Source organism: Anguilla anguilla, chromosome 6 (genome assembly GCF_013347855.1).
Source record: "Anguilla anguilla isolate fAngAng1 chromosome 6, fAngAng1.pri, whole genome shotgun sequence".
In the NCBI taxonomy this organism is placed as follows: domain Eukaryota; kingdom Metazoa; phylum Chordata; class Actinopteri; order Anguilliformes; family Anguillidae; genus Anguilla; species Anguilla anguilla.
Genome location: NC_049206.1, coordinates 9,362,943 through 9,484,838, shown reverse-complemented (window position 1 = coordinate 9,484,838; position 121,896 = coordinate 9,362,943). Strand labels below are relative to the sequence as shown.

The 121,896-nt window shown below is 45.8% G+C and overlaps 3 protein-coding genes across 9 annotated transcripts; 1 reads left to right on the top strand and 2 right to left on the bottom strand.

Annotated features, from left to right (window-relative positions):
* Window positions 1-1,198: 1,198 nt before the first annotated feature.
* Window positions 1,199-8,580, bottom strand: acadm (acyl-CoA dehydrogenase medium chain). The gene is made up of 12 exons (XM_035422457.1): window positions 8,468-8,580; window positions 6,639-6,738; window positions 6,283-6,380; window positions 5,652-5,721; window positions 5,444-5,544; window positions 5,078-5,158; window positions 4,395-4,525; window positions 4,014-4,122; window positions 3,584-3,724; window positions 3,105-3,200; window positions 2,225-2,473; window positions 1,199-1,932 (listed from the first exon to the last, which is right to left on the bottom strand). Exons 1-12 carry the CDS (start codon window positions 8,480-8,482, stop codon window positions 1,861-1,863), a joined length of 1,263 nt encoding a protein of 420 aa, XP_035278348.1. The 5' UTR covers window positions 8,483-8,580; the 3' UTR covers window positions 1,199-1,860.
* A 3,222-nt stretch (window positions 8,581-11,802) lies between these two features.
* On the top strand, window positions 11,803-102,490 carry slc44a5a (solute carrier family 44 member 5a). Of its 2 annotated transcripts, none has more exons than XM_035422454.1 (22): window positions 11,803-12,032; window positions 56,131-56,179; window positions 70,226-70,299; window positions 76,609-76,693; window positions 79,947-80,031; window positions 80,146-80,274; window positions 81,905-81,965; window positions 82,659-82,782; window positions 89,273-89,356; window positions 89,516-89,628; window positions 89,933-90,064; window positions 91,433-91,532; window positions 92,142-92,234; window positions 93,245-93,332; window positions 94,349-94,611; window positions 95,562-95,656; window positions 96,078-96,181; window positions 96,766-96,839; window positions 96,926-96,996; window positions 97,153-97,241; window positions 97,443-97,527; window positions 100,928-102,490. In XM_035422454.1, the coding sequence occupies exons 1-22, from the start codon at window positions 11,996-11,998 to the stop codon at window positions 101,041-101,043; spliced, it is 2,151 nt and encodes a 716-aa protein (XP_035278345.1). In that variant the 5' UTR covers window positions 11,803-11,995; the 3' UTR covers window positions 101,044-102,490. The 2 variants fall into 2 exon arrangements, with proteins under 2 accessions (XP_035278345.1, XP_035278346.1); XM_035422455.1 differs by lacking the exon at window positions 100,928-102,490 and adding an exon at window positions 98,093-100,268.
* Window positions 102,491-104,295: 1,805 nt separating this feature from the next.
* On the bottom strand, window positions 104,296-114,617 carry lhx8a (LIM homeobox 8a). Of its 6 annotated transcripts, none has more exons than XM_035421142.1 (9): window positions 112,628-112,730; window positions 110,854-110,937; window positions 110,566-110,721; window positions 110,003-110,124; window positions 109,145-109,365; window positions 108,719-108,822; window positions 108,141-108,236; window positions 106,235-106,421; window positions 104,296-104,749 (listed from the first exon to the last, which is right to left on the bottom strand). In XM_035421142.1, the coding sequence occupies exons 1-9, from the start codon at window positions 112,682-112,684 to the stop codon at window positions 104,673-104,675; spliced, it is 1,104 nt and encodes a 367-aa protein (XP_035277033.1). In that variant the 5' UTR covers window positions 112,685-112,730; the 3' UTR covers window positions 104,296-104,672. The 6 variants fall into 6 exon arrangements, with proteins under 6 accessions (XP_035277033.1, XP_035277031.1, XP_035277034.1 ...); XM_035421140.1 differs by lacking the exon at window positions 112,628-112,730 and adding an exon at window positions 112,005-112,605 and having other exon boundaries at window positions 109,145-109,362; XM_035421143.1 differs by lacking the exon at window positions 112,628-112,730 and adding an exon at window positions 112,005-112,605 and having other exon boundaries at window positions 104,297-104,749; window positions 110,566-110,646.
* Between the last annotated feature and the right edge of the window lie 7,279 nt (window positions 114,618-121,896).

Here is a 121,896-nt window from a genome sequence, read left to right as displayed (position 1 = left end):
CACAGGACATGTTGTGGGAAGTTCCTTAAAGCTAATATAATTTCCATACAGTAAATTAGTAATTATTAATGTATGAAAATTACTTACTACTTTGTAGTAAGCAGATATTTGAGCCTATAAATTTGACTGGAAGATTGAGGAAAACGTCGCACTCACATAGTAAACGGGCAGCAGAGGAATGTGGATTTGTAACAGAAACCACACAAAAAAAGCACGCTGTGCAATTAATCTGAAGGGTCGTTATTAAATCACTGAAACCCAAGAGCTCTGAAAGCACGGCCATGGCTCGCTGATGGCTGATAACTGGATTACACCACAGCTATGACAGAGGGAGCAAAGTCCTGGGAGACGTGTTTCAGGACCCGCTCTGGCGCTGCACTCAACTCTGGAACTCTGGAACTCTGGCACAGGACGTCAAAGGGGCGTCGTGCTCGGGAGAGGCTGCGGGACAGACGCCCCCTATTGGCACATCCCTGCTATAGCACATTTGATGAGGGCGACGCCATTGCCGTAATGAGAGAACAGGACCGGTTCTATGGCCCAGAGAGGGGCTGCAGCACTTCTAAAGTCACAAGGACGAGCAGGGCGGATATGCAAATCTTAATTTGATTTTTTTAAATCACCATAATCATGAATTAGTGTTTTTGCATTTCGAAAATTCTAATCACAGTTCCGTGATAATTAGTGGTCTGTTGGTTTGTAAAGCCCTTTGAAAACTAATTACTTCAATAAAATACGCATCAGTGGCTCAAGCCGTTTGAGAGCTCAAATTCAAGAGTGACACCTTGTGGCCGGCTGGTGTTATTGCACTGGACTATACTGCAGGTTTTCAAGACATTGAACAACAGCAGTCTCACTATTCATTTATATTCAGCTCACATTTTTGGTATCTGTGTTATGATTTAGAATTGTCCCATCAAAATTTAATGCAGGCTTTATTATAATTTTATTTAATCAATCAAGTTATTAATACAAATGCAACCAAACAAGCCTAATTGACTAATTTAAGTAATATATATGAATATTCCATGTTCTGTTATATGTACTTTCTGGCTTTGAAAGAACAACATTCTTTCCATCTTTCTCCCTTCTCTAATTTCTTAATTACTTACTTGATGAAAATGCAGCAATAACAATCCAAGGCAATTACAATTTCTCAATACCCGAATGCAATAAAACCATGCAATAAAAACTCAACCCACTGCTAATAGCATATTTTATTTGGTTACAGAACTCAATATTATTATTTGCTGAGGTGTATTGTATAGTCAAAAAAGTGTAGCAAATTACAAAGACTTTTCATTTGTTCATCTACATTGTTCACACATGGACATGAGGCTCAAACTTTAAAATATACAAGGCATCCTGGTTTGAGAATACAAGGCAACCAACAACCTCCACAAGACAAAGACCCAATCACAACCATTCATTCATACCTCGAACAAAATGAAGGGTTACATGGTCCAATAAGATCGCTTATTACTCTGACGCACAAAAACTGTTCCAATCACAGATTCAGTGCACCACCCCTCCAAACTAGTCTTCTTCATGGGCAAAATTAGGTTATTGATGTGCAACTAAAAATGCATTAAATTATACACAAGTCACTGTCAGTAGGTGGGGTCATGCTGCCATTGCCCTGATGAAGGCACTTTGAGTGGTGAAATGTTGGTGGTGTCAAAAAATAAATAGTAATAAACATATCAAATTATAACCATGCAGTGTAACCATCTTTTCTCGTTTCGGTTTTCTGTACAGCTAGCTTTTTTCTCCCTTTCACCAAGCCATTGATGCCTCACCTACATAAAACATTACAACAGGGAAGACGATACGGTTTCTTCCGGGACGGTCAAACCCAGTTCAGTTCTTGAACCTGGACAGGAGTTCCCGCGATATGATTAGTCTCTGAATCTGAGCAGTGCCCTCGTAGATCTGAAACACACACAGGTGGCAAAACACATTCTGTTAGAGGGGCACCAAGTAAAGGGCATATGCCACTCTGGTTTGAAGAGCAAATCAAATCAATGTTATTATTTACAGCACTTTTCACAGAGAACTGTCACAAAGGTGCTTTCCAGAGTAACACAGAAGAAAAACTTGGCAAAAAGAACAGGACTGAACTCCCAAAAAGCAAGTAAGGTTATATAAAACAAATAAATTAATTTTAAAAAACTCTCTGTAGTGTAGACCAACACCGAAATGGCAGAAAGAAAAAGGTGCTGACCTGGTAGATTTTGGCGTCTCTCATCAGCTTCTCCACGGGGTACTCGCTGTTGAACCCGTTCCCGCCGAACACCTGCACGGCGTCGCTGGCCACCTGGTTGGCGATGTCGCCGGCGAAGGCCTTGGCGATGGAGGCGTAGTAGGTGTTCCGCCGGCCCTCGTCCACCTCCCAGGCCGAGCGCTGGTACGCCATCCTGGCCAGCTCCACCTTCATCGCCATCTCCGCCAGCAGGAAGGCCACTGCCTGGTGCTGAGGACCCCCCGCGGGCGGCAACAGAACAGCCCGCTCAAAACTCAACATTCATCTCCCTCTACAAAAAGCGCCAGCCTGCGGACACGTACTGGAAATGTAGCGCTTGCAAAACATGAAATACAACGTATCTGTTGCTCATATTCAAAAAGGGAACTGGTTCTCAAACAAATGACAAATAGCACCTCTAGTCATCTGTCATACCAGTGCACGCACCAATATTATTTTTTTGTACCTCAGACATTGTGGTCTCATATTTCATGTCCTTTTTCCTTAATGGCTTCATCATTCCTGTATGCCTTTGCTCATAAACATGAAATGCAATAAATCCACGGCTTATATTTAAAATTGCAGCAAAGCATTTGCCTTCCTCAACAATAAAAAAACTACACAACACACCTCTGCACTCTACCCCTAATGTTTTTAGTTACAAGCACCCACTAACACAAACAAACCCTATTCAGTCTAAAATAAACCAACTGCCCCGCAAACTCCACCCATCTGGAGACATCAGTGCTCAGTAAACACCTTCAGAAAACCAAAGTGAGGGTATCAACAGGACGTTTCTATGCTAGAATAAAACCCAGAGGACAGATGTAGGATATGGACTCACAGAGCGTGTGCCCCTTACCTCAGCGATGAACCTTCCGAAAGTTTTCCTCTCCAAGGCGTACTTTGTGGCCTCTTCTAGGGCCCTCTGAGCCAGTCCTGTGGCCCCTGCTGCCACCTACACAACGAAAGCGTACATTCATCCTCTACACAAAAAAACTGCAAATTCAACACATACACAACAGCTCAATGGCTGGTAACTTTTCATTTTATTTAACCAGGGTAGTCCCACTGAGATTGACATCTCTTGCAAGCAAGTCCTGGAGCCTAGATGTCATTGGACTGTGAAGAAACCGGAGTACCCAGAGGAAACCCACATGAACACAGGGACAACATGCAAACTCCATGCTGAGAGGACCCGACCGACCAAAACTCCAACCCGGAACCTTCTTTGCAAGGCAACAGTGCTAACCACTGCGCTACCGTGCCCCAAAACTGACCGAACGGACAGTTAAAAACTGTGGCAGGTAGATTTTAAAAGCGGTGAGATGTGTGACTCACCGGTGGCCTGGTCTTATCAAAGGCACCCATAGCGATCTTGAACCCGGCTCCTTCTCCAATCAGAACGTTCTCCTTCGGTATCCTCACGTCCTCAAAAGTGATGCCCCGCGTGTCTGAGCACCTCTGTCCCATGTTCATCTCCTACGCACAACGACCAGAAACATGAGAAAACCTAAATGAGAAAACTGCAAAGAGGAGAACAGGCTATTCACCCTGCCTAACATTTAACCTGTTAACCTTCTTCCTTGAACAATGTTCCCCAACCTCAGTCCTGGAGAACCACAACAGAGTCAACTGGGTTTTTTTATGCCTTGAAATCAGCAACCAATTCAGACCTGGGAAAGAGGCCAGGCATGCTGTACATTCAACTGCATTCAATGAATGAACTAAGACAGCTTGACGCGGTTTTGGAGAGTCTGTGTCCCCCCACCTTTCTGCCCACTTGGACTCCCGGGGTGTCTGCCTCCAGGATGAAGCCCGTGAAGGCCTTGCCGGCTGAACACTTGGGGTCAGGGTCAGTACGAGCCAGGAGGAAATACCTACATCAACACATAGCGGAATTCAGTTCACAAGGACCAACAGTGGAATTCAGTTCACAAGGATCAACAGACGGTCTTCACACAGGGAAGAGCAGCCAGAGGCCCAGACCTAGGCTGGGATGCCCATGCACTGCAGTCAGAACACGTTCTCCACACGTACCACTGCATTTACAAATGATGTGAACGAGCCACAGTAACTCATTTAAAATGTCTTTTTTTTTTTTTGTATCGTGCAGTTGCAGCACCGTACGGAGCTCTGGCGGCCATCTTACCAGTTGGCCTTCCCCCCGTTGGTGATCCACATCTTCTGCCCGTTCACCACATACTCGTCTCCCACCTTCACCGCTCGGGTCTTAATGCCGGCCACGTCGGACCCTGCCCCCGGCTCAGTCACGCAGTAAGCCTGCCAATCACATCACTCGCTGACAAACTGCCCTCATACAACTTAATTAGCCTTAAAATGTTAATGCCTCCTTGCAAGTGAATGACAGTATTGAGGGGAGAATGAGGACCTCTCAGGTCTGGTGAGGAATGAGGGTGGTCTACCTGCGATGGATATGGTCATGCCTCGATTGTCATAAAATTCTTAGTTATGCCCACGTAGATTTTTTTTCCTCTAGAGTTTCTTGCTTATTGACAAAACCTATTTTTCTTCATTAAGTTTGGGTTAGAATAATAAAAATAAAAAAAAGGATTTCAAATATAGAAGGTCTTGTAATCTGTCATGCCTGTACACATAGCAGTATGTTTTCTCTTATGTGGCTCAGACACAGTGGTTACCATTGTGGCCTTGTATTTTATTTCATTTTTTCTTAATAACTTCTTCATTCCTGAGAGACAGAAGAGCTCATTGTCCTTCAATATAGCAACAATAAACTTCCTTGTTCCTGCACACACACACACACACAAAATACCCCAAGCCACACAGGGTTTATTGCAATTCGGGGAAACTTACACACATCAGTGGTTCCTCAGTCATTCGTCCCAAGTACTTTTTCTTCTGTGCATCGTTCCCTGCAATGATGACTGGCATTTGCTGCAATTAAAAAAAAAAAAAAAAAAAACATTTTTTTTTTTTTTTTTTTTTACTAAATATGAAATGGCAAAAAAAAGTTGAATGTGGAAATGTCACAAGAAATGGCCAATTAACAGTAAAAGGCATTTGAGGGATCTTCTGCCCATTTCCAGCTTTCTGATATCCACTTGGCCACCTTTCAGTACTTCCAGCATTTGCAAATGCACAGAAGAGTCCCTTTGGAGCTGGGAACACCCTCGGAAGGGTTCCCCTTAAAGAAGAAGGGGGTTAACGAAAGGCCCTTACACCCAGGGAGTTTGCCTCGATGGCCGTCTGAACCCCAGTGCAGCCAAAAGCCAGCTCTTCCGTGATGAGGCAGGCGTCGAATATGCCCAGGCCCATCCCACCTGTAACCAGGCAACAAAAAGACACACGTCAGCAGCTGGACCAATGACGAGCGGAGGAGAAAGGACGACTCAAGGTGGCAAGCGGGGTCGCCATGACGAGCGCATACCGCAGTCTTCCGGAATGTGTCCGTTCATGAGGCCGAGTTCCCATGCCTGCTTGATGATCGGGAAAGGATACTGCAAAAAAAAAGGAGCAATCCCAAAACCAGTGATTAGTGCCGCAAAGTCATGCATCACTTGCACAGTGGCACTGACACTCAACAGTTAAAACTCCCTTTTTACACCGTTTGGAAGATTTCTTTTTTGTTTAAGCTCATTTTTAGCCCCATTTTTATCCCCCTTTTCTCCCAGCGTTCCCAGTTGGATGTGTCAAGAGTGCAGACAAGCGTGCCCTCTAAAAGCATGCGCTGCCATCCGCTACTTCTGTTCACTCCAGTCCAACAGCTGGACTGTGCAGCCCTTGTGCGGGACACTTCACGCCTGGCTAGCATAGCTAGATCTGGAAACTGTCCAGATTTTGGGAAAGGCAAATGTCTCTCACTGACAAAGAGATGCAATGCAATGTATTAAAGCAGTAAATTATCTTTCACCCGGAACAGGATCCTCAGAAGGAAATTGACACATTAGTATCTATTATGAGGATAACCTATGTCTTGCTCTCTCTTTACTTCTTAATTGCAAAAAGCAAACCAATGAGGCGGTCCTAAGAGTCACTTATGCAGAATGAGCGAGACTTACTTCGCCAGATTTGTCGTAGAGGGGGGCAACGGGCACAATCTCTTCTCGGGCAAACTTCCTGGCCAGCTGCTGGAACTCCTTCTGCTGCTCAGTGAGCTCTGGAGGGGAACAGGATGTCAGTGTCTCCAAAGATTCTGAGCTCTAGAGGGGAACAGGATGTCAGTGCCTCCAATGTCTCTGAGCTCTGGAGGGGAACAGGATGTCAGTGCCGTCAAAGATTCTGAGCTCTGGAGGGGAACGGTGTGCCAGTGCCTCCAAAGTCTCTCAGCACTGCAGGGGAACAGGATGTCAGTGGCCCCAAAGTCTCTGGACCACTGCCACACTGCAAAGCACTGTACCTGAGCGATTCTACTCACCAAAGCTAAAGCCTCCAGGTGAGGCTTTCGCGGCGCTGGCAGCTACCTTCGTACTGGTGCCCTGAAACCGGAGCCCAGTCTGGACACCGGCCTTTATTACCTACAGGAATGGGTGGGGTGCTGTTATTTACTGTAGGTATAAAACCACAGTTCATGCACAAAATGTGTCAACAATATTCTCCTTTTCCAAGAGTGCTTGCTCTAATGCCAGGGAATACTTCTCCAGTTTTCCTCCATAGTAGCTTGACTTTTAATGATCCAATATTCTAACGAGTAGCCTACATCATTTGTTCAGAACTTTGTGAAACATTTGTTGAAAAAATGCCCTTTAATGCAGTTTGACTGATTACTAAAAAGAATGTTAAAAAGCATTTAAAAAAATGCATAAAACCATAAAGCGATTGCAGTACATTTCAAATCAGTCATGTTTTAATGCTAAATAATTTTAGGATTTATATATTCAGTATGATCCTCGTCTTTTGCATAAAGCATCACTTAGAGATAGGCTAGCTGTTTTGTTGATGATTACTGTCCAGGAGTTTAATCCAATTTGTTAACTATGTATTTATCGTGGCCACATTTTAGGAGATCAAACATAAAAGAAAAATGAGCCGACTATAGTCAGAAACCCCCAAGAACATGAGGTAAAGCCCTAAGCGCCAAAAGTGTGCCACTCAATAATACTAAACTCTATGAAGTGAACAATGCCTCAAAGAAAAAATTACGACAGAACTAAAACACGTTTTCAAAATCTTAGAACAGGGGCCTGTATCGCAAACTAGGATTACTAAATTAGCTGGGTAACCGCACCCAGAGTAAAACCCAGAACAGCACTCGTTACTTCAATCCATGTTCCAGAGTTGGGACTAGCTACAGTTTGCCAGCTAACACACCTTGTGATACAGGCCCTAAGAGGTCCGCTGTAACCAAAACCAGCCATGTTTGCATGTTGTAATTCTCAAATTGCTCTCCCGTCCTTCTCGTTAGTCTAGTCCGTTAGTCACCTTAAATACAACAACCACTTAGACAAAATAAACCAGATGAGGTGAGTTAACTGTGCAATTAAGTGCTTTAATTGATCAATTAAGTGCCGAGTGAAAACAAAAACCAGCAGACACTGCGGCTCTCCAGGACCTGGGTTGGCCACCCCTGGTCTAGTCCAATACACTATCTATTAACGTGACCAGGAAGTGCCTGTCAGTGATTTGAATGTGACCTTAGAAGTGCTGTTTAAGTTAGCTGTGAATACCCCAAATCGACAATATGATAATGACATACTGAATCTATTAATTTAGCGGAGAAGGTGCACTTATTTCCGGTTCAAATCGCTTACCAATGTATAGCTGCGTTGTATCGGTCGCACTTGACCCCTACAAACCGCATACTGATCGACAGCTAGGCTATAGCTGGCACTACCCCAAATCACAAGAGAATCGTCTTACAGCTGCACAATGCAACAATAAATCATCATAAATCTCGCGTGTCGCTTATTTCCGAGTGGTTAGGTAACTCAGCCGTACCCTTCTGAGGAAACGAAGTATTATCTTGCGAAAACTCCAATCTTAGCGACTCGTGTCTTGGTATGAGGAGCATTGTTTACCTTAGAAGCTAATTCGCTGGTTTGCAAGTCGATTTGCTCACTGACCTGTTCCTATGGAGTTCTGTGGATTTGCTAGCTAACTAATCTAACTTGTTATCGATATATAATTAAAAGCGAAACTGATGTGTAGTAATTCGTCTGTTTAGCTCGCCGGCAACCTTATTAGCCTACCATTAGATAAATCCCCCTACGCAAGAACAGCAATATTTACAAAGCTTTGCAGTTTTACCTTGTTTAAAAACATTTCTGCTCTTCCAAAACAACGTTGCCCAAATCCTTGAATGCCCGACTAACCTTTGCTCTGGATAAAATCTATTTTGTCTGACCAATTATGGCGGTCCATTTCACCACGTGATGTATAACGTCGACAGTTTTCCCTTTGCCCCACTTTGCAGATATTCCCGGATGTCAGTGTGGCGCAGACTTTTACACTAATCTGTATAGTATATGGATTTGTCAATACTGTTACAATTTCATACCGTCAACCAATTTACATGTTATAAGAATTAAGAAATCTGCGCGATGGCCGCGATAAATATTCTTATAAACAACGATGTTCAAAAGTGCATGATTTATATTACTGATTGGATTAGTGGTTCAGTTATTAATAATGTAGTTATTGTTTAGAAGTCGAACAATGACTGTTTTATTATATTCTCCATTCACAAAGTCCTTGATAATCTTAATTATATACATGCATACCGATTTATTTTAAATAATACGAAAAACTCCAGAAAGGGTACAATGCCTTTACTGAAGAAAAAAATGACAGAACTAAAACACATTTTCAAAATTTTCAAACAAGAGATTTTTTGTAAAAAAACAAAACAAAAAACAACTTGCCATATTTGCATAATGCAATTCTCAAATAGTTTTCCTCTCATTCACCTTAGTCTAGTCTAGTGCAGTATACATTCATTAACAGGTACTTCCTTGTCAAGGCATATTGAATAATAATAATAATAATAATAATAATAATAATTGAATAATACGTAAATAATACGTAACAGGATAAATATATTTATTTTTTAAATGTACATTGTATTAATATTTTATACTTTCAGTGCACAAGTCATGTTTGGCAGCCCTTGATTTCACTTTCCACTGATAAATAATCCACAGAATTTTCTCACCGTACCAACAACCAGTGAATGCATTACATCACACCTACTTTTTCTCTCTCATTTTGTCTCTTTTGTCAGTCATTCTGACCTTGACCTCTCAATACTCCAGATAAATGTCAGTGGCCACATGGCATTTCTCTATGTGACAAAGTTTTAACACTAATCTTCCCTGCAGTATGCTATTTCAAAGTCCAATATAAAAAGAACAAATCTAAGATTACACATGTTCAAACACACACACACACACGTATTTACATGCGCAGAAACACACAAATATAAATGTGTAAATGTGCATGCGTGCATGCATACACACACGTAAACACACATGTACATGCAGGCACACACAAACATATATGTGTATGACGACATGCATGCACTCAGACACACAAACACAGACATGGATTTTTTTCACTAAAATTAATTAGTCAATGAAATGCTTGAATTGACCATACAAAATAAGTGCTATGTTGTAAAAACGTACAAGTATAATTCATTTTAGAAGGGTTATAAAGTTCCATCCACTATTATGGTCAATGCATGCCACTGCTCTGTGGAGATCCTCCTAGATTTCATGAGGGGGAATCTTGGGAATCTGGCAACCCCATCTTTGACAATGCCACTACTTGACAATTGAACGTGCTCCCACACAGCAAAATGGGCTGAGAAGCCATTAATGCTGTTGAACCTGCAGACAGGCACTTTGGGGAGAGATGATGAGGGTCTTCCTGTTGTTGGATTAATGAAGGAACAGCAAGCATTACTGGTCTGTCTGCCCAGAGCTAGAACCGACTGAGAGGTCTACTGCACCTTCAAGATATCCAGTACCCTTATGACAGAAGCATCCAGTCTTATCCAAATGTGGGTGCAAGATATTGTTTTAGGTTAGCACTAAGACACCCGTTTCTACTTATCATAAGTCTTCATCAAAAAACATGATTAGTTACTTTGTTGAATCAGGTGTCATAGTGCTGAACTAAAACAAAAACCTGCATCCATATCGGCCCTTGTGGGATAAGATTCGTCACCGCTGTTCTACGCTGGACCCATTTTTTACAGTCTCTGGTCCTACCCTATGCAGCCAGAGAGCCTCACTGCCCTGCCCTGTGGAGCCAGCAGAGGGCGCCACAACACTGTGTCCACTGGGAACCTCGTGTGATTGTGAGGATGGGAGACTTTTAATACCATGGACAGTATCATCTCACCCGATGCATCTTGCTCAATCACCGCCATAGACAGTAGCTCCACTTGCCAATGTCAAATTTGGATGCAATTGGTTATGTAACTGAGATTACACTCTGCCAGAACATTAATAATTTTTATTGGCCATATAACAAAAAAAGTCATTGTGTGAAGAGCAACTCATCTCAAATTTAAACATCTTGGGTAATTTGAACACAACACTCCTAAAATATTACTCTTGCCTGTTTTGGAGCATTCCTTATCAGGTTGTCATTACAGTGTTATAGATTATTTAAGTATGCCATCATGCACTGCTGTCTGTTGAGCTGCAAAGGCATGTCAGCCATCTTAAACCTGGTGAAAATTGCTTTTCCGTTTACAGTGCATTTTGTGACCATCAATTAATTCATTTTTGTATCATATTAGTAATGTTCCCACAAGTATGCAAATTTAAATCAGGTTAACTCAAAGATAACAGAAAGCACATCTTTTCCACTAGAGGTTGCAATAGTCATTGATGAAATGAAACGACCATGTTTTGTTTGGCTGTGCATTTTCAGATCTAGTTCATATTTCTGCTCAAGGCTAATTTCCCAAAGGATTTTCTATATTTACCATAAAGGTGGCCACCACCGCATATTTCTTAAAACTACCAACAACTAAAAAACCCAGCACAACATTAAGAGACTGGCACTTTTGAACGTACTCAAGGGTACTTGAAGTAACAACAAAGACTGGCATCTGTCCAGTCGTTTATAATATAATGTTAATCCCGAGCACTCTGCATAGCTAGTCTTCTTTACTAAAATAGTTAATTTAAATGTATTTCACAGTGAGGTAAAAGCTTGGTTGTCTAGGCTATTCTTCAACTTGTTTATTTAGCCTACCACCTTCCTGGTGTATACTCAAATGTTGTCCACACGAAAATTATGCTGTAGTTATACTAACCGATCTTGGGCGCCCTTAGCTGTCCTTAATAGTTTTGGAAGACGTGTGTTTGACTACAGGCCAAAAAGATCATTATGTATTTTATAAAATAAAACAGTTCAAGTAAAGTTCCTGTTATATTATTAAAAACGTGACGTCCACCGTTTTAATAAATGTGGTTGTTTTGTGCCAAAAATTATGTCATGAATAGGAATGTTCGACCATAAAACAGTCTTTGATTTCTCTGCGTGATGAAAACGTGTATTTGGATATGAGAACACAAGAAGAAAAGGGCACGTCTCCTTTAAATTTAAAGGGACTATTTGTCGGGGTCTCAGCACCCACACTTCACACTAGATGACGCTTTGCTCTGCTGTAAACATCGCTGACGTTCTGCTGCGTGGCTCAGAAAAGGAGAGGGTTATTATAAACGAAGACTGGGTGAACAAGACTGTTTGCACTGAACTCGCCTCACATGCCATCATAACAACAAAGACACACGTCGGAATCCTTCTGCCCGCGGTGCAATGGCAAGAAGAACTGAAATCCCTTCCTCTTACTACGGTGAGTGTTTAAAATGTGTAAATATAAGCGTAAGTTCCTTTGTGTGAGACTCCAAGCATCCGTTCTTTCATTGGCATCCGAATGCCTAACTGTTAGCTAGTTGACGAAGCATCGCTTATTGTCCCTGCCAAACTGTAAAGACGTTTTGACAACCGTTTAATACATCACTGTGTCTCTTTGCCGTAATTGTGAAGCGCACTTTACCGACCAAATGAAAAACAGCAAATAATTGTTTTGTTGACGTGAACAGAAACGAACATGAAAACAATTGTCTCGTAATTTGTTCTCGCTGATCATTCTCCATGTTTGACACACATTAACAGAGGATTTCAATGATTGGTCGGTGCGATTGATATAACGAACAGGTGCTGGAATTAATTCCTAAACTATTGCTGTTTTTGTCCTCGGTTATGTCGACCGAGTCCGTCTCGAGTGGCTAAATGACATGACTGAAAATACTGTTGGGGATGCAACTTTGTGTTGCTAAGGATAGCAAGTGCTGCTCTCCTCTGCGCGAATCTCGGCAGCCACTAAACGTACTACAGTAGCCTATCAACGGAGAGTATTCACACTGTGCAGAAACGCTCCTGTTCAGCGTATGGCGATGGTTTCTCATTCAAACCGTCGTCCTGTTTTGGGTTGGAATGACCGTCTTGTGTTTACGACGCTCAACTGTGACAATAGCCAAGAGCACGTGTAGGGCGGGGGAAAGTAAAAATGAGAAACATGCCTTCAGAATCCAATGTTTTGATAGAAAGAAGTGATGCGAATCATTCGACCAAAACGTTCTGCTTATCGCCTGAAATTGTTTTCGCATGGTTTCAGAAAAATAAAGAATAATTGACCGAGAAAATTGTGTTGAATTGAAATTAGCCTCGGATACGTTTTTATCGATTGTATAATACGCAGCAGTTGGTCAGACTTGGAACGTCTGTATAGTCGGTGTTTTTAATGGATAATTATGGAATCTTGTATGAAAAGGACGTGCTGAAGCTCTGACATTTTAGCTTCAGAAGAGATTAAGATTGGTCCCTATGACATGGAAACATATGCCCCTCTTTGGATTCGCGGGGTTTGGTTGAATTTATATTATTTTCATTTTTATTGCTTACACTTTTGTGTTGTCATGGGTTATCAAATTGTATGTGCTCAAGGTCATTCTTAAAGCGACTCAATGTTTAGTTCAAGATCTCAGAAAAAAATCATTAACAACTCCAGTCATGGAGAGCTACTTTCCAGGTTATTTTCCATATCACTGTTAATCACCTATTTAAAGAGGAGCGGTGTCATCAGTTAACCACTTATAATGAAATCTTTTGTCACTTTTGAATATGTAAATCAAAACACTAGAATATCATCAATCATCTTAACTACTGAAGCAGATGGCCTAGCTTCAATGTCAGTGCTTTACAGGTGTTTGTATACCTGTAGCACCACAATTTCAAGGCAAACACGTGAAACCTTGGTGGAGTTTGGAAGTGACTGATTTTATGCAGTGAGGTTATTTATAATTCATATGATAGTTAATTGCTTGCTGCATAATAATCCACAGTATTTTAATCATCATTGTTTGCACAGGAAAGCATAATTGCAATTTTTTACATTGTTGCTTGTCAAACTGTACAATTTCTGAACAGTTTTGAATTGGACCCAGCAGATACAGAAAACAAGTCTGTATTGGAAAAGTGTACAAATCAACCATTGAGCTAAAATTCTAATTATGTGACTTTATTATTAAACGTACAGGATGCAAAACCAGACATGGCTGTGATTTTTGCCTTATTGAAGACCATGGTTCAATCTCAGGATTCTACTGACATGAAATGGTTATTTAGTAAATAGTGGCAGCTGTTTTTGCTGCTGGTCTATCATATATAATGGAAGCACACTAACAAAAGGTAGGCTTCATTATTACAGTTCCATTGCTGTTAACGAGCCTGATTTTTCCCTAGTCAATCTGATTTTTTTAGATACAAAGTATGCGGTAGGCTAGGTGTAGTGTTAGGGGGATGGATGATATATCACTGTCAGCCTCTGTAGGAGCATTATTCTTCTATTCAGGTGGGGCAGTTTTTTTTTTAGAGACAGACATAATATGCCCACCTGTCTCCAGCTGTCAAGAAAGAATGCCCCCACCCCCACTTTTGAAATTGGACATTGACCAGTGAATCAATTCTACTGTGCTTTCTGAGGTGCATGCCAAAAGACATATTCTAACGAGAAGCCATGTTACATTCATAACTGTATCACAGGGAGGGAAACTAATTAAGGATTAGGGGAAAGTATTTTCTGGCTACATGTTTACTTGCCTCATTGATTTTAAAATGACGTTCATCAGTAATTACAAACCAGGTGAGCCAACAGCTGAAATAAAACATTACATTAATTAAACCACATGTATTTTGGGATAATGAGAGAATCTCATTTATGTCACATTTTCTCCGCTGACAGAAAAAATTAAGGTTATTAAGTTGGATATTGCTGGCCCACTAATGGGGGGGTCACTCAACATGTAAACGTACTGTGCGCAGTGTGGGTTATTTAAAAGGGAGATCAAATCAAGAGAGAAGGTACTCAGCTTCGTCCTTATTAATGTTTAAGTCCTTAAATGTCTCAACTACACTTGCCATTTATTTATCTTGCTGGAAGGGTTGGTTATATTACAAAAGGTAATGCATTTAAAAAAGCAAATATATTCTCTCTTTGTAAGTATACAGAACTTTGTTCAATGAAATTCGGGGAATGTGCTGGTGTGTGTGAGAAAATGGATCAGTACTCAATGATCCGTATGTCTTACCAACAGTCAGTACTGCTACAGCTTTTTATTCATGGATTTTCCTTTTGAATTTGAACGTGCAAAGAAAAAAAAAGACCCTAAAAATATAATTTTCTGTCAAAGAATGGCAAAAGCGTATGTCTGACCAATTTGTAAACATCTCAGCCATAATAAATGTACAGGCATGCAATGTCAGGTTGCTTTTGGTCAGCATTTGCACATAAGTACATAATTACATTCCACATTGTTATTATCAATAGACTCATTCCATGCTACATTTAACACATGACCATTTATCCTTGCACTATCATACAGTGTAATCCAAAATGGGTCAGCAGGCATTGAGATCAATATTCTTTGTGGGTCTGCAAAGGCATTGTTTAAAAAAAAAAAATTTTTTTTTAAGGTTAATCTCAAGACATTAATTCCAGGAAGCTTGCAGTCTGTAGTGTGAATTGCCTGCGAGGGGAAAAAAAGGAACATTTTCACAGTTGCTTTTGTACTGAACGTACTGCATTTCAGTTTTCTAACACTCCAGTTTTCCCCTGCCATATTCTGTTTGACCGGTAACACAGTTGCAATGCCTATGCGCTCCATTAATGATCATTACACTACACTTTGACCAGAGTTTCAGACTAGAGTGCTGAGACAGCACAGAGCTCCACTGTTCCTTGAGTTCTTACTGTGTGGGGTGTGTGATTATACTCCATGAAATACGATGCCCTTACCGTCCAATACAGATTACCACATTAATGTGTGCAGTAGTACAAGGTGTGGCCTCAGTAGTGATAACGTATTCATGACATTGAACTATTACTGGTTATCAGATACGACAGCCTGCATAATACGTTACATAATGTTTCTCAGATGCAGTTTCTCACTGCATATTAACATTGCTTGAACCCTTCGGGGGTTTCTCTGTGTCGGCCTGTCGTGTTCATGGGACAAAATGCTTTTATGCGCAGCAGAGTTCCCATTGCGAAATATTCTGGGCGGAGATGTGGGCAAGTGGCCGTGAGCTCCACCGATAGATGCTTTGCGTCGTGCGTGCGGCGCGTGCGCAGACGCTGCCGTATGTAGTACTGTACATCTTCATTTCCCCTTTACTGGTTTCCCGAATGGATGCACACGAAGAGCACCAGGCCCCAAGGTTTGTAGAATTACAACAGTAGGCCCTAACTCTTATATGGTGGATGAAGAATTGCATGTGACTTTGTGAGAAAAGGGTTCTGTCAAACACTACCGACCGGTTCCTAGATGCGCTCCGCGATTGCTTTTTACTAGCTCGGCCGTGACTAGGCGAAGGTCACCCACTTTCATAGCCGAATTCGTACCGGTGTTTCTCCTACGCTCCCTTACGGTACACGCCCGGACAGTGTTTAGCGTCGTCTGCCCTGACCAGGGACGGGCGGAAAAGAAATAAATGACACGTGTTCTCCGGGGGGCCTTATTTAGCCAGAACCGCGGAGGTTCACTGACAGGACGCTCAATTACACAGGTGTCCTGGAGAAACGATATTAAGCGCGGCTTTGCTGAGCAAGTCAAAGCAGCGGGCTGGCGGGCTAATGTGGTGCCGCAGGTATCTGCGCTGGCGAGGCTGAAGGAGACTGAATTATTTATTTATTTATTTATTTATTTATTTATTTATTTATTTATTTATTTATTTTCAGAGCTAACTTAACATGCCGGAGTGTCCTTCCTCCTTTCCTCTTTTTATGCTGACCTGAGCAGCATGCTGATTGTGCTTGGCCTCATTGCTGGCCTGTATGTCCGGTTTCTTTGTGCATCGCGGCGTAATTTGAACTCCCCCTTGTCTGAAAATGAAATAGTCAAATGCACGGTGGCCTAAAAAATTAGTACAAGGAGGGTCGGCTCAAAACCAGTGTACCGTGTCGCGGAATGAATGACTTGACATCATTTAAAAATTAAAAATAAAAAATTTCAGTCATTTCCATTGCCACTTCATCAGGATAGACGGGCGTCAAATATGAATGGCGCCTGGGGTTGATGAGTAATTTCCCTTCTCCTCCTTGCTTTTCATCAGCAATAATAGGCCCAGATGGCGGTTGGTGGAAATTGTAAAGCTGTCACATTGTGGTGTGGTAGACATCTGCTATGATATAAAGATGATCCATCGCAGTTGGGTGAACGGGCCTCATCTCTCTTCTGTGTGTGTGTGCGCGTGTGTGTGCGTGTACGTGTGTGTATGTGTGTGAGTGTGTGTGTGTGTGTGTGCGCGTGCATGTGTGTGTTTTTGTTTGTTTCAGGGTGGGAATTCCATAGATCACACGTACAGATGCCGCTCTCCCTGTATAGTGTAGGCAGAATAACAACAGGAACCCAAGGCAGAAAAATAGAACAGAATGAAAAGCAGTTGTTCATTTAACAATGAAATGCTTCCTTGTAGTGAGAGAGGGTATTATTCAGTTAACCCGCAGTATCAGGTCAGGTATATTTCGAAAGCGTAATGCTAACTACAAGTTCAGTTATGGGTCCACATGAAAGCTGAGTCTTGCATGACAAGGACGGAACTATTATTTCTTCTTTTTCTGTCGTTATCGGTCTCAAGTCATCCTTAGGAGTAGAGGTAGTTTGAGTGGCGGGGAAAGAAAGGTACACAAGTCTGTGAGGCTCTTAACTGCATTCGAAACCATTTTACCCCCGTGTGGGAGATTAATATATCAAAACCAAGCCCTTCGGGTACTTAGTCGTGCTATTCTCCCTTTCCCCGATCTCTCAATCAGGTTTTAATCATTGCGTTCCTTCCCTGCGCGATTGTTCCTGGTTTTTTTGTTTTCCCCTTGGCAGAGGCTCGTAAACCGCTGATGCCGTTTTCGGAAGGCGGTTTTGATCCTCCGTGATCTGCAAAGCACCCATCTGGAAAAGGGCAGCTTTGTGTTTTGCTGTGGAGTGTCTGCTTATGGCTCTCCTTCATGCCCTGCCGGCCGCCGCCCCCTTCTCGTGTTTTCACTCCTATCCAGTGTCATCAAACTTGTCCCAACTGCCAGATGCAATCCCTTTCTCAGAATCTATGCCAGGGGGGATTTAAAAAAAAACATTTTATTGCCCATTTTTAAAAAATATTCCCCAAACTTAGAATTCCCGATTATAATTGAAAGCCTGTCCTGTTCCATCACTATGGTGACCCCTGTTAGTTTATTTACTAGCACTGACGTTCTATGGAACCCATGAAGTCACCTGCCGCCTCTGCTGTCCACTGGCTGAGCTGTTCACTTGCTGTGCCGGAGAACTGACCAATCGGTGCCACCGACGCAGACAGATCTGATGAGTCGCTATTGCACAGTGGTGTTCCCCAGCAAAACCGCGGCCGTTTATGCATTTTTTTCCCCATGGCACTCGAGGTCCGTCTGAAATGGCCCAGTGAGGATTTGGTTCACGTTACAGGTCCCATTCCTGCACTGAGAACTAGAGTATGTCAGCTGGTGTCACGCACCGTGTAGCACCCCTGGGAAGGGGGTGTGGATGTTCTGGGTTTTCACCGTAATTTGTCTCACGGAGAGTGCGAGAGAGAGCACACTGACAACGAAAACAAATAATCGAACAGCTTCACCCTCGCCCCCTCATGGGTTCTGGGCAAGAAAACAATAAACTAAAACGGCGAAGACAAAACAAACTGAACATAGCGAAAGCTTTTCCGCTCCTCGCTATCTAGCTGACCATTTCCTCAGCTTTTCAGCCACGATAGTTTCTCTTTGTCTTTAGCGCGCTGAAGAACAGACCATCTCTCGCCCTCTCAGTGTGTGCTCCCAGTCTCGGCTCCATACTGTGGAGAGGAGCGCACCTTTAAGCACCTGGGCTGACTCGTTAACACAGCCCAGGTGTGTGTACTCTTTCCCCCCCCCCCCTCTTAGGCGTGTCTGAGACAAATCTGAATCTCCACTGGACTGGATGCCGCAGCTGAGTAGTCAAATAGGACATTGGCAGCCATGTTGGAACCAGGGTATCCTGCTGCTGTGAAGGCTACTTCTTCTGTGTGGATATTTGTCATTGCTAAACTGTCATCCATGAACTAAGAGCAGTGTTTAGCAGTGTGTTAGCGGTCTGACAGCCTGTGCCTTCTACGTGACAAAGGCCGCAGTGCATACACTCACACACGTGCACACACATACACACACACACGTAACGCACACACACACACACGCATGCATGCACAAACACACACAACACACACGCATGCACAACACACATGCATGCACGCACAAACACACACGCATGCACGCATGCACAACACGCATGCATGCACACACGCACACACGCACAAACACACACGCACACACATACACACACGCACACACACACACACACTAGCTATCACTGATGAAGCTGAAACAGTTTCTTTGTAGGGCCAGCTAACCATCTGCATGGCTCCATTAACATTTTCATTTACTCTGGGGTTTGACTCATCCATAGGCATGCGGTTCCCTGTTTTGGTGCAGATGTGCGATGATAACACTCACTGTTTACCTTCATCAACAAAGAACAGATGTCCTGTTACTTGTGGCTGTTTTCCTAGACGTGGGCACGAGCCTTTGAAATGATTGTTCCTGTCACCCGTGGCAAACGAGAGTATATAGCTTCACGGTCTAAATAGCTGCTATGCGGTGAAGGACATAAGGGTGTCTCATCAAATAAACGGAGGTACACGTGCCTTATCATTTTCAATGAAAGATTTAAGCTAATTTCAGCTAGCTTCTGTCTTTCCAGAATTTGTGATTGTTCTTTGTTGCTATGGAGCCGCATTGCTGTTGCATTGATTAATACCATCGAAGGTCGTAATGGAAGACGTTAGCCTATTTAAGCAACACCAGAAGCGAAAATCTTTAATGTTTAAATATTACAAATCTGGGACCTGCATTTTAAAGTTTAATGATATCCTGTAAAATTTAAGACCCTGGTCTTTTTGAAAAATCTACAACAGGATGCTCCAGTTTGAAGGAGTGCCTCTTTCAGATTTTTTTGGCTGACTCAGTTCGAACTATAGCACCAGGACCATACAGCTGTTTGGCCCTACTGAATAATAATTTTGTATTTATGCATAATAATTAAGCAATGACAGCATTTTATTATCTTATGTAACAATGTAGAATGCTTCAGGGTAATAATTCTGCACTCACAACCACTGAAATTGGCAGAAAAAAAATAATGGTGAATATTTTTACCCACCCACTACCAAAAAGCTGTTTCCAAAATTATAAAACATAATATGCAGGCAGGAACAGATGAGTGGTTGCTAGGCAAGGGCAAAAAAGACCTGAGTTATTACCACTCCACCTTGAACTTTGTAAGTCCCTACATCTCATGCATCCCATCACCATGCATAATCTCCCCAATCTCTAGGGGCCTACGGATTTTAAAGAGCCCGCTGCATTTATGTCAGGCAAATAGACCCAGTTACTCGGTGAAATGTCCAGTGTTTATTCAACTCCTAACAGAGTATATATGAGTCCAACTGGGACCATATGTACTCTGTAAGGGTTGATTGGACGCTGAAAATTGTACAGTGCACAAGGTGAGGGTTCAGATCGTTGGTTTGTTGCGAATGGGAAGCGATGCAGTCGGGGGTGCGGTTATAATGTGGAAGACGAAGTTATCGGGGCAGTTAGCGGTGGTGTGTAACGAGAGCGCCTCCTTTAAGAGAGAAGAGAGAATGAACGCGCTCCCGCTGTTTTTTTCGGGCTCGCTCCTATCTCGCCTCGCGCGCGGACAGACGGCGGATTTCCAGGCCTGTCACAGGCAGATAATCCGAGCTGTCAGCCTCTCCAGGACAGTCACGCGCCCGTCCCGGTCACCCGGGACAAACGGCGTCCCGCGCAAGGGGGGCGGGGGGGGGGAGGGGGGGCGCGAATCCGCCCCGCGCTGCTCCCGGGACTCGCCCAAGGGTAGCTAGCGGTAGGACGCCCAGCCCGGAGGTGTCGCCTCCTGCCGCACTCCCCTCAAATTTAATTAACTGATAGGGACGTGAGTAAGCGCCGTGCATTCATTTCCATTCTAATTAAGGGGAAAAAAAACCGACGCTGGCGTTCACAGTCGCCATTGTTTTTCCCCGGTAAAACTCTGAGCTCCTTCCCTCTCGGGGAAAGATGCCATTCAGCCCGGCCCGAGCTGGAGATGAAGATCGCGCCGGCGATATGGGGCTGGGGTTTTTTTTTTTTTTTTTTTTTTTTCAGGCCTGCTCGGGCATAACTGGCATGTTGTCACCCATCAGAGTTTCGCGTCGGGCATATTTACCAGGCCTGTCGATTGAGTGACAGCCCATCTCTTCGGAGCGGGAGACGGGTGGGGGGAACTGAGACCGACGCCGGGGTGAACTCCTGGGCAGCCCGCCGGTCCCTCTCGCGGGTTCGAATTCCGCCCTTGATCTCCAGGTGGATGCCTGTTCCCTCTCTCCGGCGGCGGTTTCGGGTCTCTGGCGGCTTGGGCTTCGCGCTGTCTGTGTTCCCCCCGGGAGATCTGTGCACTGTTCCCTCAGTGAGCAGTGGGATTTGCACATTGTCATTCAGAACAGAAACAGATATGTGTGCACATATAAACACTCGCACACGTGCGCCGTAGCTGTTCTGTATGGGGCGGGTGCTGCACTGTGGTAGTGGTTGAGTTTCCCCTCCCCTCCCTTCCCTGTAAAGGGCTTTGGTATCATGGTACAGTTTGAAATGTTGTCCGCTGATGTCGTAGTTGGCGTGGTCTCTGGGAGCACACATGGCCGAGCTGTGCTCCCAGCATGCACGCTGGCCCTTCCTCTCCTCGCCGCGTGCTGCGGGCCCCGAGCTGCCGCTCACTCGCTCACTCGCTCGCGAAGCTTGTCAGGCGGGCCGGGATTTACCGCCAACCTGGGAAGGCGCGGCTCCTGCCGGGATGCCTTCCACGCGACCGTCCAATGGCAGCCGTGTCTGTGAAGCAGGTGACGAAGAAGTTCGTCACAGACAAACATTAGCCGCTGCGGTTAAAGTAGCCTGCTTCTGTCTTTCATCGATAGCACTGATATTGTCAGTGGACCCTTAATGGAGTTCTTAACGCTCCAAGGCTCAGAGAGACTTTTCTGAATGAAATGGTCCAATCCTATCAATCGGAATAGGGCAGGGTGATATTCCGGTTGGGCTTGATCAGTTTGGTGTGGCTTACATGAGCCCGAGTGTCATCAAAGCCCAGGAGTGAGGGTAGCATTAAACCGCTGGTCGAGACCGCGGGCGATATTATTCCACCGCGTTATCAAAAAGGTCAAGGAGGAGTCCTCCCAGCTGCATCGCGTAACTATTAGGCTACACGTCCGTCATTCGTGATAGTGTGTTTGTGGAAGGCCAAAGTGTTCACGATTTAGCAGATTAGTCTGGACTAACGGAGGAGTAAGATACGATCAATATGCACGGTACACACATACACACTTAATTAAAATGTTAATATCATAATGTTTGCGCAGTCATGCCAGGGACCAGAAGTGTGATTGAGTATTCTAATAAAAGCCATTGAATCCTCTCCTGGATGCTGTAGCATTTGGCAATTTATGTGGCTGTATACATATAATATGAATACAGCCCTAAAGTAAGTTTTGGTACATATGTGTGTCTATGCACACACACACACACACACACACACACACACACACACACACACATACATATGTACTGTATATATGTCTGTATTAAATGTGCGCAGGAACAATATTTAACCCAAGCTGTGCCTGTACCCAATGCCTTACCCTGTGTCCTTCCCTCCCGACTGTATAATTGGAGCATTCTCCACGGTGTCGGCACTCACTCACTCAGTTAACCGTGGCCAGGCTGGAGGAGGGAAAGCTCCCCCGCTCATGAATATTAATTAGCTCCCGTTTTAGACGGGCCGACGTGGGGGCCCTTGCGTCCTGGGATCCTTCTGTGGCGCGGCGAGGACCCGCCGTGGCGTGGCGTGGGGGCCACTCTGGCTCACGGCGTTTCGGTCAGCCGCTCCCTCTCCCTCTCCCGCCGGCTGCTCCCTCTCCCGCCGCTCCAGGAGTCAGAGCGCGGCGGAGGGGAGGCGCTCGCCACTCCGCTTTATTGTTGCTGCAGCGCGCGTGAAAGTAAAAATGGCCCCGGCTGAAAATTGCATCAATTACCGGCAATCTTTCACAGGGACCTCTGGTGCCGCCTCGCTGCGCCACGCTCCGCCGTGTGTGTGTGTGTGTGTGTGTGCGTGTGTGTATGTGTGTGTGTATGTGTGTGTGTGTGTGAGAGAGAGTGAGTGAGTTTGTGAGTGTGTGTGTGTGTGTGAGAGAGAGAGTGTGTGTGAGAGAGAGAGAGAGAGTGTGTGTGTGCATGTGTGAGAGAGAGAGAGTGTGCGTATACTTGTGTGATAGTGTGTGTATGCGTGTGTGTGTGTGTACATTTGCGAGAGAGAGTGTGTGAGTGTGTGTGAAATTGTGTGTGTGTGTGTATGTGTGTGTGTGAGAGAGAGAGTGAGTTTGTGAGTGTGTGTGCGTGTGTGTGTGTGTGTGTGTGTGTGCATGTGTGAGAGAGAGAGAGTGTGCCTGAGAGAGAGTGTGTGTATACTTGTGTGATAGTGTGTGTATGCGTGTATGTGTGTGTGTGTGTGTGTGTGTGTGGCAGCCCAAAAACCTCTAAAAACTATAGGCTACAGCACCTCAAGACAATTCGCTTTTAGCTGTTTTCCAGCTAGTGTAACAAAATTAAACTAATCAGAGATGCAATATCATTTAACTTTCTGGCAACAGAAAGCGCTGTCGCGTCACCTAATTTTCAGCTTGTCGTAACAAGATGGGAAAAAAAGAAATCAAATGCTTGGTTGATTTTATTAAAGCTCCCAGTATGAATCTTAGCCTGGGAGATGAAGTGATTCCTGCATAAGTGACTTGACTGAGGCCTGGGATGGGGGAAGAATGCGAGTGTTTTTATGAATGACTGTGTTCAGCACAGTGGGGTGTGTGACAGTACCTAGGTCTGCTAATGCACTGATACAGGCCTGACAACACTCTGTGCACTCTCAGGAGGCACTCTTACAAGCATTCATGCATTCACACACATACAACATACACACACATGCACACATGTATACTCACGCACATCCTCAAACTCCCCATTGAATTGTTTTTCATCTGATGTCTGAAAAAATATCGAAATTGGGCTATGTCTTTTATTTTCAGCTGAAATAAAATATAACTTATGCTAACTGTGCATAGTCGTGGCAAGAAAAAACAGAAATGCATAAGCTACAGCATGCACACCCACACACACACGTACACGTACAGACTCACTCACACACACACACACACACAAAGCTCTGTCCTTATCTTCCTGCAAGTATGCCATACACGATTCTCCAGCGAGCCCATACAAACCCAGATCCCAGCTTTCTGTAAAGTGTGAGTCTGCAGCTGCACGGAAAAACATTGAAAACTACAGTGGGGAAATTGTGGCTGGCTGGCTGGCTGGCTGGCTAGCTTGGGGAACCTTTAAATAATTTAACGCAGAGCAGAGTGAGAACCCTTGAGCGAAGGGGCTTCGGCTCGAAAACGTGGACAGATACGAGCGAGCGGGAGAATATGTCACGCCTGACATTTAGTTAATCAGCTGGCGTCGCGCGCGATTACCTCTGGCTCGGCTGCGTGTCGGGGGCAGATTTAGGGGAACGCCTGAGCCCCGGGCCGGGGATGCGGGGCCTCAGAGAGGGGGCGAGCTCGGAGCGAGGGGGACGCCAGTGTTTTATCTTATTGCTGCAGGGTACGGTCACAGCATCGGGCGAAATGATTTTCCACTCGCAATGCTTAATGCTCCCGCCGCTGCTCGATAAGCAATTCTGAAGCAAATTTAGCGTGCCTCCAATATGCCAATTTTTTTTTTTTTTTTTTTCCTCACGATCTAGCAGAAATTAAAATGCAATGGTAAAAAATCAACGCTAAAAAGCACTAATTACAAATACCTGTTTTTTAAGTAAGTCATTATGCAGCCGTAGAACTTGTGTGTGCCTTTAAAGTCTTTGAAAACATCTCAGTAGTGGTTGTGAATTCACTGGCGCACATTTCTAATAGAGACATACCGCTCACGATTCATTTAAATCACTTCCCAGAAATGTGTCCGAGACAGAAACATTGCCCCGAAGAAAACTGTGGGACGCAAGCTTTAAATAATTAAGTGCTGACCTCGTCTGGTGCTGTTACTCTGTGACCCTGTGAAGATAGACTCTCTGCAATGTTCTTTTTTCTTCTTCTGTTTTTTTCCCCAACCTTCTGCGGTTGCTGATGCAAGGTCTGCTTTTAAGTGTCGCGGTTTCTCGCCGAATCTCGCTTGGCGGCCGATCCTTGGCTTGGCTGCTTGAACTTAAATCCCTCGTCGTCACATGACACGGCTAACGGCTCCTCCCGGTGACTGGCTAAATCAATAAAGAGTTCCGCGTGTTTCCACAGACTTGCGAAATGACACTTTAAATGGAAAAACGAAACTCACCGGACGAGCAATCCCTTTCTGATTGGGTTTCGAGCCGCTTATTTTCTTCCCAAAGCCGTCTCTGATACTTATACGTCTGCCGCATTGAGTCGAAACAAGCCCTCTGACACAAACAGGATTCGCCTCATCGTCCTGAGAGGCCACGACGCGCACTGCTCTCGTTTTGGCGGGAATTAGCCGTAGCTAACGCCTCACTTTCCATTAATATCACTTAGCGCGCTCCCCTCTCGGCAGGTTTGGGCCCACATGACCAGGGGCCGCCGTTAACGGAGAGCCTAATTGACAGTGAAAGTGATTTATTAAGTGGAACGCGAAGATTCACACCCGGGAAAATGAGTCGGGGTGGCAGTGCCACGACAAATTCTCCGTCCCGCGGAGAAGGCGGGGAAGGGTCAGGCCGTATTTCCCCCGCGGCCGCTAGCGCTCGCCAGGCGAACGGCGTTAGCCAACCCACCGCCGCGGACGAGCGGCACGCGGCGGCTTTAATCAAGGCGCTGTCGCCGTGGCAATAACTCTGTTAACATTCCGCTCTGGCCTCTGGTCCAGTCAGACTGAATCAGGCGGCATTCTGGGACGGCGCGGGCCCGGCGGTTGCCGCTGAGCATTTCGCCTTTCGCAAAATCAGTTTTTGGGACATTAACGGGTCGCGGAGTCGCTGATCCCGAACCAGAAAGTGTTGAGGGAGGCAGAAAGAGTAAATGAATCGCACGAGGACAGCGGGCAATGCAGCGCAGTCTAAACGGTTTCGGAGGCGGGAGGAGGAGGAGGAGGAGGAGGGGAGGGGGTTGGCTTCATCCCTGCCAACCTCACATATGCCCTGAAATTCCTTTGAGATAAAAAAAAAACTTGGATGTGGGGAACTGTCAGAAACATGTGTCATCTTCCCTTGAATCCTTCGGTCCCGCAGTCCCAGAAGAGGATAACGGTGGCGTGGGACGCCTCCCCCGTACGTCCTGTTAGGAAACAGCCTTTCCCTGGAGTCCTCACTACATTGGGAAATTGTCACCTGCAGTGTTTTGGCCTCTGCTCTGTGGAAAAAGCTGAAATTGGCTCTGGCCTTCTGGTGCTATGTGATGTGAGTGTGTACCGGAGAGAGGGGGTAGAAGGCAGAGAACTCTCTCGGGTAGGTATACTCCCAGTGCCCACCCCCATCCTTTGAGCCACTCGCTCCCAAGGTCACAGTCAGACTGTGCCGGACGTCCATGGTAACAAGCCGACAAATCCCATTGGACAACCCCCTCCCCCCTCCCGTGGCTCTCTGTACCGTGAGTCCGCCAAAGACTCCGCTACAGGAAGTCCCAAGTCAAGTCATTAAACAGAGCGGCGGGGGGGGGGGGGTGTTTCACACTTGAATAAACTGTCGAGTGTGCATTAACGGCGGTCTGTGACTCAGGCGCGTTTAAGGGCCTCTGAACCCTTCCAGATTCGGCTTTCCTAAAAATAGGAATTCCCCTGCCCGCACTGTTAAATAAGAATTCCTGGTCTCTTGCTGAACGTTAAGCGCGGCCCAGTTTGGTGGTGTAAATTAGCCCGCACAATTTGCAGTAACTGGCTCCGGCATTATCCTCAACGTGCTCTAAGCCTTTCCGCTGCACAAGACAATTAAACGGAACTAATGAAGGTCTCTTCAGCCGGGGGAGAATGACAAGGCGGACGGGGTGAGGTGAATGCGGGCCTCATGTGACACGGGGTACAGGGCCAGGCTGCGGCCTGCGATGTCTTTGTCGAAGAGTGAAGCCAAGACAGAGTGCCAGAAGGTTGCCTACAGGCAGCCACACCTGACCACAGTTCAAGCAAGGAGACGTATTGAGGCTCAACGTTTTGAATGTGATGATTATAATAAACATAAAGGAGTCTTACTTTCATTTGACTGCTTTAGTATGCTGAAATCCATAGGGTGGTGTCCAAGGAGAAAATATTACATAAATGTGTTCTTTTGTTTTGATGACATGACACGAAGAATGCTCTCACGTAATATCTCCAACAAATTTTTTATTCCTCGCATACGAATACTCGCTGCCCAAATATATAGTGCGCAAAAAAAAAGAAGGCAGACATTTTGGTTCGTGGAGTGGATCCATCACATTCAGGCCATTTGTTTCTATTTGTTGTGATAAGATGTTTAGGTTATTGAGAGCTAATTAGATTCTCTATTACTAAAGACAAACTGCTGTCTGTTTTAGAGAAGCCACAAGATATGGAATAACAAAATATGCAAGCTGTTTTGCCAATGACAACAACCAAACCATTGCCTGTGCCCTTAATTAATCTTTATTAGAGGGTTGAAGTGAGTCTTATGAAAGCTCTTTGCAACTCTTGGCATCCTCTACTGATCCTGTTAAAGCCTATAGTGTATGGACTTTAAATAGCTTGTAATGACCCTTCCAGGGATAGTCTCAATTACCTCAGTGACAACACACTTTACAACCTGAGAAACCAGAGCAGGAGAAGCAAGATCTTCCTGTCATCATTATTGTCCACAGCACTGTGCACTCCACTGTCTGCACAAACAACCCCACTGTCCAGTGTCCACACCACTGTGCACTCCACTGTCTAATGCACACACAACTCCACTGACCACACCACTGTGAACTCCACTGTCTAATGCACACACAACTCCACTGACCACACCACTGTGAACTCCACTGTCTAATGCACACACAACTCCACTGACCACACCACTGTGAACTCCACTGTCTAATGCACACACAACTCCACTGACCACACCACTGTGAACTCCACTGTCTAATGCACACACAACTCCACTGTCCAGTATCCACACCACTGTGAACTCCTCTGTCTAAATACACACACCCAACTCCACTGTCCACTCCTCTATTCACATCACTGCCTCTCTGTCCATGGCTCTCCACTGACATACAGAGTAGTCTGCAGGAAGACTCTATAGCTGTAGAAACCGCAACATATTTTCCAGGTTCAAACAACCGCAACACACAACACAATCCCCTTGAGAAAATAAGAGCGTTTATGAAGGAGTGCTAAAATAATCGTTTCCAGCAGGAGTATTGCTTTTTCCCTCGTGGGATGCTTGAGCTGTCAGAAGGAACATGAAGGGGTATCCTCCATCATTATTTGGGCTGTGGGCTGGACTTGAGGTGAGGTTTTTTGCCTCTTTGATTGAGCCTCTTTCATTTTGTAATCTTATTACCTGCATGATTGTATTGAAAATGCATTTCGTGAAATATTATTGTCTATATAATAACCTTTACGATTTAGCATAAAGGATCAATTGAGTGCTTCTGTAATCTCTGGTGGAAGCGTGTGTGAGAGAGAGAGCGAGAGAGGGAGAGTGAGAGAGAGAATGTTTATCTTATGACTTACTTTTTTAATGGACTGACTGCAGTTTATAAGTTTTTTAAGACGCTGTAGATAATTTCTCCTCCTGAAATTACTTCTTCTAATATAAATGTAAAACAAGTCCCACAGATTTCAGTTTGCTGCAGTTTCTCATAAGGCTTGCCTGCAATGTGGACATTGGTTGTATTTAAAAAACGGCATAAAAAAAACATTACTCCCGTTTGTTTGATCTCAATCTATTTTTTCCAAATTCTGTCTGGGAATGTGCCTTTCAGTTTTGTGTCAGAATCTCTTCCATTTTCTACTTTTTTTTTTACCACTCCTTTGTCCTCAGAATAATTAGAATATATTGCAGATTCACTGGCCTCTCTTACCGATTGTTCTTTTCCATCACTACTTCCATTCTTTCCTACACTCCCCCTGCACATCTCTGTTTTTCTCCCCCCAAAATTAAACTCAGAGGAACCAGCCTCTCACTTTGGATGTCTCTCCTCTTCCATTTCTGCATCACCCAACGGGATTTGGTCCCCCCCCCACCCGCAAGGTTGATGTGAGTCAGGCGTACCCCCCGTCGCTTCCGCTGTGAAAGGGAAGTACAGCTGCTGTTGCCATGGCAGAGATCACTGTACCGTGATGTGAAGGGGAGGTGGGAAGGTCTGCCTGTCTGCAGGAGACCCCGGCAACAGTCGGAACCTCGCGGATACGGAGGTTGCCTGCGCCGTTAACTCACGCGCGAGGCAGCTGCATTATGGTCTGTCGTGAGAATACACACATCACGTTTATACTGCTTTTTTATAAAAGATATCCCGCAGCTTGAAATTTAAAACATCGTACGAGTGGAAACAGTCAAGTTATTTCAAAGTCGTATCCGAAGCCCCGGTGGGACAATGGGGGGATTCTATCCATGGTAACAGCAACCGAATCTCCTGCTGTTTATCTCCCAAGGCTAGAAGTTTACCCAGCTTTCAAATTCCAGGAAGTGTGACAGAAGTGAAAAATAAAGAGATTTGTATTTGGGTCAGCTTTATTTCATTTGTCTATGGGGAGAAGGGGCGTCGCATTGTTCCCACGGCGACGGTGACATAAATCAGTGCCGCGGAGGGTCGCCGATGCGCAGTCTGAGCCAGCCGAATTCGTGCTCAGCCTGGGCGGTGGGCACCGCCGCTTGAAGTCCCAAACGGACACGGCCATCGCGGGGCGCACGGTGACAGGAAGCGCCGAGCGGCTCAGGGGGACAGGCGTGAATTTGCCCCGGACGCCGAGCCACGCTCCCCCCCCCCCCCCCGTCTGCCATCTGAAGGCGCCATTATTATGTGCCATAAAGCAAAAATTGATTCGCCCTGTCAGCTGCATAAAGGCTTCCTGATTCCCCAGATGCTTCTCCATTAAGCAGGGGCAGGGATTGCCTGCGACGCGCCGCCCTCGGCCCGCGATAGCTCAAATAACTGTTAGCCGCCGCTGCTGCCGCGTCATTCCGCGCCTCCACGCCCCTGCTCAGCTTGTCGGGCTCTGACACGTGAGTGATTGAAACAGCGCCGAGTGAAGAGTGAAACCCCCCCCCCCCCCCGGCCGGTTTCTGTCACTGGTGGTTGCACCAGCTTGATGTCTTCACCGCGCGGAGAGCGCAACTTTAAACTCGGGTGCACCGTGCGTGCCCGGGAAAGCTGCGACGCCATTGGTCGGGTGTTCTCCCAGGGGCCTGCCGTCTGGCCTGATCTCATTCTAAATCTATTACAGTACATTACATTACATTGCAATCATTTGGCAGATGTTCTTGTCCAGGGAGACTAACAGCAGTTTGAAATAATCCATTAAGCAGTACCCAGGTTGCACATTCACGTGTCAAGGCAATGTAGATCATCATAGCTGGCCTTGATCCAGATCAAAGTTCCAGCAGTGTGGGTCCAGGTCTGGCATTCCCAAAATACCACACCTGTCCCTTGACGGAGGGCCTATGTGTCGCACTACAGTAATCAGGGTGGATGGCTCGGTTAGCACAGGGGAAGCAGTGTGCCGTGTGGCGACCGTTTCCAGGCCCCCCCCCCCCCCCCCTCCCGCCATGACAACGGTGGCGTCCTTTCCCTGGGAGTCCGGCGTGCCAAAGCGAAAGGCTGAAACGTGGCTTCAGAGAGAGAGAGAGAGAGAGGCAGAGAGGAATACATGAAACAGCCATCTGGTGCTAAATTGGGCTTTGATTTCTCGCTTTATTTATTTGCGATCTTCCTCCGTTAGCTCGAGCGTGGGAGGACCGGCGCTCGCATGTGACACACGGATCGGGCGCGCGTACGCTGACGGTGTTCCAGGCCCATCTGAAGGAGTGTTTCTCGCCGTGGTGCCATCTTTCCCTTTGGCAGCCCTCTCTTCTAGTTGGGGGGGTGGGGGGGGGGGGAGTCGTAACATGTGAAGGGGGGGGGGGGGGGGGCGTGCCTGAAGCTCGTCTCCACTCCATCTGCCCCGTTTTTTTAACTCCTCCCTTGCCTTGCTTCGGCGGCAACGACAGCTTCATTGACCCTCGTTTCTATGGTTACGTTCCGGAATTCGGCGGTATAATTAGAACTGTTGAGGCTGCTAATGCCGAGGCTTTCTCTCGGAGCCCAGCGGAGCTGCGCGGAGCTTGCTGGAGCGTGCTGCCGCTCGTGGGCACCTGAAGTGGATTTGGAGAGCGCTGGACTGTGGAGAGGGAGGGAACGGATAAAAAAAGCTTCTGTTGGGGCCTTCGCACTCACTCCCTGTCCGCCTTGGCTGCTGGTCTCTTGTCTGTCTCGAACACCGGTGGTGAAAACCCAACACAGGGCATTTCTTTAGAGCTACAGTGACAGTTTCTGGTTTGTATTTTACAGACATGGACATTTTTCCATTGATTATTGGTCTCTGTTGACCCAGGCCTCGGTCTCTTCTGGCAACAGAGAGAGAACGAGGCTAGCCTTATCCCAGACCCCATTGGCCACTCTCTGTTATTTTGGGAAGCAAGATGCAATACAGCTCGGTTTTCTGAAATATTTATGCCGCAGACTCGCGATGTGTGTCTGCACGCTGGCGGTGCTCTGCGACCTGGAAAACAGGGTGTCTGTGAATCGGCTCTGCACACTCAAGCTGTGTAGGCACCGGAGATGAGGACTAAGATCTGCTGTGAGGCACGCTCTCGTTTCTCTTCCTGGTGCCTTGACTCACCTGCAGTGAGCGGCGAACACAAAGGACTCTATTTTTGAACGCGTGCGAAGCCAACGCGAAGCCCAAATGAAATCCCAATGGGGAATTTCCATGTGTTTGCACGCCTCCGCAGCGGTGCGATCGAAACCAAACCCAAAAAAAACCCTGCCTTACGGACAGCAGATCTTTGTTAACGGGCAGCAGCATCTCTGCTGGGGTGGGTTGTCGTAGCGATGTGTCATCACCGAGTTTGGGTGACGTTGTGCCAGCCGTGAGCTATTGTTTTCAGAACGACAGTGATTAAAATTATTATTTCTGAACTCTTTTTATTAGACGCCCTTGCTGCGAATAGCAGTAATATTCCAATGAAGACAAGGGGTGGAAGATGTTGTTTGGTGGGTTTATTTTGTTTTGTGGGTTTATTTTGTTTTGTGGGTTATTTTGTTTTGTGGGTTTATTTTGTTTGGTGGGTTTATTTTGTTTGGTGGGTTTATTTTGTTTGGTGGGTTATTTTGTTTTGTGGGTTTATTTTGTTTTGTGGGGTTATTTTGTTTTGTGGGTTTATTTTGTTTTGTGGGTTTATTTTGTTTGGTGGGTTTATTTTGTTTTGTGGGTTTATTTTGTTTTGTGGGTTTATTTTGTTTGGTGGGTTATTTTGTTTTGTGGGTTTATTTTGTTTTGTGGGGTTATTTTGTTTTGTGGGTTTATTTTGTTTTGTGGGTTTATTTTGTTTGGTGGGTTTATTTTGTTTTGTGGGTTTATTTTGTTTTGTGGGTTTATTTTGTTTGGTGGGTTATTTTGTTTTGTGGGTTTATTTTGTTTGGTGGGTTTATTTTGTTTTGTGGGTTTATTTTGTTTGGTGGGTTTATTTTGTTTGGTGGGTTTATTTTGTTTGGTGGGTTATTTTGTTTTGTACTGTAAGTCTCCAGAGTGTCTTTGACTGACTCAGGAGCACTGAAGCCAGAGACGCCATGTTGAGGAGTGATGATGGCGCCTGTCCTAAATGTGTGAAGACAGCTATGGGGCTGGAACGCTGGCAGCCCTGTGCCTCACCTCTTACAGTAGATGTTCTCTAAAACGAGTTCCCACACACCCCTGCCTGCCACATAATCCATAATTCATTTCTCTGCTTCGTTTGTTTTTCTGCAGATGAATGTGATAGCAGTCATTAACTCGTCATTTATGCGTCATTCTTGGGCTTCTCTCTCTCTCTCCTCATCCCCCCCTCTGTTTGTGTGTGTGTGTGTATGAGTCTGTCTCTCTCTCTCTTCTCATCCTCCCGTCTGTTTGTGTGTGTGTGTCTCTCTCTCTCCTCATCCCCCCCTCTGTTTGTGTGTGTGTATGTGTTTGTCTCTCTCTCTCTTCTCATCCCCCCATCTGTTTGTGTGTGTGTCTCTCTCTCTCCTCATCCCCCCTCTGTTTGTGTGTGTGTCTCTCTCTCTCCTCATCCCCCCGTCTGTTTGTGTGTGTGTGTGTATGTGTCTGTCTCTCTCTCCTCCTCCTCTCCCCCCGTCTGTTTGTGTGTGTGCGTGTCTGTCTCTCCCTCTCTTTCTCTCACTTCCCCCCTCTCTATCCTCAGCAGAATGGAAGTGTATATTCTTCCATTTATAAAAAGGCGAAGAAATACCAGGTGCTTAGTAATACTTTTGGCATACTGTGTAAATTTATTATGTAAAATGTCCAGTTTGACAAAAAAATAATTAAATAAATATAATACGAAAAAGGAACAAATAAACCTATTCACCTCACCAAGAAATCAATTCCTCAATACCATATTTAATAACAAAGAATCAATATCTGAAAACAGACCGTACATATGGGATATGCTTATTCTGCTGTTCTGTGTTTAGTGTAGGTTAAGAAGAGTGATTTGAGCTCGGTTTGAGTAAAACTGAATGTGGCACCCGAACAAGCCCCTGTTAAATATGTATAATGTCGCGCTGTCAAATTTTTTTAAAGAGCGGCAGCCAAGCACATGTCCAGAGCAATAAGCAGAGTGTTTCATCTTGATAAGAGCAGCGGGGGTTGTCAGATGAATTTGGGCAGGATCTGGGGTGATGCCCGCGCGGGGGATGGATGACCGCGAGCGGAGGGGGGCTGGGGTGGGGCTGGGGGGGGGGGGGGGGGGGCGGGCGGCGGCGGCGGTTCGTTAATCGCGCGAGCGGCTCATGGAATCCGGCGGCTTCGACTGGCGAGCGCGCGAAACGGGAGCGGCGGCGTCACGGAGACCGGCTCTGTTGTGCAAATTCGGGTTCCTCTGACAGGCCCCTCTCTGCCTCCCCTGGGACCTCTCCACCCCTCTGTACTCTTTTTTTCTTTCTTTCTCTCATAAAGACGGGCGCTACGGTAAATCAAAGGGTATCTGCAGGATCAGCTGCGCAGACAGACGTTCCGCATTAGAACCAGCACAGATCAAAAGCAGCCAGACCTTAGACCTCATGACGCAAGTGAGCAGCAACTGCAGCCTGCCTTTGTCTGGGGGGTCTGAGTGGAACGTGCGAGGGTGCTGCTGAAACATAAATGAGCGCTGCTAGTATTTTGGAAGGAGCTGCCTGCTGACTTCCAGGCCCCCTGACTTTCTGAGCTCGGTGGCTGGCTGGCTGCGCGTCCAGACCATCACTCCAATGTGGGGGAGAAATGATCAGCGATGCTGTGAGTCGTTCACCACACTGGTGCTAATGGAAGTCCCGTGCGTCTGTGCTGCACGCTGGACGTAAATCCACCTTCTGCACGGCATACTGCCGCCCTGTCAGAGAAGTTCTGTAGTCTAAATGTGGCCAGAATGTTATGAAGAAGCAAAGATTAATACCATGCTGCTGTTCTTTAATGCAATCATAAAAACACATGTTCTGTCAGTTCTTATTTTCAAACTACGATTTGAAAACACTATCTTTCTAGTCCTATATAAGCTGTGTGAATAAAGTTCAGTAGGCTACTATTGACACTGCATTCTGTACACGTGTGAAGTGGACTCAGCCCCCTCCTCCCTGTTGGCTGCCTATTTGATCAGTGTGAGAAACACACACATGCATTCCAATTAAATTAATCAGGGCCCCAGCCCGGCGAATCCACCTTGTGTGAAGAGAGTTCATTACCTTCTCCGCCGACAAGCCCACAGTGGAATGAATATTGAGCAACAGACACCGCGCTGCAGGAATAGATTTTTCTTTTCCCTCCACCATCCAGCCTCTTGAAATCACGCTCAGGCCACTTCGGATTTGGAGCCAATCAATGGGCCGTGCGAGGGGATGCTGGCCCTCGCCGTTTCCCCTGGAGCACATTTCCGGGGGGGAGACATTCTCAGTGTTCCAAACGCCTAAAAACACACGCAACACAAACGACAGCGAGAGAGAGAAAAGCATCTCCAGCGCGAGAGAAAAGCATCTCCAGCTCCAGAGAAAAGCATCTCCAGCTCCAGAGAAAAGCATCTCCAAGCGCGAGAGAAAAGCATCTTCAGCATGAGAGAAAAGCATCTCCAGCATGAGAGAAAAGCATCTCCAGCGCGAGAGAAAAGCATCTCCAGCATGAGAGAAAAGCATCTCCAGCGCGAGAGAAAAGCATCTCCAAGCGCAAGAGAAAAGCATCTCCAGCTCCAGAGAAAAGCATCTTCAGCATGAGAGAAAAGCATCTCCAGCGCGAGGGAAAAGCATCTCCAAGCGCAAGAGAAAAGCATCTGTAAATGGTAAATGGACTGCATTTATATAGCGCTTTTATCCAAAGCGCTTTACAATTGATGCCTCTCATTCGCCAGAGCAGTTAGGGGTTAGGGGTTAGGTGTCTTGCTCAAGGACACTTCGACACGCCCAGGGCGGGGTTTCAACCGGCAACCAGTGCGAGAGAAAAGCAGCATCTGCGCGAGAGAAAAACATCTCCAAGCACGAGAGAAAAGCATCTCCAAGCGCAAGAGAGAAAAGCATCTCCAGCACGAGAGAAAAGCATCTCCAGCGCGAGAGAAAAGCATCTCCAAGCATGAGAGAAAAGCATCTCCAGCGCGAGAGAAAAGCATCTCCAGCGAGAGAGAAAAGCATCTCCAGCGCGAGAGAAAAGCATCTCCAGCGAGAGAGAAAAGCATCTCCAGCGAGAGAGAAAAGCATCTCCAAGCACAAGAGAAAAGCATCTCCAGCACAAGAGAAAAGCATCTCCAGCTCCAGAGAAAAGCATCTCCAGCGTGAGGCCAGTCCAGGATGGGGGGGGGGGGGGCGTTTGTTTATTTCAGCGGAATTACCATGCGAGGACCCGGCAGACACGCCATCGCTAATCACCCATTATGAGCGCTTTCATCGTGATGAGATTATTCGGCGAAAAGGAGCTTAGTGCTCGTTTCGTGCGTCTTTCTCTCCTTTGTTTAAAAACTCTGACAGAATGGATCCACCTGCCAGCCTCTGAGACGCTGGTGCTGTTTGTGTGAACACACTGAAGGGCTGAAGTAATTAAACCCGAAACTAAAAGCCTTTTTTTTTCTTTGTATACGAGCCATCGAAGAGTAAGCATTTATAAATTTCCATATTTTACATTGAATCATTTCGTCAGCCTTGATAATGACCCGCACGCATATATTTTATTTCAGTGTGTATTGCTGGAGTAGTCCGCAGATTTTGATTTAGCCTTACGCGACTTCTTTTTTTCAAATATCCAAATGCCTAAAGCAATGAATTCACAGCACTAAAAGCCAATTACTGCATTTATGTCATGTTGTCATGGCGCCCTGAGAATGCCGCGCATTTACGATGATGCAAATTCATAAGAATTCCAATGATGCTGAAGCGGAGATTGCTCGATAAGGGGGAAAAAATCGAATTCAAATTCGAGCATAGGAACCCATCTCCCTGCGACAGGGGTTCCTGAATCCCTCAAAGCACATTACGGAACTTGATTTGCATTCCGTATTTGAACGTAATGTTGTTATGAATATGGGATACAAAATGGAAGGCTTGGAACCCACAACTATAACTCAGACCTGGACGCATTGTTCGCTGCTTTCCCTGATAGACTGGTCTTTTCCCTTCTCATTGTCTTACGGGAGAGCTGCCCATCGTAGTTTAACCCCCCAGCTATCTGGGCCTAATCCCGGCCCCAGTGGAGCGCGCTAGCCCGAGCCGTTCATCCAGCGGTCCGCACACCCAATGGAGCTGACCTACTTAACGCAGCCTGCATATTAATGATTAATAATTACCAGCAAACAAAATCCCTTTATGCCTCAAAATTGCATTGCAGGCCGGTTTGTTCCCAAATTACTGGCTCCTACGTTGTTGCGCCTGTTTAAATCCGTTCCTCAAAACTGCGTCCTCGTGCAGTTCGATTTGAATATTAACAGTGGTGAGAGAGCAGTGTGAGGTCACTGGCTGATTTTTACATAATCATTATCTTCTGTCTTTTTTATAACATATTTTTTGCCCGTAATAAATACACTCAGTGGAAAGAGGCCGCAGTCAGGATTGCTCGGTGGTGAGTTGTCTTCTTGAATTAGCATGCTACCGAGGCACGGTCATTGGAAAGCTGCTTTGCATTTCGATCTGCTTGTGTAGCTTTAAAGGGGGCTCCGTGTTTAGCATAGCTAGCTTTCCTGCCTGTAAGGAATACGAAATTAAGGTTCCCCGTTCCCTTCCTAATCCAGATATTGTAATGCATTTTGAAGGCTCCGCACAGATTTGCTCTAACCAGACTCTGTTTTGAAGTACACTAGACCAGAGGAGGACCTGAGTGCCGTGGCCAGCTAATGATTTATTCGAAACACAGTCGGAAAAGCTGTTCTCCTGTCGGTGTTATGCACCTTATATTGAGGCACGTTCCTGAAAGATCCACCTTAGGGGGTTCATTCAGGCTTTCTATCCAATTTATCATCATTTAGTTCAATCCACACCTGTTAACAATGACTAATGGGCAGGCTTCGATGTGATTGACCTCAAACAGGAAGTCTTAATTCATTACTTCTGTTGCGGACTTGACAGAAATCATTATAAATGGCTTTGTTTGAGGGGAGGGGTTTAGAAAGAAGTGATGATAAAAAAAAATAATTACAGCTACAAACTCATGTGCTTTGTGGACAAAGGCATTAGCAGTTATCACATTGCATACCGCTGACTTTCTATCTTTCAGTATTTAATTGGATTTTTTTCCCCCCCGTTTGTCTTCAGAGTAAGGGACTTCGCTCAGTGTTGTTACACGCTTGCTTTGTGATGTGTTTGCTCAATGTCAAATCGCCGCTTTTTGTCTTGCCAGGCCTGGCGTCAACCCCAGAGATTTTTTTTAAAAAAAACAAAAAACTAATGGACACTTTGGAGTGCGAATCTGCGGTCCCTCGGTTCCACGCAGTGCGCTTTTAGATGTAATTCGCTGGAATCGTTGAGTGTTTGAGAGACTCTCCAGCTACGGCCAGCCAACGACTCTCCGCTCAGCGAGATTCATTTGTGTTTATGAAGAAGCTCAGTGGCCCTGGTTCAAAAAAGAGGCCGAAGCCTGAAGTATACTGCTCTGTAAGACACAGCGAAGGAAGGGCTGCCTGTGTGCAAGATTCTGCCATTGCGCGAGAGGCCTGTTTTTGAATATCTCAATTCTCACACTTTGCTTGCGGGGGCTGCTCCATGCCGTCACAGAAACGAAAAAAAAGCTTTAATCACACGAGATGAAGGGTTGCTATTTTCTGAAAATGTTTTCTAAAGACAGACTCGGGGACATTAATGTTCTCTCGCTCACATGCACGTACTCACACACCCACACAACACATACACACACACACACACACACACGTCCTCATTTGCTTAACTGTAGGCTCAGATAATTATGCGCGTGTGTGTGTGTATGTGTGTGCATGTGAACAAGAGACCTTTAATCACAAAAAGATGAAGGGGTGTTTGCTCGCTCTCTGAAATTGTTCTCTAAAGGTCGATTGAGGGCCGTCATGTACATGCACACACACACACACACACACACACATAAATTGGCCAGATGATTTGAAATATAGATCCAGCGGTAGGTTGCAAAAAAAAGGTCACTGTAGCAAGCTGCTATTAACACTAGCAAGCGCAGGAGGGTTGTCCCTTACTGCACGACGTCTATGGCGGCACAGCCACCGCGGAATACAAAAACAGCTGCGGTTGTCCAGGTGTGCTCTTTTTCACCGCGACAGGGTAACGACCGTCAGGCGGGCGCTGCTTGAGCTCTGCACCTGGACCTGCTGAATCTTCTCACCCCCCTGTTTTTATTCCGGTCTGGAGTTACCGTTACGATTCTCTCAGGATGTCGCGATCTGCCCCAGCGCTCCGCCACAAGCGCACCGGCTCGCGAGATTCACCGTACGGTGCCTTCCCGAGTCTCTGCTGACCACTTAACAGAGCCCTGCTATCAACGCGACGCATGACCCTTGACCTGCTGATTGGGCTGCAGTTCACGTACAACCTCAGTTAGTAGTCGTGAAGGACCAATAAATAAATATGTGATTTCCACTAAATTTTGTTTGTTTCATCTTATGGTCGATTTTTCTGATTGGCACTCTTGTTATCGACTCGCTTATCTTGACACTTCCCCGCTCATCTCTTCCGTAAAAAAAACAACCGCCTTCCAATGAGGTAAAAGAAAACCGTACCCTGTGAAATGTTTGGTGCAAAAAAAACCAACTCGGAGCACTTTTGACTCTAATGGAGTACGTATCGCTCCTAACGGGCTAATATAAACACCGCGAGAGTTGACTTACCGCCGTTAGCGTAGATTTAGCGCTAGGAAATAGTTTTTTCGCTGCGTACCGTTCCTTGTTTATGCGGCGCTGTTATGGGAGGATGATGAAGGCTCCGTCACCCGAACCCGTGATATAAGGAGGCGTAATAAGAGAGCGGCTCCGCCTCCGGGACACCTTAGCCTGTCGGATCGACTCCCGTCCCCGTAAATCTGGCGTAAGTGGTTGCCATGGCTTTCCCCGGGGCCCCCGAGCCGCGCCTCTCGCCTCCACGCGGTTTTTGGACAGAGATCCAGCTTCCTGTCAGGCCTGCAGTTGTTTGGGGCTCCTCGAGGATGGGGGGTAGGTGCGGGGAGAGGGGGAGAGGGGGAAAGGGGGAGGGGGGGGGCAGGGGAAAGCGGTTGCATAACAACTCATCACTTTGAAGTGCCTCACAGGAAAGCGCTCGCTGGATAATGATGCTGCACTCGTAACGTTTCCCCGCTTTAAAGGGATAAATATCTAAGAGATGGAGGCCTCAGCTGAGTTGGGCTCATTTATTATTCATGTCTTTTCTAGTCAGGCATCGCTTCAGACACCCTTTCAGTCATCCCTCCCCCCCCCCCACCCCCATCGGGCTGGTTGACCAAACAACGGCAAGAGGCTCTGGGTGAGGAGCGACTTTGCTTTAATTTCGGCGCCAGACAGAAGGGAGATTCGGAATGGGCGCAGCTAGCTGTCCCTGTTGGTTTGATACATGACTGATTCTTGATAGGTTACCCAGAATTCAGCTCTGAGGAATAATTTTGTTTCTAATGTCAGGCGGTTGGGGGAAAAAAAGTAGTTTATTACTGGCTCAGGTGGGCATATCACCTCAGCTGCAGATTGAAAAATATATATATTTTAAACCCAGAGTGAAAATCATCTCCTCTAGGCTGTGAGAAGGAGAGAAATATAACTTTGAGCAGCTCAGAGTACACCACCTCCCTGATCCAGCTGAAGTTTATTGATTGAATCAAAATGGAAAGGACTGGACAAAGTATGTGTGGACTTAATACTGCTACTTTACAACTAGTAACTCTGCAACTGCAGGACCACCACCTCCCCAAACACTGCTGCACCATGTTGTATGTATGGTAGTTAATACAAGATTGCTTCCAGTATCAGTGTAACCAGTGCATAACATAGTAACATGTTAAGTGAAAGGCGCACCTCCCCCCACCTGTACAACTCTGGCATTTCTATTGCGTCACGTTTGTATAGATACTGCTATTCAGTCTTCATAACAGGACGATATCAGGGGTAGCTTCTTATACCTTGCAACCAACGCTATCCCCGGCTCACAGGTACACAGAAATATTGGGGGGGGGGGGGGGGGGGGAGGTGGGGTAAGAAAGGAGACACCTCTCTTCCATTTCCTTCCGACTCCTGGTTATGGAGCAGAAATGTAGAGCTAGGTTAGATGTCTGCCCTGCGAGTCTGGTGTATCGGGATAAGAGTCCACCTTGGGCACTTTGTGGATATTTTAGCCTAATTCTGTTGTGCTGATCTTTGAAAGGTCCTCTGATTTCTATTTGTTTATTATTAATTTTTTCAATACTGGTGGTTTTGGCATCTTTTCAAATTCTGCCGTTGCCATGGACATCTGTAACCGCTCAGCTATTTGCGGAAAGGTTTTCTCCGTCCTCGGCCTGGGAGTCATTCTCTGTGCGCCGCCAGTTTGTGTTCCTATTAGTTTGCCCTAGCCTATCCTATTTCTGTTATACTTCATCTTTCTGACAAAATTGTCAATAATAGCTCTTTTTAAACTGCGAAGAAGCGTTTTTGCTGAAGAAATGTATTATTCAGGTACTTTCTGCATCTTCCTTGTTGCATGATACATCGCTGGTGGCTTTGGATTGGGAGAGCCTTTAGCAAGGTCTGGTGGATTCAGTTATTAGTAAATTATTGTGAATTGTCTGTTTTTCTATGAAGAACAGTAATTAGAGTAGAAAAAACAGCGATACCCTCAATGCCATGAGATGAGTTACTGAGTTCAATTGAAATAAATGTATTGCAGTAAAAAAGTGTATTGTCATACTTCACTATATATGGGCAAACATGAAGATTATTGCCACTTTAAGTTACTGCAGTACATAGTTGTTATGTACATAGTGTATTTTTTATTGTTATATTCCCTAAAAAGCCCAAGTATACTGCATTTCTGTAAGGGTAATGACCTTGTCATAAACACTGAGGTAGGTAGCGAGAATGAGCTTGAGGCCTTTCCCTGTGCAAAATGCTGCAGTAGGAAAAAAAAAAAAAAGAAAGTTTAGACTATTTAGCATCAAGAAAAAAACAAAAAAAAATCAAAAGGAGCATCCCTGCTTGTCTCTGCCGGCAGTACGTTTCAGAGCAGTGTCAAATTTCCCTCACATCAGCACCTGGCCCTCGGGGTTCTGTGAGCGGAGCTCTGAGTCAGTGCCTTCTGAGGGCCCTCTGAGGAGAAGGCTGCTCAGCATCGCTGCAGCCGTGAGAGGAAGACCACCTGTGTGTCTTCCTCCGGCTCCGCCCCTTTTCCGCCGGCTCTGCTGACGGACACATAAATAAATAAATAAATAAATAAATGAATAAATAAATAAGTGGAGCCCGAGCGCCGGTAACGGCTGTCTGGCCTTTAAACCCGGGTCCGACCCGCCATCTGTGAAGACGAACTGCCAGGCTTTCTTTTCCGGGATTACGAACCGGCAGGCTCTGCCTGCAGAGGAGGGGACGCTAACGCATTAAAATACCTGCCCCCGCTGCAGCCTGGACCCGGGCTAACCAAGCTCGGCTAACGTCCAGAGCGTGAATGCGAAAAAAGAAAGGTTTTTAAAATGCGTGTGAAGCCGCGCCGGGGGTCGCCACGGCGACCTTCGCTGGTTTATCGCCTGTCTTTGCGCGGGTGTGTGTGTGGGGGGGGTGGTGGTGGGGTGAGGGGGCGGGCGCACCGCGGCCCGTTTGCCCTGATTGAGAGCGTTGGCGGGGAAGCGGCCTCGTCCCGCGCGTGTGGACGGAACCCTGGGAGCGCCGCGCGGCGGGGCGGGGCGGGTTGAAATAGAGACGCGTGGGCCGGCCGAGGCACCTCCATCCATCAGCCGCCCACCGACGAGGCGGTTAGACCGAGCGCTCGCCTTTCCCATCACCCCCCATTCGTCTGCCGAGCCCGCCTCTAAATCACCCCGACCGGGAAAGAGAGGCCCGTACAGGAAGATGGAGCGTCCCTTATGACTGGGGTTCCCAAGCATCCAGAGCTAAAAACCCACTGCATGAGCAAATACATTTACACTTATTGTACCTTAGCTGGATGTCTATTCAAAAATGAAAATAGATTATTTTTTTTTACACATTCCACAGTACTGGCACATGCCCATTTCAGTGCAGTGTTTAGCTTTGCTATTGTGGTTGTCTATGGAAGAGCCGTTACATGTGTTTTGATATGTACCTCACCATTGACCTTCTCTGAAGACATGCCAGTGGGCCCCAGTCCACACTTTGGGAGCCACTGTTGTACAGTTCCAGAGGCCTGTGCTTTATGGCAGTGAACACTTCATTCATAAGTAGGCACTGTCACATGGCACCTGTCTAAATTAGTGCTCTCATTACGTATAAATGCTATCTTGTCTGTAGGTAATCAGAGCACTCATTTAGTCAGGAGAATGGCGAGCATTGTTGGGCTGAATGGCCTGTTCTTGTCATTATGTTATGCTACATGGATTTTACTCAGAGGGGAAACTGTGGACCAGTGTGCAGTCACATAATGGTGTATGCAGTGTAAATACTCAAATACTAATGATGGCGATGTTTACTACGTACTGCTGAGAGTGAACAGGAGGGAGTTGGGGGAACGTCACATTTGGATTCTATGAATATCTCACCGGGTGATGAATCTGATTAACGCGCTCGCACTTAAAATTCCGGTGCGTTGCCTGTAATGCTTTATTAAAACAGAAGAATCCTTTCCGTCGGGTTCTCTGTTAAACGAACCTTGCTAATAGAACAGCGTGCTCGATGTTACCGAAGTTGTCTGCGCGAGGAAATTAAAAACTCTGCTGGGTGAAACGGGTTTGTGGTAAACCGTGCCTGCTTCGTTCCGTTTTTCCAGTCTCTTTTTTTTTCCCCCCCGTCGGCCCACCTGCGCACCTGCGGTTAAACACGGGAGGGGCGAGGCGCTGCTCGCGCCCGCCTGAGAGGTACCGCTGAGGGGGGCGTTAAGCGTGATAATGGCTGCGGAGGCATGCGGGAGCCCCCGGGTTCGGCTGCGGTTTTTTTTTTTCCCATTAGCATGCGGGAACATCTGCTGCGCGCCGCGCTGCGGCAGGTGCGAGATGCGCCGGGCTGACCCGCCGTCCTGACGAGTCTGAAAGCTGCCAAATCGAGGTTTTAATCCCCCCTGGTTAGGAAGCCGAGGCTCGCTGCGCTGTGCCGGGCGGGGCGGGGCGAGAGGGTCCCCCCATCCATCCCCCCGTCTCCCGATTGGACGCGGCGGTGGCGGGTTCCCGATCGTTCCCAGCAGATCTCGTTTCGACAGGAAGCCGCGACGGGCTTCTCTGCCTGGGCTTGCTCTTAGTCGCGGTTGGACCCAACGCGTTTTCTACGTTCTCCAATGGCTGCAGTAAAGTAAAGGCACGGCAGCCGTGGTGATTAATTCGGTTGTTTGGCAAGCAGTAATGATAATAAGCATTTTACTGGACGACAGGGAATTGGGGGGGTAAAAGGTAAATGGAATTAATTGCCTCGTAAACATATGAAAATTCTCACGTGGGACATTTCGGGGGGGGGGGGGGGGGGGGCATTGGGGCTACAGTACACAGCTGGAGACTCAGATGTGCTGAACCCTGAAGGAGCAGGAGGAGGGAGAGTATATGATGATGTGCATTATAACCAATCATAACGATCAGCAGGCCTGCTTTTCCACAGGGGGACGTCTAAAGAGCGCTCTGACACAGCAAGACGGCATGACCCCAATCTGACTCGCTCAGGAACGTCCGGAAAGGGGATCGGAGTGCATGAGGGCTAGAGGATGTTTTTGGCGAACACGAGAGGAGGTGGCATCCCAGCGAATGCTGAATGTCCAATGTTACTGGAATGTCTCATCAGTGTTCTAACATTGCCACTACATGGCAGCACCGTTGTGTGGACGTTTTATTGCGTTAGCTGGGACGGCGTTGTAGCTCCCGTACACTGCTGGCCAGTGTCAGGTTGGGCAGTGCCAGATGCTTGTGTCCCTCTTGTCAGCGGCGCCTCGTGTGTATTGTCTGTTGAACACCCTTCCTTTTTGACCAGGCTCGGGCTCTTTGAAATGCAGCCGCCTGCGGTACGTGAGCCTGCAGCTGGACTTATCTCAAGCGCGCTGATGCGTACCGCAGAATGTGCTTGCCTAGCATAGTTTCAGACCCAGCTCTCAATGTGCCCCAAGCACGCCAGGTTCACGGTCCTCCGCAATGCCCCAGACAGTTTTCATACAGAGAAAAAAACTTACTCCACCATTTCACATAGATTTTTTTTTTTAGTTAGTTATTTGGTTAGCAATGTTACAGACCACCACCTTTTGTTTATGTTGATCAACAGGTCTGTTTCTCCTTATTTAGCTAAATTGTATAAGAAGTGGGAGTGCAAGCTTCTTACACATGTTTTTCACTGTTTTTTCCCCCAATAATTTTCACTGTTGCTGGTCACTTTTCAGATCTCCTAAGGCATCCATGCTTTGCATCGATTTAAAATTGTATACCAACAGTTTCGGTCTTATTGTTATATGGGCATATGATTATGCAGCTAGCTTGCTTGATATGTACAGAAGAGTAGGAATTGCTTATCGGACCAACTCCAATAGTTAAATCTATTGTAAAATATTTATGGTAAAGTTATGGACAGATGGTATTCTGCATATGAAAAAATGAAATATGGAACTTTCACATTCACTTCAGTGAATGTAAGCTGTTATTTTTCTGACAGATGAAAAATCACTTAAGCAAGATTGACCAGTCTAGTGCAGTGGACATTTCAGAAAAGAGAAATGAAGCACAAACTCGCATTTGGATGGTCTACTGTAAGCAAATGGCAGGCAACCTGGCACTAGATTCACCAAACACATATCTCACTTTTTCTTTGTCTATTCATAGTAAAGACATGAAAAGTAAAAAAAGATGTGAGATTTCTGGTTTAAGGTGTAGGGGGGAAAAAAAAGTCAGCTTTCTTCTTGACAATTGCTTTATGTCATTAGCGAGACTGAATATAAAAGCTCCCTAATAAAGATCTGAATGTGTGAATGAAGACGTTCTATTCCAATCTTGTGTCCGGCCAATCGACCTGTCAACGCGCCAAGATAATGTAATTAAGTTAGGTCATGCAAATTATGCCGGGATTAAGAACACAACGGCAGAAGCTGTTGCCATGGAGGCACTAATCAGATTTTGGAGGGAAGGAGGATTTGCCACAAAGCCGCTGTCTGTAATTCGGGACCTTGCTCACGGCAGTGTTAGATGGCGGTGCGTTGCTAATCTTCAGACAGGTGCTGTCAAAAGAAAGAAAATAAAAAATAAAACTTGGGTTTTGCGGTTAAAAATGAGCCCCGGGTGTTTGGTCTGCTTGTGCCGACGTTCCGGAGTTTCGCTGCTGAGTGAGCGGTCGGGGCTCTGGCGGGATTTTTTGGGGGGGGGGGCAAAGGGCGTCCTGCCTTTAGAGCCGAGTGGCTGAGTGGCCACGGCAGTCACACGGTCAGGCGCGTCCCGCGGTAGCTGGGGTAGCGGTTTTCGCCCCGCAGCCCTTAGGCTCCTGCACACCGGCGTAATGGGGTGTGGGAGGGGCCGCGGGATCAGTCTGGAGATGAGCAGGAAGGGAGGGTTTACTGCTGGGGAGGGGACGTAGCCGTCGGGGCTGTCTGTTCCTGTCGGCCGCCCGCGCGGCCTGCGGCTCGTCTGAGAGCTGTCCCCGGGCCGGAGCGTCCTGCCCCGCGCAGACGCTCGCCCCGCCTGACCCCGCAGCCACGCGCGCTCCGAGCCTCCACGCCGTGCTCCGAGCCTCCACGCCGTGCTCAGATCCGTCGTTTGAAGCCCACGGGGCTCTGATACGCCGCGTCCCGCTCGGCTGCCACACGCGAGCGATATCTCTGCCGATCGAAGTCGCGAAAAACAGACGCCTGGTCTGGCAGATGCCTTCGGTCCTCCTGAGATGCGAATGTGGATGGCGGTAAAAAGCTCTAAAAGACCGGTTTGGACTCTGGGCTTCCTTTATGGCTTCGGCCGCTTGCCCTGGTGCGGCCTGTAGGGGGCGCTCCACTGAAGGCGGCCGTCTTTCAAGGTTAGCCGAAATGAATGCGCCCAGCCCCCTGCTTGTCAAACCCAAGGCCTCATCACTGGATTTTGCGTCCCAGCAAAGAGGACGTAAGTTGGAGGCGGAGTCGATAATTCAGGCGGTAAACCGTAACGCGGTAATACGAGTCGTATTAAAAGCAGAGAAGAACAGGAGTACGCGCCGCACCCCAGGCACGAGCTGGCTCCTCCCCCTCCACACTGCCTACCTGGGGTGACCCAGTCCTGACTCCTGAGTAATCCATTTTACAGCCGAGGAGCTGCGCTCCATAAGCTGAGTGATCAGCATCGTGTTAAACTAATAAAGGGGGAGTTTAGGGGGGGTTGTCTTTTTTTGCACTGTGCCATCATCCCCCTCCCTTCCCCCCCTTGCATCCCCCCCCGCCCCCCCTCCCGGGTCCTTGCCAAACTCCCCCCCCCCCTTTCCCCCTGCCTCTCTCTCCCAGATTCTCTGCCGCACTGCAACTGCACTGCAGAGACTCTGACCTTACTGGCAGGACAGGGTGAAATAAACAGTGAGGGAGCTGGGGGGGGCGGGGGGCACCTCTCCAGGGGCTCCCCAGTGTCTCCCCAGCCTGACCTCACACCCCCTGTGTTTATCTGTCCCAGTTCTGTCCCACCGAATGTCCTTCTGGACTCAAAGCCCACCCCTTTCCAGCTAACCCGAAGGCCTAATCCCTTCCTGCAGCGCGTCTCTGCTATTGGCCAGCCTGAAACGACATGTCAACTGCCTCCCACTGCTGAAAGGACAGGAGAGTGAGGGCTCATACGCCTCACAGTAAACACACTGAGCCGTCCCTTAAACCGAACTGTTCGACCAATCGAAACGCTTTGGCCCGCGCGGCCGTCTGCAGCGACTGGTTCTAACCGCAGGGTGATTGACAGCAGTGGAGTAGCTCTGCCCGTTTCTTGGCTTCACGAAAAAGTGTCACTCGCTTCTGAAAACAACCGTCCTCTCTTACTCCATTATCTCTGTGTGTGTCTCCTATTGTCAATTCATCTCCACGTCTCTCCGCTTCTCTGTGTGGCATCAAACCGCATTTAGAAAGCCATTAAATTAGATAGAATCCCAAATATGATTTACTGTCCCACCTGGGCGCACCACTTAGGTCAATGAAAGCCTTTGGCGGGGCCCGTCTGTGTTTGCTCACCGTGCCGCTGAGATGATGAATTCCTGTCCGGAGCGTCGCTCTCCCGCTGCAGCGGGAATAGACCGGATCGGGCCGGCGTTCCCCGGCGCTCCAGACGCTCCCAGCGAGCTGTCCGGACGTGGGCGGCGGTAACGGGGGGGGGGGGGGGGGTGTTACCCGGTGGGCCACGGTGGCCCTCTCTGTCTCTGTTTTCCGCGGGGAATAAATAAGCCCCACGGCGCGTTATTAATGATGTGGCGTGGGGCGCGCGGCTAGCCATTAGCGGTTGACGGCTGGCATCGATCCAGCTTGCAGCCGCCGCGGCAACCGGGGAACCTCTCGCCGTACTTCAGGCCATTGGGCCAGGCTGGGGCAGCGCCGGAAAAAAAATTAGCAAATCGATCAGCGGCAGGTCGACAAAGGCAAAGCAGCACGCATGCAATGACAAAGCGGCACGCAGGCACACAATGAAAACTTTTTTTTTTTCTTTTTGCCTTATTGTGGTCGTGTTCACGTGTGAAGATCTGCGCGCTGTTTGCATGCGAAAGGTGTGAATTCGCACTTTGTGCTGTTCGTGAGTGTAAAATAAAACACTCGCTGGGATCTAAGAGTGTGGTCAGCATGAGGCACAAGGTGGTTTCCTCCCACACCATCGCCACGAGAAGGAAAACAATAGGGCCTCAGCTTACAGCAGCTTTCCCACCGAAAGCCTCGCTTTCTGGGCTGTGAGGCCCAGCTGTTGCTATTATTATTTTGCTGGTTCAGGACTCAGATGATCAGATCAGACCAAAAGTCCACCAGTTAATTTGTTGATTTGATGTTCATTTCCGCTTTTCCGTTCACAGTGAGAGAACGTCATCTCATTCAGGCCTTGCGTTTTAAGTACACATCACATGTGAACAGAACGCACCCTTAGACGCCATGCTGTCGCTATGCTGGTGGTCCAGGTGGACCCTTCACTCTAACTGCAAGGAGAGCCTTTGGCTGAAAGACAGTTATGCTAATAGAGCAGCCCAAAAGGCCCGTTACCATGACCCTGAGGAGCTCCCCGGCCACACGGCAGTGGTCAGCAGCTGGATGTGTGGGCTGAGGACCAAGCCCACCTGTCAACGCTGTCGTCCCACTACACAGTGCTTCTGTTCCCCAGGAATGCAGAACAAATTCACAAATTTGAAGCTACGTCTACGTTCACCATTGGCATTGAACTGCATTTGCAAGCAGTTTTATGTACAAGTGGGCTTTACACCCACTTGTACTTTTCCTTTGTTCTTCAGGAGGCTGTCTAGCCTTATTTATTATTAAATAAATAAGACAAATTTTGTCTTATCTTCCTAAGACCTGGCAATTAATGCTTGTTCCCTGTAGGGGGCATGAGTCTTTGGTCTCCATTTCAAGTCAAGAACCATATATTCTACTATGCTGAATCCTACACCACAAGAGACATTTGATAAAAACAAAATCAATAATATTTGTGAAAACATTTCCACTGCAGCAGGTTTTTGTCATCCAAGACACTCATATTATGTCATTTAAATAAATGAAAATGCTTGACCTTTTTTTCCAGCCGGTTCTCAGGAGGTTGAAACAGTCATCATTGAGTCTTTTGTAATTCAGGCTATTTTCGCCAGGCTGAATAGGTCGCTTATCGGCCAATAAACTGGCCCCGGCAGGGGTGTTTCCACGGCTTTATCTGAATTCCCCGGCAATGCTATCTGTCAGTGCCAGGTAGCTGGTGATATATGCTAGCACCTGGAGTACAGTCATGCACCGCGTCCCGGTCGGATCAGGGGAAATAATGGACTCCCATCGTTGTGGAATAACGGTGCCTGGAGCTGGGAACGAAAGGGGCGGGCGGGGGGGGGGGGGGGGGGACATTTTAATTTCTGCATGTGGCCATCTGCTGTCGTCTGTTTTTAGAGACGGCCTACATGGCGGCGTCATCCTCGCCGCGGACACGCCCGGGAACCCCGATACCGCGAGGCCCCAGAACTGCGACACACCTTCCCCTGCCCCCCTACCCCCCCCCCCCCCCCCCCCAGCCCCCCGGCCCCCCGGCCCCCCAGCCCCCCCCCCCCAGCCCCCAGCCCCCCAGCCCCCCAGCCCCCCAGCACCCCCAGCCCCCCAGCCCCCCAGCACCCCCAGCCCCCCGGCCCACGCCCCATTTCTGCTGTTAGAAATGAACCTCGCTCTGAAATCCGTTCTGAGGTCAGATGCGCAGTCCAAAGGAAGGAACGCCCTGGGCAGTGTCTGGATCGGCGCCCTTGCCTACTGTGGAGTATACAAATTGCCTACAGGTTATACAGCTATACAGCTTGTGTACTCAATAGTAGGCAAGTGTGCTGATATGGACACAAATCAGACAGGACTGAGGTTTCACAAACCAATCAAAAAGAATTTGCTCTCCACAGCAGAACACAAGGATTGGCTTGTATCACTGAGCGTGTAATAGCTCCGCCCTTTTTTTTTTGCGCGGCGGGGTCTCATCCTCCACACGACTGGCTGCCGGCGGTTTCTCTGCGTTAGCTGCGGCGGGGCGGGAGCGGGAGCGGGAGCGGTGATTCATGCGCCGCTCCTCCGCTGCGCGTGAGCTGCGCCTCAGCGGGTGAGTAATGCAGCTCTGCAGCGGTGGCCGTGTCTTTAATAAACACTGCTTGGGGGGGGGGGGGGGGGTGCGCTGTACACGGGCCGCGATCATTAACAGAGCTCTGATCAGCACTGATGTAACGAGGGGCTTTTTTTGGGGGGGGGGGGAGACAGCTTGTAAAACATTGTAAACAACCCATCCCCTGGCTCACTCTGTGCCAGCTCTGTGAGCAAGGAGAACATGCATCTCCAACTTCTCTGTGAGCGAAGATACGTCCCCACCTTCCACCAACCAGAGTTCTCAGTTGTTACAAGAGGCAAAGCGTGACTCCGGGCTTGAGAAAATACCCTAGTGAAAAGACTGGAAAAGCCAGCCCTGTGTGAACAGCCGCAGAATCAGAAGTGTCCAGCTGATTTGTTGAAATCTTCTCATCAGACATAAAAGGAGCCATTAAAACCCTGTTCCCAGGCCAGTTAAGATATGGGATTTAATGAAACGGCTGCTCGGTTTGTGTTTTTACGGGGAAGTAGACATTTTGTAGTAGAATGAAAATGTTCCAGGCACCAGAGCTTTCCACCCACGTACCCCCCCCCCCCCCCCCCCCCCCATCTATAGCACAGCTCCATCTAACTCATCCCACTTCCAGTCGTTATCTGGCGAGGGCGGCGGTTTCCTGTGCCGACCGGTGTCTCGTGCCCGTCCCTAATCACTCACGGAGTCCTGTTCCCGATCACCGCGGGAAACGGCCCGAGTGTGGAGAAACGGCCCGAGTGCGGGTTTGAAGAGAGGGGAGGACTGACGCGAGCGGGGAGGCGTGCGGCGGTGGCGTAGCAGTCAGTTACTCTCAGCCTCTCTGTCAGCCTCCGCTCTCCCTGTGCTGTAATTCACGGAGTGCCCGTGACACGCAAAAGAGGGGGAAAACCAGACATTGCAGGTGAATCTCATTCCTCACAATAACCATTACTGCCACACACTGTGCGTGGCACTGCCTCTGGACACGGGTGTGGGTTTTTTCGAGATGGCCTTTAAACAAATACTGTAAGACGTTGCGAATGGCCGTTGTTTTGAAATGTTCACACAAATGCATGAAGATTTATGTATTGCATATTCATTCAGACAGCCCAAATGCATATTGACATTATCGGTCGATGTCAGAGATCAGTAGAGAGCATGTAGCACTCTGGCTCTGAACCGCATCCCTGAGCAAATGCTCATAGATTAACTTTTAAGGGCCTACGATGCAGGTCGTGCAGCAACAAAAACGCAGCTCTTGGATGAAGTTCTGCGAAAGTTAGCTAGTTTTGCATTTCCCACTAAGTGTGTTTGCAGACAGACGCGCATGAATAAAAAGGCTGAATCCGCTGGAATCCCCAGAAGCAATAGACTGGCCTGTTACAAAAATAAATACGGAGAAAACAGCACAAAACTTTACTTTTTTCGGTGCGCGGGTAGTCTGAGATGAGAAAGCTACTTGTCTCGCTTTTTTAAATGCGAAGTGATTGATGAAGTACCGGGGAGTGTGAGTCTTGCATTGGGAGAGAGAGAGAGAGAAAGAAAATCAATTCCTCCCGCTGCATCCTGCTGGCAAGAGCAAACACTCATTATAATGCCTCTGTCCATATGGATCAGCAATGGAATGCGATGGCAGTAAATAACATATGCAATATTACGGACTATTTTTGTATGACCTCTTCTTGGTTGCGCTATTCAGTGGGGACGCCTGATTTTTAAGGGGGGGGGGGGGGCTAATGACAAATTAGAGGTGCTGCTAGCCGAGGAAAGATGGCTTCATTTGCGCCAAGGTGCACTGTTGCTGTGGGTGGTCCAGTTCTACCAAGACGATGCATTACTTTGTACAATTGCGCCTCTCGTTCTGTAGCAAAGTAGAAAAGTAATGTAATTATTCTGGGTGTTGTATTTAAAGTAGGCTGCTCGCAAACAGAAATCAAGCATTATTAGCAGCATATTAGAACACTGCCAGATCTTAAAGAGTCTCACTTCACCGTGTGCGTACACCCACGCAAGTCTGTGAGATTGACGTAAAAATACGTCTTTTTATTATTCTATTATTCTCTCCCGTCAGTGGCGCACGTACACAGTTTCAGGACCCTGGGATAATGTAGAATCTCTTTCCTGCGCATCAAGACTAACTTATAAAATCTAATTATGCCATTTCTGATCGACTGACGAAATCAGAGCCTTTTTATATCTCAGTCGTGATTGCCCCCTTTATCCTGGAAACCAGGAAAATGTCCGTACTGTATGTTACCTCATTATCTGGAACAACAGGTACAGTATCAGATGTACGACGTAGAATATGAGGCTTTGCTGCACAGGTTGTGTGTGTTTGGCTGTATTTCAGTTTAGTGTAATATGATTTCTGAGGACGCAAAAAGTAGCGCAGACTTATTTTCTGTTCTAAACAAAACAAGCCCTTTGTCATCCCTTGAACTAAAACTTGTGATGAAATCTAGGTTTGCCTCTAGCTGGATATTTGGACTAACAGCCCGTATATAAGGTCTTATAATTGACACAGAGGCCAGTGTGCAGCAAAGAAAGGCTTCCGTCTGACATTAGGCTCCACACACGTCATCTTCTTGCTTAGAGAACGATTTCTGGAAGTGCCGTGAGCCGAATTGTTCGCCCAAAAAATGCGGCAGAATTGTGTGAGGCAGAAAAAAATAAGAGAGCGAGTGTTTACGTTAGCGGGTGGCGCACTTTATGACAGTCTCACTGAGCCTTCCCCCCATCAGAGCTGTACGTACTGTAGCTTCTCTACCGCAACCAAATCGTATTGGATATTGAAATCTCGCTGCTTCTTCTTCTTCTTTTTTTTTTTTTTTTTAACTGTCCGTGAATGTGTTTTATGCACGTTGTTGTAATGGCCGTGATTCACCGAGACTGAACGAGGTCATAATAAAATCTCGCCGGAGAGTGATGGAACGCTCAGTCACAGTGGCGTCTGAGCTGCTGTGGCCCGCATCGATTTCGGTGCCCGGTCTCTTTGAACGATTTAATCAGAAGCCTTAACATGACATAGCTGTGACATTATATCTGAAGGTAGCGGTGCCAAACCTTATGGATATCTCACACGAACCGCCTCAGAATCCATTTACTACAGTGAGGGAATTTTTTGAGATGAAATCTCTGCTTGGCTGTCATCTCACCGGCTTGGGGGCAGCCGAGGTCTGAGCAGGTTTGGGTTTTATCTGGGTAGCTGCACACGGAGGCTCGAAACTGCGTTAGCATAATTGGCTGAGGAGGTGACAGCTAATAGATCCCTTCAATGTCCTTTGCAAAGTTAAAGTCTCTCAAAGGATATAATATTTTTTTCTGCAGTTTCAAAAAACGGCTTAGGCGGGACCGTTAGCAAATAAATATGATTTGGTGTCCTTGTCCTGCAGATACAGGAGGCAGAAGGACACAGAGGTAGTTGTTGAGTAGCCGTGGTCATCGGTATTCTGCGTGTTGCTTCCCGTACATTAGTTCCTCTGTAAACTTTCACTGCGGTGATGGACAGTCGCAACCGCGTCACTGGTGAGATATGTGCAATTCAAGCATTTCTCTGCTTGTTGTCAAGGTGAACTCAGGTTAGTAACTGAGCATGAATCAAAGGAATATCAGTTATTAAAAAGAAATGTTCAGGAGGATGCAGACCTCTTTTCTGACTGGTGTTTGAACAGTAAGAAACTGAAAAAACAGACATACAGTACACTACAGAACAGACATAGGGAACCGAGTCCTACACTGTGTTAGATCTGTCATAGGGCCTTATGGAAGCACATACACATGTACACACACATATGGACACACTCACACGTCCATGCGCGCACACACACGGACACACGTCCATGCGCACGCACACACACATACTCATGCACACACACACATCCATGCACACTCACACCAGTGCGCACACACACACACACACACAGAGCATACCTAAGGTAGGAAGAGAGAGTTCACAGGGCATCACACGCAGGTAAACAGGACGGCAGCCTGATATTTGAAATAATAGCAGGCACGTCTAGAATATAAATGTAGCTGAACTCCACAGTCCTCTGGTCAAGTCTATTTTCCCAATGCATTCCAGGTCACTGGTCTCGAACCTTGCAGCTACAGTGACTTTATTTGAATCACTCTCTCTGTATTCTCTCTCTCGCATTGCCTACCACCACCAGCAGCCCAGAAAATTGTGATGGAGCTTTTTGAATGTCCTGCGAGAGATTATGACATTTCCATTTTTCCGTCTAATGGGAGCAGAGCACGCCCAAATCAGCCGGCTGTGTTTAATCTGTGGTGAGAGGAAACCGAGGTCTCTTTGATCGTTCAGAAGGAACCGCGCAGAAGCGCCGCGTTATTAATTTACGAGATTATCGTTTGTCGATAGGGGAGATGAGATGAGACGAAGGGAGATGTTTACATTCTGGAGGAGTTCTTCGCCACCACACGGAAACGATGAAGCGTTATTAATAAGCGTACATTCGTCGGTGGCGGAGTGTCGTTCTCGGGGAAACATCAGAGGAGCCGTCGACTCTACGGCGCGGTTCGAACGAGCGGCGACCGCTGTGGCTGGCCAATGACGATCGATCGGCCTGAAAACACTTTCTTTACCGCTAGCGCGTCGGTCTGCTGCCGCAACGGTCGCGTTCACGGATCGTTTTCGCCGTCGCCTTATTGTTCTCGTTAAGCAGCGGAGTAGCCCCGGCGGCGCCGATATATTTAGCGCTCCGTGCTAACGTCGACGCAAGCGCTAATCGGTTTAACTCCGCCTTTTTAATTTAAGCAGACGTGTCTTTCTCCCACACGAGCAACTCACGGTAGTGTGCGCCCAAGAGAAGTGTACTGTAGCACAGCCCCTTGTGTCTTTATTGTACCGAGAACTGACTTTTGGAGGAGTTATGATTTTAATGATCAAAATCCTATATCAGGGAGCTCAGTGGTGTGTTATTGGAGTGAGGATGAGCCCCTTTGGATAATGCCTGTTTTTACATTTCTTTTTAAAAAATTTTTTTACATTTAATATTTTCAGGAGACTCCCAGCATCTTTGTGCATGTCTGATTTTTCATTTCCTTTATTATGCCTTGCTAGCCTCATTATCATCCAATCACAAGTGTAGTCATTTAAAACTCCTGATATGTGGAAACCTTGCATTTAGCAGGGAATGGTGTTTTTGCCCTTGCACAAAAAAATAATATCCTGAAAACATATTGAAATAGAGTATATTATCAACATGCAGTATGTGAATTTTTAACCATTTAAAACTGAGTTTTAACTAAACATGTAAATACCAACATGCCATTTCTAGTGTGAAACTTGAGAAAACCATAGCATGGTGTAGCATTTCTTTTCACATTTTTCGTTGTTTGCTCTTGTTTTCTGCCCTCCATTCCTCATGGCTGGTGTTGCTTCTGGTTGTCCCCGGTTGTTAAAACCCACACCTGCGCCCCGGAGGGGGCGGAGCATAGGTCACGCCCAGCGTGATGAATTCTCTGTGTGCCCGTCAGAGGAAAATGGAGGAGTCCAAAGGCCGCTGCTGCAGCTGCATGTGGTCGGCCCCGGCACTGCTCCTTAATTAGTCTTGCTCAGAGCTGTATCTTGAACTCGTGTCCTGCATCGCGAGCTTGAGGATTTTTTTTTTTCTGGAGGAATTTACTTTTTGCTAATGAGGATGAAACTGATTTGTTTTTTTGTTTTTTTTTTTTCCCGCAGGTGAGCCGCGCAAATTCGACCCGACATTCAGAGGTCCTACTCACAACAGGTACGCTCTTTCAATCCCACAATCCTTTGTCTGCTTCTCAGCGATGGGCCGGCCTGTCAAAAGGCTGCCTGCTTGTCTGTGCACGCTGTGGTCCGACAAGCCATCCCAGGCTCTCCATTGCTGGCCATGTATTGTGCAGCCGTCCTGTCGTGTTCCAGCCCTTCTTGTTTTGTCAAAGATGTGTCAAACTACTGAAGGAACAAAAAAAAAGGGCTCCCCTAGTGGCCAAACATAATAAATGTATTTGATCAAGATGGAAAGGAGAACATCAATGAATGAATTGCCAGCGCTGATTGACAGACTGCCATTAAATCCCTGTCCTCAAAGCTGTAGTCTGAATTTGTGGGCGCTCTGCAGACCTTTCCAATGTCCGCGTTTGTTCTGTGAAAACATCTCCCTTTCCTGGGCCTCCGTTACCTGGCAGAGTGGCTGCAGCAGCAGCAGCGCAGGCTGAAGAGTTGACACGTCGCGCGCGAATCGGGAAAAAAAAAAATCGGTGCAGGTTAGTCACGGATGTGACTGGAACGCCCCGAACCCGCCCGCGCGTTTCAAAAAAACGGGTCAGCCGCCGAGCGGCGGACAGGTAACGAGTCGCTAAATAAATAACGAGCCTCCTCAAAGCCTTAATTGAATTTGCCCGGCGGGAACTGGCCTTGGAAGTGCGCGGCAGCTGTCTCATGAAAGAGGGTCGGCGGTTCGTCTGACGATCTGAGAGTCAGCGTGCGATACCCAGTTCGGTCGGCGGGGAAACAACGGCGATTCTCCGGCGTCGGGCCTCTTAGCCCGACAGAGAGCGGGCCAGTCTGAAGAAACAAAGAATTAAAAGAAAAAATGGGCCCCCGCTCGAATTTAAATTCCCTGCATACTCCTCCTCCGGTCCCTTGTAAAAGCAAGAACAAGGCTGTGTGATCATCTCAGCGATAGCCAGAGATGTAATTATAGATGCCCGTATTCAGAGTGCAGGGGCTGTACCGCAGGCTGTGCAGTTTGCGGCACCACAGTATAAAAGTTGGCCTGAGAGATGATTAGATGCCCGCCGTGTCAGTGTGTGGCTCACAGAGCCATTTTATCTCCGTGATTCCCCCCCCCCCCCCCCAGACTTTCTCACTCTACTGTATATTTTACTTTCTGATTTGGTGCCAAGCAGCGCCGCGAAATTTCCTATCAAGCGGTGAAGTAGATAAAACAGTTTTTTTTTTTGTTTCGAGCCAAAATTACAAATCTCCCACACAGACCGCTGTTCGCTGAAATTATAATAACTTAGTTCGTGCAGATAGCAATTTTCTGTTTTGAGACTGTCCTTATGGAAGACGGTTTTTGTATACGGCATCATTTTACTTCGTTTCTTTTTTATCTTCCCGCCCTTACTTCCGGTATTAACGCTGGGTGTAGTCGCTACGCTGCCAGATCGCCCTGAAAACCCGGTCGCTTTCCTTCATTACCCATAATTAGCCATTCCCGTCAGGTGTGATTAGGTCACATGGGTCTCTTGCCGTTACCCAATGGGGGCCGGTTATGTTGACGGGGAGGCAGATGGGCATGTTCTTTCTTTTTTCCTGTGAGGCAGGCTGTAAAGGCTGTGCTTTTCGTTGGCTCTCCCTCCTGCTCACCAGAACGGCGGTATTACACCAGCCGAGGGAGCCCAGAATAGCCTAGCGTTAGCGCCTCGTTCCCCATGCGCTGTCAGGTTAGCTGAGTTTTTTTTTTTTTTGGGGGGCGCTGATGATGTTAAGGGTGTAGTTAAATCCCACACTCGGCGCTATTACTGACTCTTAAGTGTTACTTACACTTAATTGCGTGTGTAATGACCTTGCATTGTGCCTACTGCGTTTTGGAACTGGCTGTGGATAATAGTGTCAGCCGAATTAATGTCGTTTTATGCAATACGAGAATTATTCTGCTTTTTTGGTCTCAGTGTGAGGTTTGGGCGAGATAGCTGAAGTAACTGAAGATGTGGGTTACTCTACTTTGAATGGGGGGGGGGGGGGGATTTGTTCTCCTGTGTTTCATACTGGGCCTGGTCTCCCCCCCCCCCCCCCCCCCCCCCCGCTGCCAAAGCTCACCTACACGAGTCCCGGGCATTTCCCCTGTGAGAGCCGTGACGGATGAGGCCCGGCTCTATCTTCCGAAAATCTCTCGGCCCGCACCTCCCCCCCCCCCCCCCCCCGGGTGGGTGGTCTGCCCGGAACACAAGCGGGTCGCTCATCCGTTTATTTCCCGCTAGATCTGCGACCCTACGCGGGCAGTCTTGGGGACGCTCCGCGCCGAGGTGCCGGATTTCGATGAGGGATGTGTTGATTCGAGGTGCCGACAGCTCTCAGGGAGAGAGCTGTGAGGCTAAGCCCAGGATTGCAGTGTGAGTTCCCCCCCCCCCTTGTCATGTCAGCTAATGGATGTGATCTGTGTGTTCGGATGATTGGAGACAGAGTGGAGGTAATTGAAATGCAGCTCGCAGACACGTTGCTCTGTGAAGAGAGGGAAGCTGAGGGATTGTGGACCGCTACAGCAGCACAATGGCAGATTGTCTTTACCGTCGTGTTTTGGGTGATTCTCTACGGCTGGGGAGTAGTTTTAGCCACATGTAGTTAAACAAGTGGTCTAATTACGTTTTTCAGCATTTCGCTGGTACTGCATTCAAATTTGTGTAGTAGTTAGTTGTATAGTTGTCACATCTGAGGGTTCAGTGGACACAAAGCCGGAGGCCAGGCCTTTACCCCATCTCTTAGGAGCACACCCAGGTAACTTGGTGGAGAGCAACTGGTTTCACACGCACAGGAACTTGACCCTAGTTTGAAACAGGAAGTCCGCAGCCCGCGGCACCACCATGGAACACCATCCCAGGATCTGACTCCAACGCTGTGGGCTACGGTTGGAAAAACCCCCCCCCCCCCCTCCTGCAGACCTCGAGCTCCGCACCGTGTCTACAGAAACCTTGCAGAGTCCTCACAGAAGAGCCTCGCCCTTGAATTATTAATGGCACCGCTGCGCAGGAGCTCCCCCACGCAGCGCGAGCAGAGCGGCCCGCGCTCCTCTGAAGGTGACCCCTCCGGGCGTGAGGAGGGTGCGGTGGAGTCCTGCCACAGGCCTGATTAGCGTGAGCGGGGCTGAAGGGAGCCTCGTTAGATGGCGCGCTCGCGAGCATTTTTTTGCTCTCGCGTGAGATCGCTCAAAAGGCGCGAGGACAGGTAAGGGCGGCGAGAGGTAGCGGGGCGTAGCCGCGAGTCTCTCTCCTTCGCTTCCGATAGCCGCTCTGCGAGGCTCACCTTGAAGCGCAGAGGACTCATAATTAGTGAAACTGATCATAAACGGCGAAACGCAACGGACGCGCAAGCGTTCGACATTTCAAGTCAGCGAAGCGACCGGGGACGGTGGGGATGCACCAGAGTAGCAGTGGTAAATGGAATGTGCTGAAGCCTATTTGGACTGGCTTGACAGGGAATGAACAGCAGGAGATGTGTTTACGGAAGCTTTCTTCGGACGAGGCTGTGTCCTGACTGACACACACGAGCTGACTCGCACACACACACACACACACACACACACACAAACACACACACACACTTTGTTTGACTGTGTGAGACCACGCAGTCTGCACGCACCATTCTCGGAAACGACAAGGTCAGCGGCGCGTCACGTGGTGCATCATCCCGTGGACCGGAACCACGGCGGAAAGACAAGCAGCTGGTCCAAGACCGGTGATTTATAAAATTACATTACATGTGCTAATAACTCCTGAAAGGAGAGGCATAAATTACAGCTCCTCTCTCCCCTTGGCCGGGGCGGGCCGGTGCTTCTCTGTTTCCCGGAGTGTGCCAAAAGTAATTTAGTGGAGCGGCATCAATCAACCGCGGCGGCTCCCGAGGAGTCATTCCTCGTGACATCGCTCAGCGTCCAGATGCCAGCGGAGATAATCTAGACGCTTAGTTAAAATGGCATCGGTCACGTAACCAGAAATGTCCTTCTGGGCCCACGGCGGGGGGTTTCCGCGGGTGACGAGACCCCCCCCCTGTCTCTCGCGCGGCGTTTGTCGAGCCTTGCGTCCTGACGGGCGAGGCGGCGGCGGCGGGTTCGGCGCGGGACGGCGCGGGACGGTGCGGGACAGCGGGGTTTTGTCGTCGACGCTTCGCGGGGTCAGTTTGGGAGAGCGTTGTCATCTATTGACAGCTTGTTATCAGGGTGCTTAGCCTAGCCTGGGGATTCAGCCAGGGAAGAATTAATCAGGGGAACTTCTGCCAGGACTTGTTGTAATGGGGGGAAAAAAGCCGTATAATACTCTGACAGTTTGAAAGGGAAATGTGGCACGACTTAATTAGGGGACACACTTACCTGCAGATCTACATCAAAGAGCCACAGAGCTCCGGAAAGGGAATTTGATTGGCCAGGCTGAGTGGCTTCTGTGGATTCTGATTGGAGGGCTTCCTCTGAAAAATGAGCAGTGTGACTTTTCATATGTGAAAAAGTCCGAATGTTTTCTTAAAGTAAAGCCCCTCAATGTAACTGTGACATATAAATTAACAGCTTTCGGTGTCACTGGCAGTATTGTGGATAAGGAAGTGGAACTGAAGCAGATATTATTGCATTTTGCAGGGAATTTGTCCGAAGGTCACAGTAGAATTCCTTCCTATTCCCAGTCCTTTACTTACTACTGTAATACTGTGTGTTATTGCTCATGATTTAATGATTAATAAAGTGGTGGGGTTGGCCTTTATAATAAGGACAGGGCCTCTACCCAGGTTACTCTTTCTCCCACTATGGAGTATTAACACTGTGCTGAGGGTTAATCTATGAGCAAGAGGGGCGGACGGTGTGAGAGAGTTAACGGAGTGGATTCCGATCAATCCCCACTGTCTCCTCTGACCCCTCCCAGGATGGGGGTCGGAGGGCAGGAGGGGGGAGGGGTTTTCGGTAAACGCTGTCTGCGCCGATCCACTTTCAGCGCTGGCGGCCTGGAAAATTGTTCCCGCTCTGGTCGTGGGGTTGCTGGGTCAAGCCCGGCCCGGCCCAGCCTGCTTGGAGCAGAACCCTTACAGGGGGCACGCGCCACCAGGATGCAGAGAAATGTTCAATTATTCAACAGCTGGAGGGGGGGGGGGGAGGGAGCGGGAGGGTTATTTTTACGAGGCCTGTCGTACAGGCGGGGGGGGCCGTGAGGGGATGGCGAAGACGAGCGCCGAGCACGGGCGTTACTGAGCTGACCGAGTGACATCATCAGCAGCCGCACCGCCCCGGCGGAACCTCCAAACGAGCATCAAAAAATCGCTCCCCTCTCGGCTTCGATTGAAAATGCGTTCCCGTTTCGGGACTCGTTCCTTTAAGAGCCCGCGCAAAGACGCAGCCCCCCCCCCCCCCCCCCCGTCAAGAGGCGCACATCTGCGATGACGGAACGTGTCCACTCCTCCACTTCATCACGCCTGTTGGCTGTTTGCCGTTTTTTTTTTTGGTATTTTTTGCGTCTTCATTAAAAGAAAGGGCCTGGGAAAGCGGCTCGGCCCAAAAGCCGCTCTGGCCCGCTCTGGCCCGCTCTGGCCCGCTCTGGCCCGCTCGTGAAAGCATAACGGTGTAATTAGCGCCAGGATCAGATTAATGGACGTCTCCCCCCCCACACCCCCCCCCGTGCTTATTAAACAGCCCCAACCTTGAGAGGCCGCCTAATCAGGTTCCATTCTGCTGCAGCTGTGGTTTATGGGAAGGCGTCCCGATCCGCAGCCTGATTGGTGCGCGCGAGGCGTGCGCGATTAGTGGAGGATTCGAGCGGGGATCGGGGTGTGTTCTGGAGCTGCCGTTCGGTTCCCCCCCCCCCCATCGCAAATTAACCAGCCTTAATTGCAGGCAGAAATGCTGTGAGAGTCAAGGCTCCCGTCGCCTGGCCCAGATATGCCAGCTGAAATAAAGGCACACGATCGTCAAGTCCCGGCCTGTTCACGTTCACACAGCGTGTAGAGGACCGGCGAGACCGTGGGTGGTAATAAGTGCCCCATCTGAAACATTGATCAGCCGAAATGGTGGCTCACAGTGAAAGCTCGTTCTGTGTCTTATCCTCTGCACTTGAGGATGCAGAGTGGGGGATGGAGGGGATGGGGGATGGGGGGGATTGGGTTTAGACTTTTTTAAATGTTATGGAAGACTTTCTGTGTGTACACTCTTGGCCCCGCATAGATTCATCGCTCCATTTATGATTTATGAAAAGGAAAACCTTCAGGTCTGAGCTGGACGTTCTCAGGTCTGAAAGGACCGAAATACTGAAATACAAAATCAAACTTTACAGGGTTATTTTCATCTACAGAAGCCTGTGCGCAGTGCCTGTAAACCCAGAGGCTGATATCCCTGACCTCCCCGCACCAGCTCTCTGTGTGAAGCAGGCAAGTGGGATTGGTGCGCCAGGTCAGTCTGTGTTTCTGCTGGCTTTCTCCAGATAAAAGCGGGTGGGGTGGGGTGGGATGGTGGGGGGGTCTGTCAGTGCTGCACCCGTTCGGTTTCTTTGTGTTTATGTTTATGGAACGGGGCACCGCCTCTGACTACTGTGTTGGTTGGAGCTACTGTTCCAGGTGGATCTTGTTGCCACGGCGAGCCTGACCCCACAGCACAGAACGCTTTCCCGGTGTGGATTATGACTCTGTGGTTATGATGTGCCTCGCACCAGGGATACTCTCGCGCACTTCACGGACTGTGACTCAGACCTGACATCTGAACGCTTTCCTCAGTTTAATTCAAATTCAATTCATTTCAGTTTGGCTCAGGTCAATTCAATTGTGTTCAGTTCAGTTAAAAAACTGTTTTTCCCCGGGGGGCAATTAAGAAGTAAGCATAGCACAGTATACGTAAAAAAAATAAACACATAAACACATAGACACATCTGCAGACTTGATTTGATCCAGGTGTTACAGTTTTGTCTTTCAGATGTAGTACAGTCAAAAGACAAAATGTATGTGTAGAATGATCTCATAAAATTGTGTTTATGAAGAAAAAAGGGAATATTTGTAGGCTATTTGATTTAGGCCAAAATTATGCATAAATGTGGCTGAATCCAGGCCTCAGTGTTTGTGAGGAGGATTCTCTTGTTACCTACGATGGAAAACACAAATCATTCAGCTGGAATTGGCTACATTTTTCCTCATCACACATTTATTTAACCTTTTTTGAAGGCTTTTTTCATAATTAACTTTATCCAGCTTATGTGTTAATTGAGTGATTTAAAAATGGCCTTGGGTATCTGTTTATGGGTGAAAAATAGATATCGAAGGTGTTACTACGGTATAAAGAAGGATTGACCTCAATCTGCGTTAAGCTCTTCCTGCGGCATGGCAGCTCCACAGCAATCAGGCTTGCTAGCTTAACGCTGAGATCCACAACTAGAAAGTTCCCCTCAGAATCTTCTAGCGCGTATTGATACGCGCTATATAGTTCTCCAACTGCCAAAATACATTCCTCTGCGACCACATGCGTTATCTTTTTTTTTTTTTCTCTGTGCGATTTCCTTCCTGTTTATTCTCATTATCTCTGCCAGACAGGCTGCTGAGGAAGCATCAGAACAACACTCGCAAGATTTAGAGACGTCATTAAACCACTCACAACTCCTTCGTCTAGTTTATCTTCTAAATATACAACCGCAGAGATGTCTGGTGACTACACGGTTCCGTCTGATCTCGCAAAGAAAAAAAAAACCAAAAAGAAAATCAGCGAATCATCGGCGCTTCTGGGCGAGGGGCGTGTTTGACGTTAGCACACCGAAGATGCGCTAGCTCACACGCTCTGTGCCAAGATATTCATCGTTTCTTGGTAAACGTCACGGTTTACTCACGGTTCTGACAAACAAACAGTCTCGGATTATGGTCTGTAAGACCCAAACACAAATCAGTGGGTGAATACAATGTTGTGCAGTAGCTCACAGTGCTATGTTGGTAAAACCCAACAGCGATGCTATGAGAATATTAAGTAATTGCTGGGAATAATAACAGATTAGAACACACCAAAACTAAGCTAAAAAGCTGCATTGAAACACAGTGACAGATCTGAACTGTAGTTTAAACAGGTTTAATACTATACTAACTGCAGTTTCTTGTAGCCATCCATCATATTCTAGTGAAAGAGAGGCCCAAATATTTTTCTTGATATTTATTAATGTATGGCCTTTTAATAAAGACCAGCAGGAAACAAAAAAATCTCTCTCTTCAATCCTCTGTGGCCCATCTGATGCCACAGACCATTCTCTCCTAACTTGTTGTGTTGTTGTACTGCCTGAGGCTCTGTGTGACATATGCTGAATTAGGGTACTACACATTTAGCTCTTCCTGAAATAATTCACACAGCATATGCGGGCGCACCAGTAGAGGCTGAATCATTAAATAAAAAAACTTCTATCAAACGGCTTTTGTGTGAAATGTTTGCCGTTGCCAGATATCTGTATGCAACCTGCTTCAGGAAAACAGAGTATTTCTCAATTGTAAAAAAAAAACTTGCACAAAAACAAGAATGCACATCTTCAATAAACAGGTACAGTACACATTTCTCACTTAAGGAATAAAAACACTTTTTTGGGCTGCTATATTGTTCATAAATTTTTAATTTGTTTTTGTATTACACGGTGCGAGATTGTGTTATTTTTCTTCTGCGGGGAGCCCGTGAGATCCCTGCGTTCAGCCTCACCATCCTGTATCTGGTGTCTGCCATCGCAGATTTGCAGAGGGTGCCGAGATTAACCCAGGTGACCGGAGCCCAGAGCAGATAATCTGTTTTTTTTTTTTTTTTTTGCCGAAGGCTATCTGCTTATTTGGCTTGGCGGGGCATTTCCTGTCTGTTGCCGGGGGATGGGGGAACCGAGCGGCTTCCAGTCATGGACTGATATTAACCGCGGACAACCCGTCCCTGCGGACGACCCCGCTACCTCGCGACTGCGGCTGTGGCAGTCTGTCTCTCTCACCCGAGACTTTGCCATTACCCCGACGACGCCCTCGCCATGGTCACCTGACTGACGCCCAACCGAGAAGCACGTGCCTGTGCGTCCCCTCACAGTTTCACATTTTGGGCGCGTCCTGACATTTCCACATGAATATTGTTCACCGTTTGAGTTGGAGGTCTGAAGGAAAGAGTCACAGCGTTCCTCCATTTACTGTTCAACATCTGAGCCGTTAAAATGTCAAGCCGCAATGGAGGTCAATGCCGGTGTCTGTGGAATTATTTAAGAGGCTTCAGACTCAATGTTGTGAAGAAAAAAAGAAGGAATTGAACTTGAATGATCTCTCCTATCTCCCGACAAGACAGGTGTTATGTTTTGGTCACATCATTTAAATATGACAGCCTTATCGAGAGTAACTTACAAAAGTGGGAGAACATGAGTGTTAACCATATCCAAGCCATTATATTTATCATGGACTGTAATATTAACAACAGTTAAATTCGAGTTGAGTGTGAAAAGAAAGGGTTGTATTTGTATCCACCATTTGTGCATGATGACTGTTATGGGGAGCAATCATTAAACCCTTTTATGGTTTCAGCGAATGCCAGTCAAGGCCGATAATGGAAATCTGTCAGATGCAGTGTCACACTGTATAGATTTCCAGCCCTTGTTTTTGGAGCGGGCGGACAATATCTGGGGCATGGAGATGGGTTGTCCGCGTACGCAGAACGGGGAAGAGTAGCAGCGACCGAGGGCATCAGCCTCTTTGCCTTCATTCAGGGATTGTGGGTAAATAAGCCCTGCTGTGGGTGACTCATTTAAACTCATAATGTGTGGGTGCTGCTGGGTGGCTCACTTTGTTAAAGCATCGATCCAGTTGCGTGGATTGGGTCCCTTGGAATATGACCTCGCCAGTGCCGACTGTGGCCGGCAGCAAGCCTAATCCTGTTCAAGAGGGAGTGGGGGCACAGTCAATCAGGATGAGAATGTATCATTGCGTTCCAGCGACCCCTGCTGGTGGACTGGGGGCTTGCGAGTATGCCTGTTGAGATGCATGCCCCTCTGGCTCGTCTGTGCAAGGTCCACTTCCAAACCATGCTGTGATTGGAAGGAGCCTCTGACATCACTCCCCAATCAATAGCAGAGGCTGCAGCTATGAGTGCTGATGGGTATGAAGGTGCGTTCAGAATTGGGGAGAATAAGTTAAAAACGCAAAAAGTCAATCTGGAAATTGACCTCAATATATATGCAGATTATATTTTGCTGTAGACCCCATTGGGCAGCTTCATGGACCCATAAATGTCCCAGGACCCCAAGTTTGGGAACTTCTACCGTGGTGCATATTGCATATAAAGGGATTTATTGTTTCATCACCTCAATATCACATGAAGGATGTAGACCACAAGTAAATAAATGAACAAATTAATAAATATCTGGGTTCCAAATAACTTGTAAAGTAAACAACCAAATCATTCACTGCAAACATTGATGTATCCTCACCACAGGTGTCTTATTAGAAATCATTAAAATGTTGTACATGTATGTAATCACGGGATGTAGTGAGCCCTTTTATTGCTGTATTATTGATGCTTTGTGATTTACAAACTAGTTGCCACTGTTTAATAATAATTACAGGTTTTTAATTATTTATAATACATAGCGATTACAGTTGCTATCAAAATGTAGTTTGTGTAAATAAGAAATTATTTTAAATGAACTGTCAGTGTTTAAAAAATGACAGTTAAAAATAGATTTATTTCTGTTTCCAGCTTCCTACTTAAAGCATTCCTTCACCTCACACCCACAACAGGCTGTAGAGCAGGGGCTATTTATCCTACCAGCACTTGGAATCTTGTCAAAATTATGTCATAAATAAATGACAACATTTCTTGGCTCTACATGTAGCTATTCCAACATAAATATTTTATGATCACGATCACGATCACAGTATTACCAAGGATGTTTTTTTATCAGATGTTTATGTGATGTAGCGAAATAAACACAGTTTTCTGAAACAAAAATGTTTTTGTTTAGTGAAATAAACAAATTTTTCAGTTTTTTAAATTTATTTATTCATTTTGAGTTGTTCTTAGGACCACCTCTGTCTGTACCCCAGTTATGCAACCCTGCTGTACTGAACACCCACTGGCCATGCACCAAAAGCGAGGGACTATTTTTTCCTCCTATTATTGGTCCTTTTACAATGTAGCCATCATCGCATGAGCCGCATTGTGGTCACCGGTTGAGTGGATGTCATGGTTCCCATGGCTACGGCGGCTGTCCTGGTTATTCCCTGATACGGATCAGGACGTAGTTCAGTCCCTGACTGAGGGGGTCAGGCTTGGAAGGAAGGAAAATAGATCACCGAAATGTTACCGCCGAAAGTGGCATTCATTGGAAATGTATCTCTTTGGACAAAGAAAAGGAGCACAAAAGTCCCCCTGCAGCTCTACAGGGGTGTGTGCCAAGGGCACCGGGGGGTGTGTGGGTTTGGGGGGGGGGGGGGGTGGTGGTGGTCCAAGGTGCACAGCGGACAACAGGGTTTTTCGGGGTGGGTGAAAATGCTGGGATGATTTGCTTACTGTGCACTGAAAAACCTGAAGTGGTGGTATTTCTAGTCATTGTTATAAATGGATACCCTGTGTTAAAATATTTTAGTGTTGAAAATACGAAATAACTATGGACAAAAAGATTAAAACTGAAGGTAGTATTTCATAAATATAACACACGTGTGTCTTGGAGTTGGGGAGTGGTTAGAGGTTGCTGTGCAGTCATTATACTGCATGGAGATACACACGAGAACAAAAATATTATGTTGGTTCTTCAACATGCATGAACATTAGTAGAGAACACAGCGATAGACTATTTTGTTTATTTGTGTGCTTTATGATTTCATAAGCATGGGCTCACAATTGTGGTAAGCAGTTGAATATAGTTGACAGTAATTATGATAGTACCGCACTTATAAATCTGCATATGTTCTTCCCAGCCAACCCATAATGTTCCCTCACCATCTCAGAGACTGCTTGGCTGTTATCTTACTGCCACAAGGTTACAACAAAGGTAAAATAATGCGAAGGGTTATTCATTGCTTATCTAGAGGGGGTTTTTACAACACAACTGCAATTACGAACAGAAAGACAAACAAAAAAAGTTACAAAAAGGAAAACTATTTCAGGAATCTATTAAACATGCTAGAATGGAAATATAATTAGCATGCAAATCATTCCATACAATTCAGGTCCAAAGAAACAGTTTGGGAAACTGCGACTGCTAATGGGCAAAAAAAAAAAAAAAAAAAAAAAACAACAGATTAGGGAGGATAAGCCGTATGCGAAAGTGACAGGAACCGAATGAAGTATGGCTAATAAATGAGGCGTGGATGTTACTGTAGCTGCAGTAATCGTGGCTCTGTGGTGATGCTGGGGTGCTGTACTGTACAGGAGAGGTGTGTTTGACGAGGGCATGAAGGGAATGACCTATCAGACTGATGGAACACGGCCATATTTGCTGTTTTGTTAAAGGGGGGGGGCAGAGGTCTCATGTATGGAGTTCCCTGGGCTCCAGGAGGTTTTTTATTTTATTCTATTCTATTTTTTTTTTGTTCCGCGCTGGTTTGAAGAGAGAAGAGAGAGAGGGAAGCGTCGCTTCAGAGCCCGTGTGTGGAAGGGCAGGGCAGGGAGCGGAGTGACAGCTCCTCAGAGAGAGCCTGTGAGATAAGAAGGCTTCCTCTAGGCAATCTGCAGTCTCCCCGCCGCTCCTCGGGAGAAACCCGCCCCCCTCCGTCGCCGAAAAGAAAGACTCCGTCCCCCCAGACAGCCCCGACACGAGGAGAATCCTGATCGCCCGACGTTGACGAATCCAGGGCAGCTCCTTCCCAAAAAACAACAGTATAGGAGGAGCCTAGAAAAAAGAAAAGATTGCTGAGGTTAACGTTTTTTTTTTCATCTCGAGCTTTGAAATGGCTGGTTTCTTCTCTCTTCTACCTCTGCTGTTTTTCGACAAAGTTGGAATAATGAGAAGTTTTGAAGAGTAATGAATCCTTACTGTCACGGATGTGATGGGAAATGCTCAGCATTTACCCATTATTGTTGGAAGTTGCCACTCAGTTGGACATTGTGCCAACTCTTCAGATACAACTTTCAGAAATTTGTTGTATCATAGAAATTGTACACTCTTGTGTTTGAGAATTACAGACTTCCTGTGTGTGGAACCACAGTAATCTCAGTAGAGAATGTAATGCGAGCATTGATCAGAGGTGGAAAGTCCAGAGGTCAGAAAGTGAAAGTCCTTCAGTGTGTTTTCTCCACGCATGAACTCAGCCAGCTGATTTCACTAATTAGTTCTGCCTCCTGGCTGAAGAATTGTGCTAATTAGCGAATCCAGGTGATTGGGTCAAAATACTGGGTTGGACTTTTTACTTTCTGAACCTGGAGTTTCCCCACCTCTGGCATTTCATAGCGGCGGTGGCTCGTCCTGCTGGTACACTGATGCGCCGCATGGTCTGGTCTTAAATTCTGACTCTGCGGGACCTGAATAACGGCCCTTAGCGTTGCCCTGGGAGACAGGATTTAGTTGGCTGGGTTGTGCCAGAGTAACTCCTGTGGTCAGTTTGGCACCAGCATACCCGCAGCAGCTGTGCCTGAAGTGTCCCCCACCCCCCCTGCCCCCTGCCCCCCCCCCCCCCCCACCCTAAGCGATGATGGCGCCGCTCTGCTTTTGGGCTGCAGATGGGACAGAAGTGGCAGCTGCCAGAAACCCGCTTTGGAGGCGAGGGCCTGCTTGGCTTCGCTCTGCCAAACACAGAGAGGACAAAAAATCAACTCATTCCAAATTTGGAGGAAAGAGAAAAAGGGGGGGGGGGTTAAGCGTATCGTTAAATAATAATTATCATGAAGATTTGAAAAGGACACTCCTACCCCCCTTGGCCAGCCCACAAATAAGGAGAAGGAGCTTAAATTCTTACCTGATCCACGTGTTTCAAAGGTAGCAGTAGCAGCTGGCGGTGGTCTGTTCGTAAGCAGAGGCCGCTCCGTACTAAATCACATGACCCGCACATATGGGCCTGCCCTCCGAAGGTTAGCCGTGTCGTGTTTAATAAAGAGCGCCATCCGTGGCCAACGCACCGAACCTCTACTGTGTCCTCTCTGCAGGAGCTGCACGGACGTGCTGTGCTGTGTGCTCTTCATCGTCGTCATCCTCGGCTACATCGCCCTGGGAACTGTGGGTGAGTAGAGCTGCCGCACCTTTCATTCGACAGCGTCCCATAATGGGACGATATCTCATTCACGGCCACCCACGCCCCATGGCCATGGGGTTATAGCAAGGCAATATTATCCCCTTTCACTTCTCTGCTGGGATTTATTGGGGCTGGATTCTTATTTGAGTGATATTTCACGAAGCAGATTGTTATTTCACTCTGCTTTGTACCTCCCAGAGCTGCAAATTTGACCTTTAGATTACACTTACACTTATTTTTGGTTTCCAAACTTACCACCTCATATCAGTTAACAAAATACAGAACACGCATCTTAGATACTGGGTGTGTGTTCTCACCTTGTGAATTGTGCACTGACACATCTGAGCTATGTGATGTGTGCAGGTTGTGTGGAAAAATGGAGCCAGTGTTTGGTAGTGACCCTTAGAGACAGCTGCACCCACCATAGCAGGTGTGACGTCAAGAGTTAAAGGGCAGCCGGGGCTGGTGATTGAAAACTGTGTACTCTGAAAAGGTGCGTGTTTCGACCAGCACACCATCACGCTCGTATGGCTCTTCGATACCTGTTCGGGCCCATCCAGGCTCAACGCCTTCCCCCGGTATTGGCCGTGGAACACTTATTGATGAGGGAACCTTCCAGCCATTTCAAACGCTGAATAGAAAATCTATTTAAAGCTGAAATAGACTGGCGGGCGTATCGATTGTGTTTTAGAGGATCGCTCCTGGTCCCGTTTAATTGACCCAAAAAAGGCGCCGTGTTCATTTGTCGACCACGGAATCTTAGATCGCGAAAGTGCAGGGTGGCGCAATCTCCAAACTTCCGCCACGGGCACCAATCAGCCCCAATTACCTCAGACGGCACTCTGCCGGTGTTTCTTCGTTAGCGCTGTGGAGTAGTTCGGTGCGGCGGAGATTCGGCGAGCGAAGCGGATGAAAGCGCGCGCGGTAGAGGCTTTAACAACCGTGCCTCCGAGCGAAAGAGGAGGAAAAAAAAAAAAGGCGCAAAGACACAAAAGAAGAAGAAAGGCTGAAGAGGAGCCGCCGCGTCTCGGGGACGTGGGGGAGGCGGGGGGGGCGGGCGCGCTCCATCACAGCCCTGCATATTTTATACCCCAAAACTCTCCTGGATCAAAGCGTGGCTGTTACCCAGCGCTGCCCCCTTGTGGAAAGACTGTGTCGTGCGCGTGGCGGGAAACAAGGCCTGGCCCCCTGCTTTTGTGTCTGGAGGCCCATCCAGGGAGGCGCCGGACTTCTTTCGGGAGGTGATCCCGCACGCGGGGGTCTGCTGTAAACCCGTCCGACCCGCTTCGAGCCGACTGTCCACAGGGGGGCGCTGCCAAGGCCGAATCGGAAAACTCCACACCGCCGATTTCAAGGAGAGCAGCAGGGGCTATTGAGCGGGCTGTCAGAGCTCCCCTTAATCGCTGACTGCTGATTCCTTTAGAAATGCAAAAACAGCTCGCAGGCAGGGACTCAGGGGCTCCCAAGCCCTCCGGTTGATTGATACGTAGTAAAACATTGGAGCGCGCTCGCCTGTTTGTACCGAGGTGCGAGGTTTCACTCTGAAAGCAGGTACTGCCGACTGATACACATTTTGATCACCGTGTGCAGCAGGCCCATTTTCTCCTTAGAGCGCAACTGCAGACGCACTTCAGGTTTCCGCAGTGGCTTCTGTCTCGTAAAATGGAGGTTCTGAATAAAACAGCGCGTTCATGAAACTCACCGGGGGGCTGTTGGTGGGGGGGGGGGGTTGGGGGGTTGGGGGGGAAGCGGGGGTGGGGGGATGCTAAAAGCCGCTAAATATTTACAGCTGTCTGAGCTCTCCCGTGGCACGAGGTCTGAGTATGTCTGGGGGTGAGTCATCATCACCCCCCCCTGACCGCACCATCTCTCTGTGTGCGGGGCGCGATCCGCTCTCGGTTGTGAGCGTTGCGCTCGTCCTGACGGAGCGGGCCGTAATCGCCCTTTCGCGCGGAGCACTTTACCGGCGGGGATTAGCCGTAGCGCTTTCCCGACCCGCCGGCACCGCTGGGTGATGTCATCCCATTAGCAACCCACCCCCCCCCTCCTCCCGCCCCCCGCCCCCCACGGCTCACCCCACCACATGGGGAAAACATGAACTCGTCAATGACATCATCCCCCCCCCCCCCCTCCAGTGCACCCCCCTCTCAGCCCCCTTTCAATTTATCAACCGTCTAAGCCCAGAAGATATACGGCATAGAAATACGGCTGAATGGTTATTGTTCTACGGTCCTTTTTGGCTCTTAAAAGCGGTAACTAGAGTAACAATGTATTTAAATTCACTGTTCAGATTCAAATGTAAGAAATTGTTCATCTGAGTAAACACTGCTAAGATTTGGGTGGGCACAGTGCAATATGACATTTTGAAAAGGACAGTTTTAGATAATCAAAGAGACCCTTTTTATGCATTTATTTACTCTTGTAGAGTTACACCCACTCGAGCTCATCATGACATCACTGCCAAATGTTTAACAGGAAGCATTCCTCTAACATCAGCATGTTGAGTTATTGGTTATTTTATGTTCTGTAAAAACACACACTCATACACATACACACACCACACACACACACACACACACTCATGCACACACACACACACACACACACACTCATGCACACACACACACACACACACACACACTCATGCACATACACACACATACACGTACACACTCACACTCGCACACACAAACACACACACTCATTCGCAGTCATACACATACACACAAACACACGCGCACACACACTCATACACACACATACACTCATGCACACTTATGAATGTTGTGATTGGTGTGAAAACAGAATTGTGTCATTTATAACAGTAAATCTGCTTCTTTGTCAGACACAGACGCAAGTTTTCTTAGTGAGTGACTGGCTTTTCTGCCTGAATGTGTAAGTAATGTAAGGCCTTTCAGATTACAACATGAAAGAACAGTTCTGCTCTGTGGCTGGGACAGGGTTGTTGTAGGAGGTCTGGAAAATCTTATCAGCTCAACTTGATTAGGCCTTTGATGAAAATTGGGTTGGTTTGGGATTCTTTTGAACTTCATTTCCTATGTTTAACATTTAGCATTACACCGGATGGGGCCCCACACTTAAAAGCAGCAAAAGAGGCTACAGAAAAATTTAGATTAAGAATTAGAATAATTTCCAGTGATTTTGTTTTATTTGAACTGAGATTCAAGTGTAAAATCTGACAGAGATAAAGGATGGAGTTCTCAACCGTGGGCCCAGTTTCATTTTGCGGAGTGCTGAATTAATGCGAGACTTAAATTACCGCGACTGAATTGAATTAATTTAGCACCACTCCTGATACAGGCAAACCGAACGGTTACCCACAATGCACCGAGATGTTAATTAACGATTTTTGGAAAGTGCTTTGAGGAGACTAACAATAGCGGAGATATCAGCAGAACAATGGGATGAATAATGGAGTCCCTGGCTGCGTTTCGGCTGCTTGCTGTTGCCCCGTGTCGCCCCCGTGTCGCCCCCGCGTCGCCTGTCCCTGCAGAAGAGACAGGTCTCGGCCGGGTCAGCCCGTCTGCCCCACGTTGGGACCCCTGACAGGCCTTTCCACAGATGAAGAATTTGGGATGGGGTTCATTTCTTTACTCAAGTTTTCCCGCCCATTTTTGACCAAGGCCAAAAAAAAAACGAAAAAAAATAACAACACAGGATTTTTTTTTTTTTTGCTTTCCAGAAATTAACTGAAATTAATTATCTGTCATGTTTAATTTTGAGGTAGATTACCCAATGAATTACACCCTTCCATGGGAATTTGCTTATCTTGTTTGTCCAGTGCTGCAAGAATCACAGTTTTTGCCGGGTAGCTGTTCTTAGAAGAGATGGAACTGTAGCATAGTGCAGAACGATAGGTTGTCATTCGCTGAGTGTTCACGGCATCGTGTGACAGATTCTTAGAAAACATTCCTAACTGTTCGTAATGATCGGGCCTTGAGGATTCTTTTGAGGGGATTTGGGAAAAACGGTATCACAAGGAGTGTACATGTGCCCTGTTTAAAAAGCCTGAAATGAAATTTACTTGAAACAGAGAATTTGAAATGGTGAAAAAAACGACCAGGGCACATTTCCGTGCGCTTAATGGAATTTAAATGGGCGATCGTAGTGACACAGCGCTTACTGTAACGCCCAGCTCGCACCTCTCAGGACATCTTCGCGCCCTCGCGTCTCCGAGCCGAGCTGTGGAGGACGTGTCCTCCGCTCGGAGCGCACTTCCCCCTCGAGTGCGTAAATGTAAAAGCGGAACCGTGCCAGCCTCCCGCCAGCCTCCCGCCAGCCTGCAGACACGCACTGACACTTACGCTCTCCTGCCACCCCGCCCGTGTGCCCGTTAGCCACGGTGCCAGATGCTCATTCCCCTCGGCGCTGATGACATCACCACCAGCCCACCGCCAGCAGGTTGACCGACATATTCATCCCCAACATGGATTTCTCCCGTTCTCTCTCTCGCTCTGTCTCTCTCTCTCCCTCTTTCTCTTTTGCTCTCTTTCTGTCTCTTTTATCACTTTTACTCTCTGTTTCTCTGTTTCTCTTTCTTGCTCTTCTGCCCTCTCTGTTTCTGTTTCTCTCCATCTCTCGCTCACTCTCTCCCTCACCCCTCTCTCTCTCTCTCCCTCTCTCCCACTCCCCTCTCTCTCTCTCTCTCTCTCTCTCCCCCCCCTCCCTCTCCCCTCTCTCTCCCTCTCTCCAACCCCCTCTCTCTCTCATAGGAACTGGCAGGGGTACGGGGTTGTTGGAGGGGGGGACGGGGGGGGGCGGGGTAGTTGGGAGGGGGGGACAGGGTAGTTGAGAGGGGGGGCGGGGTAGTTGGGAGGGGGGGACAGGGTTGTTGGGAGGGGGGACAGGGTAGTTGGGAGGGGGGGGCGGGGTAGTTGGGAGGTGGGGACAGGGTTGTTGGGAGGGGGGGCGGGGTAGTTGGGAGGGGGGGACAGGGTTGTTGGGAGGGGGGGGGGGCGGGGTTGTTGGGAGGGGGGACGGGGTAGTTGGGAGGGGGGGACGGGGGGGGGGGGGGGGCGGGGTAGTTGGGAGGGGGGGACAGGGTTGTTGGGAGGGGGGCTGACAGTAGCGCTGCTCCTCGGGGTCTCAGAGCTGACAGGCTGCAGGCCTGCCGCTGAGGCCCCGTCTGCTGCTACTGGCAGGACAGCGTGTCAGCACCTGTCACTGGCCTTCCCTTACTGTACCACACACACACACACACACACACACACATATACACACACACACATGCTCATACATATGTACACACACACACACACATACACACACACGCATATACACACACACATGCTCATACATATGTACACACACAAACATACACACACACACACACACACACACACACATATACACACACACAGCTCAAAAAACTGATTACAGAGATAACATTGCCTTGATCTGATATCATTCAGTTAGTTTGTTCTTTAAAGCTATTAATGTCAGCGAGGTCCCAAAAATGAGTGAATTAGGAGCCTGACAACCGGGAGGAATGGCGATGCTGACAGTGGCCAACAGGAGCATCTGATGTTGCTAGTATTCACGCTATGCAAATACGATGGGGTAGGCTACGCAATATTACTGATGTTATAAAAGGGCGAAATATCTTTTTAAGGTCCATTTAGAGTACATTTGATAGAAAGAGCTGTGTAATTTGTATATACTCTTCTGTATTTATATAAATATTTAGGTTTCGGTTTGAGCCAGCCATTTAGTTAAGGGTACTATAGAGCTATGATTACTTTGTTTATGTGAAATTACATAGCCATATTTGTCAGTAGGTGCAAAAACCTTGTTTAGATACATAACATTTATTACATTGTAATGAGATGGTAATTACAATGTAGTTACACAGATTGCGTACTTCTTATTTAATAGGCAGTCTCACTTACATAATTAATATTTCTACATATGATCCTGGGACCATGCACAGTAGTTTGAAATGAAAATATATGGTGTCTTTGGTGGGTAGAGTCTACAAAAAGTACAGTCCATCCCTGAGACGAGTGACCTCATCACTAGGGTGATTTCATTACGAAATGGCCAACCTGTGGAAGAAAAGAAATCAATCCTATCTCTCTCTCTCTCTCTCTGTCTCTCTCTTCCTCTCTCTCTATCTCATGCTCCTAGCCGAGGTTAGACTAAGATGTAATTATGAGGAAAGCACTCTCATTCATAAAGAGAAGCATTGCCATTAATCATGGCTGACGATATCGCAGAATCAATACAAGCTTAAATTGACCAGAGAAAAAACTAATAGCCGTCTCTTTCTCTCTTCAGCCTGGATTCACGGGGACCCGAGAAAAGTGGTGTACCCCACGGACAGTAACGGGCAGTTCTGCGGGCAGAAGGGCACCCCCAATGCGTGAGTAATCCATCTGCTGACGCTGATAGATTCGGAGCTGTCTCATCCCCGGTCTGTCACAGATCGCCCCGTCGTGCCGTGCGTGCTGCAAACGCTGCTTAATCATGTGTCTGATTGCGTTGGATGACACCGTTCCATTTCGCGGTCGTCAACAGCCGCTGTTCCGAAATGTAATGTTCTGGTCGAAGTTTCACATTTCTACGTTCTTCTGAATCTGTGTTAAAATAATTTGTGTATAATTGTACTGTGTGCTTGGTCATGTGATCGGCTGAGCAGGGCCCGGCCCCTCTTGTTTGCGATGGTTTGTTAAAGCGTATTAAATGAAGATCTGAAAACTTGGAACCTCTAACTGGACAGAGGAGAACAGTGGTAAAGAACAAGCTGACTAAATATTTCAGGCTCCATACCAAAATACTCCGTGTATTAGCATTTAGCCTCCTTCTGTTGAATATTTTGACATTATAAAAATCATTGAAACAGGACTAATCCATTGCAAGTGCAGAGGAGCTTGCGACATTTACAAATATTGTTTAAATATTCCATTGCGCAAGCCAGTGGTGGCCCTCAGAAATGCTTGACAGGCGCTGTGTCCGATGTGCCGCATACTTACAGTGGGTTAGGCCTATCCGGGAGTGTTTTGGGTTAAGCCAGTTTTTTTTCTAGCATAATTATTCTGGTGTCGAAAGCTCATTTCTCACATTTTGAAGCAAAGCTTTATTAAAACTGCCTGTGTCTTCAGGGTTATTTAAGGCACGGCACGTGACATGGTGCATGGAACCTCTCCGTGAATGAGGCGGTAGAGGTTGGCTTAGTGTCAGCTTGTTTGCTATTGATTCCTATTGATTCCCACTGCTGTTGCAGTGCTTGTAATATTGTATGCTTTTTCTACCATGAATTAGTATGTGTTTAGTGCACTTCTAATTAATGTTGAATGGTCTCTGTGCAACGCCGCGAGATGAATGATTCATGAAGTGCGCTCAAAATTTTGATGACGATGATGTGACTATTGTTGTTGTTGTTGTTGTTATTGTATTACTTGATACGCGTATATTTATTCACAACCAGCTGTACATTTAAGGGCATGCAGTTCACACGCACACACTGTTACGGGCTAATGACGACAGCCTGTTTGACAGCGCGTAACCCGATTTACATCGCGTAACCTGATTGACAGTGCGTAACCTCGGTGACATTGAGACTTCATCACTTCGGCCGCTGTGAGAGAATGATAATGATTTGTGCTAGCCCACGGCCAGAGAGGAACCTCTGCACTGAACCTGTGTGCTGAATCTGAGTAAGCTTTTCAATCTGCGGGGTTAATAATGACGCGCTGGTGCTGTTCCCGGAAGCTTAAGGGATTATGACCCGGTTCTGTGTAGAAACAAGAGCTTTTGAGGAGATAGTGTGTCCTTACAGGTTTATCCAGAATGTCAATATTATATCAATATAAACAATTACAGTATTTTGCCTGTGGAGGTGAAAGCTCAGTGTCGCTCAGCTGAAGTTTTGTGGTTCATTGTCCCGAAGAGGTCACAGAAGGTTTCAAGGATTCAGCAAGTTCCCTGAATAGGTTTTCTCTCTTCTGTTCATTCATATCTAATTTGTCATGAAGTGTGATCATGAAGAGAATATGAAGCCATTTACAGACCTCTTTAGGAGCCTGTTGGAAGATGGCAGCTCATTATTTATCAGGCAGAAGCGATAGAGATACTGTGCACATTTCAGAATGGTAATGGCTGCAACCCCCCCCCCCCCCCCCCCCAAAAAAAAATCACCCTGGGTAATTACGTTAAAAAGGACTCCCATTATCTTGATGGATACCTTTGTCCCTGCATGACGAGTTGGGGTTGGGCTAACGTTCCGTTAAATAAAAATCCCACGGCCCTGACAGCTAAGATTGATGTTCCGGTGAAGATAGAGATAGAGACCGTTGGAGCTGATGCTCTGGGTTCCTGATTGAAGGGGGCATAATTTAGCGTAATGTGTGATCAGTGCTACCTTGTTGACTGGGAAAGATCCCCTGGTGGAGCTATTCCAGAGGCAAAGCCCGCTCCCAAAGTTTTCATGGGCTAACCCAAACCTTCCAGTTTGAAGCCGTTGTTGTAAAGCAGTGGGATGCGGAGAGCCAGCCCGTAATTGCGTAACATCGCAAATTGTAACTGCAACATGGGGACTATTTAGAATTGGCCACTCAGAACTAATATGTGAAGTCTAATTAGAGTGTCTCACAATTGCGAGAGGTAATAGACTGCAATCAGTTAACAGTAATAGCCAGAGGAAAACTCCATATTTACATTGGAATCTGAAAGATGATGGACCTGGATCTGATTAGTGCAACTAATGGTCCTTAGTGAAAGCTATTACAGTAGGCTTGTAAATTATAACATAAATCTACAAATATGGAAAACTGTAATTTTTTTGCACTCTATGATTCAAAACAGCAGTTGGGTCCATGTTAGTGATACGATGGGAGGTCTGTTTTAAGTAAACTGACCGCTCGATCACCTCTCCTTGGTAATCCCCATAGGTCACTAATTAACCATTTTTTGATTAATACAGATCAATACACCTGTCTTTCTAAAGGCCCTCACACCTGTGTCTTTAGTGGGACCCAACCATGTGACCTGAAGTGTAACAGCAGTGCCTGTCCTGTGATTGGTTAAGTGCCAGCTGGGCACTGGGTGATGCACTACCCCAGCTGGAGGAGGCTGCTGCTGTTGTGATGTTCAAGCTCGTTTTCTTCCATTATCTTGGACCCGTCAGGGCCTGGAAAGCTGGAAAAAGCTGTTTGTGTCTCGCACACGCATTTCAGACATAACCACGGCAAGACTGTGGTGAAATATTCAACCCGTATGTTATTTATATTCATTTTTGCTTTTTTTTTTACCCCAAGTATCACTGTTTGGAGTAGGTCTGCAGAGACCTACGCTTGGTCCAGGTAGAACGTACTAGTGCCATGTGACATCCAGTACAAACTGTTAGCTTCCTGCCCTACGTGTGTGGATTTCTGGCTGATTCATGCTTTATGCATTATAGGAGCTCAGTGCAGGCTACATTCTTTACTGACATCTATTGGCAAGAACTGGTAAAAGTTTAATAAAAGCTTAAAAAAAAGAATTTCAGTCTTGTCTTTGGCTGATTAAATGACTGCTTTGTGACGAATCCAAAAAAAAGCTGTTTTTTTGTCTTGTAGTGAAATGCAGACATTTAGAGGCAGTTGTAATTTAAAGCTGTGTATTTTTTCTCTCCTCAGAAAGAAAGCCATATTGTTCTACTTTAACATATTAAAATGTGCCAGCCCTGCAGTCCTCATTAACCTGCAGTGCCCAACCACTCAGGTAAGAATTTATTTTCTTTTTTTTTTCTATCATGCAACTCATTTCATGGCGGTGTTTTTATACACGTGATATTATCAGCTTATTGACTCGTTATAAATGTTTTATTATCCTTAGCTGTGTGTCTCCAAGTGCCCGGACAGATTTGCTACCTACTCAGACATGCAATACAACTACCGGTCCAACAGGAGCTACTGGGAGTACTACAGGCAGTTCTGCAAACCGGGATTCGACAATCCTAGAAAGGTATTTGGAGCCTTTGTCAGATGCAATTCCTTTGAGCATGTGGGCCTGGTGTTATTCGAATAGGTATTTGCACTGTGTGGTGCTGTCTGGCTTGTGGATTAGGTGTCTCTGTATTGCAGTCCGAGAGGGAATGCTCCAATCATCACTTTTTTTTTTTCTTTCGTTATCTGACTAAATTACATAACTGTAAATGTGAGCATTTTATTGCGGCTGTGTTGGAACATCGCGTTAATTCCCCGAGTCGCGCAGACCAGATAATTGCTTTGTTGAAGGTGCGCGTGCGACGCCCCACCATTTCCTGAGGCTGCTGAGAAACATCTCTTTGTGCTAACGCGATGTGCCAGTCAAAGCGATAACATCCAGAAAGCTAAAAGATTTTCTCTTCTCCCCCCCCCCCCCCCCCCCCCCCGCCCCCCAAAAGTTTACAAAAAGATTTTCAGAGAAAGCCTTTTTTCCCCCTTTTCGGCTAGCACAGAGACTGTAGAGGGTTTTTGTTATGCTCTTTATCCATGCCACAATGGCCTCTTCTTTTTTTCTGCTGGTGAAGAGTCAACTAAACCACCATCGATGTTTTTCTCTGAATGGAGGTGTGATTAAAAAAACTCCCCTTGTCCTTTCTCTCTTCTACCTGCCAACTTTTGGTCTGCTTGTTCTTTAGGTGAGAGTCAGCTGGTGTTGCGGTGTCTGTAGTCCAGAGGCAGTGATTATTGTGTGCCGATAAGAATCCCCTCTCTGTCTGCGTTCTGCTCCTCCAGTCACACAGCCTACTGTGACGCGGTGGCTGCTGGGGACAGTAGTTCCGGAAAGTTCCGGAAGAGGGTTCTGGTTCTTCCCCCCCCCCCCCCCCCCCCCACTGCTATGAGCTTTACACCAAACACTCTCCCGAGACGGTTACGCACACGCCTGGGCTTGGCGACAAGGCGGCGGACGCCTCCACGCCTCCACGCACGCACGCACCTGAGGGGGCGCGTCCCCTGCGTCAGTCCTTCGTCGCGGCTCACGTGCGCGGAGGCGTGACGCCGGTCGCCTTGTCGCCGAGCCCCCGGGCGTGATGATGCAGGCAGGCGCTGAGTGGCACAGGCGCGAGGAGGCGAGGCGGAGTGCTGAGTCACCGGGAGCCGTCCACGCCCACGCGCGAAGACGCGCAGACGGAGAGCCCGGTGCAGACCAGGACTGAGGGGGGGGGGGGTGGGGGCACTACGCGCCGGGAAGACTTCCGGCACAGCCTCTGCACTCCCAGAATCCTCCTGGGTTAGAGTAGGACTCAGTCACTCCAGACGGTGTGCCCGTTTCCCACTGGCTGCTTTGAAGCCATCTGCTGATGTCAGTACTGTGCTGAGATTCCTCTGAGTGCATTCAGACCCTCTGTCTTTTCCCGTCTTCTCTGTGGGAGAAGAGACGAAACAGCCAGTGGGACCTTATTTTAAAGCTGCCTCTGGTCCCTGTGCTGACACACGGAGGTGATGCCACCCCAGTCACTGGGTGAAATGGCTTCTTATGCGCAGGGACTCCCGGATAATGGCGCTGTGCTCTGTGAGAAGCCGGTCTCATTTCAGAACAAATGAGGTGCGGAGGAGGGATGACCTGCCTCGGGCGATGCCGTCTGAGCTGTCCCTCTCGTTCCTTTCAGGCTGTGGCCCACGTCCTGCGAGACGAGGACTGTCCCTCCATGATCGTGCCTAGCAGGCCCTGTAAGTGAACGCACGTGTGTGTGTGTGCGTGTGTCTGTGTGTATGTGTGTGTGCGCGTGTGTGTGCGTGTATGTGCGTGTGTGTATGTGCATGTGTGTGTGTGTGCGTGTGTATGTGCATGTATGTGTGTGTGCGTGTGTATGTGCATGTGTGTGTGTGTGTGTGTGCACGTGTGCGTGTGTGCGCGTGTGTGAGTGTTTGTGTCTATGTGTGTACATGTCTACATGTGCAGGAATAGCATCTGAGAATGCACACGTATGTGTCTTATACTGTATGTGTGTACGGTATCTTCATCATTTAAAGTTGTGTGTGATGGTGTACTACTGTGCCTTCTCCAGTATCACCCAGTGCGCTCATGTGTTGATAGGGGCAGACTAATGGGGGGTACTCTCCAGACCTGGGTTATAAATGTGTGGGATATGTATTGTGGTGAGGGCATCCAACCCAGTCACTTTTCGGTGTCGCCCCAGTAGTGACTTAGGAGCACTGATCACATACCTTCCATCTTCCTGTTGATTAGTGATTGCACCCCTCTCCTGTGAAACGTGTCAGATGTGAAAACACGGGGAGGTGTCAAGCTAAATGCTGTTGCTGCTCTCGACTGTGATGATGCTCAACTAAACCTGTCCCTGATTTTGTGTGTGTGTGTGTGTGTGTGCACGTGTGTGTGTGTGTGTGTTTAATTTCCCCCAGTCCTACAGCGCTGCTTCCCTGATTTCATCACCAGAAACGGGACGCTGACCGTCGCCAACAAAACCGCATTCAAGGATGTGCTGGGTCAAACCAGGAGCGTGACCGAACTCAGAGATGCCGCCAAGTAGGTCCCGAGCCTCGCCATGGCGACACGCGCATGCGCGCAATAGGCCTGCATTTCTCAGCTCTTCTCAGATACGGGATAGGATGGGCTGGACTTGTGTGGGTTAAACTCATCTGGGACAAATTTAACCCTGGCTGAAGTGAGACTAAAATGAACTTGAGCTTAATTAACTCTTAAAAAACGAACATGGTCCGAAATTAGACAAAAAATAACAGTGTCCTGAAGTGAGACTAAAACCAACATGGACCAAAGTCAGACTAAAACTAACATATGTTGAAGTTAAAATTATCACAAGCTGAAGTTAGATTATTATTTCTTATTTTATACTGCAGCAAGTGGCATTACAGTTATTGCAGACTGGGCTGTAATTATCAGTTGCCGTAGCGATTCAAATCAGATGGAAGTGCTCGGCACCGACTTGATTCCGGTTGAAATAGCGCAGGGCCAGGCCTCTGAAAGACGGTACTTTGTATTCTCACAGTCAACAGCGTTCACCGCACTTACGGGAATGAGCCTTTCAAACTAAAGTACGTCGGGAGGCAGGCAGGCAGGCTGGCTGGCTTGCTTCTGCCATTGATGCTGAAAATTGTAGCTTCAAGCTTTGATTGATCACGTCTGTCTGCAAGGAATGCGAAATTACTCCTGCAATTTTGAAACTACTTTTGAGGGGAAAAAAAGAAAGAAGACGAGTATCTCGGCATTAATTCCATGGAAAATGTTTGACTTTTACTTTTCAAGAACACACAAGTCAGTGGTCCTTAAATCATCTTAAAGAGTTTACACTAGTGCAACTGGAACCACATACTCTGTGGGAATTAAAACTAGTGCATCAGAGCTGAATATTTTGCTGTGTACAAAGGAATGATTGGTGTGTCCAACTTTTGACATTGCACTAATGGTCACGTATTGCAATGGCCCGTATTATAAACAGAAGCTCCATTAACACCCACTTCATTTTTGCTGCATGTTCCAGTGATGTGTTGTGCATTATCCTTTCGTCTGTCCCTGGTGGTCACCCATAATGCACCAGCACTTCTGTAAAATCACTTTCATTATTCTATCAGCGGGACAAATATTAACCCAGGAGCAAAATAAACAGACTCTGTTGGGGCATGGGGCATGGGCGGGGTGGGGGGGGAGATTTTAATGTGTCCCCCAGTGTGTGACTGAGAAGTCATAAGTGGCCGAACACACTGTTCTCTCTGCTAACATGTAATGTTTTCACAATGGCGCTGTTACCTTTCAGCGGCCTGCTCTCATTGCTTCCGCACTGCGCCAGAATCGTTTTCTGGAATATTCCCACTCGTCGTCCGTTCAGAGACCCTTCCAGGCTCCTGGAGAATCTGAGAAGCTGCTTCACTTTTTAAAAAATTATTTTTATGAAACTTCTTACAGAGAGACACTGCACACACATTGGCAAGTTGAGGCTTGTTTATGCTTAAAGCCCTGTCTTCAAAGCTCTATCAACTTTCAAGGCTCTGGAGTTGTTTCGTGAATTTCAATTTTAAGAGGCATGTAAAACGTTTGATATTGAGAGTTTGTGTGTGTGTGTGTTAGTGCATTTGTGCATTTGTATGTGAAAATGTGCTTTTGTTTGTCTGAAAGAGATATCAAAAGTAAAGCCCTTTTGAAATTCACATTTTTGTTTAGAAATACGGCTATTTTGCCTGTCAAACTACATCTGTCAGTCGTATTTGTTCCAGTACATTAGAGCACGAAAATATGATCTGTTGTGTCTAGCTAGATGGTACCCAGGAAGGACCTCTGATTCAGATTCATATTCTCAGACTACTTTGATGATTATGTTTGACTGAAAACTTTGTAATAAACAACGTGCTTCACCACTGTAGGATCTTTCAGTGTAAATAATTCATTCATTTCTTTGGCACGTGGCGTTGAAACACCAGGCTGTGTTCCAAGCTGATGTTATCCACGGGAACAGCAGCGACCGTTCCGCTGAAGATCTGGCATTATATGTATTGCAAGAGGAAAATGCTTATCATTCCATGCAGGCATAACATGAGCTGTGGAGACCGAAAGATTTTTTTGTTCAATCTGGGCTCCATTCCCTCCAAGATAATTTGAAATTCCTGACTCACATTCGCATTCTGGCTTGCGTGTGTGCCCTGCTGGTGAGGGGTGGCCTTTCGTGTCCGAATTTCAAATACAGTGTAAGGTATTATGTTTCAGTACAAGTGACTCCAGAGAAGTTATGACTCAAAGTACAATTTTGTACAATGTTTAAGCACCCTGATTAAGAGAGGCTCCGAACGACTATTACTAGGCTTACAAGCCGAATAAAAAACTGCAGTCTTCAATATGGAGTATGATGACAGTATTCAGAAGACAGTGTGATTGCAGTATTGATACCGCACAGCAAACTCTTTTCATGATGATGTGAGCATTATGCTTCTGGTTCTGTAGTTCTAACATAACAGCGCAAACACTGCTTGCTTTCAAATTTTCACAGTAGGAAAAATAACAGCAATACCATCATAAAAATATAAAGAAACAGAAGAATGAAAATAAATTACGGTTTTGCTACTGTTTTTTATGAAAGCAGTAAAGCTGAATTTACTGCAAACTGGAACGCAGGAAAACATAGTTTGTGTTCATCTATTTACAGTAGATGTCAAATAATAAATCTGAAAATGTTACTCTATGGACAACCTGCTGTTGGCCTGAATTTGCATAACCACTTTGATGTAGTGAACCATAGGAAGTCAAGTGTTTTTTAATGCCAGTTTACAACTATGCAAGAAGTAGAGGAAAGATCCCTAAATATTTTTAAATGTTGCAACCTTTAACCATACACTGGCCCTGGGGTTTCTGCAAACAGACCATATGCATGGTCCTGTCTTTGTTTACAGTGGCAGCAATGCATTGTGGGTAAACACGAGTCCCCCCCCCCCCCCCCAACCACTCAGTGAAATGAACAGTTTCCTCAAAACATTTCACGGTTCCTTGGATGTCTTTTCAAGGACGTTTACGCAGAATGTTTGTTGGGAGCTGCGCGTGAAATGAAAATGAGATTGCGACGCTCTCTCTCCGAGCCCACGGTGCTGATGTAGTCAGCCGCGGCGTTCTGAAACGCTGCCGCCGTGCGAGCGAGAGCGAGTGAGCGCCACGGGGAACTCGACCGCGTGTGTGGAGATAATTATACCGTGCGTGCCTGGACGGCAGCCAGGATCGGGAGCTGTTGAAATGTACGAACCATCGGTCGCTTATTAAGCTCATTGACATCGTATTTGACATTCTGCAGTTTACTCTCTAATAAGTTTACATATGAATATTCATTTGTACAAGTACTAGAATTCTTGGTGAGTTTTCTTCCTTCAAAACACATCATCACATACACAGCTCCTGGGTGAAAATACAATGCCACACGATTGCCATAACCGTAACAAAGGTGCAATAACGTTAATAAATCTGAGCTTGCACCTTGCCCATGGGTAAAATCAAAACTATTTTCCTGCCATTTTGCATGCCTGCGTGTGCTGCAGAGTGACTACAATGAATCACAAACCATTAGTTTTCGCTTCCCGTTTCAATCAGGAGGCTATGTTTCCTAATGAGAGCGTAGCACCGATATTCATGAGCAGCGCCGGGAAAAGGTGACCCCGGCCTCTCGTTTAGATAGGCAGAAATGGAACAGCTTCAGTTATTGCCTCTGGAGTGCACAGACGCTGCCTCCATCTCCCGGCCTCGCAGTGGCTTTTAATATGTAAGAGGCTCTCTACCGGACGCACACTGCGGGCGCTCCGTTTAAAATCAAGATGAATTTCTCGGCTTATTTTCCGGTTCATTCCGCAGCCCCCACCAATCCACCGTCCCCTGTTCCCCTGTGCTAAATTATTCAAGTTTATCGGCGTGCCGGAGCTTCGGTGTGACAGTTCCGTGTTTTCCAGTAAATGTGGCCTGACAGCCATATGGAACGCAGATTGGGTAAGCTCTCTGTGTTTTTTTAATTTATTTTTTTAACACCCCGTATAGCTAATTGCATATAAGAATCATCACTTAGCAGCTACATTCATTACTTCCTCAGGCAGAGAGGTTTTGTTGTGTTTATCCCACATGCATGCTCTACTTGTGCTTTTATGTGGCACCATTTTTCACTTCGGCAGTTAAAATGATTGAGAGACTGAACTGTACTGTAATCTACGTAAGAGACTAAAACTTTAATTAATTTAATCCAATAAAACGGCAAATAAAAAATAAAATAAAAACAATAAAAACTAGATTTAAAATGACAGCCGTAATCCCCTTGCATGCTGCAGTTATTTCATCGTTCCCCGCAAGCATCTTAACCGGAGATGGAGACAGATTCTTACAGAAGTATTCTGATTTGTCTGGTCCGGTCGGCCTTGTCCTTATTCTAGATGTGTGTTCCTTTAATAAAGCAAACCGGTTTGCGATTTCCCCAGAGAAGCAATTGTGTCCAAATTTTAAATGCACTTGCGCCAGTAAAATATCGAGGTTTTTGGGAAGCTTTATAGTCAGAGCCAAAAAAATACGAATCGGATTGTGCAACCCGATCACAAAATTTATGAAGGGTCAATCAAAGCAAAACGTTGGTCCGTCCTGCAAGCACTGGTTTTTTCCTCTGGTTTTCAAAGTTTGTTTGAAAATTTGACAGTTGGAATTGTGGGAGTCCTTGGGCTTCAGTTTGCCCGTTGCTGATATGACGCAGGCCGTTATGAGCCTCACTGACCATATGGAGAGTGTTTATCTGCCTGCAGATTAACATCCTGTCCAGCACATTACCCAGATCCCCCAGCGCTGCAGGACCCCATCTATCGCCTTCCCATTGGCAGGGGGAGCACGTCAGCCCCACATGAAATTTTGTTAGAGGAGCTCTCGTTTGGAGGGTAATTAGCGCTGATGCCTAATAAAGAAATCAACAGTGATTGGGTAAATTGTTTCATTAGGGTCTCCATTAGCATTTCCTTGTTTTCGCCACGGGAAGCTGACGTGTTTGTAAATATGCAGAACGCCCGGGCTGGTTATTGATGACTGGGGAGCGCAGGGTGGTGTCTGGTGTGATCATGGAGGTCATCTCCCGAAATCACTCTTGTTGTTCGGTCATAAAAGAATCAATTTGCAGTTTTCACCGTAGATGATTAGAAACCACTAAAATATATGAATATGTCCATCCTGGGCTGTTAGCAGACAGCATGTAAGGTTGGTGGGTTCTACTATTGATAGAGGCAATGCTAGCTTGGAGTTACTAACTTAGATGAGCTAATTTTTGTCCTCACAGCCAAGAATGAACACACAAAATAACCACAAATATGCAATAAGCACTGAGCTATTTGTACCACTCTGTAACTCACACCTGTTTGTTCTTAACTGTAAGCAATGGGGTTTATCCAAACCTGAATGCCTCCTGTCTACAGTTTTTTATTCTGGAAGTTGATAAAAAAAATCAATATTTCAAATATAATTTTGTTGTTGGAACAGTTTGTATCAGCATACAGGTATAAATCATTATCATTTTTATATTATGTAATGCCACTCCTTTATGATCCATATGTTTACCTCAGCATTCCTCCCTGCCATTCTACTTCCATAACCAATATTGAAAATAATTATATATCATTAATTTTCACAAACTGTTAAGTGTGAAGTGTTGAAACATCATTAGCATTAAGAGTAAAATGTTGAGTGTGTTGTTATCTTTGCTGGGTAGCTTAACAAAGTGCTCCAGTGTGCTTTGAGTGCAGCGCTACTGCATTTCTCCCCAGCGGGTAATGGAGTGAGCCTGGCGTGCTGGCACTAACGCAAACACAGAACGCCAAACTGTGCGTCCACTAGCTGGCGATGGGGAGAAAAATGGCGATAAGGTAGATGTGAGCCGGGCCTCGTGAAATTCCTACCTGTGTGCTTTTTGTGTGGCCTGCATACACAGAGGTCTGCCTCTGTCATAGCGAGACTGTAGGACAGCCTGCAATTCCATTACCTATAATGCCAAGCTAGTAGCAAATGTCACAGTTTATCAGGGCAGGGAACATGGGCTGTCTGCTTTGTCCAGCACAAAAGCAGTTTTAACGGCCTTCTGTTAAACTGCAGTGTTCAGGGGCCAGTCTTTTGTGTTTCATAAAAAATGTCAGCCCCAGTGGTTCAGACAGGCCCCAGCTGCCCTGGTGCTCACTGAGCATGCTCGACAGGCCCCAGCTGCCCTGGCGCTTACTGAGCATGCTCGACAGCCCCCAGTTGCCCTGGCGCTCACTGAGCATGCTCGACAGGCCCCAGCTGCCCTAGCGCTCACTGAGCATGCTCGACAGGCCCCAGCTGCCCTGGCGCTCACTTAGCATGCTCGACAGCCCCCAGCTGCCCTGGCGCTCACTGAGCATGCTCGACAGGCCCCAGCTGCCCTGGCGCTCACTGAGCATGCTCGACAGCCCCCAGTTGCCCTGGCGCTCACTGAGCATGCTCGACAGCCCCCAGTTGCCCTGGCACTCACTGAGCATGCTCTCTCTCCACTCTGCAGTGGCATCACTGGTCTCCTGGATACCAAGGAGCTTGGCTTGAAGATCATTGAGGACTACGCTAGCTCCTGGTTCTGGATATTAATGTAAGTGATTCATATTTAATGAGGTTGTGCTCTCCACTCAGAGTGTGTGTTTGAAGGTCAGGTGGCTCTGTGGGCGTGTTGGTGCACGTGCGTGTGCGTGTGTTTTATTGTGAGTGTTGCGCGTAATGCTACGATGCGGTGTGTGTTCTGTGTCCACAGAGGCCTGGTGATAGCCATGGTGGTCAGTCTGATCTTCATCCTGCTGCTGCGCTTCACTGCCGGGTTCCTGCTCTGGGTCATCATCTTTGGAGTTATAGCTATGGTGGCTTATGGTGCGTGTGTGTGTGTGTGTGTATCCGTGTGTGTGTGAGAGAGAGTGCGTGTGCATGTGTGTGCGTGTGTGTGTATTTGATTATGTGTGAGTGTGTGTGTCTGTGTGTGTGTGTGTGTGAGTGTGCATGCATGTACGTGAGTGTGTGTGTGTGTGTGTGCATGTGTGTGTGAGTATGTGTGTGTGCACATGAATGCGTTTGAGTTTGTGTGTGTGCCGTGTGTGTGTGTGTGTGAGTGTATGTGCGTATGTGTGTGTGTGTGTGTGTGTGTGTCCTAGTGTCCTTACTATTGTCTCTCTGTTAGGTATCTGGCACTGTTACTGGGAGTTTGTCTTTCTGAGGGGAAAGCCGGACGCTGATGTCACCATCTCAGACATTGGATTCCAGACCGACTTCCGTGTTTACCTGGAGCTGAGCCAGACTTGGCTGGTCTTCAGTAAGTGTTCGCTCTGGCCCTACTGTTATCCTTCTAGTGGGAGGAGCCAGTTCAAGACTGTGCCCCTCAATTTGTGGAGCCATGTCAATAGAGTGCCCCTCAATGAACCAAGCCTTCGCACACATCAGTAGTAAAGAGCAGTATTGTTCAGGAAGCACAGAATTTTCTAAACTCATAAAGATATAAATCACTCTTCTGACTTCTATCTGTAATGACATTTCCTTTATGGCTTAAGGATTGGACAGAGGAATCAGCCATTCCATAAATCAACCCGCAAGCCTTTAAAACACTCCTCTGTGATTTGTGTGTACACTGAGTGGAATGAATCTGACTTCGGTAACAATTTGTTGTCGCATCCATCATGCTAGCGCCAACACAAAAACTGTTTTTTTTCTGTGTTTCTCCTGGATTATTGGCTCTCCCTCCTTCACTGAAAACCATTGTGTACATCTGTTTTCCCCTAACCAGCCAGGGAACCTGTTTTCCTGTAGCCGGATAGGGAAGGCAGGGAAAATTGCCCAGAGCAAGCTATTTTTTATGTGTCATGTAAACGAGGCTGTGTTGCTTTTATGGGGCTCCTCTCAAAAGTAAACAAGTCTGCATCAAACCAGGGAGCAAGCAGAGACTTTATTATTCGCTGAGTCGGCATGTGTTGGAGAGAGTCTTGACTTCAATCCACAGACGTTCACCCAAACCCTAAACACTTGTGTCAGCTCTTTTACTTGACCTCTGACCCTCTGTCTGTCCCTTTAGTGAGACCTACGGCTCGGCACAGGCATTGCAGCCCTGTCATCTTACAGACTGGGCTGTGTGCATGCCTTGCCTCATGCGTAACCATGACAACCTGTACAGTAAGGCTAAACACTAAGGCTAGAACCTCACAGGAAGTTAGGCCCTGTTATCACATGGATGCCGTTGAAAAGGTTGGGGGAGACGTATTTTTGTTTTATTCAATCATCCTATTTTGATATTGCAGGATAATCCACTTTCATTGTAAAAGAAATAGGAGAAACTTTAGAATTGCTGCAGGCAGGAGTTTATTCATAGCAGGAGTTTTATTGATATTAGGATTGACTGTAAACTTCGTAAAAATGTAAACAAAGAGGGAACACAGTCGGTCAGCTTACACTTGCCGATCCCTGTTCCAGTATCAGTGATGTCACTGTCTGATCCCAGTGCAGCCCTCAAAACAGAGCCTTGAGTGACCCCTGCTGGCTGACAGGGTCAAAGCCACCGCAGACTCACAGGAAGGGAACATGAGACCGTTTGGACGGGAGCCATCTCAGTCCATCTCAGGCCACGGGAAGCTTAGGACGGATCCCACTTCCCGCCTGTCGGCTCCCCCTCACACCCTCTCCTCTGTTGCAGTGATATCCCTCTCCATCGCCGAGCTCGCCATCGTGCTGATGCTGATCTTCCTGAGGAACAGAGTGCGCATCGCCATCGCTCTGCTCAAGGAGGGCAGCAAGTGAGTGCGAGAAGCTCGGAGAAACCGGTTTGATCCGGCTCAGGCCACCTCAGCACTAGTAATAGTCACAGTCGATTTTGTCTGAAATGTTTAGATATCAGTTAACTATCATGCTTCTCACTGTAGGGCAGTTGCTATCATTTGCTGTAGTTTTTTATATCCACTTTTTGATAGTGCAACAGCATAATCTGTGGATACATTAGGGGTAATTTATCATGAACCACTGAAAAATGAGTTGAGATAGAATATACAGTTACAATTGAAATCTAGCTGATTTAATTATATAGTCATATATTTGTCTGCAGACAAAAGTGTTAGTTGAATCAAAAGTAAAAATTGAAGTGGTGATAGCTCATAATTATTTTGGTATCCAAGTGCAGTTGAGTGAAAAAAGAGTGAGTTTGAATTAGTGGTGAGTGAGTGAGTAAATAATTAAGTGAGGCTGTGCAAGTGAATGAATGCATGACTGAGTGAGTGAATGCGTTAGTGAACGTGTGAGTGAATGAGTGAGTTAGTGAATGAGTAAATAACTAAGTGAGGCTAAGTAAATGAATGAGTGAACGAGTGAAAGTAAGTTCACGTTTTCTGACAGATTTCTCTTGTGTGCAGGGCCATTGGCTACATCATGTCTACCCTCTTCTACCCAATCATCACCTTCCTGCTTCTGGCCGTCTGCATCTCCTACTGGGCTGTTACGGCGGTGTATCCTCCCCTGTAGAACTGTCAATCAACCTCTCAAACGATCTGTCAACTTTTCAACCTATATTTTTCATTTCAATAGCATGTTTCAATTTCAGTTGTTTTCTGTTTTAGGTAATTCTATAGATTTGATATTAGTCTGGTTCGCTATATTTATACAATGTTATGTTGAAAGTTGTTTTGAACAAGGGGATCTTGAGAGCTGAAATCAGCATACATACAAAATATTTCCTGGCCTAGGAGTTGTGTAAGGTTTGTGGGAAACAGTTATGGCAAAAGCATTTTGACTTTTTTTTAATTTGACAATAAATTAAATGTCAAATAATATTATAATGTAATTATATATAATTTATTTTTGATCCTCAGTATTCATGTGACACCTACAGTGTTTGAGTGTTTATTGCTAAGTTTATTGCTATTACAGCGTTTATTGCTAAGTATGTAAATAACTTCACCATTTATTCAAGGGGTGCTGAATATTTTAATAAATATGGAAATCTGTAGTTTCAAGCATAGACTGAACTGTAAAAGCTCAGACTTGTTTATTTTTAATGAGACATTACCTGTGTTTCCATCAACAGATGGAACTATCTCTTAAGCCTTTTATTTATTTGCCTAGAACATTAAAAGGAACTAATAGGTTTCAGTTTTATAATTCCAGTTTCTGCAGATTCTGTCTACCGGTTCTGTCTGCATCTGGAAAGTACATTTTTTTGCCTTGCGTCCATGTGAGATTAATGATACAGTACAGTAGACAAGATATTGATCTTTGTCTGAGAAACTGATATGAACCTTTGATAATTGGGAAGCTTTGAAGTAAAGAATTCAAAAACATCTTCAAATGACGAGCCTAAACGGGACGAATGGCTTGTTCCCGTCATCCAATATCCCCGCGTTCTTGCTGTTCGTTCTTCTGTTCTTCCCCAAATGAATCCTGCATGTTCTAATGCGAAGCAGGCCCGCATGCCGCCCGCCATTTCCGGCTGTTCGCCCTTAACCGCCGTTCACCGCAGATTCTTGGCGTCCTCCGGCGAGGCTGTCTACAAAGTGATGCCGACGCAGCCCAGCTGCGTGTACGCTAACCTCACCTGTGACCCTGAGGCAAGTCCCAGCAAAATCCCTCCTCCCACCTCCTCGAGACTCGCGTTCCCATTGGACAGGGCCTCTGCTCCGCTGTGTTTCATCGGCCAATGGGAGGCCGGAATGTGAACACGGCCTGTTTGCTGCCACCTGAGGGTGACGGACCTTTACCCCGTCCCTGTTAGGATCGCCGCGGATACGCGGGCGTGCCCCTCCTTTCCCACGGACCCCGCCCATGTGACCTCCGCAACATGGTCATGGCGGTTACCTTTCCATATCAGACAGACACAGTTGTGTGTGTGTGAGTGTGTGTGTGTTTGTATGTATATGTGTGTGTGTGTGTGTTTGTATGTATGTATATGTGTGTGTGTGTATGTGTGTGTGAGTGTGTGTGTATGTGTGTGTTTGTATGTATATGTGTGTGTGTATGTGTGTGTGTGTGTGTGTGTATGTGTGTGTGTGTGTGTGTGTGTGTGTGTGTGCGCGTGTGTGTGTTCGTGCATGTCTGCAGAGATAAGAATCTGAGCCCTGTTGTGAGTGGCAGCGTGTGTTTCCAGTTGCACTGGGACGTCCTGGTGTTTTTGGGTGAGGTATTGGCCGTGTGCACACCTGTACAGGCCTGCTGGAGACTGAGGAGGTGGGGTGTGGACAAGCTGTTGTCACTGTTGGACAGAACGTTCCGGAACAAATAGTTCCACGGTTACAAAAGAGTTTTGAACCATCTACTAAGTTTTCTCACCCAGTTTAAATGATGGCTTTAAATGAACAGAGATGAACCTTTTCAAAATATCCCTAATTTATTGCCCGGTGTTCCAGTTCATGCATATGAAGCTGTGACAAAAGCTGTTGATGAGTTTTGATTATGACGAATTTCACAGACCTACTGTACCACACTGGAAAATGGTGTATCACTGCACATTAATGTAACTAGCCTTTTCATTGTTCATTTGTTAGAACATGAATAGAAGTAATGGCTTTGTAAAATGCCCCCCCGCCCCCAAACTGAAGTGTGTGTGTTTTCTGTCGTGCGGCTGCAGACCTTCAACAAGACCAACGTGACCAAGGTGTGCCCCGGCTCCCAGTGCACCTTCGCCTTCTACGGCGGGGAGAGCCTGTACCACCGCTACATCTTCGTCCTGCAGCTCTGCAACCTGCTGGTCTTCCTCTGGCTGGTCAACTTCGCCATCGCCCTGGGCCAGTGCACCCTGGCCGGGGCCTTCGCCTCCTACTACTGGGCCCTGAAGAAGCCGGCCGACATCCCGCCGTGTCCGCTCTTCTGCTCCTTCGGCAGGGCCATACGGTACGTTACAACCGCCCCCCCCTCGCCCCTGCCAGTGAAACTGTAATACCGCTATCTGTAGTACCTTTCATAAATCCATCCAGCAACACAAAGTGCTTCACAGAGAAAACAAACGACTGCTACTGTAATAACCCGGGAAGTATTGCACATGTTATTCCCACTCCCACCCATAAAGATTTACTGTATGCAGTCATAGCAAATAAAACAATAATAAAATGTAGTTAAATTAAAGCAGGAAGAAGCAAAGCTTACACAAATCTTGTATCATGCAGACCATTTTTTGACACCAGGATTGCTGTCGATGCTCACACAGAATCTCAACAGCGGAAACAATTGAATACTTAGATCTGTCCCTCATTGCATTTAGTGTGTATAAAAATTCTTTTTTTTATTAATTATTTATACAAATGTTATAACATGTCAAGGCACTATGTATGCTTATTTACAGCTTTAGAATAATACCCTTTTAATACCTGTTAATCAGTTTTTCTATTAGATTGTATAAAATTAGGTTCTCAGTGATGCAACAGCAGGTACCTTTCTCCACACTGACAGTGTCCCTAGAGCCGTACAACAACATGGTTTTATCTTCTTAAGTTCTTTTATTAGGCGATTTGGAAAGTCCACTTCAAATTATAACCCATTGTAAGTTTAAAACCTCTTGCTCTTTGAAACCACAGCACATACCAATGGAGTAAAAATGCTTGAATTGGTGGATATAATTTGCAATTAAAGAGACATTTTGAGCACTGTAAATGAGCCACATTCAGTCAGATAACTGACTTATCCATCTCTGGCGGTGTTTCTGCACACAGTTTGTGATGTGAGAAGGGTATTTTCTGGATCTTGATTGGATCTCAGGAGCGTGCTTCTCCTGGGGTTCCTGTTTCAGTAGGGCAGTGAGAGAAGCTTTTAGGGTGCGTTCTCTGAGCCGATACTCTCTGCCCCAGGTACCACACGGGCTCCCTGGCCTTCGGCTCCCTCATCCTGGCCATCGTCCAGCTCATCCGCATCGTCCTGGAGTACCTGGACCACAAGCTCAAAGGTGCGAGTCGCACGCCCTCGCGGTTGTTTGTCCCAGCGCATAGTGAATTCCCTACACTGTAATGTCTGTTACCCTTGTTTGTGGTCTTGGAGAGAATGCTTAGCTGCACTTAAGTTATATTTTTTCTGTTGTTTTCCATTTGTGTGGTGCACTTGCATGTTCTGTGTTATCTGGAAGTTACCTAAACACAAGGATATCACATCAACTATAATAATAATAATAATAATAATAATAATGCTAGTATTGTACTATAAAGGAACAGTTTTGATCTTGGAGTATTATTTCCTTTTTCACAGTTTGGTAGGAAATTAAAGCAGCTTCTATAAAGCTCTGTAGTGACTGATTTTGTCCTTTGGAGGGCGCTGTCTGTGAGGAGACACAGCTGTGGCCTGATGAACGTGTGTGTGTGTGTGTTTTGCAGGAGCCCACAATATATTCGCTCGCTTCCTGCTCTGCTGTCTCAAGTGCTGCTTCTGGTGTTTGGAGCACTTCATCAGATTCATGAACAGAAATGCATACATAATGGTGAGCGTGTGTGTTTGTGTGTGTATGCATGTGTGTGTGTGCGTATGCATGTGTCAGTGTGTGTGTATGTGTGTTTCAGTGTTTGTGTGTATGCGTGTGTGTATGTGTGTGTGTGTGTGTGCATGTGTATGTATGTGAGTGTATGTGTGTATGTGTGTGTGTGTGTGTGTGTGTGTGTGTGGTTGGGTTTGGGGGGTGGGATGCATTAGAGCTGGGCAGTGAGCCAGCCCCCATCCTGGCTAACACTCCCATTTACCTCTTCCCTTCAGAGGAAAAAAAACTTTACAAGTCCTGTAGGATGACAGAGGGGGGGCTTTATTCTTAATGACAGAAGCCAAGTGAGGTGAAAGCGATCATGGCGGTGCACCATTACAAGGAACACTGTCGTATCTACTTCAGTTTTAACATAAAGGATCAAGAGGCTAGTTAATTAAATTATCAAAAACAAACCAATGGAAAACGAAAGTGGAAAAGACATTTCCGTGTCCTGTTATAACTTTCTGTGTCCCGTGTGCGTTCTCTACAAACCGCTGTGTTTCGGTAACCTGACTCGACCGCCTTCCTCTTCCTCTCCCTCTCTCCAGATCGCGCTGCACGGGAAAAACTTCTGCACTTCGGCCAGGGAGGCCTTCTGCTTGCTGATGAGGAACGTGGTGAGGTAAGGGCCGTCTGAAGCCTGGGGCTGGATTAGGTGATTGTCTGCCCCAGGTGGCACCTGACTCTGGGGTCTCCTCTCTTCTGCAGGGTGGCAGTGCTGGACAAGGTCACCGACTTCCTGCTCTTTCTGGGCAAAGTGCTAATTGCAGCGAGTGTGGGTAAGTGCCGTGCTTCTCACGTATCAGAATCCTAACTTTTATTTGGAGGACCAATAACTTGCTCCTTTGCATCAAAACAGTTCTAGTGCTGGTAAACGGATTGAAATTTGTCCCAGTTTTAATGGTCCAGTGTTGATGTTCATTTGTGTGTTCCAGGTGTTCTAGCCTTCTTTTTCTTCACTCGCAAGATCCCCGTCATTCAGGAAGAAGTGCCAGTGCTCAATTATTACTGGGTGCCATTACTGGTAAGTCAAATGCTGGATGTAGATACGGTATGTACAAATTCTCCTTCGCACCTCATGGAAAGTCTCAAAAAGAAAAATAGAAAAGAGAAACACAGCGAGTTGCTACGTGCTGAAAGTAGGATTGTGCACTGAGTTACATGAATCATACCGTGCTGTAAGTGCAGTTACGTGTGCGTTGACGGTCCTCTTTCTCATTGGCAGACGGTGATATTTGGGTCCTACCTGATCGCGCATGGCTTCTTCAGCGTCTATGCAATGTGTGTGGACACCTTGTTTCTCTGTTTCTGTGAGTATATCCCTCTTTCCGTTATAACACACTGCTCGGGTTGTATGGATCTAGGCCTGTTCTTTGTTTGCCCTCATTGTAAGGTGCATTGGATAAGAGCATTATCTGATTGCCTAAAATGGAAATGTAAAACGTATGACGTGCTACCACTGTATGTATAACTGAAGAGAAAAAAATATATTTTAGCGTAACTTCGCATAAGAACAGTTTAAAGTTTTTTTTTTTTAAAGCGTTGGTTCATTTTTGGTTGCATCGTACTCCATGAAATAAAATATCAAGAGGTACACAATCAATTAGAAGAATCACTTCAGTCTTTTAAGCTTTGCTTTGGCTTCAGGGCTTTAATAATGCATGCTGGTGTTAGCACTTTGACCTTTGCCTTTGTTGTGGCTGTCTATCCGGCATGACCTGTGCACCCTGTCCTCTTTTCCCCCTCTGTGGTGCCTACTAACGGCTTTCGCTTTTTTTCTTTCCTTTTTCTCTGTTCTGTCCGCTCCCCTTCCCCTCCTTCATCCCCCCCATCTTTTCCCGGGACCCGTCTTACCCCTCCGTACGTCTCCTCCAGGCGAAGACTTGGAGAGAAACGATGGGACTCCCGACAAACCTTTCTTCATGTCCCCTGGCCTGCACAGAATTCTGGGCAAAAACGATCAGAGTCCTAAAAAGTCCAAGGGCTAACTGGCCCCCTCGGGCGGGGCCTCTTGGCTCCGCCCCTAAATAGCTTTATTTATGTGTGATCTTTAGCATGCTTTAAAAGTGACTTGTTGCCGAACTCTGGCTATGCTGTCAACAGACTGATTTAGCGTTGAGGAGAAATTAGCAGGCATAGGCAGTAAAAATGGACCTTCTACTACGAGAAAACGAGAGAAAGAGAGAGAGATGGACGGAGGGCTCCATTCTTCTCTTTCCTGTTTCGGGTGCTGATTACCTGTCATGTATTACTCTTTGTACTGCTTAATGCTGCCTTACCCATTGCAATCTACTGGGTTTGTGGTAGCAGGTGGCATTTTAAGTGATCTGTACTGTGATTACCTGTCCTGAGGGAGTGGGGAAAGAGCGTGGACCGGCTCCAGCGCTGCACTCTTTCACAGCTCTCTCTCTGAGAAAAGAAGGATTGACCTTTCCAGTGTACGGAACCGTTGGTCAAGAGCAGCCTTTTCCTGATCTCAGTCCCGCTGCTTTTCACTCAAACCGACCCCTTTACGTCCGTCTGCGCGTTCGAGACGCCGATCGAGCGCAGCCGTCTTCGCCGCGGGAGGCGAGCTCGTGAGAGACAAAAATCAGCGAGCCTCAGTCTGCCCACATTCTCCAGCAGTCAACCCGGAGAGGAAACAATCGGCTTCGGAGAGCGTTTTTATAACGGTCAGCAGTGGGCGGTAATTACACTTCATTTGTATAGAGTTTACTCCTGATCCAGACACCTGGTCTCGGACGTGACTCACCCAGATGAAGAGATTGAAAACTCCATCGCCGGGTGCTGATGTAATGCAAAAGAGACTGCAGATCAACCATAGCAAACCTTTCAGGTTCAGTTGCCGGCCTCTTCCGTGTGAAGGGGACGGGCATTGATTTTGAAATGACATCACTTTACGACTATGACAATGGTACTATACGTCTGTGTGTGTTTACTCGATCCAGTGTTGTGGCAGTTTGCTGTGAAAACACGTGGCTGGGGATGTGGTGCGTGTCATCGTGCAATGTTTTGACTGGTCCGCGTTTCGCATAAGGGCTCTCTAGAGTTGCAAAACTGGACCATTCTCCTCTGTGAACTGTGACTGGCAGTCAGCCAGGCCATGCCAGGGCCGGGCTTTTGTTCTACAGAGCGGAGCAGGGGTGCTTTTTTTTCCCCACCGTGTGTCATGGTTTTTGGCGGATCTCTTGGGATCGGGCTGCTTAAACAAGGCATTGTGGGAAGGCTGCCCCTGTGTTGATGAGACACAACAGTATCTGTGGCCCGAACTGGTCGAACGTCAGCAGTAAAAAAAAAAAAAAAAATCAGTTTACCACTCATGTCTTGGATTCACAAACCATGGTGTGGGATTGGACCTCTTAATAATCCATTTCACACCGCTTGGTCAAGCATTACAGACCTTGCGATACTTCAGCTGCGCAGTTTTAATTCATGTCCGAACAGGGCGTTCGGCGTGTTTTGGAACTCTTTGATTCCGTTTCAGTCACAAGTTTAAGCAGGTCTGTCATTTTAGAGGTCGTACACATCAGAAACAGTCGCTGAAATTAAAGAAAAATTGGTAAGAAACTGAAAATTAGCTGTTTTTTAACTGACAAGTTAAGGACAACTTCCTAGATTTATTAAATGCATCCACCCCTGGTTAAAATTTACGTATTAATGTACAAAGGCTTCTTTTGTCATTCCAAATAAGATTTGAACAGAGCCTGTGAATTCAGGAAATCTGATGTACGTTTTAGATAAACTACAGTTTCTAGTTAATGTGCCTAGAAAAAATGTTTGTTTTTTTATTTAACACAAAACACGTTTTGAAATACAGTTTATAAAAGGATGACAAAGCCATTTTTGGTAATTTTGTATTGGGTGGTACAGACTAAAGTGCTACATTTTTTATAATACTGATTATTATATTCTTGTTTTTTTTGTAAGTTTTGGGGGGTATTTATTGTCTTTGTAATGAGAATTTTTTGTAAAAAAAAAAAAAAAAAACAGTCAATGAAAAATGTCAATTCATTTTTTTCTAAATAAATTATGACTTGCATATTGTGCTGAATGTGTTAAGGTTGATTGAATTCTGTTATAGTCATTGCTTCCTAAGCTTTGCTTGAGCTCAGTGCTACACACCCCATTCCCTGGGCAAGAAAACTGCTCTATGCACCAGTTATTTTCCATGGTGACTGATTTGAGATTTTAATGTGACTGTAACTGAACACGGGTCTGCTTGGGAATTGTTGCCATCCTCTGTGGGTGGATATACCTCCCAAACAGGCTGTGTTCTGGTCTCTCACCACAGCAGTTTGGTCATTTGCCTACTGATGGCCCTTCATGCACATTGTTTGTATGCACCAAACTCTACTTAGACCAAAAATGTTTTAAGAGTTTCTGTAAGGTCTTGTTTCTGTAAGTATTATGGTTCATAATTTATTTTTCCCCGTCATAGACCTGTCCCAACCTTATTGTAAATGATCTCCCCACCAGATTTCATTTTTATCCTCTACCACCAAAACAGCGTTTTCTCACTTCCTTTGAATACTTTAAAACATACCAGTGTACATACATAAACACATATACATTAGCATATTCTCTTTGGCATGCTGACATTTAGTTTTATCCACTAAAAGGAATGAATGAGGCTTAAAATTAAAATTGAACAAATCCTCCCCCCCCCCCCCTCATTCAGTGTATAAATTGAGCCTTTATTCCCGCCCCCAGTGCTGGACCTGGAGATAAACGATGGATCTGCGGCGCGGCCTCATTGCATGAGCGGCTCTCTGAGGAAGGTCCTGAACAGGAACCAGCAGAGGAGGAGGAGGAGGAAGGAGAGGTGAAGCGGCACGGCGTTTAAGAGAAACGATGATCCGCGCGCTCCCGGACGCCAGCGGACGCTCTCAGACGTCACGGGGACCGGGGCGTGTGTCCCCGTGCGCGCGGGGTTTAAGGAACGGGAACGCTGGAAAGGCCCTCTCGGGTTACACAGATTAGATCAGAAGGACCTGCGCGTCTCGTCTCGTTAAAGAGGCGTTGAAGCAGGCGAAGGAATTGGGGCCCTGATGCGGAGCAGTTCGGGCCGTTCCAGGTCTTACTTGAACCCGATCACGGTGGGACCGGGAGCACACTACCCCGGCTCTGGAGCAAAACCTGGAGCGGCACAAGCTGTTCTGTATTATGAATGCCGCCCCTGCAAGAGCAGGCCCCTATATTATCTGTAAGCCATTTTTTATATGGATTTGGTTCGTGTAGAGGATGGATTTACCACTCAAGCCGATCAGTCAGTGCCCCAGGGCCAATTTGTGCACATAAGCCATTAAGCGCACACACTGAAAAAGTAAATGTTTAAATAAAATCACATTAGATTCAAAAGCTGTGTTCTAGGTCAACCCCTAAACACACAGAACTCTCAGCGGGACCCCAGACTGAACTAATCATCCTGCCCGAATCAGCCGAGTGGTTACGTGACTGACAAAGGCCGAGTTCCAGAGTTGCCCCTCAAGCGACAGCTCTCATTTTGATCAGAGTCACTTTAAATTGCCGAGTACACTTACGCGTACCAGGAAATTGAGCTGGTACAGTGGTTCTGCCAGTTGACTGGCTAAATAAACAGACAAGAATTTACATGTGATACACATACCTTGCATATAACAAGCCCTACCAAGCATAAAAAAATAAACAATGCATAATATCAAAACATTCATAATACAAAAAAAATTAAACATACAGAATATAAATGCAAAATCCATGATGTCAGCAGTAGATCATTTCAGGGCTTGAGGGACTGAGGGGTGGTAGAATGTGGAACCCTAAAATCGTCATTACCGCTGTCCTCGCCAGTGAATGGTGAAACCACTGTAAATACCTCACAATGCGTTTCCGGGATCGTAATGTTGGCAGGCATCAATTACAATGCTATAATAGATCTGCAGTGTACCCAGAGTCGTCGTGATTTGGTAGCAATATCAAGATGCAATGCTTATAGGCCTACTTGGTTAAAGGATGAACGCTGTCCGACAAGGCATTACAATGACACGTGCAACAAATGAAATAATTCTTTGATTATATTCAATACCGCTGAACACAGAGCACCGTTTAATTAAAACCTTATAGGCGAATTGTGAATATTTTTGTTGTTTTAAATACATGGCTGATAATGAAACCATCGACGGTTGCGGAAGAATACGCGTCTACCTACTGTGCAGAAGACGATTGCAGATGCAAACACGGTTTTTTGCCGAAGGGAGCGTGTTTTTATGAAGGAATGAAATAAATACTGAAATTTGTGGACTACAAATTACTCGTGTGGCCCTGATGGTGTCTTGTCATATCATCTAGCTAAATAATACTAATAATACGACAAATAATAGCTGCTTATCTGTCCTTGCGGGCAGTTATTGAAGACACTTATTTCGCCTTTTCTGTGCCTTATGCGAGTGTCCCGAAGACCGGCAGGTGAAACCGCAATATTGCGGAGAGTCGTTACGGATGATCATGGATAGTGGTGGAATTGTGGACTTTTCAGTGGATCCTGGGATATTCCCTTTGCGCAGGGTCACCATCAGTTTTCATTTCAATGGGTGTGACCGCAAGAACAAGTTTTAGCCGCTAGGGCGTGGCGTTTCAGACTGCAAAACGTAGGGCATGATAAGTAGAGTGTAGTCTGAAGCAAACGTCTCCTGGAACTGAGATCTAGCAACGCTTAATTCAGTGCATCCCTCACGTTCTCCACCAGGGGGAGCAGTAAGCACACGACTGTTGAAGACTGTGACATTGGCCAAACTGCTGGGCTAGTTATAAAAATTACACCATGGACAAATTGCAAAGATTGCAGATGCTCATAGTGTGAGCCTCTAACACAATAGACTGTCTCTCTGTACAAGATTTGAAATACCAAAACAGTTATAACTATTTAGTTAGTAGGTGTATAAATTGGGAATAACAGTGTCCCATTACAAGGAGTGCAGGAGATAATGCATGCTGATGAATCACAAGTCATTTATTACAAGCTTATATCCAGTACTTCCGTGGTTAGTTTCCCACCTATAAATGGTCCCCTTTGCATTACGATGCATTTGATACAACAGAAAAATACCTGAGCTCTTCACAAATGCCAACTTCCCCATACCATGACTACATCAAGCACAAAGTAACATCTGAGTTTGACTTCATGTACTGGGAATGCACTGTGCAGGTTCAGTCAGATCTTACTGTAGATCCTTATATCCAGGATGCTAGCACTTTTCTCAACAGTAGAAAGTACCACTATATGACCAAAAGTATCTGGACACCCCTTGGTCTGGGCGTTGTTTTTCATGGTTTGGGCTAGGCCCCTTAGTTCCAGTGAAAGCAAATCTTAATGCTACAGCACACGATCACCTTCTAGACAATTCTGTGCATCCCCAACAATTTGGGGAAGGCCCTTTCCCATTTCAGTATGACAATGCCCCCGGGCACACAGCGACGTCCATATAGAAATGGTTTTATTGAGATTGGTGTGGAAGAACTTGACCAGGCTTGCACAGAACCCTGACCTTAGTCCCATATCCAACACCTTTGGGACCAACTGTGAGCCAGACCTAATCGCCCAATCGACCTCACTAATGCTCTTCTGGCTGAATTGAAGCAAATTCCTGCAGCAATGCTCCAACATTGAGTATAAAGCCTTCCCAGAAGAGCAGAGGCTGTTATAGCATCAAAGTGTGGACGAACTCCATATCAATGCCCATAATTTTGGTTGAGATGATGGATGTCAGGTGTCTGCATACTTTTGCCATCTCGTGCATCTAAAACTGCTGTCTGTCAGTGCGGTTGAAACAATATTTTTCCAAGTGCTTGTGTGCAACTGTATCTTCCGTGATTGTTGAACATAACGACCCAGACTGTGGTTAAGACGTGCATTGTAAACCAGGCTCACTGTGGGCCCAAAGCAGGATTTCCAATTTCCACTAAATCCTTGTGTCAATACAGGCTCGGTCATGTGTGACCATCTGAGAGCCCGCTCTGCTCGAGTCGGTCAGGTCCAAAATTAAAACACGAGACTCTTCAGATCCATCCAGCGCCATTATAAGACATTGCTTACACGCAGAAAAACCACAAAAGCAGCCATTTCCGCAAAGTATTAATTTATTTTAAAACAAAGTGCTCTGTCACGTAACATGAAATAAATTAAATGCCATGAAATCGATTCACCAATATATAGATTATATATTAACCAAAAAAAAAAAAGATTTACAATGACTTTTTTTTTTTCTTCTTTCTTTCTTTTTTTAAACTTTGAACACTGAACTTGAATAATCACTGAAAGGCTGATTATCTCGGGTGGGTCCTCCTAGGCAGTGGTGGGAGTCTGGCCGTTTTTGCGTGATGCGCACGCGCAGCTGAGGGGGAGAGGGAGGGTCCCCTGGTGGCTCTGACCTGAATACTGCCACAGCGGCTGCGCAGGGCTGCGCAGGGCATGCGCAGGCGCTCAGGCGTGGCTGATTGGCAGCTGAGCCATCGAGTGCGGCAGTAAGGGCTGGAACACCAGGGACGAGGGCGAGTGCACTGCAAGGGAAAGAAAGGCGTGGTCAGGGACCCAGAATGCACTGTGACTGGGGCGGGCGGGCGGGCGGGTGCTCTTACAGGGGTACACTAGGGGCTCATTCCAATCGCTTATCTTATCCGTCCTCGTCTCCTCTGTCCTCACGCTACCCGGAAACCGATAGAGGTCCCGCCCTCTTTAAGGACATTCCAATTCCTTAAATCAGGGGTCCTCAATCTTATCCAGAAAGGGCCGGTGTACACACAGGCTTTTCTCTCAACCAAGCAGTAACACACCTGATTCTACTTATTGAGGTTCTTAGCAAAGACTCCGATTAGTAGAAGCAGGTGTCACTGCTTGGTTGGAACAAAAGCCTGCACCTACACCAGCCCATTCTGGGTAAGATTGAGGACCCCCTCCCTTAAATTCTTCTTGGAGGAGAGAGATTTATACATCAAACAATGATCCACCTCTCCAGATCTGCCAGAATTTTATGGTAGGAACACCCCTTCACATATCTAAGTTCTTGTATACCAGGGCTATCCAATCCTGTTCCTGGAGATCTACCATCCACTTGTACAGAGTTGCTTCAACCCTAACCAAAGCACCGCATACAGCAACAAGAGATCTTGTTGAGCTGCTAATTAGTAGAATCAGGTGTGTCAAATTAGGGTTGAAAGGAAAACCTACAGGATGGTAGAGCTCCAGACACAGACCTGACCGTTTCTATTTATTCTACCGAATTTTAATCCACAATGACACTCATTCTTTAGAACAAAAAAAAACTTAAGCCTAAGCAAATTTCTGCAATTGTTTCCCATATTGTTCAGTCTGTTACAACATAGGAAATGCAACCATAAATACGCAATAACCCCTGTCCTTTCAAAATATTTGGTACAGAACAATCCGTTACAAGCCCACCGACAGGTGATACAACTGTGCAGCACGTCATTAGTAACTGCCTTTGCTTCAAACTGACACTTGACTGACCAAGGACATTTTAATAACGGAGGAATCGAGGCAGCATTTCTCTTCTCATCCTTGCATCTCTTCAAAAACAGCGATTGGAATGAGCCCTATGTCACCATTTTGCTCCAGGGAGCAGATCAATTACAGCACACTTAACTTACTGGCTGCATTAAAATCAAAAGAAACCTCTAATAAAATGCCAATTACATTTAGAATGTAGCCAACACACACACACACCAAATAAAACTGTTAGAACATTACCACAGCAACATACAATCACAAAGAATGGTGTTATTCTTAGGAATAAAAAAATAGTGCCCTTATTTTTCCAACCGAAGACAGTGCTACACCACACACACACACACACACTGCAAATACAAATACAATTGGTAGAACAATTGGAGCAACATATAGTAACGAAGAACAGTGCTATCCTCAGGAATACAAAAATAGTGCCCTTATTTTTCAACCAAAGAAAATACTACACCACACACACACACACACCCCCCCCAATTCAAAGGTCACGCATCAGAGCTCACCGTCCATGTAAGAGTGCAGGGCGGTCAGGATGGTTCCGTCCTGCGGCCCGTAGGTGGCGTACTGCATCTCCTCCATCAGGGGCGGGGAGAGCTGGGGCGGCTGTAGAGAGGACACGGCCGTGCCCGACGACCCGTGGCTGGGGCTCACGTGCTTCTTGTGGCGGGCCCTGCAGTTCTGGAACCACACCTGAAGGGCACAGACCGACCCGTCACTGGTGCTCTCAGAACAAACAAACAAACAAACAAAAAAAGTTTCTTTTCCCCATAGAAGAACCCTTTTTAGTTCTCTATGGAACCCTCCATGGCAGGTGCGACAAAGAACCCTTGAAGCCCTTCCTGCTGGGAGTGTGGATGAGATTCAGAGAGGTACAGCTTGTATTTTTGCATAGACTGCGTAGTTACTGTTCTCGTTAGTGTTAATCAGTTTAACCTTCAGGGTCCAAGTTGAACTATGCGGTTGTTCCCTGCACTTGGAACGGTACTTCTCTCTAGGGTTTTCAACATACTTGTTCCTGGTTATGGTTATACACTTTGTTGTACGTCGCTCTGGATAAGAGCGTCTGCCAAATGCCTGTGATGTAATGTAGTGTACAGCTGTCTAACTCAAACCCTCCTGTCATTCTGTTCAGGCAGTACGCTTATATGAAGAAGTTGCACTGTGCCCCACGGAAACTGGGGTAAGTTCAAGCCCCATGAATCGCTGACACTGGAATGTTTAGCGTACCTACTTAATTTCCTTTGCCACCATTATAGAAAAAGTGACCACAAATAAAATATGAACAAACTATTTTTTCCACAGGAAATCCTTTTTATAATCACCTCATGATTTAAAATTTAAATTAAATTTCATGCATTCCTTCAACCAAATTGTAATGGCAGATTAATTTTACTGTATTTGTCATGTACTCAAAGCTAACCTGGAACAAAAATATGCATTGATGAAGCACATATAAATAAGATTTCTAAAAACCAAAATGAATCGAAAATGTGTTTTCATTCAGTCTGTAATCACAGCATCACAAATAATTTTATCCAGACTCACAATAGTTTTTCCCCTTGGGTAAACATTCCAAATGAATCAAAAACAAGTCTGTCAATATTAAAAGGTTGCATGACAAATTTAATCCTTTAACAGGCCATATACAAAATTCATAAGGAAAATCTCAGATGAACTTACAATTACAATCCCATTGAGTCTTATTTTTAAAGTATGACCAACCGGTACCACGTGTAATCCTTGGAATGCTTTCAAATGCTTTTTTTTATTCTTTAATTATACCAATGTTATTAACATATACTGAAAGGAATCTCAAATTGTTTTCTGTAAAATTTTGCAGAGCAGCACTTGACTAGAGATTTCAATTCCATAGGTGCAGGCATACCCAATCATTTTAAATTATGCAAAATGTCTTGAAACAAAGGTTCGTTTTGACGGAAGTATATTTGCATCATAACAATTAAGCCAAACTTGCAATGATCGTAACAGACGCCTAGTTTCCCTGCAGTTCCAAGTAAACACGTGCGCACACACCTTTTGGCACCGCAAAAAAACAACGCCACACCAAGCATTCAGTCAGAGCAAAAGCATTTTTACTATGTTATGCTCCATTCTTAGGGCCTGTCACTCTGCCCATAGAAACTGCACACCCTGGGTCCAGAAAACCGCACACCGATACACCCAAATCGAAGCGTTAACGAAAGCGTACCTCCAGTCCAACTAGTTACAAACCGCAAGATCCAAAGCAAAACCAAAACCAAAACTCAAAATGAATCTCCAGCATTGACCAGCAAAGACTCGCACGCATCAAAATGACAGTTGAACCACGTGGGAACAGAGCCGAATGGGGTCGAAAGGTCGTTAGTTAGGGTCCCCGTGTTGGCCCCGTGACGTGAAAGCGGGGCTCACCTGTATGACCCTGCGGCTCAGCCCGGTCCTCTCCGCCAGCTTCTGCAGCGTCTGCGCATCGGGGTTATTGTCCTGAGCGAACTGAGCCTGCATGACCTGAAGCCCAAAGGTCAAAGGAGAGGCAACAACAGGTTTGTTTTTGTGCGGTCGGAGCACTCACACTTCACACAGATAATCACCACTGGTAAAAAAGGGGGGGGGGGGGGGGTGGGGGGGGGGAAATCACAATTCAAGGTCAAGTTAAAATGTATTATCCCAGATTGGGGAAATTCAAGCAGCCAAGGTACACAACAAGCAAGGGGAAAAAAATTACACAAGAATAAAAGCACAATATAAGAGATACAAGTCCTCCACTATACTAATTATACAAGACTTACGACAAGTACAATAAAAGAAGAATTTCTCCAATATACTACTTATACATATCTACCAACAATTCGCCCCCATTTTAAGACTGGTAATGCACAGAATTGTAGCAGGAGGCAAAAAAAAAAAAAAAAAAAAAAAAGAGGGAGAAATTTGAATTTTTAAAGAGAGGAAAGCATCTTGGGTCAGCGACCGCGTCCCCGTGTGTTTACCTGCAGCTGATCGGCCGTGAAGCTAGTGCGAGCCCTCTTGGCTGGTTTAGGTTGGTTCACTTCCTGTTCTGTCGGCATAGCTCCTTCTACGTTTACACCGTTTCCTGCAATTAACCCCCAAAAGAGCAGGGGGTGCAATTTGACTTAAGGAAACATGAACGCTGACAAGTTGCTTCCAAGCGCTCCATTTTGGAACGTATTGGCAATTACATTTCTTCAACCCTCTGCATTTACCATAGCAGCACAGTACATCGTTAAGTGTCAAATCAAGAGTTACACTACACTTGACACTAGTTGGACTTAGTAAATTGTTCTGAGTTGATTCAACTCACTGTGTATCCCAAATCTTGTACTGCATCTGAATTGAAGACAGCTCAAATGTGCAAAACATGTTTACACACACACACACACGCCGCAACAACTCACCATTTTCCACGGCGCGCTTGAGGTTGTCCAGCATACAGTCGTAGTGGACCCTGCACAGGACCTTCTCCTCCACCAGGGCAAACTCCTCCCCTGTGGACAGCTGCCGCTTGCAGGAGAAGCAGGCGAAGCAGGCCAAGTGGTAGACATTTCCCTTCGCCCGTCGGACCCAGTCCGTCGAGTGGATGTTCCTGCCACAGCGGGCGCATCGGGTCCCGTATCTTCTGCACAAACAGTTTTCAAAAAGCCAGCAATTATTTCCCCCCCTTCGCTAAATATGGCCTACTGCAAGAGAAATACAAAACATATAGCATGTACATCAACTCAGTACTAAATTTTGATAAATGTATTCTGCACAGGGACTGTGTGTTATGCATCCACATTACATACATAATGTAAAAGCGCATACACACAATCTAAAAGCTGGTGAAACACTTCCCTGTTTATTTTATTTTTATGTAACAGTTCCAATTTAGCATTCACAATTACAAATAACCAAAACCCTCTCTGAAGCTTTGGACATTGTATTTGGATTTACTGTACACTACATAACCACATTATTATTATTATCAGATCTTAGGACTTTTAAGTTGGAGTTGTATAGGATACTGTATGCATCCTGTAAACAAAATACATAATTGGACAATTCTGATATTACATTAACTGCGCAAAGCGTGAATGATTTCGATTATTCAAAGGACTACTGTATATGATTAATGCGTTTAGAGGATCACGGTGTTGGTCGCACAAAAGTACATTTTATAAAGTAAATACTATTTCAGGCAGCCGTACATACACACCAATTTGAAGACCAACTATTTTCAGAGTAAAGAAAGTATTACAAACACAAACGTTATCTACCTGAAATAGTCCAGTTTGCAAAACACTTCTTTTTCTTTGATATAACAGCTGGCATGCCTTCCGAGCGGAGTTCGACACACGCTACACGAGAGACACCTCACGTGCCAGCTCAAGTCGTTTACCTTAAAAAATAATGACCAAATTAAACATGACAGATTTAACCATGTTGGCAAAGTACATCTAAACTCCCTTCGTACAGACTAAACTTTCCACAAATCACTTAAATTGTGTATTATCCATAAATACAACTTTAAGACAAAAAAATCGTTTTTTATTTTCCATTTCTGTTCACGAACCTTTGACATGGTAGTAAACGAATACCGGGCTTAGAACACCGCGCGGTTCTTTACACAGAAAATGAACAACCCAAATTTCGATATTTTGTACGGAAATCTCACAGAATGACTGAATAAATTTAATTCACGCGCAAATAATGGCGTCACCGAAAACTAAAGGCAGGTTATAGGCTACGTTTTTAAATCAAGCCAAATCAATATGTAATAATGTACTTGCAGTAGGCTTGCAACCATCAAATTGCAACACTAAAAAATGTGATGGCTTACCTTGAGCAGGTATTTGTCAACTATTTCCAGACCACAACTGGTACAAAGTGTTTTTCCAACGAGAGAGACTGAAGCCATACCCTGCGGTGAAGAGGAGGGTGACAGGGAGGAAGACAGGGAACACGAATCTTCTACAAAAACCTCCTCTGCAGTGCTCTGGATAACAAAGACATTAAGCCGTTAAATATTTAACGTAACTTCTTAAACACATTCGTGGCCTTGTTATGTGAGGTGCATTTCCAGATATGAGGGTAGGTTTGCGAAACAAGAAAAAAAACTATTTTTTACCAGTTCATTTTCTCCTATGTCTTTTCTGCATCTGCCAAAAGCCCCCGTGGCTGCCGCTTCGATATCTTCAGACATGACGAAGAACTAAAAAAAAAAATGTAACCGCTTCAGTCAGAGAAGCAAACAGTCACCATTCGAAGGGCCTTTTAACCTCTACAGCCAGCCCATAAATACCCAATGCCCTTTCACCATGACAACCCCTGCGATTATTAAGCTGTCATTTGGAAATGGAGAGATTCTGGCCCTTGCATACAAAAGCAGAAGCCTCTTGACCCAAGTTATCTTTTGTTTATATTCACTTGGAGAACATGCTACATTTGGTACTCTGAACTGTTCAAAAGCGAGTTAGTACCCAACATATCAATTTCTACTGTCAATCAAAACAAGCTTGAGTCAGTGGGGAAAGGATTTGATTTATTTAATAACAGCAATTAAAAGAACACAAATCGAATGTCTGAACAAGGTAACCCAGAGACGAATAGATTTAATAGGCTCATTTAAAAAGCCGAATGTTATTTTCCCCCCTTGCTCTCCTTTTGTCAATTGCAAGAAATGTTGAGCTTACTTGAAGCGGACCTATAGCAAGCAACCAGCTGTAGGTGATTCACGCTGATTTTTAAAGTGCACTTGGCCAATTAAAGGTAAGGATGTGCAGGGAAGTTTGTACACCTGAGCGTTTTTTTAAAGACGTATTCTCAAATTTGGACAGGCAGTTGGTATGCTTATTTGGATTAGATTTCCAATTCTGTTGGTGCCCGGAGGGTCGATTAAAAAATTCCTATCACTGTCAGCGTTACTGATGACATTGTCAGACAACACAAATACATTGTAGCAATAATATAGACCCACAGGACTCAGATGGCGCAGTTGTTACAAAAACTCTCTTCGTGACGACGCCATTCAAAAACAAAGACATTTTTCAAGTTAGTATACTAATTAAACCTTAAATAAATTACGTAATGTCAAATATCCACGAATCGGCGTAAACGTTGAAAAGTCATGCGGCTTGTGCAAATGTATGGCAAAGACCGCGTTATTGCATCTACTGTAAAAGTTGTACATGCACTTTGTAGCCTACATTGTCAAACTGAAAACCGAAAATAACACATTACTATGAATAAGACGCTGCCATTTTCTGTCGTTCCGCTTACCTTATCATTGGACATAGAATTTAATCTATTTTCATTACTCTCCGCTTTGCTACACACCAGCATTTGTTCAGTTTTCCAGTACATCGGACTTTCGGACTCGATTGGCTGTCGCATGCCACCAAACACCAAAGACAAAACCGATGTCAGAAATCCCAAATAATCTCCTTCGAATATCCAGAGGAGGGCAGTTACTCATAGAATCCAATTTTCGGTGTCCGTTCTTATGCCGTTCTCTACCAAAAAACCTCGGTTTTAAATGAGGGTGGAACTCCTATACTTTTTCCCTCCCGACTCTGTTGGCCGCACCTCCTTGACTGAAACACACACGCCTTTAGAAGTGAGAGATTGTTGTATGAGGAACACGGTACATGAAATCCAAGTCAGGAAATGCTGCAGCCACTTCTAACTGACTTTATCACTCATCATTTGGCAAGCTCCACTGATAACACAAAACAAACACTCGTGCAGGACCATATCGTATTGTACAGCCTATAACTTAACAGGTTAAAAAAGACAAAGGGAAACAACCTATTATTCATGCTTGAATTTGTTTTTTTACTTGGCTCGTTACACAGTTCGCTAACTGTTCTAAACATGTTTTCTTTATTCTTTAACACTAGTACCTCGCACAGCCGTAACCGTTCTTTTAATCCTTTGCCATTAAGATTAACCTGACGCATCTGGATGGAAGGATGACGGGTCTCCCTGTCAGGTTATTACCGACCAGCTGCACTTGCTTAGCGATACCTTAGAACAATAGCATCACTATTGGAACCTGCTGATGCTGAGGGGAGATTAAACTAAATCAATTGAATTCAGCATGACAACCACGCGTTATGATAAAACGTAGGCTATATTAGTTCCCGTGATTATTGTATGCCTTGTTTGTCATGGTTAATCGACGTCTGGCACTCCTGGGCGCTCATTTAAATTTTGGTTCTGATGCGAAAGCGCATATGCTTATTTAATAAATAAAACAACACGTTCGAGAACGCCTTCCTTTTCAAGTAGAGGTAACATTGCACTTTTCTTAGCGCTTAACTAGAGATGAATGCGGAATTAGTTAAATAAAGGCAAGTGAAGGCACGTGTAGACCCGCGGTGACCATAAAAAGGGTTCTGTGCAAATAGTCAAATTTCAGTAATATAACAGAACTACTCAGTTATTGTGAATGACCGAGACATTGTACAATGGCAGCATGTTGTATCCTATGTAGACACCTACACTTCATCAGCGAACTAAAAGGACTTTTTTTGCAATAAAAAATGATAAGAAAATCTTGATCTTTTACACTTGATTGCTGACATAAGCTGCACCGTAGCCTAAAGACGCACATAGTGAATAATATTAAATCGAGAAGTGTTTTAGTTTTGTCTGTGTTGGCTATTAGATATCAAAACGTATTATAAGATGATACAGCGCATTAGCTAAAATATTGGAAATATTCTTCTTTAAAACAATGCAGTCTTGCAAAGGAAATACTTGTTTAGTTATTAGAAGACATTCATGTCTTTAATGATTCAATTTAAACATTGAAGTAAAGCAGTATTTGTTTTAAAAAAGAAAGAAATGAAAAAGAACTTTGATTTGAAACCCTCAAAGGAGATCAAATTTGTTGTGTTCTGCTAAATATTTGGAACACACTTCGCAGATAAATCAAGAATTTAGTCTTCTGTGGACAGAGGCGGCTGTACCTTACAGACAAAAAAATCAGAAATCATTCTTATGTGCATCATTATTATTATTATTATTGATATAATAATAATTATTATTATTAACAACAACAATAATTATAAAAATAACAAGTATTATTATTATTTATTTGAAATCACTATGTTCGCCATGATATGAATCAATAAATCTTTGTTCAAATTCGTAAAATAGCCATATTGTAAACTACTCTATACAGTGAGATTGTAGCCTATATTTACGAAAATGACGAATAAAAAAATGCTTCCTTGTGTTAGAAAATCTCAAATGTATATAAATATATATCAATACACAAAACGCTGACCATTTCCAACGTGGACTTTTTTATTAACAGTGCTTGCTCCAGATTATTATTATTATTATTATTATTATTATTATTATTATTATTATTATTATAACAATAATAATAAGAATAATGTTTAGCACTTCCATTTTGACATTAATTGCTTAAGTTTTTGTGAAGTTTTTTTTTCATCTGCAAGGTTTGCTTGTTTGTTTTTACAAATTAAAACGAGTATGAACTAATGTTGAACCACATAGCATGCCTGCAGATCAGATTTTATGTCTGTTTTAGCGTAGCCATCGCTTATTTACAAAGCTATACCATATACCTATGATGTTTCTTCTCTTTAAGAGGTTCTTTAAATCTTCTCAATTGGCGTCTTTAAGATACCTTTAGAAATCTTTACTTTTGTTAAGTTATCTGTATTACTTCAACATTTAGCCCATTGCCATAATTTATTTTTGCAAAATATCAACAAACTATAACGAACACGCTGATACATAACAATTTTGTTTTGTTTTAAATTCGTTGGTTGTCTTTATCAAACCCAAACAATAAACTAGAGGCATGAAGGCATTTTTAGCCTGTAATTCTTACCTTAAATGTGTATGAAGTCGAGCCACGAGACTGATGGGGGTGGCTGATAATTCCCGAAGTCCACGCGCAAAGTGGAGGCACTATAAAACAGAATCGAAATCTAACCCCATTCATGTGAATGCGGTTCGAGAGATTATCTGACAGGTGGTGTGTGCCTTTCCCCCCACAGCTCTTTTTAAATCGCATTAAATTAGCGTCCGTTTGATAATAATTTTTTCTTCTTAATTCTCCGTTAGTTTATCAGTTTTATTTTTCTCCATTCTCTCTAATATGAGAAAATGTTTACCTGCATAGACACTATGGAAATGTGTTCGGACAAGTATATTTAAAAAGTTTGATATAAGTACATTCTATATTTTTCTATATCTACTTATTTTTTTTAATTGTATGCATTATTTACGTCACTAAAACTCTGATTTAATCATATGCACAGTTAAATGCAAAAGTACTGGGACAGTGACACAATTTTATTGTTTTGGCTTTGTAGTCTAGAACGTTGGATTTGAAATAAAACAATGAATATGAGGCTAAAATACAGACTTATATCCATATTGTGTGATCCGTGTACGAATTACAGCCCTTTTTATACATAGTCCCCCAATTTGGGGATGCAGTATAAAAGTAATTGGACAATTGGCTGCTCAGCTGTTTCTTGGCCAGCTATGTGTCTTTGCATCATTTGTTCAGGCACGAGAAGGCTAACAAAAGGTCTAGAGTTGATTCTAGGTGAGGAATTTGCATTTGGAGTTTGTTGCTGTTGTCTCTCAACATGAGGACTAAATACGTGTCAATGCCAGTGAAGCAGGTCATCGGGAGGCTGAAAAATCATAATACAGCATTCGGGCATGGCCAAAACATTGGGTGTATCAAAATCAACTGTTTGACACAATTGTTAGGAAGCAAGAATGCACCGGTAAGCACAGCAATAGCAAACAACCTGGTAGACCACTGAAGAGGTTGACCAAAGAATACTTTCAATTGTGAAGACAAAAATCTTTTCAACCGTTGAACAGATCAAGAACACTCTCCAGGATGCCGGCGTAGATTTCAGAGACTACCACAAGCACCAGCATAACCTCAGAGGGCTCGCGGCAATATGCAAACCTCTGATAAGTCTCGAGAACTGAATGGCAATAGTTAGAGTTGGCTAAAAAAAAGTACATTAAAAAATTGTAGAGTTCTCCAACATAGTCCTATGGACAGATGCGACCAGTATGAACCTGTACCAAAATGATGGAAAGAGGAAAGTGTGGAGAAAGAAAGGAACTGCTCGTGATTTAAAGCACTCCCCCTCATCTGTGAAACATGGTATAGGTCGTATTATGGCTTGGGCATGTATGGATGATGCCGCTGGAACTGGCTCACTTGTCTTCACTGATGATGTGACTGCTGACGGCAGCAGCAGGATGTATACAGAGGCCGAAGTTTACCGAGGCATCTGCTCAGATCCAACCAAATGACTCAAAACTCATTGTATGGTGCTTCATCATGCAGCATGACAATGACAATGACTATAGGCCTGGCGAAGCATCATCACTAGGGAAGATATACCCAGTGTCTGTTGGTGTCTGTGCATCGCAGAGTTCAGGATTTGCAGCCAAGAACTGAACATGATGACTTCATTTCAGATTATGTTAATTTGTCCAATTACTTTTGCTCCCCTAAAATGGGGGACTATATATGAAAAGGGCTGTAATTCCTGCATGGATCATCCAATATGGATATGCATACTCTCGAATTAAACCGGACAGCCTGCACTTCAAGCTTATTAATCATTTTATTTCTAAACCAATGTTCTGGAATACAAAGCTATAAATTGAAAATATATATATATACATTTAATTTTGACAGTTTACGAAAGTATTAACTATTAGAACTTGCCCTACCAGGTAAATATCAATAACGGTTGTGTATAGTGGTTGTAACTAAGCAACAGATGTACATCAGTTCTGAACAGTGTTTTGAAAGCTGTGTAATAGCTGTTAATGTACTCTGACTTTGATCTTCGTTCGGAAATTTAATGGAATCAAAAAAAAAAAAAGAAAAAAAAAGTGACTTCAAACTGCCAGCCACACGATCTCAGTTTCCGAAAACCTTTCTTTTACTTTTCTCTGAATAGAGATGCATTCTATAATGGGCCGGGATGGGGGGTTTTTGATATCAAAGTAAGGCAGCACTTGGCACCCATTTCCTCCTTTCTGTGCAGTTTTGACAGACAGGGGGAAAAGAAAGACAGGCTTCGCCGCGGTCTTTGTTTCTCTCAAACTGTAATCATTCAGCATTCACTTTTCCTCTCCTCCTTTCGCAGCGTCGAAAGAAAGACCATACTCCGACAAAAGTAGGCTATTAAAACAAAATTGTGTATTTATCTTGAATGCCAAGGTACTGGTAGGAGAGCATTGTCTTACGGGCATCGCTTAAATCTGTGTTTTTCATTAACGGCAAACCCACCTTACTCATTTTCTTAAAGAGCAAAAATGTTCAGCCCCCCTGCAGCTAGATTATAGGGCCACACACGCATGCCATGAATAGTTTCAATGAGTGCAAATGATTTCCTGTTACACTCATGTACATCTAATGGATTTTGATTACCTCGCCACAAATGCTGCATTAATGCTTTGTGTCAAATAAGAATATTCACAGTGAGGAAGGTTTCTGTTGTGAAAAACAATCGGTCGTCAGTGGGGAATAATGAACACACAGTAACTAAGTGAGGAACACTAGGGAGGAACGCTACATTTAATGCATACCTGCCTTTCTGCTGGCTTTCTGTCGCACGTTTTCCACCGTGGTGTAAAACAATTTAATTAACTTGTCGTACATTACGGTGTTAAGTGTTAAGGATCAGAGGAGAAAGTGGACTGACCTGGGCCTTCAATCAAAAAAGAACAAGGGATCAATTGCTTGGCCTGCAATTGAGTTTTGCTTTAAAAAAAAACCTACTGAGAAAGAAATGGGGTGGTAGAATATCAGCACTGTAATTCAGTTAAATTAATTTAACATATGTGTGTGTGTGTGTGTGTGTGTGTCTGTCTGTGTGTGTGTGTGTGTGAGTATGCATGCACGCGCTCTCCAGAAGTGTTCTCTCATAAAATTGTTTTCCCGGTGAGGCTCTCGCTTAACTTCAGTGACGAAAAGGCTTCGAGTAATGGCCGACGTTCCACTCCAGATAAAAACCGTACGGCGTTCTTCCAGCTCGCTGTTTGCGGGATAACGGTCCTATGTCGACTTCACAGGATTTATATCCTACTGATTGTCTCAGCTGGAGAAAATGGCAAAGAAAAAATATTTGCTGTTGAAAAATGGAAGCTGTCTAATTTTAACAGTTGATGGGAGCTTGACTAAAAGCACTAAGGGACACAAATAAAATTTAACTTTTTAAAATTTCAAGTTCAGAAGTTTTTTGGGGGGATTTACACTTTGCAAGCTTTGGAGATCAGTGCAGACAAGTCTGGGAGCCAATAGAAGACCTTATTCTCTTGAGTGGAGGAAGGGTGCACATAGCTGGAGTGCTATTTCGGTTCCCGGGGAACAGTGATTCACCCCACAGCCCGAAAAAGAACTGACCCAAAGAATCAAACCATGTCCGACTGTGGCCTGCAGTGTGATGGCGTCCTGCAGAGCAGAGCATTTTCAATCACAGCATCACCCGGAGAAGGGGGGGGGGGGGGGGGGGGGGGGGGGTGTCAGTGGGCTTGATATACCCTACCTTGGCATTGCAATGACAGCTCCTTCGACCAATGAGGGTACGCTTCTGGGAGGGTGCTTACGCTGGCCCAAACCCTCCTAAATTAGTGGACAAATTGCAGCAACTGAACAGACTTGCAACAGGTAACACTAAATTGATAAATAAAGAAAACAATGTGTTGAAACCTGTTAAAACATCACCTGTTAAATATTTGTACTTGTTGTTTATTTCTAACTATATTTCTAACATCATGTAAGCACTCTGATGACAGCAATGCTTTATTGTGATGTTGCTCTGTCGGCAATCAGTTATAACTACATCTTGACATTAATTTTGAATTATTTATACAGTCATCTTACCACTGTGGCACTGTTTTTTTTTTTTATTACTTTGAATAATGAATACATTTTTTGATATGCACGTAATCTCAAGTTCAGCCGTAAATGAAAAAGTACTGTGATATTGGATAAGAATAATAATTCCATCTCAGAAATAATGATTGACATTTGTAACTCAAACTTTATGCCAAACACTAAAGAATTAGGATTGAAACTGGGCTTGAATGTATGAAAATAAAAAAGGAAAGCGGCTAGTAAAATGCATTCAAAAGATAGATTTATATGTATGAATACCTCACCATTATTTTAATTACTTAAACATCTACCCCTGTGTACCTTGTTGGAAGTCATTCTGGATAAGATGTATCAGCCCCTAGAAAACAGTGCTGATGAATAACAGACAATAACCAGGCTTCTTTTGCTGGTATCTCCGCTTCGCAAATTTTAATCCAACGTCAACAGGCAAGCAACCGCAGACTGCCAGGGATACCGTAGCTCTTTGGTGAAATGACTTTGGAAAGTCGTGCGGTGGGTTTGAAGGGAGTTTCTGCATTGCAGTCCTTGTGAGTGTATACAGAGGGTTCGGCTCTGCTTGCTACATGCTAGCCGCTCCCGGTCCAGCTGCCATTTAAAGCGCACAGGCCCCTCTAAGGTTTCCCAAAGCTCCCCGCCACGCCCCCCCAATTCCCATGCAAAGAGTCGTGGGTCCTCTCTGCACTTGGAGGGGATCAGAGCAGAGGAAGAACAGACTCCCCCATTTACATAAAAGCGAACATGAGCAGAGGGAAAAGGGGAGATAAGAGAGGGGACCGTTCACTATGCAGTGGCCTCACCTACCTCCCTGAGCTGGGCCCATATCTCCATGCACTGTGGAGAAATTAAGGTCCTCCTGTTGTCTGGGTTTTAGAGCATCACTGCATCACCCTCTGGTGTACACCAGTCACATAGGAAATATGACTGAGGCAACAGATTCAAGAAGGAATGAACAAGAAGGTATATTCATATCCAGAAAATGAAGTATGAAAAAAAAAGCTAATTGATAAAATATTTTTGAACCATAAGATTCATAATATTATGTAGGAACTAAAAACGTAACACTAGTTACTCAAAGTTAAGGATAAGACAAACTGTAGTTAGATTCACATGCAGCATAAATGAATGAATCTTGTGGTTTGTCTTATTTAGAAAATGCAATTAGCTGTTCACAGTGAAGTATGCAGCCATTGAATTAGCCTTCTGCACAAATCCTGCAGAGTGGCATTGCGGTCAGTGTGCCAGCTTGTTACATATGACCAAATAAATCCCTTTTTTTTTGGTCTTTACACATAACTGTAACGTTTAAACATAAACATCTCCATTTACCCAAGGATCTAAAGCACATGTTCACTAGAACAGGGTGGCCACGTTCAAATCACTACACGAAGACCTTGATCCCAACCAAAGCCTTCTGCGTTCAATGTTGTTACATCAAGTTCCTTTCACCCCCCACATAGAACACCCACAACTTAAAGTGATCATGGCCTAGGGCTTAAATCAAAATGGTGGAGTCTGCCAAAGCAGCTTCTATCGCAGGGGAGACTGACTCAACAGCCTCCTTCCGAAATGTGCCCGTACAGTTAAAACCGTCCTTTCTTATACTTGTGACAAAAAAGAACTCTATCCGCACCCCCCTCCCCTCCCCTCCCCTCCACCCTTCTCTGCAATTGTTTTGTTTTGCCGCTTTGGTAATTAGCCTGTGTCCGCATCTTGTTTGAATGCCAGCGCCGAGTAGGGCTCTCTCTATTGTGTTATCAGAGAAACGCAGTACCCCCCAGATGTCTGCTGAGCAGTCTGCCAGGAGACACCAGCTCCCACACAATACCACTCAGGACGTTTCAGCTCCTTAGCACTCGGACGCGGAAGAAAAACAAAGAGTCGGGGGGAAATGACGTATTGGAGTTTGTCGACGGACACGCAAGGCGCATTTGTCCCGTGTTTGTAAAACATGCCGCTATTAATAGAACCGCGACCGTAAGTATACACTGCGGCGAACTCGAATGCTTTTGCAAGCCGCAGAAGTGTATATGTTTCAACCCATGTATGTTTGCCATTTCCCACGTACTACCTACTTTGGGAAAATGGCGTGCGGGCGTTTCAGATCCATGCAATGATTGCAAGTATAATTGCGGTAAATATCAAGCCATAATCACGTGGTGGTAGTCGCAGTTGTTTAGACAACTCACAAGCACAGTTTTAGCAGTTTGAAAATCTAGTATAGCCGCTTATAGCCCTGCTTGTGCTGTCCACACCTGTCTGTCAAATATGCCATTTTCAAGAGCCTCTAATTTTTCTCTCAAACTTTTTTTTGTAGTCATTTGGCTCTTTCCTGAAACATTATCTGTGACTCAGTCACCAGCCCTTGAAATGAGTTTTTCTTACATTTCCACAATGTGCTGGGACCAAGCCATAACTAAGGTAAACGAAAGCAAAAGTGCTTTTGAAAAGAAGAAAAAAGAAACATAGGTGTCAAATGCAGTGCAATGTTGTTTATGGGACTGGTTCTGTTCATAGGAATCCAGGGAGTTCTCCACTTATTTTCTGAAATGAGAAAGAATACTGTTGCTGTTGTCAAAGCTTGTTGTGGCCAAATATTTAGGAAATTGTCACATACAGAACGATGTTAAATAGCTTAAACAAGTTTTCCGCTTGAGAAATCTTTAAATGTTGGAAAATGTAGGTAGTCAGTTCAAATGTGTCCATCACCTTGATTAATCACCCTCAAAATCATATTAGTCTAAAATTTATATGAATATAAAATATGTCAAAATTATTATGCAGGTGAGAAATAGGACACTCATTTTGTGATAAATGATTTGTTTCAGTTCAGACATTCCAATCAGCATGGCCACTTGACCAAGGTTAATCACCAAGCTACATTATTTTACGTAATTATCAGTAGATGTAATTCCTATCTAATCAAAATTTTGAATGCATCTTAGTTTTTTTGGTGAAAAACGGCTATTAATCTGAAAATGAATTCAAAAGAAGGTATTGGGTTGAACATCCTGAGCATGCAGTAAGTACAGCATCTTTTGATTCACATTTGATTCACAATTCATTGCAAATAATTTTATTCTCCACACATCACTGAGATTGCCAAGAAGATTTTAAAAAAATGTATTTGCATTGAAAACGTAAAACATTTGCATTTATCTGTTGTTTATATGTTTTGTTAAGGACAAACATTGATTGAACGCAATCCTAAATTAATAAGCCTTTATAAGGCAGATTTTCTGG

Excerpts from the sequence above, each read along its gene's own strand:
- slc44a5a (XM_035422454.1), top strand. The coding sequence starts at position 11,996 with ATGGCAAGAAGAACTGAAATCCCTTCCTCTTACTACG. Across the intron at positions 12,033-56,130 it reads AATCCCTTCCTCTTACTACG|GTGAGCCGCGCAAATTCGAC; the intron begins GTGAGTGTTTAA and ends TTTTTCCCGCAG. Across the intron at positions 76,694-79,946 it reads CAGAAGGGCACCCCCAATGC|AAAGAAAGCCATATTGTTCT; the intron begins GTGAGTAATCCA and ends TTCTCTCCTCAG.
- lhx8a (XM_035421138.1), bottom strand. The coding sequence starts at position 112,118 with ATGCGACAGCCAATCGAGTCCGAAAGTCCGATGTACTGGAAAACTGAA. Across the intron at positions 110,938-112,004 it reads ATTCTATGTCCAATGATAAG|TTCTTCGTCATGTCTGAAGA; the intron begins GTAAGCGGAACG and ends TTTTTTTTTTAG. Across the intron at positions 106,422-108,140 it reads TGAGCCGCAGGGTCATACAG|GTGTGGTTCCAGAACTGCAG; the intron begins GTGAGCCCCGCT and ends TGTGCCCTTCAG.
- acadm (XM_035422457.1), bottom strand. Across the intron at positions 4,526-5,077 it reads CTGAGGAACCACTGATGTGT|GCTTACTGCGTGACTGAGCC; the intron begins GTAAGTTTCCCC and ends TGTGATTGGCAG. Across the intron at positions 4,123-4,394 it reads AACGGGGGGAAGGCCAACTG|GTATTTCCTCCTGGCTCGTA; the intron begins GTAAGATGGCCG and ends GTGTTGATGTAG.